The 108,494-nt window shown below is 48.9% G+C and overlaps 10 protein-coding genes, 2 long non-coding RNA genes and 1 other non-coding gene across 35 annotated transcripts; 5 read left to right on the top strand and 8 right to left on the bottom strand.

Moving 5' to 3' along the window:
• Positions 1–1,180: 1,180 nt before the first annotated feature.
• SPN (sialophorin) lies at positions 1,181–4,812 on the bottom strand. 3 transcript variants are annotated; one of them, XR_014072291.1, is made up of 3 exons: positions 4,751–4,812; positions 2,256–4,370; positions 1,181–1,742 (listed from the first exon to the last, which is right to left on the bottom strand). XR_014072291.1 is itself a non-coding variant. In XM_081553078.1 (2 exons), the coding sequence occupies exon 2, from the start codon at positions 4,352–4,354 to the stop codon at positions 2,963–2,965; it is 1,392 nt and encodes a 463-aa protein (XP_081409204.1). In that variant the 5' UTR covers positions 4,355–4,370; positions 4,743–4,812; the 3' UTR covers positions 1,181–2,962. The 3 variants fall into 3 exon arrangements, 2 of the variants coding, with proteins under 2 accessions (XP_081409204.1, XP_081409205.1); XM_081553078.1 differs by having other exon boundaries at positions 1,181–4,370; positions 4,743–4,812; XM_081553079.1 differs by having other exon boundaries at positions 1,181–4,370.
• Positions 4,813–30,947: 26,135 nt separating this feature from the next.
• CD2BP2 (CD2 cytoplasmic tail binding protein 2) lies at positions 30,948–34,583 on the bottom strand. Of its 8 annotated transcripts, none has more exons than XM_081553066.1 (7): positions 34,455–34,583; positions 32,643–32,743; positions 32,279–32,414; positions 31,996–32,153; positions 31,476–31,911; positions 31,287–31,393; positions 30,948–31,199 (listed from the first exon to the last, which is right to left on the bottom strand). In XM_081553066.1, exons 2-7 carry the CDS (start codon positions 32,715–32,717, stop codon positions 31,089–31,091), a joined length of 1,023 nt encoding a protein of 340 aa, XP_081409192.1. In that variant the 5' UTR covers positions 32,718–32,743; positions 34,455–34,583; the 3' UTR covers positions 30,948–31,088. The 8 variants fall into 8 exon arrangements, with proteins under 8 accessions (XP_081409192.1, XP_081409195.1, XP_081409191.1 ...); XM_081553069.1 differs by having other exon boundaries at positions 31,287–31,390; XM_081553065.1 differs by lacking the exon at positions 34,455–34,583 and adding an exon at positions 33,037–33,358.
• On the top strand, positions 33,968–35,126 carry LOC145531230 (sesquipedalian-1-like). The gene is made up of 2 exons (XM_081553073.1): positions 33,968–34,052; positions 34,330–35,126. The coding sequence occupies exon 2, from the start codon at positions 34,354–34,356 to the stop codon at positions 34,966–34,968; it is 615 nt and encodes a 204-aa protein (XP_081409199.1). The 5' UTR covers positions 33,968–34,052; positions 34,330–34,353; the 3' UTR covers positions 34,969–35,126.
• Positions 35,117–46,096, bottom strand: TBC1D10B (TBC1 domain family member 10B). The gene is made up of 9 exons (XM_081553063.1): positions 44,896–46,096; positions 41,623–41,722; positions 41,249–41,356; positions 41,041–41,147; positions 37,753–37,867; positions 37,571–37,636; positions 37,175–37,364; positions 36,685–36,839; positions 35,117–36,596 (listed from the first exon to the last, which is right to left on the bottom strand). The coding sequence occupies exons 1-9, from the start codon at positions 45,825–45,827 to the stop codon at positions 35,961–35,963; spliced, it is 2,409 nt and encodes an 802-aa protein (XP_081409189.1). The 5' UTR covers positions 45,828–46,096; the 3' UTR covers positions 35,117–35,960.
• A 3,673-nt stretch (positions 46,097–49,769) lies between these two features.
• On the top strand, positions 49,770–52,259 carry MYL11 (myosin light chain 11). 3 transcript variants are annotated; one of them, XM_081553074.1, is made up of 7 exons: positions 49,770–49,829; positions 50,443–50,538; positions 50,811–50,886; positions 51,113–51,217; positions 51,332–51,410; positions 51,921–51,969; positions 52,060–52,259. In XM_081553074.1, the coding sequence occupies exons 1-7, from the start codon at positions 49,827–49,829 to the stop codon at positions 52,162–52,164; spliced, it is 513 nt and encodes a 170-aa protein (XP_081409200.1). In that variant the 5' UTR covers positions 49,770–49,826; the 3' UTR covers positions 52,165–52,259. The 3 variants fall into 3 exon arrangements, with proteins under 3 accessions (XP_081409200.1, XP_081409202.1, XP_081409201.1); XM_081553076.1 differs by having other exon boundaries at positions 50,811–50,906; positions 51,087–51,217; XM_081553075.1 differs by having other exon boundaries at positions 50,811–50,906; positions 51,075–51,217.
• A 173-nt stretch (positions 52,260–52,432) lies between these two features.
• Positions 52,433–56,265, bottom strand: SEPTIN1 (septin 1). Of its 2 annotated transcripts, none has more exons than XM_081553060.1 (11): positions 56,012–56,265; positions 55,758–55,848; positions 55,579–55,665; positions 55,201–55,324; positions 54,762–54,896; positions 54,547–54,664; positions 53,810–53,911; positions 53,587–53,686; positions 53,239–53,404; positions 52,905–52,995; positions 52,433–52,810 (listed from the first exon to the last, which is right to left on the bottom strand). In XM_081553060.1, exons 1-11 carry the CDS (start codon positions 56,195–56,197, stop codon positions 52,724–52,726), a joined length of 1,287 nt encoding a protein of 428 aa, XP_081409186.1. In that variant the 5' UTR covers positions 56,198–56,265; the 3' UTR covers positions 52,433–52,723. The 2 variants fall into 2 exon arrangements, with proteins under 2 accessions (XP_081409186.1, XP_081409187.1); XM_081553061.1 differs by having other exon boundaries at positions 55,579–55,656.
• Positions 56,266–65,291: 9,026 nt separating this feature from the next.
• ZNF48 (zinc finger protein 48) lies at positions 65,292–70,394 on the top strand. Of its 5 annotated transcripts, XM_081553048.1 has the most exons (4): positions 65,292–65,422; positions 65,753–65,834; positions 66,382–66,475; positions 67,799–70,394. In XM_081553048.1, the coding sequence occupies exons 3-4, from the start codon at positions 66,397–66,399 to the stop codon at positions 69,595–69,597; spliced, it is 1,878 nt and encodes a 625-aa protein (XP_081409174.1). In that variant the 5' UTR covers positions 65,292–65,422; positions 65,753–65,834; positions 66,382–66,396; the 3' UTR covers positions 69,598–70,394. The 5 variants fall into 5 exon arrangements, with proteins under 5 accessions (XP_081409174.1, XP_081409173.1, XP_081409170.1 ...); XM_081553047.1 differs by lacking the exons at positions 65,292–65,422; positions 65,753–65,834 and adding an exon at positions 66,004–66,213; XM_081553044.1 differs by lacking the exons at positions 65,292–65,422; positions 65,753–65,834 and adding an exon at positions 66,004–66,213 and having other exon boundaries at positions 66,382–66,508.
• A 1,325-nt stretch (positions 70,395–71,719) lies between these two features.
• On the bottom strand, positions 71,720–74,673 carry LOC145531226 (uncharacterized). Its single transcript, XR_014072290.1, has 4 exons — positions 74,171–74,673; positions 73,488–73,626; positions 73,301–73,391; positions 71,720–71,993 (listed from the first exon to the last, which is right to left on the bottom strand). It is a non-coding gene; the product is annotated as an uncharacterized LOC145531226 (long non-coding RNA).
• Positions 74,411–82,837, top strand: ZNF771 (zinc finger protein 771). 4 transcript variants are annotated; one of them, XM_081553057.1, is made up of 4 exons: positions 74,411–74,527; positions 75,161–75,310; positions 81,293–81,379; positions 81,774–82,837. In XM_081553057.1, the coding sequence occupies exons 2-4, from the start codon at positions 75,170–75,172 to the stop codon at positions 82,575–82,577; spliced, it is 1,032 nt and encodes a 343-aa protein (XP_081409183.1). In that variant the 5' UTR covers positions 74,411–74,527; positions 75,161–75,169; the 3' UTR covers positions 82,578–82,837. The 4 variants fall into 4 exon arrangements, with proteins under 4 accessions (XP_081409183.1, XP_081409184.1, XP_081409180.1 ...); XM_081553056.1 differs by lacking the exon at positions 74,411–74,527 and adding an exon at positions 74,753–74,818; XM_081553058.1 differs by lacking the exon at positions 81,293–81,379.
• On the bottom strand, positions 78,070–82,066 carry LOC145531224 (uncharacterized). The gene is made up of 5 exons (XR_014072287.1): positions 81,890–82,066; positions 81,159–81,311; positions 79,382–79,425; positions 78,729–78,859; positions 78,070–78,196 (listed from the first exon to the last, which is right to left on the bottom strand). It is a non-coding gene; the product is annotated as an uncharacterized LOC145531224 (long non-coding RNA).
• A 3,387-nt stretch (positions 82,838–86,224) lies between the features above and the next one.
• Positions 86,225–89,540, bottom strand: DCTPP1 (dCTP pyrophosphatase 1). The gene is made up of 3 exons (XM_081553059.1): positions 89,426–89,540; positions 88,631–88,741; positions 86,225–86,717 (listed from the first exon to the last, which is right to left on the bottom strand). The coding sequence occupies exons 1-3, from the start codon at positions 89,521–89,523 to the stop codon at positions 86,417–86,419; spliced, it is 510 nt and encodes a 169-aa protein (XP_081409185.1). The 5' UTR covers positions 89,524–89,540; the 3' UTR covers positions 86,225–86,416.
• Positions 89,541–101,149: 11,609 nt separating this feature from the next.
• Positions 101,150–103,371, bottom strand: SEPHS2 (selenophosphate synthetase 2). 4 transcript variants are annotated; one of them, XM_081553053.1, is made up of 2 exons: positions 102,302–103,371; positions 101,150–102,091 (listed from the first exon to the last, which is right to left on the bottom strand). In XM_081553053.1, the coding sequence occupies exons 1-2, from the start codon at positions 103,209–103,211 to the stop codon at positions 101,856–101,858; spliced, it is 1,146 nt and encodes a 381-aa protein (XP_081409179.1). In that variant the 5' UTR covers positions 103,212–103,371; the 3' UTR covers positions 101,150–101,855. The 4 variants fall into 4 exon arrangements, with proteins under 4 accessions (XP_081409179.1, XP_081409177.1, XP_081409178.1 ...); XM_081553051.1 differs by having other exon boundaries at positions 101,150–102,942; positions 103,030–103,371; XM_081553052.1 differs by having other exon boundaries at positions 101,150–102,908; positions 103,080–103,371.
• Positions 103,372–105,460: 2,089 nt separating this feature from the next.
• TRNAR-UCG (transfer RNA arginine (anticodon UCG)) lies at positions 105,461–105,533 on the top strand. Its single transcript has one exon. It is a non-coding gene; the product is annotated as a tRNA-Arg (tRNA).
• Positions 105,534–108,494: the final 2,961 nt, after the last annotated feature.

The following is a 108,494-nucleotide window of genomic DNA, read 5'->3' as shown; positions in this document are numbered from 1 at the left end:
GACCTCTTCTTTTGCCTTAGGCCAGACTCCCACCCTATCTAACTTGAACTAGGCTGATGCTCCCATCTCCATGCTCCTGGATGCCAGTTTCACTCCAAAGACCGATCTGACTCCTCCTCACAGGGGGGACGCCCCCACCTTTTCTCTCTGGGTGTGCATCTCTGCCTTGCTTCTGTGTTAACTAAACTGTTTCTCTACGTGCTCTCCCATTTGTTGTTGTGCTATGTCTCTAGTAATTAACTTTGTATCTGCAAAAAACAAAGTCAAAAGACATCTGATCTTGCCATGGCTTACGTGAAAAACATTGTTTGCTCATTCTTTCATTCATTTACTCCTCCATTAAGTAAACACATATTAGGTAAGCATGCCAGGCTCCAGAATCTGGAGTCATGTAGATGACAGGAACGGGGGACACCTTTACAGGATGACAGCCCAGTTGTTCTTACTATCACATGAGACACTGTAGGAGTGGAGGAGAAACACTCTGCTGGGCATGGAGGCAGCTAGGGTGGCTTCTCAAAGGCAGTGACGTTTGAGCAACATCTTGATGGTTAAGAGGAAGTTGGAGGGAAGTCAAGATGTGTGTGGGGTGGGCAAGATGGGGAGTGGGCGGGCTTCAGGCAGAGCACACGCAAATGCAGGAGTGAGTATGTGGCCCTCTCCATGGCTGGCAGCATTGGGGATCTGAGCTGTGGTCTGGTTAGCTGTCCTGAAGACACCCACTGGCAGCTCGCTGCTGGGGATACATAGATGATCTCCAGAATAGCCTGAGTTTTCTGATGGCTAATGGCTGGTCCCTAAACCTTCCCAGAACAGGAGCAGACTTATGGATGCAGAGGAAAATGAAGTGTAAATATCCACTTTTAGAAATGAGATATCCTTCGAACCATGCTTTGAGACTCTTTTCCTGTCTGCATAAGTGAATTACATGAGTAGATTTTTCAAGACCAAAATCCTTCTTCCACCTGGAATTTGCATTGGATGACAAAGCTGTATTTGTAACTGTGATTGTAATGTGCGCTTTTGAAAATAAAATAGGAACATGTGTTTTAAAATATAAGATGAAGAATAAGACAGCATATATGGTCGGGTGTGTGAGAGGATTCTGTTATTTAAGATACTAGAAAGTCCTGGCAATTTTGTAAAAGAGGAAAAATGTTATTTTACCATCAGGACAAAATTGGTATTTTCAATAGTTTATTTCTTATTTATTTATTTTGACAAACGGTGCGGGTTCCATACCTGGTTGGGGAACTAAGATCCCTCATGCTTGCACGGCATGGCCAAAAAAAAAAAAAAGGCACCCAGACGTGTGTGGGGAAGGCTAGATTTCCACCCCCACTTGCCCAGACGTGGGTGGCACAATTCTGGGTGGGTCTCTGGCCACTTTCCGCCACTTCTCTCCCCATCTCTCCCCCACCCTCCCACGAACTGACCAACCCAGCCCTCTCCCTGTCTCCCACATCCTCTCCGATCCAAACCACCTGGCAGTCTCACCCCCGTGGTGTCCCTTGGCCTCTCCTTTTGTAGGTCAGTACGTCTGCTCTTGGTCACTGGTCCTCTAACTCAACAACTTCCTCTTTGCAAATTTCCTCTTTGCCCTGGAGAAATACCAACGGCCTCCGGGTCCACGTGGTGCCCAGAGCACTGGCCTGGGCTGGTCTCAGAGATGGCACAGCTGAGTCTTGTCCCCTTTCCTCCATCCCAGAGCCACAGGGATGCTGCCTCTCTCACTGACCCTCCTTTGAGGAATGGAAGAGACAAACACATTAGATGGGTAACGGCATCAGCGAGCCCTGGGACTCAGCATGCCCGTTGCAGGGGTGGTGGGGGTGGTGGAGGGGATGACGGATGAAGGAGTCGGGGGGTGGGAAGTGGGGGAGGGCGTGGCTGGAGGGGTGGGAGAGGGGGACAGGGAGTAGGGGTGGGGGTTATGGGGCACTTTGAGACGGAGTTGAAGAACGACGGTCAGTCACACATGCAGTCTTTCTCTCAAGCCAGGCCACAGACAGAATTAAATCCTCCACCTCCACCCCGTCTGAGCAAAGACGAGGGCGCCTATGTTCTCAGCACCTCCTCAGGGTGGCATCTCCCCAGCCTCCACAGCCCTTCCTGCCCCTCCACACACACTGTCTGTACTACCCCCCACTGTCCTTCACAAACATCACCAAGTCCTCGCCTCCTGCACACAAACCGCACGCATGAGTGGACCCACGCAGACTTCTAAGAACTACACCTGCCCAGAAACTTCTCACCTCTGCTCTTGGGAGGAGAAACAACCGAAGCGTCTGGCCGCCTCCGTTCAGAGGTGGGGCGAGTGTGGCGGCCGGGACCATGGGCCAGTCTAGGGGCCCGGGGCCATCACAGACACACCGAAAGTGCCCCGAGGTGACACCACCCAGCCCATGCTCTGGGCTGGCCCGGCACAGACCACTGGCACCCAGAGTTACAGGCAGTTCATGGGCTTCTCTGGTACAAATGTCCTAATCCATGGGGTCAAATGTACTTTTCAGAGTAATCCTGAAGTGGGAGCTTGCTGGGTTGCCAATTCCTCCTTCCCAGACTCCGGTATCTGTGGGGAATCCACTGAGAAATCATCAATCCAGAAAGTATGGCATTTCCGGAGACTCAGTGGTTGGTTTCAAGGACCAAAATGTGGAGAAAATGTGATGGGGAGAAGTAGGGGTTGATAAGGAAGTTTCGTTCGTTCCATCCGCAAGTGTTCAGTGGGCATAGGCCCTGGTCTAGGTGCTGGGGGTGGATGCTGGGTGCGGATGCTGGCTAGAAGAGCCAGGGTTAAGAAGCTGAATGAAGATTGAGGGTGAAGATGCTGCGTCAAAATCCAAAGGGTGCTGGGTGAAAATGCTGGGTGATGGATGAAGAGGTTGGATATTGTGATGATGGGAGGGAAGGTGATGAAAGCGGGAATGGTTCTGAACTCCAGTCTTGAGATTTTCGAGCATTAAGGGGTCTTCACCTCTCTCGCTTCTGGCCCATTAGAAGTAGGGGCCTCTGCACCCTCATCCTCGTTGCTCACCAGCGGCTCCTCTTCCCCCTTTAAGCTGGAGGCTGGCCCTGCCTTTAGCTCCTCCAGCGCCACGGAGCCCTGGCGAGACTTCCGTCTACCAAAGAAAGTGGTGAGTGTGGGTCGCTGGCCAGACCCCTCCCTGTGGGGGCCATCAGGGTCATTGTTACCCCCAGACGCTCCCTCTGTTGCTGTCATGGCCTCCTCATCAGACACCTGGGCGACCCCAGCCCAGGCATCTACCACCCCGTTGCGTTTTCCACTCCTGCTTAGTGTCAGGACTCCTGTCGTCTGCCTCTGCCGCCGGAGCCACAACAGGATTAATACCACGAGGACAATGACCACCAGCAGGGTCACAAGCACAGCCACCAACAGGGTGCTTTTTGTCCCCTGAGCTGGAATTAGTTTGTCCCTCCTGCTTATGTTTGTGGGGGTATTTGGGCTGGATGTTGTTACTCCATGGCTAGTGGAGCCACTGGTCCCCATGGGAATCTTCAGAAAGACAGCTGGCTTGGTGACCAGGAGTCCACTGGTCCCCTTGGAGGTCTTAGGAGAGCTAGTTTTCATGATGACAGGGGATCCACTGGTCATACTGATGGTCTTCAGAGAGCTAGTTGCCGTGGTGACAAGGGGTTCCCTGGTCCCACTGGAGGTCTCCAGGGAGCCTGTTGCCATGGTGACAGGAGGTCTACTAGTCCCCCCAGAGATCTCCAGAGAGCTAGTTGCCATAGTTAATAGGAGTTTGCTGGTCCCACTGGAGGTCTCCAGAGGGCTAGTTGCCATGGTGATAAGGGTTCCACTGGTCCCACTGGAGGTCTCCAGAGGGCTAGTTGCCATGGTGATAAGGGTTCCACTGGTCCCACTGGAGGTCTCCAGAGGGCTAGTTGCCATGGTTTCACCAGTCATAGTGGGGAATCCTGTAGGTTTAATTACTGAGACACCAGGTATGCTGGGGGCATCAGGGATTTTCATGGGCATTGTTGACTTCTTGGTTGGATCTTCCTGGGAGCTTGTTGACTCAGATACAGGACTGCCTCTGCTGGCAGCGGGGGAAGTTTCAGGAGAGGACACCACATTGGCTATATAGGGAGTCGAGGAAGACGGGAAGGTCTGGTGCCCAGGGTTATCACTCATCATAGGGACCTCATTTGCTGTACGACTGGTTGTCATTGAGTTGAATGTTAGGGTCTTAGAGACCGAAGAAAGAGAGTATGCTGTGGTTTTTAACCTCGGCAAAGGAGGGCTAGTTGGAGACGCTTCAGTCAGGTTTGTTGGCCCCATGCTCCCAAAGAGGAGGAGAAGCAGAATCATTTCCAAAGCAATGGGCATGAGCAGCAGTTGGGACCTGAGGGTGGGGAAGTTGGAGAAGAAGAACACATAAGGATCTAGGGGCAGGGGGAGGACCGAGCCAGGCCCTCCCCTCCTGCCCACTTCCCTGCCAACTGCCGGGCCAAACTCTGCGGTTCAACGGCTTTTTCCACCCTTGCTTTCACTAGTGTCAGAAATAACAAGATGCTGGCAGCACCCCCATCAACTCCATCCCAAAGGACCCCTCGGTGCGCTCTAGCCATTGCCACACCATCCTGCCCTGCCCTGACCTCATGCAGCTCCGATGGCTCCTCGTCCTTTTTCCCCATTATCTGTCAAGGTCTTCTCAAGCCAGAGGCACATTCCCAGGTCCACTGAGGCCCCTGCCCCACCACGTCCCACCACTTACCAGCTCACCTGAAAAGGGCACAGGGCTGCGACCAGGCTGCTCCAACTCCTCCTGAAGCTGGGGCAAGACTGGCGGTCCGGGGCCCCCAAGGGGAAAGGAAGTGGCCCTGGCTCCACCCACCCCAGCATCCTGCCCCACCCGCCTCGCTCCTACATTGCCGTGTGATGAGAGAGGCATCACTCACTTTTTCAGGGTCCCAGGTGATGACAGGGGCTCTGAGGTCTCAGCTGCAGCAGGTGGGGATGGTGGGTGGGTTCTGGAAAGGGGATTCCTGGATCTTTGCTGGAAAATGGGATGGCAGGCTGGTGACTCTGGAACAGGTATAGGGGTGAGAGCAGGGGTGGTGGAGATGGGTGCTTGAAAACTGAGGGGTGTGGAGGAGGAGATGGGAGGGGAAGGCGGTTTTCTTTGCCTTTGTGGTCCCCAAGCTGTTAGACGTGTCCCCAAGGCTAGCACTTCTTCTGCCCCAGGAGCTCCCAGGAAATACCAGGGCAAGAGGAAGCCCTCGACTCTGGCTGGGGGCAGTGAGAGCCTTTGCAGGCTGCGTGAAATTCCTGGTGGGCTCTGGACTTCTCAAGAAGCTGGGGGTGGTCACCGCAACAGCCCCAGGCATGGACTGCCTGACTAAATCAAAGTGGTTATTAAGCACTGAATATGCTATGATCTTATTTTTTTTTTAATTTTTTAAAATTTGTTTTTATTTACTCACTTTTGGCTGTGCTGGGTCTTCGTTGCTGCATAGGTGAGTGGGGGCTACTCTCCAGGGGGTGGTGCTCGAGCTTCTCACTACGGTGGCTTCTCTTGTTGTGGAGCACGGGCACTAGGGCATGCGGGCTTTAGTAGCTGCTGCACGTGAGCTCAGTAGCTGCACCTCCCGGGCTCTAGAGCACAGGCTCAATAGTTGTGGTGTATGGGCTTTAGTTGTTCCACAGCATGTGAGATCTTCCCAGATCAGGGATCGAACCTGCGCCTCCTGCATTGGCAGGCTGATTCTTTACCACTGAGCCACCAGGGAAGCCGCCCTCCTTTTTTCATTTTAATTGGAGGATAATTGCTTTACAATGTCACGTTGGATTCTGCTGTACAACAACATGAATCAGCTATAAGTATACATATATCCCCTCACTCTTGAGCCCCCTCCCATTATGCTATGATCTTATTTTTGCAGAAGACTAATAAAAATGTGGGAATCTACATGGAAGACACTGAAAAGATATCTACAGAGGGATTAACAAATTTTGTTGCGTAGGAATGAGCAGAGTTCTCTATTTTCTTCCTTGGGTGGTTGCTGTTTTCTCACTTTCTTTTAATTTGTAAGCTTTGACTTTTGGTATATATAGGATTTTTTTTTTTAATCAAAACTGATATTTATGTTGTGCTCAGTCACTCAGTCATGTCCGACTCTTTATGACCACATGGACTATAGCCTGAGAGGCTCCTCTGTCCATGGGATTTCCCAGGCAAGAATACTGGAGTGGGTTACCATTTCCTCCTCCAGGGATATTTATGTTGCACAAGTAATAATACATGTACATGACATGTGACTGAAACAGGCTAATATCAGGGCCTGGGATTGTACCCAACTCACAAGCTAACAAGTTAGTCTGACAAAGACATGAGGCTCCTGAGTCAGAGACACAAAAACGCACCACTCATCACTCAGCAAACAGCAGGTACGCTGTGTCTGCTTCAGTTCCGCTTACCCCCCGATTCGCACAGGGGTGAACATGCAGAGGCCTTCCCCACAGCTGAGGAACTCTGAGCTTGGAGAATTTCCTTCTTTTTGAGTAGGTGGTAGGCAAACTTGCCCTTTGTCCTGAAGGGAGACATTACTTCATCCCTCAGCGTTACTCACTATCAACACAACCTTGAGAAACTGCCTGGATGTAGAACGGCCAGGACCATGTATTGTTGGCATATCAGCAAGAGTATGGGCTTCCCAGGTGGCTCAATGATAAAAGAATGTACCTGCCAATACAGGAGACGAGGGTTCGATCCCTGGGTCAGGAAGATCCCCTGGAGAAGGAAATGGGAACTCCCTCCAGTATTCTTGCCTGGAGAATTCCATGGACAGAAGAGCCTGGTGGGCTACAGGCCATAGGGTCACAAAGAGGTGGACACAACTTAGAGACTTAGCATGCATGGACGTATGCACGCGTAGCAAGAGTGTGCAAGGAGGCTCTGGGCTTCAGTGGATTGCCTCTTCCACCAGGCTCCTTGGAAAATGGCTGATCCCAGGGCTGGAGCCTGGAAAGTATAACATGAACCCAAAGAACTATCTTGTTCCCTGATTTCAAGCTATATCCCATGCTACAGTAATCAAAACAGTATGGCACTGGCATAAAAACAGACACATAGATCAATGAAACAGAATAGAGAGCCCAGAAACAAACTCACACTTAATTGATTAATTAATCTATCAATTAACTAATCTGTCAATTAACCTATGACAAATGAGTCAAGAATATGCTATAGGGAAAAGACAGCTTCCTCATTAAATGGTGTTGGGAAAACTATACTACTTACAAAAGAAACAAACTGGACTACTTTCTCACACCATATGCAAAAGAAAACTCAAAATAATTTAAAGACTTGAATGTAAGACTTGAAACCATAAAACTCCTAGAAGAAAATATAGATGATAATCTCCTTGACATTGGTGTTGACAATGACTTTTTAGATTTGACATTAAAAGCAAAAATAAATGGGACTACATCAAACTAGAAAGCTTCTCCACAAAGGAAACCATCAACAAAATGAAAAGACAACCTACAGAATAGGAGAAAATATTTACAAATCATGTATCTGATAAGGAGTTAATATCCAAAATACATAAGGAACTCATGCAACTCAATAACAACAACAAAAAATCTGATTTAAAAATGGGCAGAGGAAAAAGAAAAATCAAAAAGAATAGAAATGGGCAGAGGGCTCAAATAGACATTTTTTCAAAGAAGACATACAGACGGCCAACAGACACATGAAAAGATGTTCAACATCACTAATCATCAAGGAAATGCAAATCAAAACCAAAATGAGATTATCACCTCGCACCTGTCAGAATGACTACTGTCAAAAAGACAAGAGGGACCTTGGCGGTCCAGTGGTTAAGACTCCCAGCTCCCACTGCAGGGGACATGGGTTCAACTCCCAGTGAAGGAACTAAGATACCACACGGCACAGCTAAGAATTTGCACATTGTAACTAAAAAAATTCCACTTGCCACAACTAAATCCTGGTGTGGCCAAATAAATAAATATTAAAAATAATGATAATAAAGATAAAAAAGACCAATTTACAACCAACATAATAATAATGGATTCAGATAAGAATGAATGTTTAAAACCACTGGGTGAAATTGGAGCAGGGAGGTGTGGCATGCACATAGGATATTTTTATAGTGTTAAAGCTATGTATTTATAGTCCACAATCTATGTATTCATTAAGGGAAAGTAGCAACTTTACAGTGGAGAAAACTAACAGACACTATCTTCCCAGAGCGATCAAAGTTCACATCACCAGTGATGGGACAAACCCAAGAGGCTCCAGATATGATGCACTGAGAAGGATCACTTCTGTCCTAGCAAACAAATGCAAAACCTGAATCTAATCATTGAGAAATATCAGGCAGATCCAAATTGAAGGGCATTTTACAAAAGCAACTGGCCCTTACTCTTCAAAAATGTCAGTGGCAGTAAGAACAAAGAAAGCCTGAGACACTCTTTCAGAACTTAAAAGAGTAAAGAGACTTGAGGACTAAATGCAATATGAGATCGTCAACTGGGAAAAAAGATGCTGTAAAGGACACCATGGCATAACTGGCAAAATCTGATTAGACTATAGAATAGATAATAATGTTGAGTTAACATTAATTTCCTTGAATTTGATAAGTATATGATGGCTATATTCCTAGTTTGAAGGAAATAACATGTTTAAAGAATGTAGGAGTCATGGTGCATAATCCAACGAGTTCCTCTTCAGTAGTTTCACACACACAATGATAACAATAGAAAATTTAAAAATTTGGAAGATAAAAATAAAGCACATGTGGAAAAATAATATGAAGTGAGGGGGCTTTCAGGTTGATGAACATGCAGAGATGGGGAGAGATGGGGGCGGGGTTTGGAAGCTCCGCCCCCTTGCCCCCAGACCTTGCCCTTTTCCTCTCTTCCATCTTGATGTTCCTGCATTATAAACTTTTATAACAAACCGGTTTTCGAATATATCTTAATATTTTCCAGAACCACCATTTCCCTCTATATATTTAGCACCTGGCCTGATATTTGAGAAGAACTCGACTTCAAAATGAGAAAGCAGAAACGCGTATCTTGCAAATCTCTTTGCAGGTACCATAAAAGAAGAGAAAAAAAAAAGGTTTCTAGTTAGCGGTCATTAACAAAAAAGGTGAATGGCGTCATTATGTTTCCCCTAAGTCAGGAACAAAGAGGACTCAGAGCTTCTGAGTTTTTAAGATGGATCCAGATACCATACTGAAAATGTAATTCCATCATTCTTCTATTCTATTCTTCTATTCTTTGTCATTTAGTCACTGAGTTGTATCTTACTCTTTGCCACCCCATGGACTGTAGCCCACCAGGTTCCTCTGTCCATGAGATTTTGCAGGTAAGAATACTGGAGTGGGTTGTCATTTTCTTCTCCAAGATATCTTCCCGAAACAGGGATCAAACCTGCGTCTCCTGCATTGCAGGCAGATTCTTTATCTCTGAGCCACCAGCGAAGCCCATTACATGCTCAGGCATCTAATAAAGGGGCTTTTTTTTTTTTTAAGTGGTGAAGACACGTGAAAGATCTGCGGGTGTTCACTATATTATTCTCGGGACTTTTCTTACTTGAAAAATTTTGAAATAAAAGAGCATACTGGAAATTCCTTGGCAGTCCAGTGGTTAAGACTCTAGGCTTTCACTGCCAAGGATACAGATTTGATCCCTGGTCAGGGAACTAAGATCCTGCAAGCCCCGTGGCATGCCTCCCCCGACACACACACACACAAAAAGATAAAATAGAAAGACCTAGAATCTGATTACTCTTCCCCCACCTTCACTGTTGTCTCCCTGCTCTCAGCTTTGTCTTTCATCACCTCCTTTGGGCTCTTAGCCAAGGAGCAGCCAGAAGGACCCAGGTCAAACATCTGATATCACCCATCCCCCGCCCTAAACCCTGAGACGGCCACCCACAGCAAAAGTCCAAGTCCTCAAAGTGGACAACAAGGCCACAGTCAACCTGACCCTCCCTCCCTTCCTGCCCTCATTCCCTCTGCTCATGCCACCCAGGCCTCCAAGCTGTCCCTGGAGAATCTGAGCCTGGAGGCCTCTGTGCCATTTGTGAACTTGCCTAAAAGGCTCTTCACCATTATCCAAATGGATCAAGTGTCACCTTCTCAGTATGTCTTTGCCTGGCTACTGTACTGTATTGTGCAGGGGGAGGGGGCTAAAACTGTTCTCCCCTCACCCCAGCCTGCATGCCCCAAACCCTACCCCTGCTTTCTATGGCACTTTTTATTTACTTTTTTTTTTTTTCTTAGTATTTTATTTATTTAATTTTGGTTTCGCTGGGTCTTTGTTGATGCACATTGGCTTTCTTTAGTTTTGGCGAACAGGGGCTACTCTCTAGTTGCTGTGCGCAAACTTCTCATTGCGGTGGCTTCTCTTGTTGCGCAGCACAGGCTCTACGGCACGCTGGCTTTACTAACTGTGGCTTGTGGGCTCAGTAGTTGCAGCTCATGGGCTCCAGAGTGCTGGTTCATGAGTTGTGGTGCATGGGTTCAGTTGCCCACGGCCTGTGGGATCTTCCCGAACCAGGGATCAAACTGGTGTTCTTGCATTGCAAGGCGGATTCTTAAGCACTGGATCACCAGGGAAGCCCTCATTGACTTGCTTGGTTAACAGTAGGTGCTCCGTGATGTTTACTGGCTGACGAGGAGTTCTCTGGCTGAGAGAAGGAAGAAGGCATAGGGTGCCAACTGAAGCAAGGAGGCTAGAAAGGGACCAGGCGAGGGTGGAGCTGCGAGCACTGGGTGTGCCTGTAATTGTGAAGGCTGCACCCAGCCCACAGACCTCCAGGAAGTCCCGTTAGGTCATTAGAGGCCTGCAGGTGCAAGAGTGGGGCAAGTGACTCGTGTTCTCTGAAGATAGTATTTCTGCCCTCCCCAGGGTTTGGGCTTTCCACTCTGATCTCCTGCAGGTCTCTGAGGGTCTGTTTCCAGGCAGACATCCAAGCAGGCGGGAGCCTGCTCCTCCCTGCCCCTAAGCCTGAGGCCAAGGAAGCCTCAGATGAGGGATCACAGGCACCTGAACTGCGTCACTTACAGTCTGCATGGCCTGGGGTCAGTTGTGTCATCTCTCTGTCTCAGTTTCTTCATCTATAAATAGGGACAATAATACTATTTTGGGGGACTTCCCTGGCGGTCCAGTGGTTAAGACTCCGTGCTTCAGGGACTTCCCTGGTGGTCCAGCGGTTAAGAACTTGCCTTGCAATGCAAGGGACACAAGTTTGATCCCTGGTCAGGGAGCTAAGATTTCTCATGCTGTGTGGCATGGCCATAGTGTAGGGGGGCAGGGAAGTCCCTTAGTAAGAACCTAGTAAACAATAACTGATGTGTTCGAGATGAGTTGTGATGTCCCATCTAATTCTCCAAAGCCTGGGCCCTTTCCTCCCATCCACAGCCCTCTCCAGGAACAGGACTGACAAGTCAGGCAGCCCTTCCCTCCCTGCCACCTGCCACCTCCCAGGGACTTTCTATCTGGTCAGAGGGGTGTTTATGTTCTACTAATTTATCATTGAATGTAATGGTTTCTCAATTTTTATCAAAGTAACTCATATTATAAGCACAGAGTGTTTATCATGGAGGGTAGTACTCCTCCTCTTTCCCTCCCAAGTCCTGGTCCTGGAAAGGAACCATTCTTTAATTTCCTTAATTTATTCTAGTCGCAATTCTGGTGGCTCCATATTCCTCAACAACATGTTAATTCTGCTGTTTCCAGAAGTATCCTTTCTGCCTGCCATTAATCCACTGGCTTCCAGCTCCAACAGAAAAGCATTTGACTCACTGGCCCCATCCCACTTCCCAGGTCAGCACCATCCCTCTTTTTTAGGTCCTCTGTAACTGTAACTACAGTTGTTTTTGTTGCTGTAAATTTAATAGCTCATGGTCATTTTCGGCATAAGCTGTCATGTGTATTGAAATGGTGGTTGGAGAGGACTCTGAGGCCAGACTTCCTAGGGCCAGACCCCCAGGCTCAGCCACTGACAGAATGTGTGACCCTGGGTAACAAATGTCACCTTCCTGTGCCTCAGGCTACTGAGCTGTGAGAAGGGTTAGCCTCGTCCTAAGGGTTTGGTGAGCTAAGCCAGGGGTAGCTGTGCCATCAACATGTTAAAGAGTACAACTCAACTGAGGACCTAATTGGCTTTATACTAAACAACCCATGAATCCGGCAGCATCTCACCTAGCCAGGAGAAAGGCGCTCTGAGGGGCTGTACAAATGGAAGGCTTTTATAGGCCTAAGTTGGGCAGGATGAGGAGGCGATTAGCCAAAGAAAATAAAGGATTATTTTAGTCAATTATTTCCTTACAGGCAGGGGTCAGGAAAGATAGAAGTCTTATCAAGGAAATTGCCTCACTAGTGTTGATCAAGAAGTTCCAGACTGGTTAATTTAAACTTTCATGCCTGGGAACAGCTGAAACTGTAATCAGGTTAGGTATTAAGTTTTGGTTTGAGTGACTTGGCTTAACACAAGTGGACTCCATTCGAGGCCTGTTGCCTCATTTTTAATAGATCATAAGTTCCATGTAAATGTTGGCAATTATAAATCCTTTTTTAGAAAAATATTTATTTATTTATTTATTTGGTCATGCCAGGTCTTACTGCAGCATGTGGGATCTAGTTCCCTGACCAGGGATCGAATCTGGGTCCCCTGCATTGGGGGCATGGAGTATTAGCCACTGGACCACCAGGGAAGTCCGTTTTTTTTTTTTTTTTTAATTGTTTTCTTTTTTCTAATGTCAGTGGCTGGAAACTTTTATTTATTTATTTATTTTTGGCTGCACCATGCAGCATGCAGGAATCTTAGTTCCCCAACCAGGAATTGAACCCCATGCAGTAGAAGTGCAGTATCCTAACCACTGGACCACCAGGGAGTTCCCTCTTATATAGCAAATTCCTGACTGTCACTTTGTGGTTTTCCTTTCCTGATCTCTCTTCTGCCTAGTTTGTGATATGCGTACATTTAGTTTTATAATGCTTAAAGTAGTTAATACATTCTCTTCTTTGCATTGTCTAGTGCTGTACTGTCCAATACAACACCAACTAGCCAAGTGGGACTACTTTAATTTAAATTAATTAAAATTCGTTAAGATTTAAAATTCAATGGAAAGAAAGACGTGGCTTGTATATATACACACACACACAATGGACTACTACTCAGTCATAAAAAGAATGAAATAATGCATTTGCGGTAACATGGATGGACCCCTAGAGATTATTATACTAAGTGAAATAAATCAGAGAAAGACAAATATCATATGATATCACTTATATGTGGAATCTAAAAAAAATGATACAAATGAACTTATTTATAAAACTCACAGTCATAGAAAACAAACTTATGGTTATCAAAGGTGAAAGGGATGGGGGAGGGATAAATGAGGAATTTGGGATTAACAGATACACATCACTATATATACAATAGATAAATAACAAAGACCTATCTACAGCACAGGAAAACTATATTCAATATCTTATAATAAGTTATACTGGAAAAGAATCTGAAAAAGTATATATTATATAATATACATATTTTTAGTCTATATATTATATAATATACATATAGGATAAAAGAATATATATATATTATATATATATATAATAGCTTCCCAGGTGGCACTAGTGGTAAAGAACACATCTTCCGATGCAGGAGACATAAGAGATGTGGGTTCAATCCCTGGGTGGGGAAGATCCCCTGGAGGAGGGCATGGCAACCCACTCAAGTATTCTTGCCTGGAGAATCCCATGGACAGAGGAGACTGGCGGGCTATAAACCACAGGGTTGCAAAGATTCAGACATGACTGAAGCAACTTAGCATGCATGCATTGTTGTATGGCAGAAACCAACACAACATTGTAAATCAACTATACTTCAATTAAAATTTTTAGCTAATTAATTTATTTTGGCTACACTGGGTCATTGTTGCTGAGAATGGGCTTTCTCTAGTAGCGGTGTGTGGCCATCTTATTGTGGTGGCTTCTCTTGTTGCAGAGCACTGGCTCTAGGGAGCTTGGGCTTCAGTAGTTGTGGTGCACAGGCTTAGCTGCCCCGCGGCATATGGTATCCTACCAGACCAGGGATTGAACATGTGTCTCCTGCATCGGCAGGCAGATTCTTAACCACTGGACCACTGGGAAAAACCAATGTAAAAAAAAAATTGTTTTAAAGATTTAAAATTCATCTCCTCAGTTGCAACTAGCCAGCCACATTCCAAGTTCTCAAAAATGACACATGGCCAATGGCTTCACTGTACTATTTAGCACAGAAGTAGAATATTTCAATTATCTCAGAAATTCAAGATCAGCACTGTCTGATCTAGAGTCTGGATCAGCAATGTCTGGCCCAGGATTTGAGTCTAAAAATGGAACACTATTCATTTTCTTTCCTTTAAATATTATACCAATATTATTCAGTGCACAGTCTAATAATTTACTAAGATTACCCACTCTTAATTATGCATCTTTATTTTTTCCTAGAATTTCTAATTGCTTTTCCTAGTTGCTTGCTCTTAGTGGCTTACCTGTCCCCCTGCCTCTCCTCATGGCTACACAGCTTCATCCTGGGACTGGTGGTTATTTCTCTTGAAAGTGGAATCCGCTGTTACCTGAACCCTACATCCTTCTTTCATGATTTATCCCTCATTTTTGTTGGAACACATCCTCAAGTCACTTCCTAAGAAAGTGACCTTCCTAAGAAGAAGTTAAATTTTCTAAACAATCTTACACCCTAATGTGTCTTTATTTTATTCTCATACTTGCTTGATACAGAATTCTTGGCTAAAAATCATTTTCTTTAGAATCTAGAGGGTGTTGTCTGATCTTCTTCCACTATCTGAATACTTGATTTTGCTGATGAAAAGTCTGATGCTAATCCAGGAGTTTTTTCTCAAAAAAAAAAAAGGAAAAATTGAATGCTTTCAAGTTGGGAAGCACTACTCCGGTACCTAAAGCCCCAATTAGCTTTATTAGCTCACTCTAAAGTATGAATATACTTAAAATAAATACCAGTCAAAAAAAAAAGCCCTTGAAATGTGAAAAGAAAGTGCCCAGATTAACAAACCCTGTCATCCATCCTGCCTTCCTCCTTCCTAAGAGAACCCCAGTTCATTCAGATGGCCACCCTTTCTGCATATCAGGGACACTGACCCCCTCTTTCAGCTCCAGGAGAAAGTCTGATAAATCTAAAGTAACCACCACCACTTCCACCCATGATTGGATCAGAAAAGAGAATGTGACCCCATTCTAGCCACTGAGTTGCAAGCTTATAAGGTTTCAAAGTTCTTCTTTGCCTAAAACAAAAACAAAAACAAACAAAAAAACAGGAGAAATGACTTTTCTTTCCTACCATATGATTAAAACACATCCTACAACTCTGAAAAGAACCAGCCCTAGGATGCTGACAATGTTATGGGTACAGAGAATGGAGACAAACAGCATGGGATCCTGGAGGCATTATAAAAACCCAATCAATGAGTCCTGAGTCCCCTTCGGTCCCTTTCTACGGGCTTCCTATTAGTTGGTAAAATTGCAGAATACAAAATTAGTACATAAAAATCAACTGTGTTTACATACACTAATAACAGACTATCAGAAAGAGAAATTAAGAAAACAATCCCATTTATAATTACATCAAAAAGAATGAAATACCTAGGAATAGATTTAACCAAGGAGGCAAAAGAGCTATACACTGAAAACTATAAAGCACTCATGAAAGAAACTGAAAAAGAAAAATGAAAAGATATTTCATGTTCACGGATCAGAAGAATTAATATTGTTAAAATGTCCATACCACCAAAAATAATCTAGATTAAATGTTATCCACATCAAAATTCCAGTAGCATTTTTCACAGAAATAGAACAAACAATTCTAAAATTTGCAAGGTATCACAAAAGATCCCAAGAGCCAATGTGGTCTTGAGAAAGAACAAAGCTGGAGGCCTTATACCTTCTGACTTCAGCCTATATTACAAAGCTACAATAATCAAAGCAGTATGGCATTGGCATAAAAACAGACACACAAATCAATGAAACAGAATAGAGAGTGCAGAAATAAATCCACAAAATATGGTCAATTAATTTACAACAACAAACCTAAGAATATACAATGAGGAAAAGAAAGTTTCTTCAATTAATGGTGTTGGGAAAACTGGACAATCATGTGTAAAAAAATTAGCCTTTGTTGTTTAGTGACTAAGTCATGTCTGACTCTTTCATGACCCATGGACTGTAGCTCACCAGGCTCTTCTTTCCATAGGATTTTTCAGGCAAGAATACTGGTGTGGATTGCCATTTCCTTCTGCAGGGGATCTTCCCAACCCAGGGATTGAACCTGCATCTCCTGAATTGGCAGGTGGATTCTTTACCACTGAGCCACCAAGGAAGCCTTAACCTGCACCCTTATCTTACATAGTACACAAAAAATATCTCAGAGTGGATTGAAGCTTGAACTTAAGACTTGAAACCATAAAATTCCTGGAAGATAACATAGGCAATAAGCTCCTTGACGTTGGTTTTGACGACTTTTTGAACTTAATACCCAAAGCAAAAGTAAACAAGTGGGACTATATCAAACTAGAAAGTTTCTGCACAGGAAAGAAAACTACAAATAAAGTGAAAAAACAGGGACTTCCTTGGTGGTTCAGTGGTTAAGAATCCACCTTCCAATGCAGAGGACTTGGGTTTGATCCTTGGTCAGGGAACTAAGATCCCACATGCCAAGGAGCAACTGAGCCCACACACCCCAATTAAGACCCAACGCAGCCAAACAAACAAAACCCAAGGCTAAGAGAGAACAGGTAGAGAGATGAACCCTACATTTGACTCTGAGCTTCCTGGGGCCGACCTCCAAAGGGACAATTTATATGATGGGTTCTCTTATTCAAGGAGGAAGAAATGCAGTAGTTCCTCACAAGAGTCCAGTGTTTTCCTGGCACTCACTTATAAAATTATTTTTCACATAAGAATATCCTTCATGCTGGTTAATGTCAGGGATGACATCAACCAACAACATATCAGTCACGAGTAAGGGTCTAGGCCTTGAAGACAAACATTCTAGCCTGACTCCCTGACATGAACTGTGTGAAGTTGGGCACATTTCTTTTCTTTTTTCTTTTTATGGCTGTGCCACGCAGCTTGCAGGATTAGTTCCCCAACCAAAGATGGAACCCTGGCCCCCTGCAGTTAAAGCACTGAGTCCTAACCACTGGACCACCAGGGAATTCCCTTGGGCACATTTCCGAGTCTGTTTTCTAGACCTTTGAAATGAGAATAAAGAATCTACCTCACAATGTTATTTAATTTGTTCATTGATTTCATAAATATTTGTTGAAGGCTACAGTAAATTCCCCGGTGACTCAGCGACAAAGAATCCGCCTACAAAGCAGACAATGCAGGAGATGCGGGTTTGTTCCCTGGGTGGGGAAGATCCCCTGGAGGAGGGCACTCCAGTATTCTTGCCTGGAGAATCCCATGGATAGAGAAGTCTGGCGGGCTACAGTCCATGCGGTTGCAAAGAGTCGGACACAACTGAAGCCACTGAGCATGAATTTAACCATGAGTTAGGCATAGTTTATAATCATGAACCAAAGAAAGTGCCAGTCACCTGTCCTCCTGGAGGTGACCGTCTCCCAAGGGGAGACAGAGTCTAGACAAATCTACAGTGCTTGCTACTATGGAGAACAAAGTTAAATCAAAGATCCTATCAGTGGATCATGCTTGGAGTGTTCTGGGAACCCCAAGGAAGCCAGCATGTCTGAAGCAGAGCACATGCCAGGGAGAGGGTGGGAGGGGGAGGTCAGAGAGAAAATAGGGCCAGATCCTGAGGGCAGGAGTTCCTGCACTGGGTCAGGTGAGAGATGAGGGAGTCTGAACCAGGATGATGGGCAATGTGGAGGGCAGTTATCAACTGCCGCCTATCTACTGAGGTAGAACCAATGGAATTTCTTAGCCTATTAGATATGGGGGGGGAGATGTTGTGAGAGAGGGGATCTGACAACACCAAGATTTCTGTTGCAACTAACTGTAAGAACCAAATTGTGGTTTTCTGATATGGGAAGGCTGGGGATGGAGCAGGTTTGGGGGAGAAGATAAAGAATTCATCTGGGAACATGCTAAATTTGATATGCCTCTTAGACACCCAAGTGGAGGTTCCAAGTGAGCAATTCTCTAAGAGCTCCTACCAGCAAGTAAGGAGCTCCCAGAAGACACTCACACTGAAGGTGTGGATTTGGGGGTCATCAGAATATGGTTGGTATTTAAAGCCATCTGTCCGGATGAGCTCAGCTCAAGAGTGAGTGCTGATGAAGAGATGAGGACATGTGAGATGGGTGTTACTCCAGTGAAGAATGGGCCATGGTGGCTCAGAGAGGTTAAGTGACTTACCTAAGAACACACAGCTGGTATGGGATAGAATCTGCATTCACAACTAGGTCCTAGTACTGCATTCAAAACTAGGTGTTAGATCTTTAGTACTGCTTTAGAGTTGTCATTGTAGGCTTCTGTTTATCCAGTTTGACCTGGGGCTATCATTAAGAGTGTTTAAAGGGTTTGTGTGCATGCATGCTAAGTCGTTTCAGTTGTGTCTGACTCTGTGCAACCCTATGGACTGTATGTATAGTTGATTTACAATGTTATGTTAGTTTCGGGTATATAGCAAAGTGATTCAGATGTGTATATATATTTGTGCAGGCTAAGTCGCTTCAGTCGTGTCCAACTCTTTGCAACCCTATGGACTGTAGCCCACCAGGCTCCTCTATCCATGGGGATTCTCCAGGCAAGAATACTGGAGTGGGTTGCCATGCCCTCCTTCCAGGGATCTTCCCAACCCAGGGATCAAACCTGTGTATCTTACATCCACCTGCATTGGCAGGCAGGTTCTTTACCATGAGCACCACCTGGGAAACCCTTAGAGGGTTTAACTGGTGTTTAACTGGTGGGCTCTAAAGCCCCTGATGTTTCCAGCTGAGCTTTGAGAAAAGCCAGAGAATCAGGAGTCCAAGTTTGGGACTGGAGGTCTGATGGGATTCCCACACACTGAGACAGTGAAGATCTGTGTGCTTTGCAAAGCCAGAGGTGGTAGAAATTTAAATAATATATTTTGGAAGTTAGAGGACCTGGCTGACCAGGTATTGGCCATTAAGGTATGTTTTTGGATCCATTCTAGCCCCAGAATAATTAATGAAGTACTCAGTACACCCCTGCAGCTTTCCTCCAGTCTGGAAAATGTCACCAACGGGTGTCACCAACTGCTTGCCCTCATCCCAGCTCTAAATTGAAGGGAATGGTAAAATGATAAATGACAAATGGTAAGATGGTAAATGATAAAACAAAGATAATGCTTGTCTCTCCAGGAATGCTATAAGATTAAACAAGAAAATGTCAATGAAATTACCCAGCTTAAGCCAAGCCCTGGCACAGAGTTGAATTTCTTCTCCTGCCTCGGCCATTAAGAATCTCAGCAAAGATCCCTCAGAAGCCATAAAACTTCCGAGGGTCCCCTCTTGCCTCTGCCCCAGGAACTTGTTCAGTTTGACACATCCCACCTAGGAAGTAATTTTCAGAGTTCCATAGACCCTGGGGTTCAGAAGTGGTGCTTTGGGGCTCGTCACCCTAGCCTGATTTGTCATCTGCCTTCCACCCCCCAGATCCCTTCTCTGTCCTGCTCTCTACCCTGGAGGCTCCTTTGCTCTCTGGCTCCCACTTGGGTTCAGCTAAAGGTAGGACAGGCTGGAGATCAGAGGGAAAGAGAAGAGAGGACATTTCTGCCCTGCTCTGGCCACACCTCTGGCTTTCTCTCCCTGCTCATGTCTATAGCATCTGTGAGGTGACCTCCTGTGATATTGTGATTCGAAATAAGAAATATATATTTGACCTTTGTCTCATTTCTGGCACAGAACTCCCCCAAGCCACACACACACACTGGAATTGATGATCAGAATTTTATCTCCTCCTATGTGTCTCCAGCTTTCACTGGGGTTCAGCGACACTATTTCTTCCCTTAAATCCTGGAATTAGTAACATTTTCCCTTTATTGTTAGCCTCTGGGGGCTTCAACATTCTTTGTAGGTTCCTTTAATCATACCCATAACTCTACCAGAAGTCCCTATATTAAAGCCTCTGGAATTGTGACTGTCCCATACAATAATTTAATAATTAAAATTAAATACAATTTGGGACTTCCCTGGTGGTCCAGTGGTTAAGAATCTGCCTTGCAATGAAGGAACATTGGTTCTACCCCTAGTGGGGGAACTAAAATCCCACATGCCTTGGAGCAACTAAGCCTGAGAGCCACAACTAGAGAGTCCTCACTACACAACAAAAGATCCCTCATGAAGCAAGGAAGATCCTGTGTGGCAGACCTAAGACCTGATGCAGCCACAAAAAAAAAAAAGAGCCACTGGCCCAAGCAATCCCTCCATTACCCACCATGGAGTCACTCTGGCTACTCCTTCAGGAAACTCCAGAAGGCCCCACATTCCTGCTACTGGTGGGTTTACACCCAGATAGCAACTGGAGAATGGAATGGCAACCCACGCCAGTATTCTTGCCTGGAAAATTCCATGGACAGAAGAGCCTGGCGGGCTACAGTCCATAGGGTTGCAAAGAGTCAGACATGACCGAGCACACATGAGTTTAAGAGCAATTGTACACCCTGCCCTTGTGTTATCATGAGGACTAATTTATATGAAATTTAGTCTAGTGCCTAAGTGCACAGTATTAGTACTTAATAAATGTTGGCTATTATTATTATGCCCGCTTCCCAGGTGGCGGTAGTGGTAAAGAACCCAACTGCCAATGCAGGAGATATAAGAGACACAGTTTTGATCCCTGGGTCAGGAATATCCCCTGGAGGAGGGCTAGCAACCTACTCCAGCAGTCTTGCCTGGACAATCCCATGGACAGAGGAGCCTGGCGGGCTACAGTCCATAGGGTCACAAAGAGTCAGACACTACTGTAGCGACTTAGCAGCAGCAGCATTATTATCACCACCAAGGCAATTTCAAGAACAATCAGAAGACAAACCTTCAGTGGGTTTCAGGTAGGTGTTACATGTCCTGCTTCTTTGTAAATCCCAGAATAGCTGGTGGCTGTAGGGCCATGGGTAACCTGCTGTAACAGAGCACGACCCTATGGGGCCTTCCTAGGATTGCTCCCTGCCTCCTGCCTATCCTCTGCTTGCCTCTTTACTGTAGAAAAACTTTAGCCTCCGAGGTCTTCCTGGAGTTCCGAAGAATAAATTTAATCAGAGAAATGAGAAAATGCAGAAGCAAAGGAAAATAGTCAAACAAGACAAAATAATAGTACTTTAGGCATTAAACAAAGTCAAGGACCTTTAGTTCCCTCTCTTATCAAGGGCTACAGATAATACTTTGATCTATTTTTCAGATAATTCCTATTTGCAGAAATCCCCTCCAGGTGGAAGAAGTTTTCTGTATATTGCCCACAAGCACCTAGACCCCAGACAGGTTGGAACCAGAAGGTTGATGATGCTGACTTTGGTTACCTCACCACCAACCACACGCTCGTCATGGGCCCCACAACCCTATCCTCAACATGTAGCCCCTTCTTCTTTCCCTTATATAATCTCCAAGCAAAAACTTGGGGAGTGGGGAGTTGGTTCTTTGGGATATAAGTCCACCTTCTCCCTAGGATTCCTGGCTTCCTCAATAAAGCTTGTCTTTCCTTATGTAGCACTTGTCTCGTATTGGACTCTTGAGCAACGAGCAGCCAAAACTGAGTTCAATAACAAGCCCATGGCCACGACACTCAAGGACTGGCTCCTTCCACCACCCTGTTTCCCCATGCCTGTCTCTAGCCCACATGGCATGGGTGCTCATGAACATAGAGAGTGGGGGCTTTCTGCTGACCTCCGTGGAGAACTCTGGGGACATTTGTAGAAAACCAAAAGCTGCCCTCTACTGTCTCAACTGCCACTGATCTGGGGGTACAGGGGGTTCTGGGCTGGGGTGCAACATAGTGTAACCAGAGAGCCTGCCTGGGGCTCTGACCACAATGGAGTAACAGGGGCTGCATATACCTACTTTTTAAATTTTTATTTTTTAAAATATTTATTTGGCTGCATTGAGTCAAAGTGGACAAGTATGGGATCTTTTGTTGCAGCATCCTTGCTTCTCTAGCTGAGGCGCTTGGGCTCTAGCGTGTTCAGGTTCAGCAGTTGTAATGCATGGACTTGGTTGTCTCTCGGCATGTGGGATCTTAGTTCCCCAACCAGGGATTGAACCCGCATCTCCTATGCCTCCTGCATTGCAGGTGGATTCTTTATCCACTGAACCATCTGGGCAGCCTTCCAGTCCTGCCTAAGGAATTGTAAAAACAAGCCTTGAAAGCATCAAACTGTTTCCAAGGCACTATGACCCCCCCACCCCAACTCCCAAACTTCTTGATCAAGTAATAAAACTGGTTTTTAATTAATTAATTATTTTTGGTTGCACTTGGTGTTCGTTGCTGTGAGTGGGCTTTCTCAAGCTGTGGTGCAAGGGCTTAGCTGTCCCGCAGGCCTGTGGAACCTTCTCTGACCAGGAATCAAACCTGTGTCCTCTACATTGACAGGCGGATTCCCTGGACCACCAGGGAAGTCCCAACATAACTGTTTTTGAGAACAAAGTTCAAAATATTTAAAGGAGGAGGTTGCCACTTATGTTTGAGTGAGGAGGTCAGCAAATCCTCTCCCCAAAAGTAACTATAAATCTGGGCAAAATAGACAAAACAATCACTTTGGAGCTCTGTAACTGACCAAACACATGCCCCAATCTAAGAAGGAACTGACTTGAAAACTGCTCAACTTTGAGTTAGAACTGTGGGAGGCTGTTCTTTCTTGCTTGAGGCTGCTTCATCTCACCCTATCCCAGCTGCCAAGGTGAGACAGTCTCGAGGACCAGCAGATTCACTGATGAAGGGGGCTTATTGGATTTAGAGACGCAGACAGTGCCCACACCAAGCAATGTTGCTGGTAGAAGTAGCCAAATTGGGGGTGTGCAAGTGAGAAGAGCCGATGCTTTTACTAGCCTGATGCTGTGGTTGAGGTTGAGGCACGCATACTCCTAGTTGAGGCTGTGTGCATTTGCAGCAGAGGGCAGGGGGCCCACTCCACCCTTCCTCGCTTGGCTAACCCTGGGGCCACATGCACAGAGAAGCTTCAAAAGGGCTCAGTGGAAAGTAAAGCTGAGGCCAACTTGAAAACAGCTTGAACTTTGTACTCTCCTACCCACACACAGATCTGTTGGCAAGAGGACAGAATTCTCACTGATGCGAGGTAACTGAGTACAGCCTCCGTTCAATAACTGGCTGACCATTAAGTGACATTGACACAGAGGTCTTCCTGGGAACCCAAGCTTAAAAATAAAAACATGAATTGGTTAAAAAACAAAACACAAAAAACAGGGTAGAGACATGGCCACACCCCATGAAGGAGGCAGATTTCACAGATACTGCCTACCAGGCTAATTATTAAACAAACAACAACAACCATGACAACAACAACCTTTAGGGGGCATCAGTACAGCCTCAGCAGGGGAAAAAAATGTAATAGACCGAGACTTCGAAGTACCTATTATAAATATGTTCAAAAAACTAACAAAGAAAAGCAAGGCAACAAAACAAAGACTCAAAGCATGACAACAATGAATCAAAAATAGATCATCTTGAGAAGGGGGAGAAATCATGGATTTTTTTCAAAGGAAAGAAGTTCTGATACCTGATACCTACAACATGGACAAACCTTCAAAACAGTATGCTAAGTGAAATAAGTCGGAAAGGGCAAATTCAGAGAAATAGAAAAATGGAGATTAGCAGGGATTGGAGGGAGAGAGGAATGGGGAGTTTTTTGTTCAGTTAGGGTACAGAGTGTCTGTTAGGATGATGAAAATTTTCTGAAGGACTTCCCTGGCAGTTCCGTGGTTAGGAATCCGCCTGCCAACTGGGGAGACAAAGGTTTGATCCTGGTCTGAGAAGATTCCACTTGTCGTGGAGCAACGAAGCCCAGAAGCCACAACTACCAAAGCTTGAGCGCCCTAGAGTTCATGCCACCACAATGAGAAGCTTGAGCACTGCAACTAGAGAAAGCCCACACGTACAGCAACGAAGACTCAGCACAGCCTAAAATAAATAAATACATAATTTTTAAAAATTAAAAAAAAAAAAGGCCATAAATTGGGTCTGATCTCTCACCAAAAATCCTGGCTAGACTTCAGGATCACACAGGTCTGGGTTCTAATCTTCACTCTATCCTTTTCAGATTCTTCAATATGGGGCAGGTCAGTTTTCCTCACCTCTCGGAGCCTCATTTTTCTCATCAGCAAGATGGGGAAAATATGTAGCTAACTAGTAGGTTGTTGGGAAGATGAAACATAATACTCCTATTTAGATACTTAAGAAATGTCAGAAATTCCCTGGTGGTCCAGCAGTTGGGACCCTGCGCTAGCACTGCTGAGGGCCTGGGTTTGATCCCTGATCTGGGAACTAAGATTCCACAAGCTGCATGGTATGACCAAAAAGGAAAAGGAAAAGAAAAACAGAGATATCAAATGACTCCCTCTTCTCTTTCAAATAGAGATGGGTTTAGAGTAGGAAGTCTGAGTCAGATAAGAGGCCTTTAGGTAAGAAGGCAAAAGCCCACATTGCGTCCAAGTGACTGTGGAGAGCTTGAAACAGAGAAATGTGTCCAAAACAGGGAGCCACAGGGTTAGTTGAGTGGGGCAGAGACATGTAGGGTAGTGTGGGTGGAGAACAGGAAAGTGCAAACAAGGATGATAGAATCAGAACAGGAAGACCAGATGTTGCCCAAGCAAATCTTAGACAGCATCAGCATCTGCAGCTAGATTTTACACACTTGTCACATGCAGGATTTACACAGGGAAAGTGTTAGTCGCTCAGTTGTGTCCAATTCTTTGCAACCCCATGGACTGCAGCCCACCAGGCTCCTCTGCCCATGGGATTAACCTGGTAAAGATACTGGAGTGCGTTGCCATTTCCTCCTCCAGCAGATCTTCCCAACCCAGGGATGGAACCTGGGTCTCCTACACTGCAGGCGCTACATCATCTGAACCGCCAGGGCAGCTGTGGCTTACACAAAGAGGTAGGCCTTACCTACAGGGCAGGCTGGGCCAGACAAGCCTCCTGGAGAACAGGGTAGTGTCGGCCCCCAGCCAGCCAACTGGAGATGTGAGCTGGGATGTTCCCTCTGAAGGAGGTTGGTGGTGGTCTGGGAAGTGGTGAACCTACCACAGTGAAAGTGTATCACTGAACTTGGGGAATAGTCAAAAAGGACCAGGAGCAGCCCAGCCTCTGTGGGGAGTTCAGAAATGGCTACTGACTTTCTCCATTATCCACCCTGGGATCAGGTGCAAAACGTACATGCTCCAACTCCATGGACTGCAGCTCGCCAGGCTCCTCTGTCCATGGGATTTTCCAGGCAAGAATACCGGAGTGGGTTGCCATTTCCTCCCCCAGGGATCTTCCCAACCCAGGGATCAAATGTGTGTCTCTGTGTCTCCTGCATTGACAGGCAAATTCTTTACCACTGAGCCACCTGGGAAGCCCTCCATGTGTAAAACATCTGTTACTAAATCCACTCTTGAGGGAATTCCCTGGCAATTCAGGGGTTAGGACTCTGCACTTTCACTGCTGAGGACACAAGTTCAATCCTGGTCAGGGAACTAAGATTCTGAAAGCCTCTGGATATGGCCAAACACAAACCAACCCACCCTTGAGAGGAATTCTTCTTGGGTCTCAGCATCAGGGAGAGATGGGCATCTCCAGGGCTCCAGGTTGGTTCTGGCTGGGAGCAGAGTGGAAGGCAGGCTGCCAGGTTCAAGCCTCCCCACTGCTGGGAGCCCGGGGTTCAGTGACTGTGCAATGAGGCATCAAGACAGCCAGGAGGGTCTAGAATGGAGGGCACATGTGTCAAAGGTATGACTATACCAAAACTCCTCAGGCTTTGTGGATTCTGACTCTTCATTAATCTTAACCCATTTTGGGGCTCCTTCCCAGACCTCATCTCCCTCAGGACCCCACCAGAGAGAGGCCCAGGCAAAGTGATACCCTGGAGTATCCAGACTCCCCTCCCCGATCCTGCTACTCTTCCAGAAAACAGCCTGCCAAAAGCAAGAGGCTGCATTTCAGAGGGGCAGGTGTGCGATGCAGTAATGACACCTGCAACTCTGACTTTGACCTCTCCTGTAAATCCGCCCCTGGCTCAATGATACCCTCAGGAGTTAGAATGAAACTAATGACCCCTCAGCCCTGCCCCCTTGGAAGACGCTTGGTCTTCCCAGGTGGCGCAGTGGTAAAGAACCTGGCATGCTGTAGTCCATGGGGTCACTAAGAGCCAGACAGGACTGAGCAACTGAACAAAGCCCTGCTCATACTCTAATCCTGTCAGAGACCTCACCTGTGAACCATATGTTATAAATCCCATCATTAAATTCTCCTAGGTTGGGGCACATAGTTTTTAGAGTCAGAATCCCAGTGTGTCCCCCTTTGTCTGGCAAAGTAATAAAGCTCTCCTTTTCTATTCCACCCAAAACTCTTGTCTCCGAGATTTGATTTAGCACCAGTGTAGAGAGGCTGAACGTTTGGTAATGGAGCCTGGAGCCTGGAGCTGGGGGAGGCAGCGGGGAAGAGAGATGTGGACCTGGAAGGGCTGGTTCAGGCCAGGCCATAGGAAACCCATCAGCTTCAAGTTTTTGAACTTGATCTTGAGGGCAATGGGGAGCCTTGAAAAGTTTCAGTGAGGGGCTTCCCTGGTGGCTCAGTGGTAAAGAATCCACCTGCCAATGCTGGAGATGCGGGTTCAGTCCTTGAGCTGGGAAGATCCTTCATGCTGCGGAGCAACTAAGCCCGTGCACCCCAACCACTGACCTGTGCTCTCAAGCCCGTGCACCCCAACTATTGAAGCCGGACTGTCCTAGAGCCTGTGCTCCACACCAAGAGAAACCACGGCAGTGAGAAGCCTTTGCACCTCAACTAGAGTAGCCCCCTGCTCACCACAACTAGAGAAAAGCCTGCACAGCAATGAAGACCCAGCACAGCCAGAAATTAATAAAAACCAATTCCATTTATATAACATAAAAAAAGATGTAAATACTTAAAAAAGTTTCAGTGAAAGGCAAGTTTCTTCCCTTCTGTTTTCCTCTTCCAAACCCATAACCCAAATCAAATCATAGGGGATATTTCAAACAAGTCCAAATTTTAGGAATTTGACAAAAAAACCACACCAGCACTCCTCACACCGGTCAAGGTCAGTGAAAACAAGTGGGAGGAGCAGTCAGAACAGAGAAAGCTAAGGAGATGTGACAGCTAAATGTACCGCAGTGTTCCAGACAGGATTGTGAAACAGAAGAGGGATGTTACGGAAAGTTAGTAAAACATAAATAAAGTTTAATCCACCTACACAATGTAGTAATAATAGTAATCCATCCATACAATGGAATGTTACCCAGCAATAAAGGGGAATAAAGTACTACTACACGTTACATGGATGAATCTTAAAAACATGCCAAGTACAAGAAGCACACACAGAAAACACATTAGACCACATATGGGATGATCCCATTCGTGTGAAATGCCCAGAACAGGCAAATCTCCAGAGACAGGAAGTAGGTTAGAGGTTGGCAGGGGCTGGAGGGTGAGTGGGGATGGGGAGAAATGGGTGAGGAACTACTGCTGGGTGGGGTTTCTTTTAGACAAAATTCTAAAACGGTTGTAACAATGCTTTTGCAACCCTGTGAATTTACTAAAAACAACGGTACCTTAAGTGGGTGGATTCTATTGCAATGAAGCTATTTAAAAATAGTAATGTCAAAAACAAAAACAAAAAAAGGAAAAATATAAAAATAGTAACAACATTGGTTCATGGGTTGTTAACAAATGTGCCACTGAAAGATGTTAACAATAGGGGAAACTGGGTGAATGCTCTGTACTATTTTTGTAAATCTACAAAACAATTGTAAGATACAAAAAGCTGATTTATATAAAAATTATATAGTGATTTCCCTGGCCCTTCAGTGGTTAAGAATCTGTCTGCTAATGCACAGGACAATGCAGGTTTGATTCCTAGTTTGGGAAGATTCCACATGCTTCAGGGCAACTAAGCCCCTATGCCACAACTTTTGAGCCTATGCTCTGGAGCCCACAACCCCTAGTCTGAGCACCCTGGAGCCCGTGCTCTGCAACAAGAGAAGCCCATGCACCATAACAAAGAGTAGCCCCCACCCACTGAAACCAGAGAAAGCCCATATGCAACAATGAGGAGCCAGTGCAGCCAGAAATAAAAAAATAAAAATTAAAACAGGAAAAAAAAAAGACTCTGCACTTCCAATGCAGTGAACGTTGAGTTCGATCCCTGGTCAGGGAACTAAGGTGCCACATGCTGTGCAGGGTGTGGCAAAAAAATATCATATATATATACTCACATATAAAAATTATATATTTGTATATACACACACACACACATATACATATACACATATAGTTTGTTTGGTTTAAGGCAAGGGAGTTAAGTGTTGATAGAGGCTTGAAATAGGGACATGGCCAATGAAGAACTGAGTGAGGTTTAAGATGGGGAGAGGCATTTAGCTGGATGGAGTGCTAGTTTCCTATTGAGGCTGTTAACACATGACCTCAAACTTAACACAGCACAATTTTATTAGTTCCAGCAGCGGTCAAAAGTCCCAAATGGTTTCACTGGGCCAAAACCCACGGTGGAGCTGCATTTCTTTGTTCCAGCATCTACAGGTACTCGCATTCCTTGGTATCTGGCCCCATCTTCCAACTGCAAAGCCAGCAGAAGGTGTAATATCTTCACCTCCCGCTCACTTTGACCCTCCTCAGTCCCATTCACTTAATAGGACCCACATGAACATACTGGGCCCACCTCACTAATCCAGGACACATCTATCATTAACGTGATCATGTCTGCAAGCTCCCTTTTGCCAGACAGCTGTATGTTTATTTACAACTTCTCAGGCTTAGGATGTGGCCATTTTGGGGGGCCATTAATCTGCCCACACCTGTTGTCCTCAGGGATGTGAACACAGAAGGGATGTGACCTCAGCTTTCGATGGAGCCTGGGATGCCTGCAGGACATCTGGAGGAACTTCCCCTTGGCTTCCATCTATTCACCAAACACTACGCACCTCCCATGAGTCAGTCACTGGGGATGTAAACGTGAATACTGTATTTCATTGGTCCTAAGACATCTGTTTTTTCACTTTGGAACATATGTGAAATCAGGATGCAGCTCTGAATCAATGACATCTTACAACTGCAACAGGCAGGGTTTTCTAACACATGAAGACATCTTACAACTGAAGGTATCTTGAAGTCAGTGAAATCCAGGTCTGGACGGAGCACTACAGTGGGTCCGACTGCTATAGACATTAATTATTACAGAAGGTAGCTGCCTCACTACAGAATCAAGTATCCCCACCCAGCCCCTCCACCCTTTCCTGGTTCTGGGCCTGCCTCCTTCTGCCCCAGGACGCCCACTGTCCCTTGGCTCTGCTGCTCGACTCTTGGCTGACTCCACCAGAACCACGGCCACACCCACATTCAGCTCTAACACATTAACTGGTCCCTCTCCCCAGGTGTAACCTCGAGTTGGGCCCTGTGGTTTTCCATCTGGATGCACATGGGAAACACCTGGAAAACACCTGGGAGTTTTTAAAAGACCCAGGCCATCCCTAGACCAAATCATTCATAATGTCTGAGGAGTGATGTTACTGCTGCTGCTGCTAAATCGCTTCAGTCGTGTCCGACTCTGTGCGACCCCATAGACGGCAGCCCACCAGGCTCCACCGTCCCTGGGATTCTCCAGGCAAGAACACTGGAGTGGGTTGCCATTTCCTTCTCCAGTGCATGAAAGGGAAAAGTGAAAGTGAAGTCGCTCAGTCGTGTCCGACTCTTAGCGACCCCATGGACTGTAGCCTACCAGGCTCCTCCATCCATGGGATTTTCCAGGCAAGAGTACTGGAGTGGGGTGCCATTGCCTTCTCCGAGTGATGTTACAGTTCCCCACAGATTCCAACAGAGAGCCAGGTGGAGAACTAATTGGTGTGAGTGAGGAGAGGCATGAGGCAGCACCGGTGGGAGGGGGAAGGTGTTAGGTCCAGACTACACAATGACACCTATCGGTCTTCCTCCCAATCCTCCCCAGACCCACTCTGAATGGAGAGGACCAGCCTGGTTCTCGCAGTTTCCTAAAGGAACTAAACTGAGTCAGACATATCGTAGGAGCCCAGGAAATGTAAGTTACAGAGACTCCAAGGCCAGTCAGAAAAGGCCTGGTGCCAAGAAACGTCTTTGAAGGGAGTCCACTGGGTTGGGGACAGTCCTCTGACTAGCTGTGTAACCTCTAGTGAGACACTGCCCATCTCTGGGCCTGGAAAGACTGGCCCAGGTGGCCTTGAAAAGTCCTTTAGTTGCCAACACTGAGTCTAGACTTTACCTCAGAGGCTATTTCTATCTGCTTCTAAGAAGCCTGAGACAGTGGGGAATAAGCCAGTAAGCATCAGCCTTTCTGCTCACTCCCAACAGATGTCCCCGCCCATCCAAGCCTCAAGTTTCCACTTACGGGGCTCTATCCTATATTGGTTACAAGGCAAAACATCTTAGGTCCTAGAAACCAAAGACCTAAGAACAGCAAAACAGGAACCCCCAGGGGATGTGAGAATGTGAGTGGAGAGATTTTTCAGTTGAGAACAAAGTCCGAGTTGCGAGGCCACAGGACACCTGACAGGCCTGGCTCTGCCCCGAAGAATGGGAAACAAAGGTGCTGTGGTTCAAGGGACCAGAGAGAAACTCCCAAGAAGGAAATTCATGAGAGGAGACACTAAGGGCAAGAACAAGTCCAAAGGGACCTGGAAGACGTTCCCGGCTCCAGCTTCTGGCCATCAGCACAGCCAAGGCCCCTAATACACAAGGCTTTTATTGGGAAAAGGAAGTTGACTGAAAAGTGGCCCCCAACATCTTCACTGCCTGAGGCAGCCAGGGCCTCCTCCACAGAGTCCAGGAAAGAAGGGACCACCAAACTGGGCCCTCAGGAGGCTCAGGTGTAGAGATCAAAGTCAATCCGTTTGGAGTTGTAGAACTGGCCACCCGGGGGGTCCAGCTTCCGGCAATAAACGCCATCCGGGAAGTAGCCTTCGTTCACCCAGGTCTGCAGGAAGAGAGGGCAGAGCTGGGAGAGGACTGATGGGGTGGGGGGAGGGAAAGAAGAGGCACAGCAAAGTAGAGAGGAGCTTACCTGCATCTGGGTGCTGGTGAAGGGCCCGTACAGCTCAGCATCCCCTGTGTTCTCCCACTTATACTCCCACATCACGTCCGCCAGACCATCTCCGGGTGACTCTGCTTCTAAAACAATAGGCCAAGTCATTTGGGCCTCCAGTGGCCTGCCCCCTGCCCACAAGCCCCCTCCTCTGCCCGTCAATCTTACCTTCCCTCTGGGCAGGGGTTGGGGTCTCCAGCTCCCCTTCCGCCACTTCCTCAGCAAACATGTCCAGGGAGGGGGGCGGTGTGGGGTCACGGGGTCCCTGGGTCTGGCACCCCAACCCCTTCAGTCGCATGGCCAACCGTTCCCTTGTCTCCTGATACACTCCCAGGTTGCCCTGGGCCACCATCTGGTCAGCCAACCCGGAGAGCCGGTCGAGGCGCTGCGGGGAACTGGGCCGCCCGGGCCCCTTGCTGCCTTCTTTGCCTCCCCCTCGGGCTCCCAGACGCCTCAGTGCCCCAGCCACTGTCTCTCTTGGCAACATCAGTTCCAGAAGGCCCTCCAGGAGGGCTTGGGTGCTCATTGGCGTCTGGCCCAGGCTGTCCTCCTCCTCTGAGTCTGACGGCGGCCGCTGATCAGGGGGCCGCTCCCTGATCTTTACCTGCAATGGGAAAACAGGAAGGTTTTATTTCTGACAAACTGCCAGCAAGGCCCAGGCCCAGCCATGCTAGTCTCCAGGCCTCACCCAGTCAATGTTATCCAGCCAGCTGTCTCGGATTTGAGCATCCCGGTTCAGGAAATAGTTGCCGTCGGCATCAAAGTGGCCTTCCTCCATCTCTTCCTGCAAGTTGAAGGGTGTGATCCGCACACCTCCCTCACTGGGGAGCGTGGCTGCTTCCTGACCTGCACCCAGACAGACACAAGAATCCTATGCTAGGTGTGCACGAGACAGGAGCCTCCTGTCCTCCACAACCCCAGAGGTCCCTATTTGTTCCCCCAGCAAAAAGTCAATTCTTGGTACAGCTCACCTTCCACATCCTCTGAGGCCAAGATGTCATATTTGCTGGACCCTTCATCCTCCTCCTCCTCCTCATCGCTGTCCAAAGAGTGTTTGCCTTTGAAGCGGCTCCCCGGACCCCCTACCCCAGCCACAGGGTCTACCAACTGTGGGCAGGAAACAGAAGTTAAGAAAGAACAAGTTACTGGCTATGACCCCAAATACTCCAGGATCTACACTCAAACTGAAAATCTTGCAAAGTCGTATCTCAGAAATACGCGGAAAAGCTGGCTCTTTCCATTCTTTCTTTGTCCCTCTAGATCTCTCTTCTGCTTCTAACTTATTTTTTTTCTCCCCTCACTCCGCCGCAGAACAGAGGAGTCTGGCCCCCTCACCTTTTTCTTGGGGACACTGATTTCATCCTCGTCATCATCTCCCACGCCTTGAAAGGTCACTTTCCTCTTTGGCATGACTGGACAGAAGGGCTTTCCCCAAACTGAGCAGAGGAAAAGGGTGCAGATTAAGGGAACTGGGTGAGGAGGCAACTCCCCGCGAGGGGGCCCCCTGCACAACAGATCTTTCACTTGGCGGGTACTAGATTCACTTTGGGAAGGGAGGGAGTACAGAATCAGGAGCCGAAAGGGGAGCTGACAGTCCAGAAACCCCCTGGGACTTGGTTTAGCATCTAAAAGAGCTGCTGGAGCGGAGACGCGAGAGCGCACGGGCGGGGGAGCTCCTACGGGCACCCCCACTCTTGACGAGGGGAGACGGGCTCCCCCACGTGAGCACCCTCATTCCAGGCCCCAGCAGTCCTGGGCGCGATGTGCTCCGCGGGCAAACAACCGCTCCACCACCCCCAGCTTCCTCGGAGCCCGAGGGGCCTCGGCGAACCCAGGACCTAACGCCCTGGCAGCCCCGCTCCTCCCTGCGCCGAACTCCCAACTCCGCGGGGTGACTCCCAACTGTCTTGGGCTGTGTACAAATTAGAAAGGCGGCAGGGCCACGGGGACACCAGCAGTCCCGCCGGCACGCGCTCACCTAAGGATCCAGGAAAGGTGGGGGAAGAAAGGGAGAGAGGGTTTCACCAGGGTTACATCCGGGCCACCCGTCCGCCACCACCCGGAAGAGAACTGCGGAAGGCGTCGGGGAAGGCCGGAAGTGGCTTCACTCGGGTTAGAGCAACAACTGAAGGAACGGGCGGAAGTACGCGCAGCGCGGGGAGAGGCGCCCCCTCTCAGAAGTGACGCAAGCCGTGTGGGGCGACAATGGTGAGAAGAGGGGGCGTTTGAACGCCTAGACCCTGATCGGACGAGGATGGCCGGAAGTGGTCTTGGTTTCCTCCTACAACAGTAGAGGCTCTGAGGAGAAAGTGGAGCCCGCTTTATTGAAAGGGGCGCCCAGGTTCACGATGGAGGAGCAAAGTCCCAGCAGGGCTGGTGGGTTCCTGCCCTAGTTTTCCCTTTCCCGGGTTCAGTCTCCTTTTCCCCACGGCTGGCTCTGCGCCCTTCATCATCTCATTAGAAATCCTGCCTTCCTACTCTTGGCGTCCAGTTGTCCGCCCTTTGCTAGTCCGAGGTGTAGCCTTGCTCTTGTCCAAGAGGTTCTGGAGGTCGGGTCTCCTGGAGGCTCCTGGGACACTTTCCGAACCCAGCTCCTTTTAGGACCCAGGGGAAGTCTAAAATCAGCCGCCTCCTATCCCCAGGGCGGGTTCCTGGTTTCTGAGGTGGGAAGAGTCAAAAAGGAGAGGTGGCAGTGGCACCTGTTCCCAGTACCGAGGTCTGAAGTTCCTTGTGCCCTCGTCTCAGGTAGGCCTGGGAAACGGCCGTAGTGGATATCCGCGCCCCCCCCCTCCCAAACAGGACCCCACCGCTACAGTCCTGCCCAGGTTTTGTAGTTTGGCCCAAGGGGCAGCTGGGGTTGGGAGGTGGGGTGGGAGGTCCCTCTTGAGGATACTCAAGAGTTTGAATCCCTCTAGACCAAGACCAAGACTGTGCCCAGAAAGAGCCTACTGGAGCCAGAGGAGGGCAGTGCGGGGGTACCCCGGATAACCAAATGCGCCACGCCTCCTTTCTCTGCTCCTAGGGTTTCTTCCCACAGTGGGCTACCATGAAACTGCACCAAAAGTCCGTGCTCTGTTTCTTCCGTGGGTACAGAACACAGGCTCCAGACCGGGAAGGCATCCTACTAAAGAAGGGGGCCCGAAATACCAGCTATCAGCGCCGCTGGTTCATCCTGCGGGGAAATCTCCTCTTCTACCTGGAACACCAGGCTGACCACACACCCCTGGGCCTCATCCTATTAGAGAACTGCCAGGTGGAGCCACGCCTTGGAGCCACAGAACCCTATGCCTTTACCATTCGGACCCTAGGGAGAGGTGGGCGGGCCTACACGCTAGCAGCAGAAAGCCGGGAGGAGCTGAGAGCCTGGCTGTGGGCGTTGGCCGGAGCCACCTGGACGCGGCTGGCTGTGCTGCTACGCCCCCTGGAGGCCCAGTACCGGAAGCTGTGCCAGGCAGCTGGCCAAGAGCCCGGCTCACCCCCAGAGGACTGTGGCTCCCCAGCCACCCCCAGGACCCTCTTCAGCTTCCAGGAGTTGCACGAGTACTTTGGAAAGGAGATCCGGATGCTGCAGGCGGTCCATAGACAGTTCCAGGAGGCCAGTGACAACGGAAGCAGCAGATCCCCAGCAGCTGGAGGTGAAGCAGGAACTCAACTGTGTTGATGAGCGACTAATAGACGAAAGCCCCAAAGGTACCTGCCAACACCAGTCAACGCTTGGAGAGACACCCAGATCCTTGCTAACTCATCACTCCCTCCCTTCTTGTCCTTATTTTAACCCCACTCATCAAATAACAAGGCAGAAGACAGGCCCAGGTACAACAGCAGGTTCTTTTCTGGTTCCTCAAAGCGCCGCACAGGGAGGGGGCAGAGACAGAAGAACATGTAAACATTGGGTTCCACCCCCTGGAGCTCAGGGGAAGACCCCTTACCCAGGAAGGGGCTGGAGAGTTGGGACAAAGTGAAAGGCGGGGGCCCTGGTCAGACAAAGCAGGGGAGGCCTGAGAATACAGAGAAAGGTGGGCGAAGAGGAAGGAGAGCAAGGAGGGTGGTGTGGGAGGTGGGAGACATTTCCTGTTCCAGTGCGTGTCCCCTTAAATAAACTAGAGTGCAAGACCACTGGGGAGAGAGAACCAGAGAACAGATGGAGTGAACACCCCTACCCTGGGCCAACCAGGTCCTCTGTACATAATTACAACACAGAGATGTCCAGAAGGAGAGCACGAGCCTGGGCCCCCAACCAGGAACTGGGGGAGACAGGCAGGACTGAAGGGGGTAAAGGAACCCAGCTTCACTTCACGGGTAAGGGGAGTGACTGGAGTGTAAGAATCTGAAAACTGCTGACTCCCACTGCCAAAGTCACCCCTGTGGTGACCAAAGGCTAATCAGGAGGATGGCACCTGGGAAGGGACCCCAGTTGGGCCGAGCTGGAGGTGAGGTGTCCACTGCTTCCCCAAGGAAATGCAGCTGCCCTCCGTTCTCTGACCGTCCTGGCCACGTGGGGATCAGCGGCTGGCACGGAGATGGGGAATCAAGCCACTTTCCTCAGAAACAGGGACAGCCTGCCAAGGGTGGACTGGGAGCAACACCCCAGGCTAGGTCTGCTCTTGGCTGAGGGAAAAGAGGGGGCCACGCAGTCCAGCCCCAGGGCAGAAGTCAGAAGTACGCATCCTGCCGGGCCTCTGATGCTGAAGACCTGTCCCCACCGTCCTGGGGGGCGGGCGGTCCATCTGCCTTTCTACGCAGTGAGAGCTTCCTGCCCTGAGCCTTCTTCTCCTGCTTCTGCCGCTCCTTCTCCTGTTTCTGCTGCTCCTTCTCCTGCTTCTGCCGCTCTTTCTCCTGCTTCTCCCGTTCTTTTTCCTGTTTCTGCCGCTCCTTCTCGCGTTCCTTTTCCTGTTTTTGCCGCTCCTTCTCCTGCCTCCGGGCCTCCTTGCCGCTGGGGGCCAGAGGGGCGCTGTTGCCAGTAGGCGAAGGAAGGGATGGACGCAGTCCCTCGGCGGTGACCATGGGCCCTGGGACAGGCCCCGCGCTGGCCCTGCGGACAGGAGGGGGTGGGGAGGGGACCCCTCCACTTCCCCGGGAGCCCCGGCTCTTGAGGCCAGGGAGGCTGAGGAGGCTGGAGGAGGGGCCCAGGGGGGGCTGCTGCCGCCGGCGCTCCTCGTGGATGGCCCGGGAACCGTGTAGTCTCCGTGAGGGCCGATACTGCAGCTCGCCCCGGGTTTCCCGCCACTTCTTGAGCTGAGCTGCATTCTCTCGCTCAATCAGTGCTTCTGTCACTGGGAGGTTGGTCACCTAGATAGAGAAGACATGGGTACCAGGGTGAAGTGGGGGGTGGGGATCTACCAAAGCGGGTGTGAGGTACGCTAAGGCCAGGACCTACCTCGTGCACCAGGAAGTCCTCCTGCATGCACTGCTGGGGCAAGTTCCGCAGCTGCTCCATGGTCTCATACATGCCTTGGCAGGAGCGCAGCTTTTCCACCGAGCCCAGTGTGTGCCGCAGCAGCACCAGGGCCACCCGGAAGATGATCTTGACGCCTGCAGGCCCAAAGAGAAGAGGCCATGGGTGATCAGCCTGGGGGGCTCAGCCTGGCCCGTGCAGGGGGTACTCACAGCCCCCATCCCTGCATACTGCTGACCCGACAGATGAGGAAATGGGAGGCCTCAAGAAGGAGAAAATGAGCCGCCATGGGTTTTAGGTTCCTGGGAAGTAAAGCAAGCTGTGGCTGGTGGCAGAGCCAATAAGATCAAGCCTCAGTTTCTCCAGCCCCAAGATGGATCTCTGTGAAGCAGCCTTCTGTCAGCAGGCCCCACTCTGGCAGCCACCATGGAAACCTGAGTCCCCCTCCTAGCCTGTGTGGCTACAGAAGTACCTTCACAGAAGAACATATCCCAGACCCGGAGCACTGAAGCCCACGGCAGGGTGCGGGCGAAGATGCACATGAACCACTCTGTCATGTAGAGCACGGGATCGATGCGCTGCCGTCGCAGGTGCCGATGCGCCAGTGGGGAGGCCCGGCGCAACAGGGCAAAGAAGATCTCTCCGTCCAGCTGAATGGCCTCCTGGAGATGGGATGAACCATGAGAAGAGGCCCCCTGGCTGTGGGCACCCTGGGGTAGGACTGGTGCTGGTAGTCTGATCCCATCCATGAGGTGGGATCCTCCCAGAACAGACAGCCAGAAGGGCATGGGGTGGGGCACGACCCGGCCCGCCCTGCAGTCTTAGGGACAAGTCGCAGCCCCAGGCGCACCAGCCTCCAGACACTCACCAGCCCTGCGCTGTAGTAACCGGGGAGGTACTTGTCACAGATCTGCACCAGGCACCAGAAGGCTTGCTGAGAAGGACAAGAACAAGGAGAGAGGGATGGGGACAGAGGAACAGGGGGCAGGGAGCTCCCCCATCACCCCTGCAGGCCCAGCCTCTCCCCGACCAGGTCCGGTGTCTGCTGACCTCGGCAGGCATGTGCATGAGCAACACTGCGGCCACAGGGGCCTGGGCCTGGCAGTAGCCCTCGTCGGGCCGGTAGATGGTGTAGGCCTTCAGGATTCGATACAGGTCCTGCTGCCTGTGGGTATCGGGAAGGACCATGAGGGCAATCACAGGAGTTGGGAGCTCCCTGCCCCAAACAACACCCCCCACCAGCCCCACCCCAGACTCCTCCAGAGCCTGTGCAGGATCAACCCCAGAGCTTTACCACCACACACCTGATCTAGCTACCTTCCCAATCCCGCCTCCCGAGCTTAAGCCAAAGTCTCAGATCATCATGGAGGCTTTCTCCCAGGCTCCAGCCTTCCACCCTTGCTGCACACCCACGTGCTCCCTACCCATTCCCCACACAGCCTCTGCTCTCTCTCCATCTGCTACCATCCCTAAACCCTCAAGGTCACCTTCTCCAGGAAGCTCTCGACAACCGAGAAGCATCGGCCCTCCTCTGGCACTGTCTGCATGCTTTTACCTCCCGGCAGGCGCTCTCCCAGGACAGGGCCCGCCTTATCTGTCTGACTGGATTTCATGAGTTTCCCCCCAGGCCAGGGCCTTGGTTCTTGTGAAGGCCTGGGAAGCCAGCTGGGAGGAGCCAGCTCAGATTTTCCTCTTATCTCTGCATCCAGGAGAATCCACTCTCTGCCCCAGATCTGTCCCTTTTGCTTGAGGGTGCTCCATGGCTGTGTGAGCCTCCCTCAGCCCCCCTCAACCTCTCAGCCCCCCATTAGAAAGCAGAGGGCCTGCCACCCCTCCCCACGCCTGATCGTCACATCGTATCAACACTGCATTCTGAATTTCACTCCTGTCTAGGCCTTCTCTCCACCTCCAGTTACTGAGCAGCTCAGCCCTTCATCTCTTAACCAGGGAAATGTTCATAACCTCCCGATCCTCTCCCTGCCTCCAGTCACACACTCCTGACCACAGCTTACAACAGTGTTTCTCAAAATTCAGTCACTGAAGTGTGACCTTCATTTGTGCTTTATCTGCACACCACCCCACTGTTATTTTTTCTCTACTTTGTAATAACATCCATGAAATGACAGGTTTGATATACTAGTTATTTCACCTAATATGTATTAAACATGTAACTTCCACAAGCTCTCACGCTGCTTTCACCTACCTGCCTGCTTCTGTGCCTCTGCCTCCTCCCACTGCTATGAGTGAACTATTTGTCAATCTGACCAACCATAGCCTTTCCACTGGGTCCCATCCCCTCTTGCCTACACAGGCCGTCCTTCCAGCAGCCTTCCCATCACTTGGGTATCATCCATTTTCCTCTAACTACAGAGGCTGGCAGCATACCAACATGTCATTTCCTCTAGCTTAAAAAAAATAAAAAACGTCTCTCTACCCAACTTTCCCCTCTGAATATCACACCCTTTCTTTCCTGCCTGTTCAGGCAAACCCTAGAGTACAGACTTGCTATCCTCGGTTTCTTTCTTTCCATCCACACAAAACCGCTTTTATCAAGGTCACCAATGACCTCCACATTGCCAAATCCAGAGATCTGTTTATAGATTTGACTTGACTTGATCCATCAGCAGCACTTCAAAGAGCTGATCCTGAAAGTTCTCTTCACTTTCCTTCCAGGAAACACTCTCCTGGTTTTCCTTCTAGGTTTTTCCAGTCTCCTTTACAGGTCCTTTCCCATCTTCCTATTCTTGAAATGTTAGTGCTGTAGGCTCAGTCTCTGAACAGCTTCGTTTCATATCTACACTTCCTGCTTTGATGACCTCATCTAGTCCCACAGGTGAGATATGGTCCCATCTAGAGGCTGACATCTCTCAACTGCCAATTTATCTCCAGTTTAAATCTCTCCCAGACTTCTCTGGTGGTCCAGTGGTTAAGACTTCACACTCCTAGTGCAGGGGGCATAGCTTTGATCCCTGTTTGGGGAACTAAGATTCCACATGCCGAATAGCATGACCAAAAAAAAAAAACCTCTCCCTGGGTGTTGTGTATATTGTATATCCAGCTTACCTGGTGTCTCACCTGGATGTCCAGTGAGTATTTCAAACTTCACATTCACAAAATGAGTTCCTGATATACCCCTCAAGGTTACTTTCCCCCATCCACCCGTATCAGTATATTGTAACTCCATTCATTCTAGTTTCTAAGACCAAGAACCTTAAGAGTCTTCCTTATCTACTCTCTCTCACACACACACCACTCTACATCTAATCCACTGGCAAATCCTTTTGGCTCTACCTTGAAAATATATTCCGAGTTCAACCCCTCCGCCCCACAGTTCCACTGCTGCCACCCTTGTCTCTGTCTGGGATTATGGAAACAGTCAACCTGGTCTCTGTTTCTGCCCTTGTCTCCAATCGTCTATTCTCACCACAGCAGCCAGAACAATCCTAGGGGGTTTTTTTTGGCAGAGTTGCACAGTATGTGGGATCCCAGGGATCAAACCCATGCCCCCGGGAGTGGAAGCATGAAGTCTTAGCACTGGACCACCTGGGAAGTCCCAGAATGATCCTTTTAAAACACAAGTCAGATCAGGTTACTTGTAACCCCATCTCCACTCACATTCTCTATTGGCCTTTCTTGCTTTAAACTCTTCTATTTACCACCATTGTACATACAACATATCTTCATTCTTTATTGTCTATCCCTACGAAAATATAATAAGCCTGGAGAGGGCAGCAATTTTTATCTTTCATTCACTGCTATCATTTGTAACTAAAACAATACCTGAAAGATAGCAGGTGCTTGATAAGTACTTGCTGAGAGGATGAACTTACTGTTCAAGTTTATCCATGTGCTCCCACAAGGAGCTGAGAACCATCTAAAAACATCTGGCACACTACCAGGGAGTGATATATAGACTTCTTGAGGAAGTCTGGCAAACAGAACAAAAATTGAAGGGCCCTGGCACAGCATTTAAGGGCCCTTAACTGCTTTGCCAGCTTTAGCAGCTCTACCCAACGCCACTGCCCAGACAAGAGCTTACATAACCCTCCAGCTGGGAAAAACGCTGCCCCTTGCTCTGCTTCCATCTATCCTTCAAAACCTCACTCACATGCAACCTCCCCAATGAGGCTCTGATGTGTCCCACCTCCCCCTCACCAATACCCCCACGCCACTCCCTCATCACCCTAAGTCAGTGTCTCCCTCCCTGGACCCATCCTTCAGTATGTCTTGACACTCAATTCATGAAAGACCACTCCTGCAGAATTCCTGGAAGGCAAGAACTGCTTTCAGCCCAGCCCTGCATCCACCCACCATGGACTCACAGTCAGGTTGCCTTACCCGTGCCCGCCTCGAGCAGCAAACATCTCGTGGAAAGGGAACTGGCGGTGCAGGTCCTTCTCGATCACATCCAGCCACTTAGGGTCCCCAGGAGCCCGTTCCAGCTCCTGCAGTGGGACAGCTGAGATTACCTCAGACTCTGGGGGGACGGATGGTGGCCCCCACACAGACCGTGTCACGTGGCCCCACACCCTGGAGCTGTACGCACCTCAAACTTGCCAGGGTTCTGCTCCAGGAGTTCCTTGCTATTGGACAGGTACTGCCAGGCCTTGGCTCTGAGGGAGGAGGGGATCCCCTTCCGGCAGCGCAGTTTCACCTAAGGCAGGGTGGCCAGCAGGGGAACAGCTTCAGTGACTGCCTCAGCCTCCAAGCCTTCCCCTGCAGCCCTCAGGCTCCCTGGGACACCTGACCTGGCCTTCTATTAAAGTTACTCCTCCCCCAGGCCCAAGAACCACCTACCCCCAACATGGTCCAGAGAGCAGGTAAGATCAGGTTCCTGGGCTTCCCCAGAGCCCGTGGGCCCACCCTGTCCTCCCCACCCCCACCACATCCATGGCCCTGCCCACCACAGCCTTCTCAAACCTTCTGGAAACGCCGTGACAGCCACTTATCCCAGTGACTGAACATCTCCAGCCATTTGAGCTCCCGCTGCCGAGCCACATCCACAGGAATGGAGCTCTCTCTGAGGATACGGGGAGTAAGAAAGAAGTCAGTAGCAGCAGTATAAATCCTGATTGCTGGAGGAACTGAGGCAAGCCACCTCCCAATCTCCAGTGAGAGCCCAGACCACAAATGCATTCTGTGAGCTATCAACACATCAGGATGTCGGGTCACTCGGCCCTCCAAGATCCTAATTCACCACACTGAAAGGAATTCCCTTTGGACGGAATCTCCGAACAGAGATCACATTCTCATGTTGGACCTCTGTACAGAGGCTGTGTTCAACTCCCACTTCTGACACATAAAAGTTGGGGAGAGAGTACAGGATATGTATAAGGTATACTTTGCACTGGGGCTTCCCTGGTGGCTTAGATGGTAAAGAACCTGCCTGCAATGCAGGAGACACAGGTGCAATCCCTGGGTCGGGAAGATTCCCTGGAGAGGGGAATGACTACCCACTCCAGTATTCTTGTCTAGAGAATTCCAAGGACAGAGGAGCCTGGCAGGCTACAGTCCATGGGGTTGCAGAGAGACAACTTAGTTGCAGACACAACTTAGCAGCTAACACTTTCACTTTCACTTCACGTATTTTACATTAGACCTTCACCACTTACTCACTGTGTGGCCTTGGGCAAGTCACTGTCTAAGCCCCAATTTCCTCATTTGTAAGATGGAGAAAAAAAACAGTATCACCTAGCATGGACTCAGTAAGTAAACAGCAATTATTATCCACAAAATTAAATACAGAACAAATATCTCTCTCCTTAGAAGCAACCGAGTTTCCTTCTACCAGACTCTTGAGATCCCTTGAACCATCTGCAATTTCCTCTACCTCCTCCTCCTTGGAATCACCCAAGATTACCAAGCAAATGAAGCTCTCCTTGCACTGCCTGCTCACTGTTCTAGCAAAGCTTCACACTCAAGATACCGCATCAGTCTTAAAACAGTTACTTAGAGGAGCCAGCACTAGGTGAGTGGAATGGAAGAAAACGCATGTTCCCAGATAGACCTGAGCTCAAATCCCACTTGTCCCTTAGAAGTTGGGGAGTCTTAGTGAGTCAAGTCTCTTCCTTATCTGTTAAAAGGGATGTCACCGCCTACATCACCAGTTACGAGAGGACTACTGAGAAACTGTATATAAAGGACTGTTAAATGGAAGGTTTAATGTTAGTTTCTTTTGTCCCAGAAACTCCTTAAACTGAAAGGTGATTTCTCATTAATCACCATCTTAAAAGTCAATTCCAAACTCTACTAAGGCCAGGAGGAGTAAGATCCCTTTCCGGCCCTCGAAATGTCACAAGCTACCAGAGGGATGACGGCAATGTGATGAGGGAAACACAATGACAAAGATGCACAGAAGAGGCAGCTAACTGAAATAGGGGCAATAGATATCAGGGAAGGTTTCCTGGAGGAAAGGACATCTGAGGGAAGCCATGAAGGACTGAGTAAAAGATGGCAGGAAAAGACCAGGAGAAGGGCATTCCTGGCTCATGATACAGCCTGAGTATGAAGGGAGAAAGCTACAATCACTTCAACAGGACATAGCACACAGCACATGGTGAAAAGTGGTGGGAAAGAAGACCAGAGAGGCTGTCAGGGCTGATAATAAGGAACCTGCGTCCAGGCTAAAGCTTAAACTTTATCCTGTGGACAGTGGGGAGCTGCTAAAAGCTTGTAAGATAACGTGCCCCATGGTCAGCCTGACCTCAGAAGCAGATTCTGCCAGCGTGAAGATGGATTTTAGAGGGACAAAATCACAAACAGAGAGTTAGCGCCCAGCACTGTGCCTGGTACACAAGAGGGGCTCACTAAAATCCAGTTCAATCCAAGTTCCTTAGGGCAGGATAGCACTGAGGAGAGCATCATGGGTCATGCGGATCCAAATTATTTGAATGGGGCAATTCATTCGATTGCTCTAATCCTGTTTCTTCATCTGTGAATTAGGTACAACAATGCCTCCGTCATGCATGGGAAAGCACCAGCATCAAACTTCAGTTGCCTTCGCCACACAGGACCGTGAATGTTGATGCTCGAAGACTTTCTGAATTTTTGTTGTTGTTGTTGGATTATACACCCTGCTTAGAATACCCTCCTACAGAGTATTCTAAGAATATCGTCCTTCCCTCAACACCAGGCAGGTCCCCCTGACCCCAACACACACAGCCATGACTAAATCCTCCTCATTCTTCACAATTCAGATCAGTCTGGCTGAATTCCCAGACTGGGCAAAAGATCCCTTCCCTAGGTGCTCACAAAACCCTGTGATGATCTCCAGGCTAAACCTAACATATTATGTCGAAACCAACAGGCTTAAGTATTTGTCTCTCCCTCTAGATGATGAACACCTTGAAATGCCTATTTGATCCTTAGTACCCAGCAAAGGGCCTGGCACTGGGGTTCTCTGGCGATGCTGTACACTGATCAGCAGGTTAAAGGGGTACAGAACCAATGGGCAGCATCCAAAGAGAGGAAAGGAAAAAGTCAGAAGTAATTACACCCCCACCTTAGGAGTGACTCAGGCCCCTGGAGGGAACTAGGAAAGAGTAAGCCCGGCTGGGGACATGAGGAAATGGGGAAGAGGCCTCCCCCACCCCCTTTCCTTCGGTGAAAACACAAGCCTGCTTTTCTGTTTCACAGAGACGCCCTGCCTTCGGGTCTCTCCTCCATCAGACTTCCCCAACTCACCATCCCATCAGACCTAGGGCTACAGGGGAGAGGTGCTTGCATCCCTCCAGACTTTCCCCCTAAGGGACCAACGATCTCTATCAGAACCCCTGTCTGGTCAAACGTCCAAACTATCCAGCCTGTAGCTGGAGATTCCCATCAAGGAGCTGGGACAAAGAGGTATCATCTCATTCTACCTTTCACTTCACAGAGGAGGAAAGTGAGGCCCTAACTCCAATGGGGAAGGCACTCACTCAAGGGCAAACAACACACTACCAAAGGCAAGGTTTAGACTCAAACTCAAAACTCCTGACACCTGGTCTGAAACCTTAACAGGCCAGCGCCACAGAAAACCTCAGGATGCTCTAGGCAGGATAGGATCCTTAAGCATCCCACTCCCACTGGGCACTCCCTGGATCCTCAGAGGAGGATGTGCTGAGAGAGTGTAGGCAAGGTGTATCCTTTCCTCCCCATCCTGCCCCACCTCTGCTTCCCTGAAACAGGCCCACTGGGTGCCCACTGGGTACTCACAGGCTGCCTGAATACTGGCTGCCCCCAAGGAAGCCGTACTTGTCCGTCTTGCGCAGGGCCAGCCCGTTTATCTCAGAGTCTGAGCCCATGGAGCTCACATCATCCGCCAAGGACTCCAGGGTCCCAGACATGAGGCTCACGGAGTCCAAGTAGCTCAAGGTGTCTGGGGCCTGCCCTCGAGGCCCGGAGATGCCAGGTCCCAGGCTGGACGTGGAGCCTAGGTCCTGAGAGTTTTCAGCGGGCTCGGGAGCTGGGGTCACCGTCACGACAGCTACCTGGGCCTCACATGTCCCTGGAGGGCCTGTGCCAGGCCCTGAAGGGTCCTCGGGAGCCTGTCCGGCTGATGCTGATGTTGCTGCCGCAGCTCCATGTCCACCTGTCACCTGTCCTGCTGTCACAGCTGCAACCCGTGCAGTCACACCTGAGGCCACTGTGGTTCCCGGCTTGGGGGCGAGCGGGGGTTTGGCTGTCAGGGCCCCAGGAGCCGTTCTTGAAGGGGTCCTGGTGAGGGTCCCGGGTCCAGGATCGGGTGAGGTTATAGCCTCCTCTGTCTTCGGAGGGTCTGCCCCTGGGGCTTGAGCCAGGGACATCTCGGCTCCAGCCACAGCCTCGGGCACCAAGGGCTCCGGGCCAGAGACCTGCGCCCTGGGGGCATCGGGTGAGGCCTCCAGAGTCAGTCCCACCTCCATGCTGCCTGTGACCGTCGGGCCAGGGGCCGATTCTGAGGTCTGGGTCGGACCCGGTACCCATGCGGGCCGCGCCTCCCCGGGGGCCACCAGGTTGACCGGGGCCGAAGTGGCCGTGGTCACTGGCGGCCCCGGAGCCACCACCAGGACGGGCCCGGCCCGAGAGCCGCGGGGCGGCGGCGAAGGGGCCGCGGGGGCGCCATGACGGCGCGGCGGGGCCACCAGGGGCGCCGGGCCCGTCTCCATGTCCGCGGGCCGCCCCTCACATCCCCTCGCAGCGGCGGCCGCAAAAGGCGCCGCCCCTCAGGCCGCTCCGCGCCGCCCGCCGAGGAAGGGGAGAAGGCGAAGGGCGCGGCCTGGCGCGCGCCGGGGTTGAGGGCGGCGCGCGGGCGGCTGCCCAGCGCGCGGAGCCGGGGCAGGGGTCCCAGGGCGCCAGGCGCCGGGGTCTCGCTCGCGCCCTCTACCTCCCTCTCGCTCTCTCGCCGCCGCCCCCTCCCTCCCTCCCGCTTCGGGCCAGCGACCGACCTCGCGCCTGCGCACACGCCCTGGTGCCGGCCAAGCGGCCTGCGTCTCGGCGCATTACGCCTGCGCGCGGGCAGTCCCATCGCGCTCCTTTTTTCTCCCGCCTTGTCAGAGGTCTTGGACGAATAATAGGAGAGAGGGAACTGGGTTTCTGCCAATCGTTGGGAGGGTGGGTGGGGCTGGAGGTGGGAAGGGGGTGGGTAATTTGGGAAGAGGAAACAGAGAAGGCGGAGGGTTATAAAACCAATGAGAGGGCGAGTGAAACCTAGCGAAGGCGGGACGAAGAGATTAACTAATAGAAAAGCGGGAAGCCGCACCTCCCGGCCAATAAAGATGACTGAAGAGTGACAGACCGTGGAAGGAGGCGGGTGCTTTTCGAGAAGAGGCGGGCCTATCTAAAAAAGAATGGTTAAAAGAGAGCCAATGAAAAGGGAAGTGGGCGGAGGTCAGGTTGACAGACAGCGATAGCTATTTGGGCGGCTACAGACAGCATCCGCAGTCAATAGCAGCTGAGGGATTCTTTGGGTCTCCCAAGAAGGTCCGGAAGGAATGACAGCTGCGAGGGGCGGGCCAAATTTGCTATTAATTTGCCTCGTCAGCCAATGAATGCATCCTCTCACTTTAGCGATAGGGGCGGAAGAGAGACAGCTGTCTCAGCCAATTGGCAGCATCCAAAGGAAAGGGGTGCTACCAGCAGGCGGTGCCAAGCCAGGGATGTCGGTGACAACCGGAGACAAGCGCGGGAGGGGGTGACAGTTGGGGACAGCGCGGAGAGGGGCGGGGTTCAGGGGCTTTGGTGAAACCCTTAGCCAATAAGCGCCACGCTGCCCTGCCGGAGTCCTCTCTTGGGCCAGTTCTCCATTCAGCTCCCAAACCCCACCACCGGGCACTTGATTAAGGGCTCTCTGATCAAGTACTCTTGACCTTCACTCTGTCTCTAATTCTTATCCCAATCAGCAACAAACCCCAGGCGACTATAACAAGAGCCCGCAAATCCTGTAAGTGACTCATCTTTCTGGATCCACCATTTCCGGCGGGTATCCCACCCCCTAGGTCCCTGTCCTCAGATCCATCTATCTGAGCTCCTCCCAGAATCCAGGCTCCAGTTCCTCAGAACTCATCCTCCGAGTGCCCCCTCTATTCTAGTGGGGATCCCAGACCCCAAATCATGGATTCCCACTACCATGAACTCCCATATCTCTGTTCTTATTCTTTGGAGGATGCAGAACAAACCCTCTGAACTCCTCTCTCCTCTGACACACCGTTCTGTGCTCCTCCTTCTCTGCTAGGAAACCAGACCCCAATCTCATAACCCCTCTACTCCCCACCCCACCCCAGGCTATCCTAGACCACAAACACAAAGCCCAGACTTTACCAGCCCCTCCTCTCTCTGGGCTCCATCTCCCTGAGGCCCAAGATTCAGGATTCAGCCCCAGAAGGGCTCCAATTTCTGTGCAAAGTCCACCATCCTGAAATTTCAGTCAGGCCTAGCTAGCTCCCAGCTTCCCAGTTCCTTGGTCTCTGAGTTCTCTGAGGCTCCTTTTCCCAGCTCAGACTCAGATCCTGTGAACTCCAGTGTCTGAGATCTGCCGCTCTTGATCTCCTTCTCTTCAAATTCCCCACTTTCCATTAGGCCCAAGCTTCCTAAGCACTTCCTTCATTCCCCTCTATTGAATTCTCCTCCCCTCCCACAACCCAGTAAGAAGTGGGCTCCTCCCTGCGCCTGGACCCCCATGGTAACCTTATAAGGTGAGGCAGCTGTCGACTGAGGCAGGGAGGGGCCGGCACAGGAGGCCAAGGGCAGCTGCTAAGTTTAGGGTGGCTCCTTCTCCCTTCTTAGAGACAACAGGTGGCTCAACCTCAGTGCCCAGAAAAGAAACTGTCTTAGGGGCATTGGCATGAGTCTGGAGAAGGGAGCGGGGAGGAGGTAACTTCTTCAGGACATCGGGTCCTAAAGGGAGCAGGAGGAGGAGGAGACATGGGTGTTCTTGCCAACCTTGAACCTTCTGGGGCTTTCTCAGCCACCATTTCCCCAGACCTCCACTGTATGGAATGGACTGAGGCACTGAGGCCCAGAGGGTTGGGAGAGGGGACCTCAAAATCACACAGTCAACCAAGGTGGTTCTTACCCAGATTGCAGAGAGAAGCCATTGGCCATCCAGCCACCAAGGTGGAGGTGACTAATTAGCTTCTCTCTTGGTGTCTTTGACTCCCCTCCTCTTGAGTTCCACCTTTTACATCCATATCCAAAAAAGTGATTATAGACTCACACTAGACCATGTCCTTTTTCTGTTTCAAAACTTTTCAAGGCTCCCAAGGTCTCAGCTCTCAGTCTGGCATTGAAGACCCTCCAATCTCTGGTGTCCAGCCCCTTGTATCCTCTGCTCAAGCCCCATCCCAATTCTGGCAGCTGAACACTTCTGATCTTTGATTTTTCCAGGCCTTTGTCCATCATTGCCCTCCACTTAGCATGCCTGTTCCTCCACTTCCACCTGACACTTCTAGTGGCCTTCATAAGATCATTTCAGTACTCCTACAGAGGCCCGCTATGCCCTCTACTTCTATATTCCAACTGGTGTGTCATTTTCTGCATTTACCCTCTCTCCACAGCTAGACTGTAAGTTCTACCAAGGCAGGGCCTGAATATTAATCATAATGATTGTAAGAATTCCCTGGATGTCCAGTGGTTAGGACTCCAGGCTTTCACTGCCAAGAGCCCAGGTTCAATCGCTAGTCAGAGAACTAAGATCCCACAAGTTGTGTGGTGCTGCCAAAAAAAAAAAAATTATAATGATCATACATCACTAATTGTTTCCCAATAGTGTTCACATCCACAAGTTCTTTGGCCTGGGAATTACCTTCCCATTTTACAGAGGGGGAAACCAGGGCCCAGAGAGTTGGAACACAAAATCCAATGTCACAGAGCAGGCTCTCTGCTCCAGGCTGTTTAGTCTCTTCATACTTAGTGATTCCATGCCCCACATCTTCCCTCACAGACTCCCCCCTCTCCTTGAAGGGGATATAGAAGACTTCTTGATCCTTCAGCTTCCCCAGACAGCTCTCTCCCACTTTTAACCTCTGTCACTACCCCGACACAAATATACTCTTGACTGTGAACTCCACAATGGAGGGACTGTGTTTGTCCAAGTGCACCCACGTGGTGGGGGGAGGGACAGCAAGGGGTGTCTTTGGTCAGCCTTCAGCCTCCCTTCTCCAAAGCCTCCATGTTTGATCAGACCCAGATCCAGGAGTTCAAAGAGGTGAATGTGGGGAGAAGGGAGACTGAAGTATGGTCCAATGCCTGGTACACTACTGATGCTTAATAAATTTACCGGGTTTAAACCTTGCAGGGGTACAGGAGCCTGGTTCCTCTCCTAGTCCTGTGTCTCAACCTGGGCCCTCTCTGAACTCTGGCACATTCCAGCCTCCTCTGGGGAGAAAGAACATCCCTTCCTGCCCAGGTCCTAGCGAGACATGCAGCCCAAGACACCCTCCCTCCCCTCTCCCTCCCTAGGCTCCAGCTGCTGCTGGCCCTCCAAGAAAGGAGAGGCCCTGAGCTGGGCTATTTTGGTATCTGGGGTGGGCACCCACAGGGCTAAGGTTACAGTGGTATGTTAAGGGCTCCCTGGGGCAGGACTATATAACTCCAGAGGGAGTGCTCCAGACGGACTCTCTGCTCCTTTCCAGCCAGAGCCACTGCCTTGCCCCCAGGAGACCTAAGACATGGTGAGTGAGAATCCCCCAGCCCACGAACAGATCTCTCAGACCTCAGAGCAGCCTCACCCCTTGAAAGAAAGGAGCTGGTTCCAAGTCTGGCAAGAGGAAAAAAGATGAATCTTTCCTTTCTTGGTATCGTTAACGGGGAATATATAGAATGATGCCCTAAAGGACCCAACCAAGGATAATCTGCTCAGACACTCCACTAGCAGGAGCTCAGTCCCTCTCAAAGCATGCTCCTCCACTTTCCTAAATCCCCTGGAACCAGCCAGGCCAGGATTCCCACTCTCATTTTATAAATGAGAAGGTAGAGGTTCAGACAAGGTGAATAAGTGGATCAGGGACACACAGCAAGTCTAGGACTCAGAGGAGCCAGGCTCAGGGCACTGAAGAAGGCAAGAAATGTTTCACTTGTTGGGTAGGGTGGAAGGATGGGCACTTGAGGGCTTCAGATAGAAATTTGATGATCCAACTGAAACAAGTCCCCTCAGCAAAGAGTCGTAAGGAAGGGGAAGCCTAGAGCCAGAAGAGTTGCTTTAGAAGAATGAACTGAAAGAATCCATTGCCCCCAGAGGAGTAAGGATGGGTCCACGAACCCCTCTGCCCAACCCTCACCCTTCAGGCACCCAAGAAGGCCAGGAGAAGGGCAGCGGCAGAGGGCGGAAGCTCCAATGTTTTCTCCATGTTTGATCAGACCCAAATCCAGGAGTTCAAGGAGGTAAGTGTGCGGAGAAGGGAGACTGAAGGCTGACCAAAGGCACCCTTGCTTCCCCTCCCCCACCCCTCCCTGGAATGTGCACCTGTTTGGGGGAAGGAGAAGGGCTTAGATTCCTTACTCCCCTCCCTGCTTGGAGTGTAAGAGGACCTCTGGCTGGCGACCAGAATCTCAGAAACTGATCTGCCTGGAGTAAGGATGCTGAAACCTGGCCACGGGAGACCTAATCTTTCCTTAGACCTAATCTTTCCTAATCTTTCCTCTGCCCTCCACAGGCCTTCACAGTAATTGACCAGAACCGGGATGGCATTATTGACAAGGAAGACCTGCGGGACACTTTTGCAGCCATGGGTAAGCTGCCTCCTCTACCTGTAAAGATTGAAGGCTGCAGAGTCCTGGGAGTTCAGCAGCTGTGGGTCCCAGTCCTGCCAGGTCCACCTTGGGACTCAGTCTATCCAGGATTAAAAAAAATGGATGGGATAAAAAAAAATGGATGGGATGATCTGAATTTATAGGAAGCATTATTCTCTGGCCACAAGACCCCACTCCAGTCCCTGCTTCCCCAACCCTGTTCCAGGGCGTCTCAATGTGAAGAATGAGGAGCTAGATGCCATGATGAAGGAAGCCAGTGGACCCATCAACTTCACTGTCTTCCTGACCATGTTTGGGGAGAAGCTCAAAGGTAAATGAAGTATGACGTGTCCTTGGTCCAACCCCTCAGCTGCCTCTCCTCAGAACTTTCAGGGACTGACCCTTTAGCAACCCTTCAGCCACATGTGCCCTCTGACCCCCACAGGTGCCGACCCTGAGGATGTGATCACTGGAGCCTTCAAGGTCTTAGACCCTGAGGGGAAAGGCACCATCAAGAAGCAATTGTAAGTGACACGGTCCAGCTGCTCCCACACAGAAAGCCTCTTTCAATTCCCACCAAGAGTTAGGCACTGCCAGGGATAAGGGTGGCTCAGACGGTAAAGAATCTGCCTGCAATGCAGGAGACCTGGGTTTGATCCCTGGGTTGGGAAGAATCCCTGGAGGAGGGCATAGTAACCCATTCCAGTATTCTTGCCTGGAGAATCCCTTGAGAAGCTCTTGCGAGGAACCTGGCAGGCTACAGTCCATGGAGTTCTTAAAGACTCGGACACGACTAATCGACTAAGCACCGCACAGCACAGGGATAAGGGGAAAATCAGGACTGTGGAAATGGACGATGGGACACAAGAAGGGCAAAAGGGGAGGCCAGAGTGTTTGGGAGACCAATGAGGAATCCAGAGTGACCCTGGTTTTCAAGACGAGACTCAGAATGGCAAGGGGGATGAGGTGGGAGGGCGTGGAAAGGAATCACGAAGTCCAATCTCAAACCTCCCATATATATCACCTCTCACCAGCCTGGAGGAGCTGCTGACCACGCAGTGTGACCGCTTCTCCCATGAAGAGGTGAGTGGAGGAGAGGTCTGGGAGAAGCGGAGGGATGGGGGAAGGGGAACGTAAGGAACCAGTTGGCGATACCCTGCCCGTTTTCCGCAGATCAAGAACATGTGGGCTGCCTTCCCCCCCGACGTGGGCGGCAACGTAGACTACAAGAACATCTGCTACGTCATCACGCATGGCGATGCCAAGGACCAGGAGTAGAGCGGACCCTTTTTGGCGTCTGCTAATCAACGCCTTCCTGCCAGTCAGACCTCCCCACTCAGACTCCTAATAAATCGAAAGGGTCTCGTTTCTTATCCGCGGCGCCTTCAGTGCGTTTGTGCGAGTGGGGCTCAGGTGGGAGGCTGGGCAGAAACACTGGCTGGCACGAAACGAGTGAAATGAATGAATAGTGGCCCGGAGGGCTGGGTGGAGCGGTTCCACCCGATACGCCCGCCACTTATTCCCGCTGGGAAAGAGAAGACTTGCGTGGCCTCAGCGAAACTCAATTTTTATTGAAGTCACGGATTGGGAGAAGTGGGGAGGGGATGGGGGTGTTCAGGGTTGGGAGAGGAGGTCGCGCTCCCGAAGTGAGCTGGGGCGGAGCCAAAGGCGGGGCTACAAATTCCAGGATGGGGAGAACCTGAGAGCCCGCCCCTTAGAAGGGCGGGGCTTACAGGCTGGGGCTCCGAGATTAGGCGCCTGGCAGCCTGGGGCTCAGGGATTGGACAAGAGACAAACCGAAGGCGGAGGCGAGGTAAAGAAAACCTCGATGGGGGCCTTAGAGAGCGTCCGACTGCTCGCCTTGAGCCTGGCTCAGCTGCATCTGGGCCTGCATTTTCTCCAACATCTCTTGCATGCGGCGCAGCTGTGCGGGGCAAGATTGCAGGCATTGGGTCCGGGCGAGGCCAGAGAGGGACTCCGAAGAGGACTTGGGGGTCTTGGTCTGGGGGAAAGCTCACCTCTTCGTCTTTCTCGCGGATCAACTTCTCCGTGTCGGCCAGAGGCAGCATGGGCAGCGGGATCTCTGTGGCGCTCTGGCGGGAAAGCTTACTAGGGGATGGGGGAGAAGGAAAGGAATCAAAAGTGAGGGCCTTGGTTGAGTCACCGCCGCGAGACAGGATCTGGAGTTTGTTTGGAGTCTAGGAGGCGGAGCCGTATCCTTAGGTTAGGGCGGTAAGCAAAGGGGATAGGGAAAGAAAGGCTCTGGGAGAGAGGTCTAGAAGGTGAAGGTTGAGGTCGTGGAGACTGAGGGCGGGGCCTTGGAAGCACCTAACTCTCCGCACTGGCTCTCACCTACGGCTGGCTCGATCCCGCGCCCCAGGCCGGGCCAGGCTCTGTAGGCAGCGGGCCCGGTAGCCCTCGTAGAGCAGGTCGTGTGTCACCTCCTTCAGGTCCTGCAGGTGTGTCTGCACGAGCATCCGTCGCAGGTTCAGGAAATCGCAGTGATGTGGGTTCTCCACTGGGGGGCGGACCCGCGAGCGTCAGGGAACTTGGGTCGGGTCGGCTGCCCAAGGAACCCTCTTTGGGCTTCTAGGGCCCCTGGGACCAGAACTTTCCCCAACTTCACATGTGGGGTACGGTTGGCTGGGAAGCGGCCCGGGCTCCCTGCTGGCCTCAGAACGCGTGCCCGGCCTTACTCACCCTCTACAGTGCCCCAGGAGTAGTGGCGTCCCCTCACCGGTCGGGGCCCGCCGTCCCGCACTACTTCGCAGGAGCCGACAACGGCAAAAGGGATGCTTTCCTAGAGGGGAGGAGTCAGCGATCTCCATCCTCTCCCCGCCCCGTGGACAGAAACCTTTCTCAGCTCCCACCTCCACATCCGCCTCCCCTGGCTTCTCAGTCCCGTCCTGCTTTGCCTCTGTACCTTCATCTCTGCATCCTGCCTCTTGAAGTCTTCATCCTCATCAGAGTCACATTCGGGGAACTGGTAGATATTGATCTCTTCCTCTTTCAACTGTTCCCGGATCTTGGAGGAGACAGATGCAGACAGAAACACAGAGGCTGTGAGCCACAAAGACATTGACTGACCAGAGACAATGAGATCTAGATACAGACACGGGATGAAAGAGGCAGAGAGGAAGCCGTGAAAAACAAAGATGGTGAGAGATGGAGATCCAGGAAGACTAAAACAAAACCTCCGACGATGAGAGACAGAGACGTAGATGATGAAAAACTGAGACCGTTACCCTAACAGGAAAGACTGATGTTTGGGAAGTTTTGAAGATGAGCAGACACCAAAAGACCAGGAAAGAGAGACATAAGTGGAAACAGTGGGAGAGAGCTCTGCAGAAGTGGGGAGATGGGAGCGTGGTTGGCATCCTGGGGCCAGACGGATAACACGGGTCATTATGTCCACACTCCTTCCCTCAGACAGATCTTAGCCAAGCATCCAGCCCAGGGATTCTCTTCTGAGCCTCCAGAGATGTGGCTTCCTGAGGCAGCTTATGACCCACCTTTCTCAAAAACTTTCTTCCAGTCTAGCCTGACATATCATGCTCCGAAAAGGCTACCCCAAGATCAAAGAAGTCAAAGCTGAGTTCAACTTTCGTCATGACTTTTGGCTTCATGTGGAGGCCAAAGGTCAGAGGCCACCACACATACCTTCTGTTTGAGGGCCTGTGTTTCCTTCGGCATCAGGGCATCTGCTTTGCCAATGACTGGGATGATGTTGACCTTCTCGTGCACCGCCCGGAGGAAGGCCACATCTAGGGGACGGAGCCTGTACCCAGAAATTGGTCAGGGCTCAGTTTCAAGGCACAGAGACCCGCCCCCCTGTCCTCCCCAAATGTCCCGACCCCCTAGGGTGTCCCGCAGACCCCCGGCCAAAGGGTGAGATGAAGTAGAGGCAGCAGTGGACACGGGAATCCTGGATGTTCTTCCGGTTCAGGCCACTCTCATCCCGAAGATACTGCTCAAACTGCTCCTCGATGAAGCGCACCACAGGCAGCCAGCTGGGGGTGTGGGGAGAGCGCAGGTAGTCAGAGATCTGGGCCGCAGTGGAGGGAAGGGGACAAGGCTAGCCAGGACTGTGGGGATGAGAAGGGTCTTTGGCTCCAACCAAAGATGTCAGAGGAAACTGGCAGGTGAGATATTGGGAAGCACAAGGCGCTTTGGGCCCCAAGACCACCAGAAACAGCTCCCGCTGTTGCAGGGGAGTGAGTAGGGCCGGGCAGACGAGCCCTGAATCCGACCCCTTGGTCTCCACAGAGTAGCCACATTGGGAAGCTGAGCCCTGGGCTCTCCCCTATTCCTCACCAGTCTGAACAGTCCACTGAGTCCCCAAAGCCAGGTGTGTCCACCACAGTCAGCTTCACCTTAATACCCCCTTCCTCGATCTCCACGCCCCGGCGCTCGATGGTCAGCGTTTGCGTCAAGCGAGCTATGAGGGTGGGGAGAGGTCAGGGAGCTGGCGAGGGTTCTGAAGCAGGACTAATTTCCTTTCTCAGACTCACAGTTGCCCCTCACCCATTTTTCAGGGGAGGAGACTGAGTCTCGGAGAAAAGCACTGAGCTGCCTGAGTTCCCCAGAATGTCATGGGAGACCCAGAAGGAAAGGAAGGGTGTGCAGTCTGGGGACATGGGAGGAGAGGGGTCAGAGGGCCTGGACAGCGTGGTGGGGAGAGGGGCATCTTACCACTGGCTTCTGGTATTTGCCGATCCTCATAGAGGTTGGTGAGAAATAGGCTGTTGATGAGGGTAGATTTTCCCAGGCCTGACTCCCCTGTGGACAGGTCAAGCCCAGCTGGTCAGGTGAGGGGACAGCCAAGGTCTCTTGAGGACTCCCTATCAGGCCCCTCTCCAAAACCCTCAGACCTGCCACCATGAGCGTGAAGTCAAACCCCTTCTTGACAGACTTGCGGTGCAGCTGGTTGGGGAGGGCGGCAAACCCCACATACTCCTTGTCCTGTTGGAGGGGGTGGACGATATGAGGCTGCTGGGGGTGGCAGGCAGGGTCCCCCAGTATGACCTGATCTCAGAGGCTAGAAGTACTGTGGGTTGACCTGGGCCTGGCTACCCTGGGGGCTGGGGACGGAGAGATGTCTGGATTCCTAGGCGTAAGGACTCACCATGGCCCCGATAGCTGTTGCTGCACCTGATGGCTCTCCCCACTTCCTCTGGTGGGGCAGGAAGTTGAGGGTGGCAAACAAGGGGGCGGGCATTATAGGAGCTGAGATGCTCCAACTGGCCCAGAGAGGTGGGGAAAACCAAGATTGAGAACAGCTGGTTCTCAATTCCTGGATCCCTTTGCCCATCACCCCGATAGGAAGCCTCAATCCCTCTGTTCTCTGTACATGTTTATTCCAAGCCCCGCTGTGGCCCCATCACCCTGATGGAAGGTAGGGTTTAAGCAGAGAGGAAGGAAGTGGGTTGGTCTCTCTAGCAAGTGAGGTGAAGGCTTGGATAAAGATAGTTTTAAAAAGTTTCAGCCTGGTGCTCTGTGATGACCTCGAGGGGTGGGATGGGGGTGGGGTAGGGAGAAGGCTCAAAAGAGAGGGGATATATACATACTTATGACTGATTCATGGTATGGTATGGCAGAAACCAACACACCATTGTAAAACAACTATCTTCCAATTAAAAAATAATAAAATTTAAAAAAATTTCCAAGGGTCTGAGTGAACCAAAAGCAGTAAGAAGATTGAGGGTGGGAGGGACCATCAATTTTCCTCCCCAGCTCATGCCCTGGATTCCTGAAAAAGGACTTCAGGTCTTTGGACACTGCTGCCCGAGAACCTGCCTTCAGAATCCTAGCCAAGGCACTCCTCTGCTCAAAACCCTTCACGGACTTCCTAGTGATCTTAGAATCAAATCTGAGAGTCCTGGCCAAAGCCTCTGCATCTGATCTCATCACCTCCTCTTTGATTTGCCCTTGGCAAGTGCCCATATCCTTGGCTCTGTCTACAATTTTGTTTATTTTATTTTTGCCTGTGCTGGGCCTTCATTGCCGCAAGGGCTTTTCTCTAGTTTCAGTGAGCAAGGACTTCTCTCTAGTTGGAACGTACAGGCTTCTCATTGCGATGGCTCCTCTTGTTGCAAAGCACAGGCTCTAGGTGCAAGGGCTTCAGTAGTTGCAGCTCCTGGGCTCCAGAGCAGTCTCAGTAGTGGTGCACAGGCTTAGTTACTCCTTGGAATGTGGGATCTTCCCAGATCAGGGATGGAACCCATGTCTCCTGCATTGACAAGTGGATTCTTTACCACTGAGTCACCAGGGTAGCACCCTTGGCTCTGTCTATATTGGACTTTTCCTTCTTCTGCACCAGGAGAACTCTATCTTTCAAGAGTTTGATTCAAAGGGTTCTTCTTCCTCCTTTATGAAATCTTACCCACCCACAAAAGGTAGAATCATTTCTATCCTCTGGACTCCCCAGCACTTTTCATAGCCCCCTCAATCCCAACCTTTGCTTACCTGGCTGTCTCTTCTACTCCCAGCTGAGTTTTCTGAGGTCAGGCACTATGTCTTCCTAATGTTTACATCCCTGGTGTCTTGCACAGGGCCTGGCACCAAGAAGGTGCCAATAAATAATATACCAGATAAATGAATGCATGAAAGAGTGAGTGTTTGAAGTTAGTTAGGGAAAAGGCAGGGAGGCTGCAGAACGTGTAAAAGGAGCTTGTCTTTGTAGTCAGAAAGAACTTCCTAGACCTCAGTTCTACCACTTGCTGTGTGACCTTGGGCAAGTCATTTGCCCTCTCTGAACTCCATTTTTTTCATAGTAAGATGAAATGCACACACTTAGACTTTTTATCAGGACTCAGAGAAGTTTTGGATGACACAGGCTTTGGAGCTAATCATTTATGTATACAACATACCATATATACATATATATATTATATATATGTACACATGTTGTTGTTGTTTAGTCACTAAGTTGTGCCTGACTCATTTGCAACTCCATAGACTGTAGCCCGCCAGAGTTCTCCGTCCATAAAATTTGCCAGATAAGAATACTGGACTGGGTTGCCATTTCCTTCTCCAGGGGATCATCCTGACCCAGGGATCGACCTGCATCTCCTGCTTGGCGCACGCACACACACACACACATATACATCCCATCTTTAGAATTTATGACCTGAATGACCTCTCTGAACCTTAATATGACTTATAAAGCATTGTTTGGGGTGTGTGTGTGTGTGTGTGTGTGAGTGTGTGTGTGTGTGTGTGTGTGTGTGTTAGTCACTCAGTCATGTCTGACTCTTTGCAACCCCATGGGCTATAGCCCGCCAGGCTCCTCTGTCCATGGGATTTTCCTGACAAGAATACTGGAGTGGGTAGCCATTCCCTTTTCCAGGAGATCTTCCTGACCCAGGGATAGAACCCAGGTCTCCTGCATTGCAGGCAGATTCTTTACCATCTGAGCCACCAGGGAAGCCCATTGCTTGGTCTAGATCCTGCTATGGCTCCAACCCCATTTTCGTCTTTCACTCCTTGTGGTTCCATTTATCACTTCCCATTTAGCCCCTGTATGGACTGACTTGTATCCCCTCACCCACCTTCATGTGTTGGAGCCCTAACCCCCATGTGACTATATTTGGAGGTAAGACATTTAAGGAGGTACTTAAGGTTAAACAAGGTCAGGAGGGTGGGGTCCTGATTGGATAGATCTGGTGTTCTTAGAAGAAGAGACACCAGCAATCTCTGCGCATGCACAGAGAAAAGGCCATGTGAGGACATAGTGAGAAGGTGGCTGTCTGCAACCCAAGAAAAGAGGCCTCACCTGAAACTGCCTCTGCTGGCATTTTGATCTTGGACTTCCAGTCTCCAGAGTTATGAGAAAATCTAGCCAAGGCTATGGTTTTTCCAGTAGTTGTGTATGGATGTGAGAGTTGGACTGTGAAGAAAGCTGAGCGCCGCAGAATTGATGCTTTTGAACTGTGGTGTTGGAGAAGACTCTTGAGAGTCCCTTGGACTGCAAGGAGATCCAACCAGTCCATCCTAAAGGAGATCAGTCCTGAGTGTTCATTAGAAGGACTGATGTTGAAGCTGAAACTCCAATACTTTGGCCACTTCATGAGAAGAGTTGACTCATTGGAAAAGACCCTAATGCTGGGAAGGATTGAGGGCAGGAGGAGAAGGGGACGACAGAAGATGAAATGGCTGGATGGCATCACCGACCCGATGGACATGAGTCTGGGTAAACTCCGGGAGTTGGTGATGGACAGGGAGGCCTGGCATGCTGAGATTCATGGGATCGCAAAGAGTCAGACACAACTGAGCAACTGAACTGAACTGAACTGAACTGAACTGAAGTATCTGTTGTTTAAGACTCCTAGTCTGTGGTTCTCTGTTACACCAGCCTGAGTTAATACAGCCTCATAGCACCCTCCTTTCCCCTTATCCTAAGGCAACCACTCTAATGTGCACAATGTGTAATTTTTTTTTGGTTCATATATATTTGTATGCGGCACACAAATGCTTACAGAAATAGTTGTATGTGTTTACATACATGTCATATACATGTTATGTATGTAATGGGCTTCCTGGTGGCTCAGATGGTAAAGAATCTGCATGCAGTGCAGGAGACCTGGGTTCAATCCCTGGGTTGGGAAGATTCCCTGGAGAAGGGAATGGCTACCCACTCCAGTATTCTGGTCTGGAGAGTTCCATAGACAGAGGAGCCTGGCAGGCTACAGTCCATGGGGCCACAAAGAGTTGGACACGACTGAGCAACTTCCACTATGTATGTAATATATGTACATAGTACACAAATGTTTACACAAATAGTAGTGTAGTAGTGAAAGACATTCGGTTGTGTCCGACTCTTTTCGACCCTATGGACTATTCACAGTTCGTGGAATTCTCCAGACTAGAATACTGGAGTGGGTAGCCTGACCCTTCTCCAGGGGATCTTCCCAACCCAGGAATCAAGCCCAGGTCTCCCGCATTACAGGCTGATTCTTTACCAGTTGAGTCACAAATAGTTATATGTGTTAATATATGTTTCTACTTATTAATTATTCAATTAGCATTAACTTTTAAAATCCATCCATGCTGCCATCTTATCCTTGTTTCAACCTCATTTTTATTATAGATATATATATTTCAAATTATTAAATTTTGGCTGTGCTGGGTCTTAGTTGCTGCACGCAGGCTTTCTCTAGTTGCAGCGAGTGGGGCTTCTCTCTAGTTGCTGAGCACAGGCCCTAGAGTACGGGCTTCAGCAGTTGTGGTACATGAGCTCTGTAGTTGTGGCACACCAGCTTAGTTGCCCCATAGCATGTGGGATCTTCCCAGACCAAGGATCAAACACATGTCTTTGGCAGGCAGATTCAAAACCACTGGACCACCAGGGTAGTCCTTCAACCTCATTTTTAGTACTCCCTGGGAAAACCACCCCTCTGGGCCTTACTTTCCTCATCTACCATATGGTATTGCATGCTCCTGCCACACTGAATTCACAGAAGTTGTTCAAGTTTCATATGCTTATAAAGACATATAGGGATTAAGAGCTATGTGACCTTGGGCATCTTACTTTAACCTTCCTGTGACTTCGTTTCTGTATCTGTTAAATGATTCATTAATAATTTCACCTCATAGGGCCATGATGAGGATTATATATCTGATACACGTAAAACTCTTAGCAGTGCCTGACATAAAAGATGAGCTTGAATGCTAGCTCTTGCTATGACATGAGCTGAGAGGTGTGACAGTGCCAATAGCTCCAACCTAGCGACTGCTCTTCTGGATCAGTTGCTGAGAGTCCAGACGGAGTGAATCAGTCAGGGTTGCCGCCCTCTGGGGAGACGGAGACAGCCACAGTAAGTGTGACACACAGCACTGGTGCTAAAAATGTAGTGTAATAAGGAGATAAACAGAGTACTTTGAGAAGCCGAGGGACGGGATAATTACACCCTTTTCCCTGCACCACAACCTTTCCTTCTCCACGTCTCCTCAGGCTAAGCAGCCCTACCATTTTAGTTAAAACTCTGAACGCCTCCCTCCCTTGCCCTCTGCAAATATATCCAGTTGATTTTCAAGTCCTTTCTACTGATGAGAAAAAGCAGCCCTTCCTGCCTACATCCCTCACTGCCCTGGTTTCAGACTCAAATCAGGCTCTTCCCCAAATTACTCAACAACCTTTAAGAAAATAACATGGACACAACTGTCAGAATGGCTATCATCAAAAAGACCACAAATAACAAATGTTAGCAAAGATGTAGAGAAAAGAGAACCCCGTACACTGTTGGTGGGAATGTAAATTGGTGTAGGCACTGTGGAAAACAGTATGGAGGTTCAGTAAACAACTAAAAATAGAACCATCATGTGATCCAACAATACCACTCATGGGTATAGATCTGAAGAAAATAAAAGCACTAATTCAAAAAGATACATGCACCCCAATGTCCAAAATACGGAAGCGACAACAGCCAAAATGTGGGAGCAACCAGTGCCCATCAACAGAGGAATGGATAAATAAGATGTGGTGTTATATACACACACACAATGGAATACTACCTACTCAGTCATAACAAAGAATAAAATTTTGCCATTTGCAACAACATGGATGGATTTGGAGAGTATTAGACTTAGTGAAATAAGTCAGACAAAGACAAATACTATATATTATCACTTACATACGGAATCTAAAAAATAAAGCAAGCTAATGAATATTACAAAACAGAAAGAGACTCACAGATCTAGAGAGTAAACCGGTGGTTACCAGTAGGGAGTTGGGGGGGAGAAGGGCAAGATAGGGCTGAGAGATTAAGAGATACAAACTCCTACATATAAAATAAATAAACTACAAGGATATATTGTACAGCACAAGAAATAGAGCCAATATTTTATAATAACCATAATAAATGCAGTATAATCTCTTTAAAAATTGTGAATCACTATTTCGTACACCTGAAGCTTATGTAATATTGTAAATCAACTATACCTTAACAAAAAAAGAAAACAAGAGAAAAATAACATGTATATTCATTTATTTATTGTATAACCAATACATATTCTCATGGAAAAATGAGCAACTGCAAATGGTTAGAAAAACATACATCTAATATCATTACTGATATAACCTCATTTTGATTTTCATCCTTCTGGATATGCCTATGCATATGAATAAATATATATTCACAAAACTAAGATTATACTATAATTTAGAAACCTGTTTTTGTCATTTAATATGTCCTGTAAGTCTATGATCATAAACACACATCTATATTATCATTTTTTAATAATTTTATTTCATTATTATTTATATACACTTATATTTCATTTGTATCTATTTCTTTATTTGGCTGTGCCAGGTCTTAATTGCGGCATGGGGGATAGAAGCTGGGCCCTGTGCATTGGGAGTGTGGAGTCTTAGCCTACATTATCATTTTCATAGCTGCTTAGTATTTAGGTTGATGGGCTTAGTATTTAGGTGCCACTAGTAAAGAACCCGCCTGCCAATGCAGAAGACATAAGACATGCAGATTCGATCCCTGGGTCGGGAAGATACCTTGAAGGAGGAAATGGAGTGAAAGTGTTTGGGCTGTATTCTCGCCAGGAGAATCCCACTCCAGTATTCTTGCCAGGAGAATCTCATGGACAGAGAAGCCTGGCAGGCTACGGTCCATAGGGTTGCAAAGAGTAGGACATGACTAAAGCGACTTAGCACACACGCACACATTTAGGCTGATTCCCACTCTTCCCCATGATAAACAACGCCGAGCTGGGATGACTATGTGGTGCTATCATTGTGCACTTGTCCAAAACCATTTCCTTGGGCCTCATTTCTATCAGAGGAATTACTGAGTCAAAGGAAGTCACATATTTAAGGCATTTGTGCATATTAACAAATGCCCTCAAAAAAGGTTTGTGGCTTGGTTAAGTGCAGAAATGACATGAATTAGTAGTGACACAATATTCCATTTACATGTTTAATTCCAACAAATTATGCTTAGTCATTCCTGGGATAATGACTTTATAATGATAAAATTTGGGGCCTGTTTGGAGAAAGGAAGATCCCCTCTTGAGGTTCCTATGGGGCAGTGAATGGTAGACAGCAGTCTTCCCATTTCATAGTCACCTGGATTACTTCTTTTTCATCTCACCATCATATCCTCATAACCACTTATGACCCTACCAGACATCCCTGGAAGGGCTTCTGTATCTTTAGACCTGAGTTCAGATTCAGACCCAATAACTCCAGGTTGCATCTTCTCAAAGTCAGACCTTGTTCTACAAGTGACTGTGGTATGAGGGCTGACCAGCCTTTGGGGGGTTCCCTCCAAAAGGGGCTGGCTCGTTGCCCTTTTGGTACCCTCTTACCCCAGTTTCCCAGCAATGTGCCTGGTACATGTTGGACCCCCAGGAAATGTTTGTGGAACTAACCATTAACTTACCATCTTATCTGCAGCTTCCACTACTTTCCTATTATGTAAACTTATGACACATTAACCAGAGCAATTATTTATTTTCCTCTTTTGAGGACTGATTGTAATCATGGAGGATATATATATAAAAAGATAATTACAGTCTATATAGGGCTTCCCTTGTGGCTCAGACGGTAAAGTATCTGCAGAATTTGCCTGCAACGCAGGAAGCCCAGGTTTGATTCCTGGTTTGGGAAGATCCCCTGGAGAAGGGAATGACTTCCCACTTCACTATTCTTACCTGGAGAATTCCATGGACAGAGGAACCTGGCAGGCTACAGTCCATGGGATTGCAAAGAGATAGACACAACTGAGCAACTAACACTTTCACTTTTTCATATATATATGTATGTATGTATGTATTTGCCTGCTCCATGTCTTAGCTGCAGCATGCAGGATCTTCAATCTTCATCGCACATCAGGGATCTTTCAGTTACAGCATGTGGGATCTAGCTTCCCAACCAGGAATTGAATCCGTGTCCTCTGCATTGGGAGCTCGGAGTCTTAGCCACCAGATGACCAGGAAAGTCCCCTTAATCATCTTTGGATCCCCAAGCTTCTAGCACATAGTAGGTTTTCCATTAGTGTGTGAGCGACTGTGCCTGGAGTTCTTCATTCAGGGTCCCCTTCAGCCAGGCTCTGGACTTGCTGAAATCTTAGCTGATTGAAAGGATCAGCTTGAAAACACCACCTTCTTCCTTGGTTACTTCAGCCCAAAGAGTCACAATTGATATTTTTTACTGAGTACTTTACACATATTATTCTCAACCATTCAGATTAGGTAGTATCTCCATTTTACAGTTCAGGAAACAGAAGTACCTTCCCCACCCAAGGTTAAAGGGAGTAAATGACAAGATCAGAAATAAAACTCTGCATGAATGACCTTAAAGACAATGTCCGCAGCCACTAAACTCTACAGGTTTCACTTTGTACTACATTCCTATCATATCTTTGTTCATTAGGTCAGTGTAGAATCTGTCCACAACATCTGTATGTCTCCATGTTCTAGATGTATGAGAAATTGGGCCATAAAGAAGGCTGAGCACCAAAGAATTAACGCTTTCAAACTGCAGTACTGGAGAAGACTTTTGAGAGTCTCTTGGACAGCAAGGAGATCAAACCAGTCAATCCTAAAGGAAATCAACCCTGAATATTTATTGGAAGGATTGATGCTGAAGTTTAAGCTCCAATACTTTGGCCCCTGATACGAAGAGCTGACTCATGGGAAAAGACCCTGATGCTGGGAAAGATTGCGGGCAGGAGAAGTGGGCAACAGAGCATGAGATGGTTAGATGGCATCACCGACTCAGTGAACATGAATTTGAGCAAACTCCGGGAGACAGTGAAGCTTGTCATGGGGTCACAAAGAGTTGGTCATGACTTAGCAACTAAACAACAAACATTCGTGCACGTTCATTCCCACAAATAAGACCTCTTCCTGGTCTCCCATACTATAATATCTTGATTTAGTGCACATAACTCTCACGTCCTTACAGTTCTTATTTATCATGGATTGTGTGCTTGCGCCTTTAAAATGGTAGCACCCCAAAGACAACTCTTACATGTGTTTTATCTCTCTGTCAAACTGTTGGCATAGTACTGAGGCACTAATAAGTGTTGATTAATATACAAATCTTAATTAACCCTCTCCATCATTAGATGAGCTGCAGAGAGGCACCCCACCCGCTCCCTAAAGGCAAACATGCCCAGAGGAGATACTGGGGATCACACCTCTGGGACCACTGAAACAGCCCCAGCCAGGGCCGCACCAAGCTGGGAAACAAGATTTAATGTTTTAACTTCTCCCTGGGCTCCTTTTGTACCACCGTAGACCTGTCCCTAGTCTTCCCATGGCCTCTTTTCTATGAGTCTGTCTCTCTTTGTCTCTGCCAGTTTCACTCTTTGTTCCTCTGCCTCCGGGCTTGTTTCTCGCCAGGTGCCCTGCCCAGTTCCTCCGAGTCTGCTTCAACGACTTTATATCTCTCTTATCTGTTTCTACAGGTCTTTGTTTCAGGAGGCCAATCTTTTGCTCCTGTGTGTGTGGTCCGCTGCAGTCTCTCGGTCTCTCTGCCTTTGCATCCTCTCTGACTGGGGGCTTTTTGGGTTACGACTCTGTGAGTCTCCGGATCCAAGTCTAAGTCCATCGGCCTGCCTCTCCCCAGCATTTATCTGGCGTCTGCCACTAGCTCCCGATCCTGCCTCGGTCTCCCCCAGCCCAGCCCAGCCCAGCCCAGCCCCCACCCCCGGCCCTCGGCCTCGCCGACCAGCCCGGCTTTGTTTCCTGTGTCTCGGCGCCCCGCCCCCGCCCCGTCTGGGGTCTCCGCCGCCCTGTGCCGCCCTTTGTCTGCCTTGGTCTTTCCCCCACCCCTTTCCCTGGGTCTGTCTTTGGCTGTCTCTTTGTTTCTCCAGGCTGGGGTGGCTGGAGCTCTCTGCCACCTCCGCAGGTCGGCGCGGGTGGCCGGACACCGAGACAATTAGGAAGAGTCTTCGGCCCTTCGCATCCAGCTCCAGCCCAGGAAGCACACGGTTAATACCACCGAGTTTGGGCAATTGGACTCGGCTCAGAGTAGCCCTCTCCGCGGCACGCGGCCCCACCGGCCACCGAGCTCCAGAGGACACGGGCGGCCCCCACAGGCGTGCAGCTCCTCCAGGGTGCTAGAGCGTCCCGGTGCCGCCCGGCGCTTCCGCTTCCCGTCCCCGCCTCCGGCGGTCGCCCCCGGGACGCCCGGGTCCCAGCCCCCTCCCCGTTTGGCGCCGAGCCCGATCCCCGAGCCACTGGTGGCACGGGCACCGGAGCCCCGCGGAGGAGCTCCGGAGGGCCTTGGACTGGCGGAAGCGGCGGCTGAAGCGGCGGCGGTAGCGGCGGGAGGGGAAGGGGGCGGCTGCGCGCCGGAAGGAGCAGCAGGTGCAGGGGCGGCCGGCGGCGCGGGCGGGGGTCACCGGAGCCGCGCCCCGTACCTCGGACTCCTGAATGCTGTCCGGTGCCCGTGCCGGCCGGCAGAGGGCAGCGGCAGGGCGCCGCCGTCCGCACATGGCTGTGTGACCGTGAAATTGTGTCTGTCTCCTTGCTCAGGGCGGCGTGCCGGCGATGGAGCGCGCGGTGGGGCCCTGGGGTCCGGATCTCCGTGGCTCAGAGGAGAGAGAGCAGCTGAGAGGCGCCCGCACAGGTGAGGGCCGAAGCGGTGCACCTCCATGGGCAGGTAATGGCCGGATGGGTCCCCCGGTTCTGGGCTTTGCCTAGCCCAGACCCAGAAAAATAGGACGTGAACTGTGCTTCCAGGGAGGGGGAGGGAACCAGTGTTTCTGAGCACCTACTAAGCAACACGTCTTGAGGAGCATCATTTCAAGGACTCTCTCCCCGTCCCCTGCAGTCATCATCATCCTTGCTGCTTCAGTCCTACTTCAGGCCTCGTTCCATCTCATCCTGGCAAATGCAGCCGCCTCCCCTCAGCCCTTTTCTCTCCAGTGTTGCACTCACTGTGCAGCCACATTGATCTGAGTCCTGGTCTAATCCTGTCTCCCTCCACAGAAATCTTCCCTAGTTGCCTTCTGCTACTAATTAAAAGCGTTAGTCTAGCGTTCAGTTCAGATCTTCCATGCTTCATCTAGTCCCAACATCCCTTTCCAGCTTTATCAGACATTCCTTTCCATGGTTTACTTTTTTTCTCTGCTGTGAAAGCCTAGCCCTATCTCTCTAATGTCCTCTCTCTCTTGTGACAGCACAGTTCATTCTGAGACTGCAATTATAATTATTTGCGTTTTATCTTATCTCTCCTACCAACGCTAAGTATCCTGAGGGACAGCTGTGTGTCTGGCTCCTCTTAGGTACATACAAGATGACTGAAGAAATAAACTACAGATTGGGCTAATATAAAAAACATAAAATCTAATTAGTCAATACCAAGCTTTCCAAATAGAATATAAGGTAGGGCTTAATAGCAGGCTTGTTGAATCAGACCCGAGTTAGAAACCTGGCTTTGTTACTTTATAACCTTGAGCGAGTGACTTAAAATTCTCAGAGACTCCATGTCTGTAAAACGGGGACAGTTAACAGTATCACCTCATAGGATTGTTTGCAAGGATTCAGTAATGCTTACTTAAGTGATTGGCACATATGAAAGGCATGGTAAAAGGAGGTTACTGTTACTGAGAGGCACAGACAATATAAGGGCTTTGGAAATTGAGAGGAGAGAGATCTTTGCGACCACAGATTGTCAAGGATGCCTTTCTGGGGAGATTGCTATTGAAGATAGTGTGTTAATCGCTCAGTCATGTCCAACTCTGCGATCCCATGGACCCACCAGACTTCTCTGTGGAATTCTTCAGGCCAGAATACTGGAGTGGGTGGCCATTCCCTTTACCAGGGGGTCTTCCCGACCCAGGGATCGAACCTGTTTCTCCCAGATTGCAGGCTGATCTTTACCATCTGAGCCTCGGAGGGAAGGCTGAGCCAAAAGGCAGAGTCTACCGCTCCTTTTTTCTTTCCCCAGGTCTAGGGAGTGAGCATGTGGAGATTTCTCAGCCAGATGAGTTTGAACATGCCCCACAGGAGGATGACTTGGAGTTCAAGGAAGAGGAAGATTTGGCCCCAGGTCATGAAGTAGGAAATGCCTCTCTCAAACCTGAAGGCATTCAGACCTGGGATGACCTGTGGGTCCAGAGGGAGGGGCCTGGTAAACCTCAGGCTCGGGACAGAGGCCCTCGGCTCCTAGGAGAACCACGCTGGGGCCAGGCTAGTGATCGGGCTGCTGTATGTGGCGAGTGTGGCAAGAGCTTTCGGCAGATGTCAGATCTGGTGAAACACCAGCGAACCCACACTGGGGAGAAGCCCTACAAGTGCGGGGTCTGTGGCAAGGGCTTTGGGGACAGCTCTGCCCGGATCAAACACCAGCGAACTCATAGTGGCGAAAAGCCCTACAGAGCCCGGGCACCAGCCCAGGGGCCCCCAAAGATTCCTCGGTCCAGGATCCCGGCTGGCGAGCGCCCCACTATTTGTGGTGAATGTGGCAAGAGCTTCCGGCAGAGTTCGGACCTGGTGAAACACCAGCGGACACACACGGGCGAGAAGCCATACAAGTGTGGCATCTGTGGCAAGGGCTTTGGCGACAGTTCTGCCCGCATAAAGCACCAGCGGACACACCGAGGGGAGCAGCCCCCCCGGCCCGTGGTGCCCCGGCGGCAGCCATCTCGAGCCGCCACGGCAGCTGCACAGGGACCTAAGGCCCAAGACAAGCCATATATCTGCACCGATTGTGGCAAAAGATTTGTGCTCAGCTGCAGCCTCCTGAGCCACCAGCGCAGTCACCTGGGGCCCAAGCCCTTTGGCTGCGATGTGTGTGGAAAGGAGTTTGCCCGGGGCTCAGATCTGGTGAAGCACCTGCGAGTGCACACGGGAGAGAAGCCCTACCTCTGCCCCGAGTGTGGCAAGGGCTTCGCTGACAGCTCTGCGCGGGTCAAGCACCTCCGCACCCACAGTGGCGAGAGGCCTCACGCCTGTCCCGAGTGTGACCGTACCTTCAGCCTCAGCTCCACCCTCCTCCGCCACCGCCTCACTCACATGGAGCCCCAGGACTTCAGCTTCCCAGGCTACCCTCTGGCCCCCCTGATCCCCAGCCCACCCTCCAGCTCCAGCCCACCCCCACCTCCTCTAGGCACCAGCCCCCCCCTGACGCCTCGAAGCCCTTCACACTCAGGGGATGGCCCTTTTGGTCTTCCTGGCTTGGAGCCGGAGCCTGGGGGCCCACAGGCTGGAGAGCCGCCACCACCCCTGGCGGGTGACAAGCCCCACAAGTGCCCTGAGTGTGGCAAGGGCTTCCGCCGGAGCTCGGACCTGGTGAAACACCATCGTGTACACACGGGGGAAAAACCCTACCTCTGCCCTGAATGCGGCAAAGGTTTTGCCGACAGCTCAGCCCGAGTCAAGCACCTCCGTACCCATCGTGGGGAACGGGCTAGGCCACCACCATCCACTCTCCTGAGGCCACATAACCCCCCTGGCCCAGCACCCACTGCCCCTCGATCACGAGTCCGGGCTCAGGCGTCTGGATCCAGCCAGCCCCACGTGTGCGGCTTCTGCGGGAAGGAGTTTCCCCGGAGCTCAGACCTGGTCAAACACAGGCGCACACATACTGGGGAGAAGCCATACAAGTGTGCAGAGTGTGGCAAGGGCTTTGGTGACAGTTCTGCCCGTATCAAGCACCAGCGTGGGCACCTGGTCCTGAGGCCCTTTGGGACAGGAGATGGTCGGGCAAGGCCCCTCAAAGAAGAGCCATCAACGGGACTGGAATGATGGGGTCCAGGGAGGGTGGAGGCCCAAGAGACCAAAGGGAGGGTATCTGCTGCTTAAGCAGAGAAGAAAGGGCCTGGGAGGTGGTGGGAGGGAGAAGGAAGGGAAGAAACAAAAGGGGAGAAAGGAGTGAATAGATAGAAATAGAGATTTGGAGACAAACGATCTTGAAGCTCAGGAAACTGTCCTAGCTGGGCTGGGTCAGGACCTTGCCAGTGTGGTTTATACCCCCAGCTTCTAGAACACTGCCTAGAATACACTAGGCAATAAATACTTGCTGATAAACTAGCCTTAGCCTGAGGGCCCTTAAAGATAACTCTAAATTCCTACTGCCTCTTAACCTGTAAATTGATCCTTCCCAACCTTGCCTCCCCCCACCCCCACCCAGACTAGCATCCTGAACCAGGTTTGTTAGACCTAGGAGCCATGAGATTTCAGAAGTTAAGGGTGAGAGTGTGAGACAGGGCCAACTTGACCATCCTGCTGATGGGGAGAGTACTGTTGGTAGGCAGGCAGTACCCAGCCCCGGGCCACTGGACATGGTCGGAGCCAGGAAGAGGACACTTGGAGTGAGTCCAGACCCAACTGCCCTGACCACCTGGACGCAACAGAATAGGTGAGAGACAGCGGAATGAGCACTCATTTGCTCTGGATGCCAAGCCCAGGTCCTGGTGGACGGCAGCAGAGACACATTGGCTGGGAGAAGGGCAGTAGAGGAGTGAGGAAAGGCCAGGGAAGCACCAAGCCCTGACAGCCACATCTCCATATGTCTTCTCGCCAATAAACTGCTTCTTATCTGAGGCTTGGACTGGTGTGTGCGTGTGTGTGCATCGTGAGGGGTGAAAAAGGTGCTGAAGGGTCACCACAGGCAAAACCCACAAGCCATGTGTAAACTTGCCTTCCTTGAGCCAGTCAAAGAAATTGGTTCGTCAAAACTGCTTTTTAGCTCTGGCAACGGGTTAAAAAACGGCCACCAGGTCTATCAGTTGATACCCTAGACCTGAGTGCTGGCTGCCCACAGACGCCACCTACGCCACAGGATCTAGCGCGACCCTTAAAAGGAAAAACGCGGCGCCACGAGTGGGAGCGTGAGGGATTGGTGTTAGGTAAGCGCTGTTGCTATGGCGACAAGTACCCGGAGAAAAGTGGCCAGCCGGTCTGGTAGGGGCGCAGAAGACCTAGACGCTGATGCTCTGCCTTCAGGGAAACCCCGCCTCCCTACGACCCCTTTTTATTTGTCGAGAAACGGGTCATTAAGTTGCATAGCCCAAAGGCGATGTCTCTATCCCCTGGAAAAGGCAACCATATTTCCCAGGCATCCGTGCGTGGTTAGATGCTGGACTCTTAATTCCCAGCTTTTTCCAAGGAGGGCGCCAGTAGGGAGGAAGGGGGGAAAAGGAACTGCCTGATTGGCCAGGGACCAAAAAGACTAGGGCGGTTCACCCATCTACGAAACGAAGTACAAGACTGCTCTGCAACTTCGCTGGTTTGGCATTTCAGCTAATCTGCGTGCGGGAATGGTCCCTGGGTAGGAGCTCTCGCGACATCTTAACCATTGGCCGGGCTTTCCTAGAAACCAATGAAAGCTTGCTGCAGCGCGGTTCCTCTCGGCCTTCCCACTCCTACCAAGTTGTTATACAGACTCGAAATCCCAGTGATTTGACTTCAGCTCCGGGGTTCTTTGCGGCTTCTGTCTTTAGATGCACACACCCCTCAAAGACCTTAATGGAGGCCTTTGGGCCTTTGGGAAGATCGTTTCTGCTGGTTTCCGTGTCTCCGCACCTTAGCAGGTCGGCTTCCAAGCTAGTCTGCAGCGAACTTTGAAAAATCTGACCACATCACTCCCCTATTAAAAACCCTGCCGTATAGCAGCATGTCCTGGCTCTAAAACTTAACTCCTTAGCTGTCATTCAAGACCTTCCACTTGTGTGGTTTCAACTCTGTGCCTCTTAAATGTTTTGTTTTCCTAACTTGGAATGCTCCCCACCCCCAATCCAAATACCTTAAGCGTTACTTCCTCCCAGAAGCCTTCCCTAAACTTCCAGCCTGGGTTAGAAACCCCCTTCCTCTGAGCCCTTAACACATCAAGAGCTTCTTTAGGATAAAGAGACACTCAACAACAGCATTACCTACTGCGTGCTGGGTATTGGGCATAGAAAGATGAACAAGACAAAATTTCTGCCCTCAGTTTCTATGCAGAAGATAGACATTGAACAAATATTTTCAAGCGTGGTAAAGACTATGCAGGAAGCTTGAAGGCAGGAGAGAATCCTACACGATCCAATGCCTCTTCAAAGGAGTGGCAATTATGTTGAGATGTAAAGAATGATGGATGGTGGATGGTGTGTTCTCTGTACCAGGTCCTTGGGGATTCAGGAGCTCAAGTAAACTTCATGAGGCTGAAGGCAAATAGTGAAATGCAGAATAGTGAAAAGTAAGATAAAGACTTTTCCAAATTCAACTTTCTACTGTCTAGTCCTAAACGGGGCCTGGCACACAATAGCCTTCCCTCAATACTTTGGTGGATGATGTCCTTGAACATGATGTGCTCTTCACAAGAGTTCACAATCTCACAAACTGCTACCTGTTTGTCCATCTGGCAAACCCCCACTCATCTTTGAAGGTCCTTTATCTCTTCAGTGAGGCCTGCACCCAATATCCACTCCCTTCCAGGGAGTTATTCACTCACCCCACTATTCTCCTGCCAGAACACCTATTATTTCCTTTTCATATGTATATTATATATAAAATATTATCTGGGCTTCCCTGGTGGCTCAGACAGTAAAGAATCTGCCTACAATGCAGGAGACCCAGGTTCAATCCCAGGTTGGGAAGATCCCCTGGAGAATAGATTATTGGGTTTTAAAACTTTTTATTTATTTTTGGCTGTGCTGGGTCTTTGATGCTGCGCGGGCCACTCTCTAGTTGCGGTGCACAGGTTGCTCATTTCAGTGGCTTCTCTTGTTGTGGAGCACAGGCTGTAGTCGCACAGGCTCCAGTAGTTGCGGCTCCCAGGCTCTAGAGCACAGGCTCAATAGTTGTGGCACACAGGCTTAGTTGCTCAATGGCATGTGGAATCTTCTCTGATTAGGGATCGAACCTGTGTCTCCTGCAGGGGGATTCTTTACCACTTAACCCCTAGGGAAGCCCTACATGTGTATTTTAAAATCATGATCTTCTTGACTAGACTAAGAGATTCTCAGGAACAAGCTCAGATTCCAGATAGATACTTGTTCATGATCCTCTTTCTGCAAGTGTCTGTTCCCAAATCCTCCCACAGTAGGAGGACCTTCCAGTGGGGACTTTCACTGCTCCTGGCTGAGTCTCTTCACTGATTCTCCGAATCAGGGGGAAGCACGTCTGGCCTTTTGCTAGATTTCCAGCCATAATCTGGCCCCTGCTGGCCTCTTTTCCAACTCCCACATGACATTTCTCCTCACTTGGCTCCAGCCACACAAGTCTTCTCTCTTTCCCTCAGACATGCGAACTTTAATCTCACCATAAAGTTTCTGTAGTTCTATCTAGAACATTCTTCCTCTAGATTTTCAAATGATTAATCCTTTCTCATCATTCAAGTTTCATTTCATGTATTATATCCTAAGAGATGCCTTCCCTGCTCACATTAAAGAAGCCCCCAACCATAGCCACCCTCTGTTGCACCATCTGGTCCTATTTCCTTCTGATACTTATCCTTAGCTGAAATTACCTTATTTACTTGTTGACATTTTGTACACGCTGAGAAGTGCCATAGCAGTCAAGGTTTTCATCTCTTTTGTTCATGACTGCATCTCCAATATCTAAAATGGTGTCAGGCACACAGTAGGGCTCAATATTTGATGAGAGAATGAACACAAAGTGGTTTTAGGGATCCTGATTGTATCATACTCATTTACCCTCTTTTCACAGCTCTGAGGAAGAGCAAAACTTTGACCAGATGTAATCCCAACATCCAAATTATGCTTTGGGTTCTGCAGACTGGGGATCAGGCTTCACTCCTGGCTCTGCTACCAATTTCCTCATGTAACCTCAGTTCTGAGAGATAATTTGGTGCAACAGAAACAATATGAGCTTTGGAATTTGTTACTTACCAGCTATGTGACTTCGAGCAAATTACTTAACCTCTCTACACTTTTAGTTTCCTCATTTGTCAAAGGAAGATAATATTATTGATCCCCACAGGGTTGTTGTAAGGACACTAGGGATTGTAAGCACTTACTGAATGTTATTTCTCTTTTCTTTCATCATTTCTGAATCCACATTGCCCGATTCATAAAATGGGAGAATTAGGTATCTTTTTCAAGAGAAGTGGGAAAATGCAGATCTTTATATATGAACTGTCTCAATTTTTAAATGTTGGGAATTAAAATTTATAAAAGACCTCTCAGGCTTTTTTTGACGTTTACTTTTAAACTTGAGGGCCAAAACACTTCTGTGGACTGGATCTGGTCTGTGTGCTATAAATTTCCACCTAGGCTACCGGGCTGTCAGAGATGCTATGACAACACTTACTGTGGAACTTAGGTAAATCAGTTTACCTCCTTGAACTTCAGTTAGCTCATCTGTGAAATGGACCCACCTTTGTGAGGAGATCAGGGGTGTAAAAGGCTTAGCATAACGATGGCGCCCAAGAAGCGCACCGCACAATAAATGGCAGCGGTAACTTGGGTGCCTGTGGGTAAGTATGTACTAAAGGGGCAAGCTATCCCAGAGACCAGGAAACCCGAAGGCAATGCCGGGAAAGCAGAAAAGATGGAAGAAGAGGCAAAAAGAGGGAAGGAAAGAGGTAAGGAGGCAACAGGGTCCGCCCTCCAGGCGGGGCGCCAGCGAGAGGCCCAGGCAGGGGCGGGAGCGCACGTGGCCTATTTCGGGCGGAGCAGACGCGCTTGGCCGCCACGGAGACCTCCGAGCCGGCCACAGGAAACGAGCCTTGAAGGTAGGTCACAACTGGACTGTGAGGCCGAGTAGGCCGGCCTGGGGTCTTTGGGAGTTAGGGAACAGCGGAAGGCGCTGGGTGTGGGCTTGCCACCCTCCCAGGGCAGTTTGGGCCGGACTCCCTGGGTCCTCTGGCCCCTCCTCATCGGGGGAGGAGTTATGTATTCTGAACCAATGGCCGGTCGCCTATGAGGCCCCGCCTATGCCCCGCCCCCGGAGTCGCGGCGTCGCAGAGTGCCCAACCGCCCGGCGCCCTGGCCTGGGGCAGCGCGAGCGCCCGAACCTGCGGCTGGTGAGTGTGCACCCCCCAGGGTCTCCGCCCCGATCCCGCCTCCAGCCCGTGCCCTAGAGCTCCGGGCCGCTGACCCAGGCTCCTGGGAGTGACTCAGCGCAGGGAGGGTGGCGTCTCACCGGGGCTGGAGATTCGAAGTGTTCAGGGCCTTGAATGCCAGGATGAGTAGCGTGAACGAGTCTTTCGAGATGGTCCCGGGGCCTAGGGCCGGGCTGGGATACAGGGAAGAGGGTCAGACACATATATGGGCACGGGAGGAGAAGCCACGGCTGCATCGCCTTGTGTGGGCCAGAGCCATGGTCGGGGGGGCGGGTCCTGAGCTGACTCAGCTCCCTGCCCCAGGACACCAAGATGCCCGGTGAACAGCAGACGGAGGAGGAGGAGGAGGAAGAGATGCAAGAGGAGATGGTGCTGCTGGTGAAGGGTGAGGAGGAAGAGGGTGAAGAGAAGTATGAAGTGGTGAAACTCAAGATCCCTATGGACAACAAGGAGGTACGTGTCCCACACCACGGGGGTCCCATCGGCCCTAAATCTGGTGCAGGTCCAACGTCCCTCAGTCAGAAGCCAGGAATCCTGCCCCTACTTCCCCTGGACTCTCAGGCTTAGAATCTGAGTTGGCCACCCATCCTCTGTCCCATTGTCCATGCTGCCACAATACAGATGTCACGCCTACTGTGCCAGGCTCTGTGCTGGGTGCTGGAGAGTAAATGCCCTCCTCGGTTTCTTGTGGAGCTTGATGTGTAGCAGGGTTAGACTGACAAGGGTGTGTAAGGTTTAAAGAGGGGAGTTTTAAGGAGATCAAAGTATGAGTTAGATTTCCCCTTTCGGGACCCTAGCTGCCACTAGGTATATTTCTACTTCCCAGAACTCTTTACAAGACTCCCACCCCCAGCCAGAGAAGCCCTTGTGTCCATATGCAGGGTTTCTGGGCCCGGGTTCCCTGATTTCTTCCTGCACAAGGGCCAGTTCCCAGGAAAAGAAAGTTCTGCTGCCCCCTAGTGGGTGTGGTGGGCCCTAGGGGGAGGGGGCTGGCTTCTGTGGCCTCCTCTTCCAGTCAAAATAACTATTTAGGGAATTCCCTGGCGGTTCAGTGGTTAGGACTCCGCGCTTTCACTGCCTTGGCCCGTTTAGTTCTGTTTTTCTCAGGCCTCCTTGGCCCATCCTCCTAACTCAGCCTGCCTCTTCCGGCCCTGTGAATCCCCTGGTCTCCTTTGGCCTCTAAGTTAACAACTCAAGACTCCAGAGTTTAGGGTGGACTTCCGACTCCATCACTTACTTACCAGCTGTGTGACCTCTGGCAAATTTAACTTCTTTGTGCCTCAGTTTCCTCATTGGTAAAAGTGAAATCAATAGCACCTACTTCTTGGGATTGGAAGGATTAAATGAGTTAATACTTGTAAAGAGTTAGGATTGTGTCTGGCACACAATAAATACTCTGTACATATTTGTTGCTATTATTATTCATTCTTCCTCCTGAAGTTCAGGACTTTGGGCTAGGTCATCCTTCTGGAGATGTTTCAACTCATTTTTATCAAGGCCTCAATAAGGCTGGATCCTGGGGCTGGATGTGAACAGGGAACCAACATGGAGGCCTAGACAGAGGATTGAAGGCAAATAACTCAAGGCAGTAGGAAAGGTTTCAGGGAAATAACTTTGACATGGGCTTTGTAAACTTAGTGGGAATATGGCAAATAGAGGAGGAGGAAGGGCATTCCAGGATGAGGAAACAGCAAGTGCTCAGAAAAGATAAGGCCAGAGAAACAGATGGACCAGAGAGTAAAAGGTGTTTGCATATAGTCAGCCTGTAGATTTGTACCTACTGTGTTAAGTTATGCAGTGCCGTGAGAAGCTTCAAATCAGAGAAGAGGCATGATCACATTTCCTTTTTAGAAGAATCGTTGGCTGTTATGGGCAGACCAGGTCAGGTAAGGCTGATAGCCTGCTCTAAGGTAGTGGCAGCAGTGGAGGGAAGATGGAAAGAAGGAGATGTTTGGGAACAATGACTGGAGTGGCTGGAGCTAAGGATGGGAAGGGTAGGGGTAGGCATGGGTAGTCATGAAAGGGCGGTAGGGCTACACTCTGAATGGTGTCACTTAGTGGTTAAAAGCATCAGTTCAAATCCTAATGACCACATTTACCAGCTTTGCCTCAACAGTTTTCTCATCTATAAAATGAGATAACGAAAGTAAGATCCTTGAAATCCAGTCTAAATATCACGTGGGTGACTGGATTTGGAGGAGAGTAGAAATGAGTTACACACACACATCCCACAAAGATTTAGCACTGTGCCCACAAAATAGCTCATCAGCTTGCTGTGTGGTCTCCTTGAGTCTGGGTTCTTATGAAATAGTGGTCTCCAAAGCTCAGTGTCCACATTCTGAGTCTCAGCTCTCACCCAGTCCTGTGGCCAGTCATTGTCCGGGACAGGCCCTAATTATGCTGCACGCAAGGATTAGAGTAGTCTCTCACCCCCTATCAAAACCCAAACTATCTTTAATGAATAGAAAGATTTTTCCCAGAGGGCTCTATGTACATCCAGTTCTGTCTTTCCCTGCTTAAAATCAAACCTTGAGTGGGTTTGTTTCCCTAAGCTCCCACACCTGGCATTCCAAGCTCTTCATCCTTCGACCTCATGGCTTCATCTCTAGTCAGTCAGCATCCTTCCCATGCCCCAGTTTCAAGTACACCTGACCTCGAAGACTTTGCCTGTGTGGTCTTTTAGCCTGTAAAATGTTCTTTACTTTTCCCATCTGCTTTCTCTGGAGTAGTGCGCCTCTCTTCCAGATCAGCTTTCATTTTTATCATGCATACATTCCACTTGGGGATCTTGCTAAAGTGAAGATTCTGATTCAGTAGGTTTGGGGTGGGATTTGAGATTCTGCATTTCTAACAAGTTTCCAGTGATGCTGCTGGTCTATGGACCACTCTTCTTGTAGCAATGAGTGAGGGAGGTCAGGATTGTATTTTATACTCTGTACTCCAAAGAAGAGAGATTTGGACAGCTAAAAGAATCCAGAGGAGGGAGACAAGCTGTGGAGGTGACCTCAAACTTGTCAGTGAGATAGGATTGCATCATGGCTGAGAGAAAAGGAGTTTTGGACAATGACAGCTTTCCAGTGTAAACCCTGGCCCTGCTGATGGATCAGCTGTAGGGCCTTGATAGTCACTTACTTCTGAGTCTTCTATCCTTATTTTAAAATGGAGCTAATACAACCTAACCCAAAGGGTTGTGAGAATTTAAAACAAGAACATGGGTGAAAAGTATTTATTGCAGTTCCTGGCACATAGTGAGTGCTCAGTAAATGGTAGTTATTTATTAATTAGAAAAGTAATGGTTGAAGAAGAAACTGGAACGTTTGCTCTTTTTTTTCTTTAAACCTAAGCAGAAAGACAAAATCACTAACTTTAAATACTTGGATTATCATATTATTACACTACATTGTATACCACTAGTATTCTCATGTTAGAGTGCAAATACCCCTTATTCTAATTTTAAAATTTGACAGTTGTAGAACTGAAAAGACATGTAAGTCTGGTATTTGCCAAACTTAATTCGCGTGTCTGTTGCTCACCTGTTGTGCTCATTTATTTAATTGCCTTCTTCAAATAGATTCACGTTGTTTTGTTAAAATAAATTTACCTTCATCAGAACGATAATGTTGATAAAATTTTGGGTTTCATGTGATCTGTTGTTTTTCTAATAACCATGAAGATAAATACATGATAATCATACTAAGATAAAAGTAAGCCTACATAATACTTAGAAGGCTCTTGCATTCTGTGATGTGCATACTTCAAGTCGGGAAATACTTGATGTTACCTAGCCTACCTTGCCCTCCTTGGTTCAGTAAGGCAGGGGGAGGGAGAGACTTGCCTGGGGTCTTAATGAGCTAGACTCAACCCCTCTTACCAAGATTCTTCCTAGGGCACCCAAGGCCTCTCCTCCTGGAGTTGGAGATTCCAAGGGTACTTGTGTGAAGAATTTCTTTTTCCCATATTAGTGAATCCAGGGTTAAGAAAGTCCTCAAGCTGGTCAGTCACCTAAAAGAAGGGTGCCAAAGAAAAAAATGGGGGCCAGAAAAATATAGATATAATGAGAAAAATTCCTTCCATGATACAAACCCCATAGTTGTTAAAACCAGGGCAAGACTGGAAAGTGTGACCTTGAATTCAGACTGTGCCAAATCGCTGTGGGGAGTTTCTCAATTTAAAGTATCAAGTTGTATTTTAACCTTGAATCCCTCTTGGAGAGTGCCAGGCACTTGGAATCCAGCCGCTGGCACATCTTGGCACTCTGAGTGCAGGGAAGCAGTGTAGCCTACTGCTGAAGGATGAGAACTCTATAAAGTCAGTCCTGACTCCCATGGGCTACATCAATTTAATCTCTCTCAGCTCAGTTTTCTGTTACCAAAAGATAATGCCTGATCCTGGGGGTGGGGGTGGGGGAGAGGGGTGACAGGAAGATTTAATACAATAATGTAATGTACATAACAACACTGTCAAATCTTACTCTAATGTTGTTATCACTAATAGCATTATATAAACTGTTGTAGCCAGGGTTACCTTGGTTGGTGACTAATTTTTCAAACTGCTTTGTTTCCACATTTCTGAAAAAGTGAAAGTGAAAGTCACTCAGTCATGTCTGACTCTGTGCGACCCCTTGGACTATATACAGCCCATGGAATTCTCCAGGCCAGAATACTGGAGTGAGTAGCCTTTCCCTCCTCCAGGGGATCTTCCCAACCCAGGGATCGAACCCAGGTCTCCCACATGGCAGGAAGTTTCTTTACCAGCTGAGCCACAAGGGAAGACCCACATTTCTGAGATGGTTACCAAAAAGCTGGTGTCTTTTTAAAATTAATTAATTACTTATTTTGGCTGTGCCAGGTCTTAGTTGCGGGATGTAGGATCTAGTTCCCTGACTAGGGATTGAACCTGGGCCCCCTGCATTGGGAGCATGGAGGCTTAGCCACTGGACCACCAGGGGAGTCCCAAAAAGCTACTGTCTTTAACAAAGGATCTTGAAAGCCCTGAAGCTGTTCTTACAACTTCAGAAAAAGGCCTTACTACTCCCTAGTTGTCACCTCTCTTAAGCTGTTTCTTTATCTATAAAAGCATAATTACTTGGTAGAGAAGGAATATGGGGAGACAGAAGCTAACGCTGTCTTATCCTTAATACATGCCTGGTTTATCACTTGGTCATGAATTAATATTCTATTTGCTTAGTCCATGAAAGTGAAAGTGAAGTCTCTCAGTTGCATCCGACTGTTTGTGACCCCATGGACTGTAACCTACCAGGCTCCTCCGTCCATGGGATTTTCCAGGCAAGAGTACGGGAGTGGGTTGCCATTTCCTTCTCCAGGGGATCTTCCCAACTCAGGGATCGAACCCAGGTCTCCTGCATTGCAGACAGGCACTTTACCATCTGAGCCACCAGGAAAGTCCTGCTTAGTTCACAGTTAGAGATTCAACATCACTTTTGCTAGGATGAGCCTTCTCTTTTCTAAGAAGGAAGCAGTGTGTCCTCAGTACTCCTCTTTACTGTTAGTACAAACTGCTTTCTCTGCCTCTTATAAAGCATTTCTTTTTTCTGATTTTCTCTCTAGAGACCCAGACCTCGTGAAACCGATTTATTCTCAATTTTTTTTTCATTTCAGGCCTCAGAGTATTTGGGTTTCACCCTTGCTGCCTTTTGTGCAGCTTAAAAAAATGATAGGTGCTTGCACTTAAAAGTTTATTATAAAGAGCCTGAACTTGATTGTGGCCTGGCTCTAAGACACTATGCTCTCCTGGGTCTCTGACCTCACTGGCTACTCAATCTCCTTTGCTGGCTGCTTCGCATCTTGCCTCCCAGTTCTGTCTAGTCCCTGAGCGAACTCATCCAGTCTCAAGGCTTTAAAAATCCCCCGCAGGCTGATGTCTTCCCAATTTACATCTCCAGCCTGGGCCTCTCTCCTGAGTTCCAGATGTGTCCAGGACAACTGCGGATAGGATCAGAAACAGATCACAGGTACCAACTCGTTGTTCCCCCTCACCGCCCCCGCCCCCCCATTCTGTAGATGACAACTCTGCCTTTGCAGTTGCTAAGCGCAAAATCCTTGAAGTCATCTTGACACCTTTCTTTCTTTATATCTCATGTCTAATCTATCATCAGGTTGGCTGTCTCCAATTGCAGACTCTATCCAGAAGCAGACCACTTCTCACCACTTTCACTTTCCACCTCTGTCACCTGGGTCCAAGACCATTGTCTTCTCTGGCCTGCAGTACAGGGGCCTCCTCGGTGGGTTTCTGCCCCTTCCCCTCCTTCATTCTGTGGAACCTTTTAAAATATGAGTCTTACCTGTCCCTCATTGCTCAGAACCTTCCGACATCTCTACTGGTTCCTCATCAGATTCTCATTCAAGGTTCTATGCTTAGATAACGCCTTAAGGACCACTCCATGGATTACTCCTCCCCTCCTGTGTTCTGCCCTAGGCACTTTTTCTTGCCAATCCTGGAACAGAAAAAAACTCCTACCTCAGGGCCTTGCTTTCCCCTCTGGAACCTGCTCTTTCACCTCCTGTAAGTAAAGGCTCAGATGACATCAGTGAGGTTTCTTAACCCTATTTAAATTTGTACCATCCCCCTAGTACCAGCACCCCTTTTATCCATTCTTCCTGAAATTATGAACTCAAAAAAAATTTAATGCCGAACCCCCAGTTCCTAGAACAGAGTCTGGCACATTACGCGCTCAATAAATTTTGGCTGAATTAATAAAGAATAGCTGGAACGACACCAGGCATTGTGATATGTGCGTTAATCATCTCATTAGACGCGCACAACCGTCCTGAGAGGTGCACCCCTTGGCTTTAACTACTGTACAAACGGGGGACGGAGAGGCTGCAGCTGGCGGAGCCCCAAGTCTCCGGCTCCCCGGCCTCTCCGTCAGGGCTGACCTATCCCCCTCTCCCCGCAGGTCCCGAGCGAGGCGCCAGCGCCGTCGGCAGACCCGGCGCGCCCACACGCGTGCCGGGACTGTGGCCGCGCCTTTGCACGCCGCTCCACATTGGCCAAGCACGTCCGCATACATACGGGCGAGCGGCCCTTTGCGTGCACCGAGTGCGGCCGGCGCTTCTCGCAGAAGTCGGCGCTGACCAAACACAGCCGCACCCACACGGGCGAACGGCCTTACGAGTGCCCGGAGTGCGACAAGCGCTTCTCGGCCGCCTCAAACCTGCGGCAGCACCGGCGGCGCCACACGGGCGAGAAGCCGTACGCATGCGCACAATGCGGCCGCCGCTTCGCTCAGAGCTCCAACTACGCACAGCATCTGCGCGTGCACACGGGCGAGAAGCCGTACGCGTGCCCGGACTGCGGACGCGCCTTCGGCGGCAGTTCATGCCTGGCGCGCCACCGACGCACGCACACGGGCGAGCGGCCGTACGCCTGCGCCGACTGTGGTACGCGCTTCGCCCAGAGCTCGGCGCTGGCCAAGCATCGGCGCGTGCACACGGGCGAGAAGCCGCACCGCTGCCCCGTCTGCGGCCGCGGCTTCGGCCACCGCTCCAACCTGGCGGAGCATGCGCGCACGCACACGGGCGAGCGGCCCTATCCCTGCACCGAGTGCGGCCGGCGCTTCCGCCTCAGCTCGCACTTCATCCGCCACCGTCGCGCGCATATGCGGCGCCGTCTCTATATCTGCGCCGGCTGCGGCCGGGACTTCAAGCTACCCGCTGGAGCCACTGCCACCGAGCGCTGCCCAGATTGTGAGGGCAGCTGAGCCGCCGTTTTTTTCTCCGCGGGGTACGAGCCTCCAGCTGGCGAGGGGCACTCTGGGATCCCAACCTGGGGCTGCGTTAATCTGGACAACTCCCCGCTCCACCACCAGCGTCTTGAATAGGATGGGACTGGCAGGCCTGGCTGCCCTGGAACTGGGAGACAGGATTCCCCTATCGGGATCCCTGGAAACGTGCCCACTTCCCCCTCATTACGTCCCCTCGGCCCATGTTAGAGTGAATAAAGTATTATATCCTCACCCCACCCGTGCCTGTGAATGAGGTGGGCGGGGAGAGGCGGAAAGTCGGGGGTCTCCCTAGGCTTAGGTGAATTAAGTGAATCGGCATGGATTCATGGATTCAAGCCCAAAAGGGTTCCAGGAACTGGGTTTGTGGGTGTGGAGTCATTCTACACTTGCTCCTTGGTTATGTCTTCATGAACTCAGATCTAGAAGGGTTTATAAATTTGTCACATTCGTAATCAATGGGTACTGCATTTCGCAGAACTTTGGTGAGCGGGCATGAACCTCATGCAACTCAGTCTAGCAAAGAGAAGCAATAGTGGCAACTTTGTGAGCTGGTGTATGCTCAGTCATGTCTTTTTGTCAATGGTAGCCCACCAGGCCCCTCTGGCCATGTGATTTCCCAGGAAGAGTACTGGAGCAGGTTGCTATTTCCTTGGAATCTTCCCAACCCAGGAATTGAACTCCTGTCTCTTGACTTTCCTGCATTGGCAGGCGGATTCTTTACTGCTGCACCACCTGAGTTTAAAGGCTACATTGTTACTAGCTCATTTTCATCGTCAAAGCATTCCAAAGTTAGGTAACTCATTTTACCTCTATTTCTGCAGATAAGCAGATAGGTACTGACAGCCAGTCAGTAGTCCCCTGAGGGACTGACAGCAGTCCCATGTCACTGGGACAATGATGGTGGAGCTGTTGGATAGGAGAGGTCCTCAGTGCAATTTTGGAGTTTAGAGAAGCTCTTCTCAGAAGTGACTATTTTTTTAGCTCTACCCTGCAGGGATCTTAATTCCCTGACCAGGGATCGAACCTGCACCCCCCTGCATTGGAAGCGTGGAGTCTTAACCACTGGACTGCCAGGGAAGTTGCCTCAGAGGTGACATTTAAGCTGGTCTTAAGGTCAAAAGAGTTGAGGTTGGGGAAGTATGGAGAGAGCCCCTGAATCTGCATGGCAGACTTGATAGAGCTTGCAGACATCCGGGGGGTGGAATGTAGGGACAAAAAGCAAGGAGGCTGGCAGGAGACAGACCACTAAGGACATTGAAAGCCAGGTGAATGGTTCAGAGGCCACACAGAAGCCTTGAGGGAGGGAGGGATCTGACATATTATAGAACTACAATTCATAGGAGTTAAAGTGGACCTGGGACACGGGAGAGTTGGGGCTGATTTCACTTCTTAGCTTGGGGGACTGCAGGCAGTGTCACTGAGATGGGGACACAGGAGGAGGAGCAGGACGGGAGTTGAAGTGGCAGCCATTGTTGCAGCCCAGTCTGGACACACTGAGTGTGAAGTAAATGTGGAGGCGTCAAGGAGGTGATAGAAGTTAACAGCTCAGGGGTGTCAGGTCTGGAAGGTACGGCACCACATCCAGAAGAGGGTACTCGAGAACTTGAATCTGTAAAGGAACAGCCAGAGGTAGAAAGAAAACCAAAAGTGTCTGGGAAATCTAGAGGAAAGTGTTTCACAGAGGAAATTTAGCTGTCAGATGCTGCTCTGGTGACCGCTATGTGTGTGTGAATTCAGGGAAAGAGAACAGTTTCAGTTGAGGTGTGTGCCTGCTCAGTCGTGTCGAGTCTGACTCTTTATGACCCCATGTACTGTAGCCCGCCAGGCTCCTCTCTTTGTGGAATTCTCCAGGCAAGAATACTGGAGTAGATTGCCATTTCCTCCACAGGATCTTCCTGACCCAGGGATTGAACCCACGCCTCCTGTATCACAGGTGGATTCTTTACCCCTGAGCCAACAGGGAAGCCCCTTCAGGGGAGGGGTGGAGGTGAAAGCCAACCTTTAGTGGTTTAGGGCAGAAATGAGAGAATGAGGAAGCAGAGTGGATGGCTTGACTATGAAAAGCATGATGGAAGTAGCTGGAGTTTTGTTTGGTTTTGCCTTATCAATAGGGAAAAGGCTCGATCATGCTTTATGGGCTGGTGGGAAGGGCTAATGGAAAGGAAGAGACCTTGATTATATAGAGGAGAGAGGAGAAAACTGATCAAGGAGACAGGATGAAATAAGAGATCAATAGGATAAAGCTCTTGCTATCACTGATGGGAAGAGGAAAGGAAGATTTAGGAACTTAAAGCAGTTCCAATCTGATGGATTCTCTTACCAGGGAAGTAAGAGAGGTCACTGGTTAAGAGGGAGTGAGGTCATTAATAACAGTGGAAGGCTTCATTTCACTGATGTGGAAATGGTGAAGGAGGCAGGCCACAGGTATCTCTGAAAAGGAAGTGATGTGCCAGAGGTCACACAACGGGTGAATCATACGTACCCAATACTATCTTTAGGTATAGAAGTGGAACAAACAAATTGACCTTGGGAAGGAAGGCTGCGGGGGCAGAGTAGGGGGGGAGCGGAGAGATGGGGAGTGTTAGGCATTCCAAGGTCCAAAAGAAAAGAAGCCTTGTTCTGCTCCACACCAGACAGACCTGACCCTGATCTGTGCTGGGGGCCAAGGGAGGGGGGCAGAGGGCTCTCACAGGTCTGGGGTCTGATGGACAAGACTGGGGTCTGGGACTCAGCCCTAGGCCCAGGCCGGCCTTAACATGAAATTTCCTGCCCTGGGTCCCTGAGAGTTTTGAGTTGAAACAGCAAACTAAGAATGACAACTGCAAACTTAACAACTACCTACTATGCACCAGACACTGTCCTAAACACTCCACATTTTTTTTTCTTTAACCGTGTGGCATGTGGGATCTTAGTTCCGCGACCAGGGATCAAACCCAGGCCCCTTGCATTGGAAGTGTGGAGTCAACCATTGGACCACCCAGGAAGTCCAGCACTCTATTTATAATATAATAGCTTCCTTAAACCTTACAACCCTACTAAGTAGATACCATTATTTTCATTTTAGATGAGGAAATGGAGGTACAGAAAGATAAAAATATAATGAACATCATGTTGCATGCTAAGTTGCTTCAGTCGTGTCCGACTCTTTGCAACCGTATGGGCTGTAGCCCGCCAGGCTCCTCTGTCCATGGGGATTCTCCAGACAAGAATACTGGAGCGGGTTGCCATGCCCTCCTCCAGGGGATCTTCCCCACCCAGGGATCAAACCTGTGTGTCTTATGTCTCCTGCATTGGGAGGCGGGTTCTTTACCACTAACACCACCTGAGAAGCCCCATAATGAAAATCATCTAGTACCAAAGATGGCATCTGAGCCCAGATAGCCTGGCTCCAGAATCTGGGCTCCTATCCAATGCTACATAAAGCCTCTGACCTTATTTAGAGAAGGGGAAGGGACTTACATGAGATCAGACAGGGAATTTTCTAGAAATCAGATCTCTCTGCTCTGCAGGTGGGAGGTACAATAGAGAAACATGGGAGTTTGGCTCACAGGCATTCCGGGTGCCCTTCTCCAGCGTGGACTGAGACAGAGCCTCCCCAGCTGCCCCAGGAAGAGTCTAGAAGCTGGTAACCAAAAGTTTTATTGAGGGAGAAAAAAACAGAAGGCTATCTTCTAGAGGTTCTGGGGCCTTAGACCTCAAGAAGTGTAGCCCCCAGGTCCGTGATCTTTTAGGAAAGAACTAGAATGAGGTACCTTGGCCAGGCACCCTCTGCTCCTCAGAGGCCATGCTGAGCTGCAGCTTCTGTGCCCATGTTTCTAGGTTGAGGGCTGACCTGTGGACTCAGAGGCAGGGTCTGTAGGCCCCACAGCCTGGTTTTCAGAGGTGGCCCCATGGGGCAAGTCTGTATACTTGCAGGCAGAGCCACGGGATAGATGCGCTGGGTAGCGTCGCCGGTTGGTGTCCATCTTGGAGAGCACTGCTTGGGGTAGGTCTATGCGGCAGCGGGCTGCCAATGCTACCAGGTAGATGAGGACATCACTGAGCTCCTCTTGAAGGGCTGCTCGTTCCCTGGGGGACCAGGCTTGGGGCCCAGGCTCCTCATCGGGCTTCCACTGACTGGGGGACAGAACACATAAGACAGGCACACACACATAGATGCTAGCCAGGACAGTGGGTTCTACCTCTCTTAGGAGCAGCCCACACCTTGAAGCAGTGAATTCCCACTGCTAGGAAGTTTCTTCTAGGACAAGTCAACCCATATGGGCCCTGGACTCTTTATGGTGGGGAAGAGACCTCATCAGATGATTCACCCAGACCTCTGTGTCCTTACCTAAGCCAAGGAGAGGACATTTCACTTTTTGGGACCCAGTCCTACCTGCCAACCCCCAGCCACTTCTACCCCAGACTAAGCCTTAGACCTGGACCACTGCAAAAGTCTGCTAACTCATCTTCTCTTCTTACCCTACCATCTTTTAAAAGAACAAATTACATTTCATCCCTCCCCTGCTTAAAACTCCCCCAACTGGACTTCTCTGGCGGTCCAGTGGTTAAGAATCCGCCTGCCCCTGCAGGGACACGGGTTTGGTCCCTGGTCCGGGAAGATTCCACATGCCATGGGGCAGCTAAGCCCGTGTGTCACAACTACTGAGCCCATGCACTGCAACTACGGAAGCTCGAGCGCCCTAGACTCCATGCTCTGCAACAAGAGAAGCCACTACACCTAGAGAGTAGACCCTACTCACTGCAACTAGAGAAAGCTCACATGCAGCAACCAAGACCCCGCACTGCCAAAAATAAAAACGACAACTCCTCCAACTGCGCTTGGAATAAAATCCAAACTCCTACCACACCTTTCAGGTTCTGCATGAAATGACTCCTGTCTCTGCCAGTGTCATTATCCACCACGCTCCTTCTCACCCCCCACTTCAAGCCACTGATTCTGGCCTCTTCTGTTTGCAAACAGGCCAAACTGTCACAGGGCCTTTGCACTTCCTGATCCCGCAAACTTGACTGCTCTTCCAACACCCATGCTTCCCATCAGCTCTCAGCTCAAATGTTATCTCCTTAGAACAGCCTTCTCCCTCGGTTACCTTCTTTCTCCACACCTTGTGTTATTTGCCTCCTAGAAATTGTCACAATTCCATATCTTTTAAAGTTAGTTCACTTATTTATTGTCAGTCTCTTCGCACTGTGAGGGTATCCATCTTGTTCAAGGCCATATCTTGATTCTAGATGACCTAGCACCCAGACGGTGCTCATGGATCTGTAATGAATGAGTGGATTGCCCTCACACACATCTGTGCCCTCATTTCTTCATGCCCCTGAGACTACCCTGGTTTGGTCCTCACCACCTTTTGCATCATCTACACCAGTCTCCTCACTAATCTCCCCTGACACAATTCTCCTAGGGGATCAAATCCACTCGGCAGGTACAGTGTTCTTTCTACCACTCAAATCGGGTCAGGTGTTCTGTCCAGAACTCCATTACTTCCCGGCCTAATCCTACCATTCTGTGCCCCTATCCTACCCCTCTCCTCTGCAGCCACAAGAGATAGATGTATTGAGTACTTATTGTGTGTCGGGTACTTGGGACACACCAGAGAACAAGACAAATACAAAATTCTTGCCCTTCGTCAAGAAGCTTACACTAAAGGAATCCTACATTCTCACTGAATTTAACTTGCCCTTTTCCATCTCACTACCTCTGCAAATGTGGTTCCCCCTCTCTGGAATGCCTTCTATAGAAGACCAGCCTTTCTACCCCAGAGGCAGAGATAAAGGAAGGTTCCCACCACCCCTTCTCAGACCTGGATCTGCCTTGCAGTTTTTACACCTTTCTCTCACAGGAGACTGGGCGTCCGTAGGAGGCAACGGACCCATAAGTCATGTCTCTGAATGCCCAGCAACCAGGTACAGAAGAGCTTGGTAGTGAGGAGCGGAAATTGGATCCATGGATATTTGATGGTCAAATGAATCCTCCCCTTCCCTCCTCAACACAGACTCTTCCAGAAAGCCTGTTGTCTACTCACAAGAGCTCTGCCAGCTCCCCCACTTCCCCCACCAAGGCCAGGAGGAGGTTCCGAGGCTGATGGAACTGCTCCCAGTCTCGTTCAGCAGCGAACTCAGCATGGAGGCGGCGGCTGGAATAGGAGAAAGGGGTGGAAGTCCAGGTCCCAAGGTTAGGGGATGGGGGAGGAGATGCAGGGCCCTGGTACTCAGTGAGATGCAATGGGGGCATGCGAGTCGGAGGGGATTCTGCAACTAATTCTTTGGATGGCCTAAACAAGTCATCTCTTTTTTACAGGATTTGGTTTTCTCATCTGTAAAATGGGCGCATCCTTACCCAGAGCCTAAACTATCGAAATCTAATAATACCCTCATTTTCATTATTCCACTTCCTGTTGCTGCTGCTGCAGTTTTCCTCCACCTGGAATAAGCCTATCTCTGCATATCTAAATCCTATTGATTTTACAGAATGCAGCCCCAGGATACTTCCCCCAAACAGCCCTCCTGGATTTCCTCCAGAAAGAAATGTCTTCGACGTCTCAACACTATATTTGCCCCCATCCTACCTCCCGTTCCTGGAGGACAGAGGCAGGGCAGAAGCATCACCGTACTCCGGTATGTCTCCTGCCTCAGATGTGTATAGTTAAGCCCACTTTGCAGAGGAGAAGGTTAGAAGTTTCGCCTGGGGTCAGCCCCCAGAACTAGAACCTGAGCACAGCTACTAGCCTTTTTTTCCGAACACGTGGAGGGACCGACCCTCCCCGAAAGGAGGGAGTAGGGGCGATCTCCCCAGCTCAGGCTGGGCAAGGACGGCTTACATGTCCTCGAGCGTTGGTTCCGAGCTGAAGCTGAAGGGGCCGGTGGCAGTAGTGCTCTCTCCTCTGCCACCTCCAGGCGTCTCTTCATTCACCGACATGCCGCCCACCGAGCTGCAGCCGGGACCGCCCGGGAGAACCAGGAGCCAAGCTCGGAGCCCCCGCCTCCAGAGCCCCTGACCAATCTACAGGCGTTTGTGATTGCCTCACAGGGGCGGAGCCAAAGGAAAGACCAATTACTTATGTAGAGTTCGCTAAATCCCGCCCCTTACCCGGACTGGACCAACCTGAGAGGACTTCAAGCGGGCGTTCCTTCGCTCCCGCCCCTGAATTCTTGAGTCTTGACCGAGAATCTTAAAGATATAGGTACCAAATTCGACCGGAGATGAGACAAAGGGCAGAGGGTGGAGAGCGCAGGCGCGTCACTTCCCTTTGGGGCGCCAGATGGCGCCAAAGCGAAATGACAGAGCGGGGAGCCTCGTGGCGAACCACAGATGAATGGTTTAAAGCAGAGGGGAGTTTATTAAAACGATACAGAAATGTCTCCAGGATAAAACTGAGCCTGAGGAATGAACTAGAACTAGGGTTGTTGTTCAGTCGCTCAGTCGTGTCCGACTCTTTGCGACCCCATAGACTGCAGCATGCCAGGCTTCCCTGTCCATCTCTTGAGGTTTGCTCAAACTCGTGTCCATTGAGGAGTTCTCTGTAAACTAAACAGTAAACAATCTGCCTGCAATGCCAGAGACGAGGGTTCGATCCTTGGGTCGGGAAGATCCTCTGGAGAAGGGAATGGCAATCTATTCCAGTATTCTTGCCTGGAGAATCCCATGGACAGAGAAGCCTGGTGGCCTGCAGTCTGTGGGGTCGCAAAGAGTCGGACACGGCTGAGCCACGAAAACACACACATGTCCACTGAGTCTATGATGCCATGCAACCATCTCATCCTCTAGGGGAGCTAGGGAAACTGTTTCAATTTTACATATTTAAATCCTCACTATTCATTCAGTCCTCAAATCAGCCCTTTGAGGTAGTTAATATTATAATCATCATCTCCATTTTACAGACACAGAAACTGAGGGATTGAGTAATTTAACTCTACAGCTAGTAAAGTGGTAGCCAGGTTACAAATTTAGGCAGTTTGGCTTCAGAATCTGGGTTAACTCCTACACTATATTGTCTCAAATGGTGATAAGTACTATGGTAGATAGCAAGATAGAAAGGACCTGGATTCTTGATAACACTGCTGAGCTACTTATTTTAAAACAGGTTACAGAGATGCTCTGATTTAGGACTCTGGTTATATAAATTAATAAATCCCTTTATTGGTCAAACCACTTTTAGGGTTTTGTTTTTGTTACTTGTCTTGGAGAAATTGACATTTAACCTGAGTAATTATTAATAAATCAAGGGGGATAGGGGACTTCCCTGGTGGTCCAGTGGCTAAGACTCTGCACACTCAATGCAGGGGACCCAGGTCGATCCCTGGTCAGGGAACTAGATCCCACATGCTGCAATTAAATATCCCAAATGCTGCAATGACAATCAAAGATCCTGCATGTTGCAACTAAGATCTGGAGCAGCCAAATAAATATTTTTAAAAAAACATTAAAGAAAAATCAAGGGGAATAGAGTACTAGGTAGAGAGAACACCAGGGCTTAAAGCAGGGAAGGCTTGGCATGTTCTAAATGCAAAAAGAGTTCCAGTGTGGCAGGAATGCAGTGAACAAACAAGGGGGAGAATGGTGGGATGTGGTGTTGGAGAAGTAAAAAGAGATGAGATTAGATCAATCAACCATCTATTTTATTTCATGTTTATTTTATTTTGGATTTTAAATATGTGGGAACCTTTTGAAGGATTTTAGGCAGGGGAGCCATATGATCATATTTTGTACTTCTGAATCCTGTTACTGCTGTGTTAAGAATGAACTGGAGGAGGGACTTGCCTGGTGGCGCTGTGGATAAAAAGATAAGGTGGCAAAAAAAAAAAAAAAAAAGATAAGGTGGCGTCCATCTGCCAATGCAGGAGACACGAGGTCTATCCCTGATCCAGGAAGATTCCACATGTCGGGTAACAACTAAGCCAGTGCACCATGACTACTGAGCCTGTGCTGCAACTGTTGAAGCCCACATGCCCTAGAGCCCATGCCCCACAACAGGAGAAGCCACTGCAGTGAGAAGCTCTCATACAACAACTAGGGAGCAGCCCCCACTAGCCACAACTAGCGAAAGCCCTCACAAAGCCACGAAGATTCAGTGCAGCCAAAAATAAATAAACAGCTACTTTTTAAAATAATGAACCAGAGGAGGGCAAGAATAAGAAGCAGGAGATGAATTACTGCAGTTTTCCAGCAAGAGATGTTGGTGAGTTGGCCTGGGCTGATGGTGGGTGAGGATGAAAAGAAGTAGATGCATATCTTAGAGTTAGACCTATAGGTTTTGTTGGTTTTGAACTAGTGAGATGGGAGAAAGGGTAGAATTAAGCATGGTTTGCAGGTTTTGAGTGTTGAGCAGCTTGGTGGATGGATGGTGACTAATACTGGGATGAGGAAGATGAGATGCAGCATTGAACATAAGAGGCATCAGAAGTGTGGTTTAGGACAAAGCAAGGTGAAGACCCATATCAAGTTGGCAGGTGGATTTATGAGCCTAAGGGTTAGAGGCAAGATCAGGGCTGGAGATTCAGATTTGGTAGTCTCTGTCATTTAAACACTACTTAAAGTTAGAGAATTTGACAAGAATAACTAGTACAAGAATCTAGGTAGGCAAGACTAAGATTTGGGGTACTCCGACATTTAGCAGTTGAGCAGAAGAAAAGAAAAGGGCTTCCCTGGTGGCTCATTGGTAAAGAATCTGCTTGCCAATGCGGGAGATGAAGGGTGGATCCCTGGGTCAGGAAGATCTCCTGGAAGAGGAAATGGCAACCCACTCCAGTATTCTTACCTGGGAAATCCCATGGACAGAGGAGCCTGGCAGGCTACAGTCCATGGGGTTGCAGAGTCAGACTTGACTGAGCGACTCAGCAACAAGAGAAGAGAAGGTGAGGTAGGAGGAAAATTGACAGTGTGAAGTTATGGACACTAAGATAGGAAAGTGTTCCAGAGTGAGTGGACATCTGATGCGGCTGAGCAGCTGGGTAAAATGAGAGCACAGAATTTGCTACTGGATTAGGCAACATGGAATTTAGATATGGGAGGTGGGAGATATGAGGGCGTCCTGGGTAACTCCTAGGTTTCTGGCTTGAGTAAATAGATGAATAGTTTTTTCATTTGCTGAAATGAGGACGTAGAAGACCTAGAAGTTGTGGTAGGAGGGAAGATACTGAATTCAGTTTGGGACAGACTGAGTCTGAGATCTAGGAAAAATATGCAGGCAATGTCCAGCAGGTAGGTGGATATATAGGTCTGAAGTTTGGAGCATTGAACTGCCTTATGGATCTGGGTACTGAAAGTTTCAGGAGCCAAGTACCACCCCTAGCACCTTCCTTGGTGTTTACTAAGCTTCTCCAGTTGTATGTATGCTCAGTCATGTCTGACTTTGCTGCCCCATGGACTGTAGCCCGCCAGGCTCCTCTGCCCATGGAATTTTCCAGGCAAGAATACTGGAGTGGACTGCAATTTCCTACACCAGGGGATCCTCCCTGACCCAAAGGTTGAACCCTCATCCCTTGTGTCTCCTCCACTAGCAGGCGGATTCTTTACCACTAGTGCCGCCTGGGAAGCCCAGCTTCTCTAGACCAGAAGACAAACTCTTACTGGCATATAAAACACCACTTGGAGAGCAACTTTCTTGGGAGTCCTCTGCATCGCAGATTTTTTAAGAGTCAGGTTTTCAGAACTTCTAGAGTTCACAGGTCAAATGGTCCTTGGAGACTGATCTGAAGGAGGAGGCACTCTCCGTGAGACTGCCTCTGCCCATCCCCCACCCCCCTCCCAGGGAGGTTCCCTGGCAGAGCTGTAAAGCTCTTCCAAAGCATCCTGCAGGGACATCCGAGTTCTTTGCTCCCACGACATCATCCTCTAAAGACCAACCGGGACTTCTCTAGCAGTCCAGCGATTAAGACTCTGTGCTTCCACTGCAGGGGGCCTGGTTCACCGCTGGTCAAGGAATTAAGATACTGTGTGCTGGGCGGTACAGCAAAAACAAACAAACAAAGGTGTTTCTCCAGTGCAGGCTAATAAATGTTTAATGACAGAGTGGATGGAACTTTGTTTTTGCTGGAACAGGCAAAAGGCAAACATACACCCTTGTACCACTCAGAGTTTGGCCACCTTCCCCACTAGAGCCAAACAGGTCCAACTGGTCTCAGTAAGGCTCTTTGGGAAAACTTGGAGTGGAAGTGGCCGCAGCAGCTGGAGAACAAAGCATCAAAGGCTTGTAAACTGAGAAGGTGGAGAAGGCAATGGCACCCCACTCCAGTACTCTTGCCTGGAAAATCCCGTGGACAGAGGGGCCTGGTAGGCTGCAGTCCATGGGGTCGCAAAGAGTCGGACACGACTGAGCGACTTAACTTTCACTTTTCACTTTCATGCATTGGAGAAGGCAATGGCAACCCACTCCAGTGTTCTTGCCTGGAGAATCCCAGGGACAGGGGAGCCTGGTGGGCTGCCGTCTATGGGGTCGCACAGAGTCGGACACGACTGAAGTGACTTAGCAGCAGCAGTGTCAGGGTAGGGGAACCTGAGTCAGTCAGAGGTCCCAGAGACAACAGAGAGCGATGGGAAACTAGGGCTCAGGTGGTTGGGAACCTACCTGCCAATGCCCTTGGGAACACTGTTTCTCTTCTCTGAGCCTTGATTTCCCTATCTATATAATGGGGATCTGGCCTAGGTGGCCTCCAAGGACACTTCATATGTGCTAGGAGGACCGGGACAATACGTATTTTGTCCATGGTGGGTCCCAATAATCTACTTCAGTTCTGTTTTCTTTTCTTTTTTTTGCCTTGCTAAGCAGTTTGTGGTATCTTAGTTCCCTGACCAGAGTTCGAACCTGGGCCTTTGGCAATGAAAACTCGGAGTCCTAACCACTGGATTGCCAGGGAATTCCCAGTGCCGTTCTTATTGGAGGTAGATCCATAGGCCTTATTGGTTTTGAACTTGGGAATGGGAGAAAGGGTGCTGCTATAATTAAAATGGGCTTCCCAGTTGGTGCAGTGGTAAAGAATCTTCCTGCCAATGCAAGAGACATGGTTCGATCCCTGGGTCAAGAAGATCCTCTGAAGGAGGAAATGACAACCTGCTCTAGTATTCTTGCCTGGAGAATCTCATGGGCAGAGGATTCTGGTGGGCTATAGTCCATGGGGTCTCAAAGAGTCAGACACAACTGAGTGACCGAGCATGCACACATATAAATTTTTCAGGGGCAGTCATAACAGAGCCTTTTTCAGAAACTCTAGCCTAGCCCCGTCAGGCCAGAGAGTCCCCAACACCCTTGGAAGTCCTTCGCCAACCTATTTATCTGGCCACATCCCCCTACACACAGGCTGAAATCCACTCTCCCTGCCTTTGCTCACCCACTCCCCACCTTCTGGAATGCCCATCCCCATTCTCTGCATATCCAAATCCAAATTCCACCCACCCTGTAGAGTCCTGCTTCAAAGTCACCTCCTCTAGGAAGCCTTCTGAAACTTCCTCCAAAAGGACAGAATTTGGTTTTATATAGTACTTCCCTCACTCTTATTGCCATGGCACTTACCACTTCTTACTTTAATTTGGGGGAGATTGGTGACCCTGTTCTAGATCCACCCTCAGTCCTGGTCTCCTGGAGAACAAAAGCAGTGTCAGGCTTTCGTTTCCCAGGACCTGGTACCTGAGTTGATCTATACATACTAATTTAGAGGAGTGTATCTCATGGGATCCTCTCCATGACTTGCCTGCCATAGGCGGGTATGGCTGTGTCTATTTTACAAATGAGGAAACTGAGACCCAGGGAGGTCTGGAGACTCATCTGAGATCCAGGAGGGTGAAGGCTGAAGCTCCCCAGAGTTCCCCAGAGCTCTTCAGCAAAAAGTAAAGGAGGCAGCTCACATGTGCCTGAGTATCTGCTGAGGTCACCTGGCACTGCCTTTCCTTCTGTCCTTCTTTCTGTCCCTCCCATCTTCCTCTCTCTCTCTACTTTCAATTTCCTCTCCTTTTTCTTTTCTTTCTTTGGCTCCCTTTTTCTTCCTCTTTCTTTCTCTCCATCACCCTTTAAGAAAAACTTTTTTGGTTTTTCTTTATTATTATTTATTTTTGGCTGTGCTGGATCTTCATTGCTACCCTCAGGTCTCTTCCAGTTGCAGTGATCAGGGGCTACGCTCCAGTTGCAGCGTGCGGGCTTCTCATTGCTGTGGTTTCTCTAGTTGTGGAGCAACTAGAGTATGCTCTAGGGTATGCATGCTCAGTAGTTGTGTCCCATGGGTTTAGTTGCCCTGTGGCATGTGAAATCTTCCCAGACCAGGGATTGAACCCGTGTCCCGTGCATTGGCAGGAGGATTGTTAACCACTGGACCACCAGGGACGTCCTCCTTCACCTTTGTTACACCTCTGTTTATACCTGTGATTCTGTTCTGATTTCTACCCCAGGCCTGTCACCTCCCATTACCTGCTACTTCCACTTTGCTGCCCAGGCCCTCTTCAAGGAATAGTTGTATGCCTACCTCGCTTCCAACCCCCTAACCCTTCCTAGGTTGTTGGGAGCCGTTTTGGAACCATTGCCGGATGACAAAGTCACGGCACCACTCAAGAAGAAACTGCACAGTGGTTTCTCTCCAGGATCGGAACCTTCACTCCTTTCTGTTCCTATGCTTTTGCTGTGGCTAGCTGTGTTTCTTTCTTTGTTGGTAGGATTTGAAGGGGCTTCTGTAATGAGTTCACGAGAGTCCAGGGAAAAGAAAAATGATACTCTGCCCCAAAGAAATATTCCCCAAATGATTAAACCTACTGAGGCCCCTGGCTGATGGGTCCTTAACACTCAGCCAGGGAATAAGGCCATGTTCATTTAGAAAACAAGCCCTAAGCCTATTGTGACCTGGCCTCATGAGGAGATTATTATTGATGACTGGAAAACTTGGGTCATGTATCAAGGAAAATTACAGAAACTAAATCAATTGTCTTTTCTTAAAAGATTGGGACGCTAGAGATATTGGTGCCCCCCAGAACTGGAGCGCAGACAAAAAGGAATATGTGAGTCACATTGTAGGTGGTTTTAGGGTAGACTGTAAAGACTTGTTCCTGCCAGAAATAGTCTTGTGGTATGTGGGTATATGGTAAACAGACCACCACTGACAATGGCTGTAGTATGAGAAATTTTTGACCTTAGATACCACTATAGTGCTTATTCGCTGAAGCAAGATGCTGTATTCGCAGACTGTATGGAATAAGTAAATGGAACAATATGATTTATGACATCATAGATCATGTTTTAGTAGCATAAGAATAGGTTTCTGGGTAAAAATGTAACCAAAGTATGACAAAGGACCAGGAAAAAACCTTTAGTACATCTTAGAATTAGGGGATATTCATCTGAACAGGAAAATATAGCAAGAGTCATTACGAAGGTTATTGACCCAAAACATGTGCTATATAAGTAGAAGCTTAAAGCAATAAAAAAAAAAAAAAAAGAATTATCTTTGAAACTTCGAGAGACTCCGTGTGTGATTCTTTCCTCTCGCCGACGCCATTCATCCCTTGGGTACTCCTGGACCCGCTGGAGCAGGACTCCAGCACTAGGTTAACTAAGAGGACCCAGGCTAGGGAAGCATCCAATCGTTCTCCTGCCCTTTTCTACTGCCCAGCCCAAGCAAGAAAATAAACCAGTTAGAGAGTTGTGTTCATTGATAAGCAGAACCAAGGCCCAAATTTCTTATCCAAAGCCTTGAGAGATTGGTGGTACCAACTTCCACCACTAGGAGACACTAAGAGCAAGGAAAGTGTGAAAACAGAGGGTGCTGGAGTCCCTAGTGTGTCTTACTCACTCACTCATTGATTCAGTATATCCTGAGCATTAACTGTGGGCCAGACACTGTTACAGGTGCTGGGGATATAGAACGTCCTCTGCCATCTTGGAGCTTACACACTTGCAGAAAGGGACAATTAAAAAGTAAACTAAAAGGAACTTTCCTGATAATCCAGTGGATGAGACTCTGAACTCCAAATGCAGGGGCCCTGAGTTTGATCCCTGGTTGCGTAACTAGATCCCACATACCTCAAACTAAGACCTGGCATGGCTAAATAAAAAAACAAAATATCTAAGAAGCCAAGAAAGGGCTTCCCTGGTGACTCAGCAGTAAAGAATCCGCCTGCAATGCAGAAGACACGGTTTTGATCCCTTGGTCAGGAAGATCCCCTGAAAGAAGGTATGGCAACCCACTCCAGTATTCTTCCTGGGAGAACCCCATGGACTGAGGAGTCTGGTGGGCTACAGTCCATTGGGTCGCAAAGAGTTGGACATGACTGAAGCAACTGAGCACGCAGACACTCGAAAGCTAATAAATAGGATGATGAGTTGGAAAATTGCCGGGTTTTGGCTGCGGTCAGAGAGGGCTGTTATGAAGAGGTTTTATTCTAGCTGAGCTAGGACTGAGAGTTAGCCAGTTGGATAGAGAGATGGAGCACAAAGGATCTCGATTTGTTTGAAGCACCATAGAAAGGCTAATGGGCTAGAGTTCAGTGAGAAAGGCAGTGAGTGTGCCGTGAGATGAAGTGCCTTGAGATGAAGCAGGGGTTTTGTGGAAAGTAATTTGAGAGCTGTGAGCTCTGAGAAAAGCTGATTGAATTTATCTATTTATTGTTGTTAGATTACATTTTGTTCATTTTTGGCTAGAGTTGATAACTGCCTCATTTTTTTTTTTAATTTGCTGATATTCTATGTTGTTGTTGCTGTTGTTTAGTTGCTCAGTTGAGCCTGATTCTTTTGCGACCCCATGGACTGCAGCCTGACTGGCGCCTCTGTCCATGGGACTCTCCAGGCAACAGTACTGGAGTGAGTTGCCATATCCTTCTCCAGGCGATCTTCCCAAGCCAGGGATTGAACCTGCGTTGCCTGCATTGCAGATGGATTCTTTACTGCTGAGCCACTGGAGAAGCCCCAATTTCCTATGTAATTGTCACTAATTCTTTTTACATCTTCCGATTACCTTCCAATACAATTTTTCACACAATTAAATATATCAATACTCTATCAATTCCATTTTCTTTTTCCTAGAAACCTTCCAAGCTTCTGCTCCAGCTGGTTCTTCTCTGTGCCTGGTGGACAGCTCTTACCTTGAGAGCTCCCTTCACTTTTCTCCTGTGCTGGGTTGCATTTCCCGGACCCCGTGTTTTTCCTCTTTCTCCGTTTGCTCCCTTGTTTTGCTGGAGCACATCTTCCAGCATTTTCTTGAGAAAGAGTGAATGTGATGAAAACACTTCAATACCTTGCACATCTAAAAAATATCCTTAGGCTATTTGTTTGAAAAAAAAACAAACATGGCTATAGAATTACACAGAGAAAATCACTTACACTCAGAATTTTGGAAGCAAGCACTTTCTCATTGTCTTTTAGCTTCCAGCTGAGAAGTCTGATACCAAACCTTTGTGATCTCCTCTCCTCCCAGAAGCTTTAGGAGCTCACCATGATTGGAAGCAGGGACTTTAGAACCAGGCTGTTTTGTTAGTAGACTGCCAATGCAACCTTGACCACATTTCTTAATCTCCTTGCACCTCAGCTTCCTCATTTGCAAAATGGGGTTGTTGGAAGTGTACAGAAGTTAATACATATAAAAGCACTTAGTACAGTGCCTGGCAAAGAGTATTATATAAGCATTTGCTATTGTTTTTATTATGGTCTTTTAATCCGTGGTATTTTAACAATAGTTAACAATAAAATGAATGTAGGCCTTTTTCCACTCCCAGTGCTGGGAACTCAAAAGGCATGTTAACAGACACACCTTTTGAATTTCAGAAAACTTTTTTGTATAATTCTTTGTTTTCTTCCTTTAATATGCTTTATTACCTCTTTCTGGAACTCTTCTTATATGTTAAACCTCCTGGCCCATCTCTGATTTTCGTTTTCCCCCTTCATTGTGGATCTTTTTGTTTTGTTCTCCTTTCTGATAAATGTCAGCTTTACCTTCTAAATCTTCTACTGAGGACTTCCCAGGCTGTCCAGTGGTTAAGACTCCAAGCTTCCAATCCCTGATCGGGGAACTAAGATCCCTTATGTCTTACGGTGCACCCAAATAAATGACAATAAAAACTACTGAATTTAAAGATTTTTAGCTGTATTTTCTATATTCTAAGTGCTTTGCTCTCTTATTATCTTTCAATGGATGCTTTTTCTTTTATTCCTTTTTTTTTTTTTTTTGCTCCCTGTATAGTCTCTTTCTTAAAGTCTTTTTTTTTTTTGCTTGTTTGCTTTGACTTCTTTCCAGTTGGAACTTGCCTCAAATGTCTGGTGATCCTTTACTGCTCCTATTTGACAATGAGGTATTAAAAAGAATGTTTTTAAGTGAAGCTTTTCAACTGGGAGGCTTCCTCTTACAGGGATTTTCACTGGGGGCTCCCTAAATGTTTGTATTTATAGGTTTCTTTCCCCCTGGGCAGATTTATTTTCTCCAGAGAAGTACTTTCTACCTGTGCCAGGCAGGGGCATTATAAGCTTCCCAGTGTTTCTAGTAGCGAAGCTGAGAGAGTGGGCTGGACAATCTCATTTTTGTCTTTTATTCTTGCTTTTGTTGAGGCTCCCTGTCCTCTGCTCTGCTGATTGCCCCTGACTTTATAGTATTTTTTAAATTCACATTTTCCAGAGACCAAACTGCCCTTTACCAACAGAGGTGAGATGCAGTCATGTGGCTGTATGACATGGTGCAGGGAGAAGTTTGAGAACTGTGAAGATCTAATTACCCTATGCATAAACTTTTAACTACTATCTGTTTTTATGCCCACCCTTTGACCCCATCTTCCTTAGTGTATTTGGAGACTATCTCTTTGCTTCTTGTTAAGTGTTCCCCAACTCTGAAGGCATTTGTTTAGGGGGGGCCACACCTTGCAACTTTTGAACTGTGGTGTTGGAGAAGACTCTTGAGAGTCCCTTGGACTGCAAGATCAAACCAGTCAATTCTAAAGGAAATCAGTACTGAATATTCATTGGAAGGACTGATGCTGAAACTGAAGCTCCAATACTTTGGCCATCTGATATGAAGAACTGACTCATTGGAAAAGACCCTGATGCTGGGAAAGATTGAAGGCAGGAGAAGGGGATGACAGAGGATGAGATGGTTGGATGGCATCACCGACTCGATGGACAGGAGTTTGAGCAAGCTCTGGGAATTGGTGATGGACAGGGAAGCCTGGCATGCTGCAGTCCATGGAGTTGCAAAGAGTCAGACACGACTGAGCGATTGAACTGAACACCTCACAGCATGTGGGGTCTAAGTTCCCCAACCAGGGATGGAACCCATGTCCCCTGCAGTGGAAGTTTGGAGTCTAACCATTGGACCACCAGGAAAAGTCCCTCTGAAGGCATTTATACTTTGGCCTCCTGTGTTCTAAGTCAGTTACCCCTCTTACACCCACTGTGCATCTTCCAAGAACGGCTGACACCTTTCCTTTGCCATTTCTTCTCCCACCCTCTAGGCCTTGGGATTTATGACTGCTCATGATCCTTTGTGGTCAACACCAAATGTTATCAGTTGGTTCATTTTATAAAACTGTAAAAGATGAATAATTCCAAAGATACAAACATTCACCAGAAGAATTTTCAACAAAATTATTTCACTAGAAATTGCTTTATTGATGAAATCACCAGGAATTTTCAACACAAGATTTAACATCTTAATGTCCACCAAGGCCTGGGCTCTGGGGTTTGGTCTGCCTCTCCCAGTCCTTAAAGGGGTTTAGAGAGAGACGTCATTAACAGAGACCAAGTAAGGTGGTTGGAGGTCCTCCTTTCCCAGTCATTGGACAAGCTGCTCAATTCTTGTCCTGAATAGGAAAGAGCCAGTGTTTCAGAGTAATCTAATAAGAATTTGACATTGCATTTAAATCTCTCATAACAATTTCAATTTATCAACAGAACAGTATTGGTCCAAACTTATTTGTTTCTAAGTGTTTTTCATTTTGCATTTTTGGTGTAACTTTAATAAATCATCTCACTCCCTGTGCAGAAATCAATTAACCCCGTGCCAAGAAAAATATCTCAAACCTGAGTAATCTCCTCTTGCTCTTGGAAAGAGGAAACTGGGGGTTTTTTGCTTTTTCCACTCAAGAGATGACCCCCCGACCCCCCGGAAGTCCAAAATGTTACTTCTGGCCTTGGAATGTGCAGCTTTTGATGGGCTGATTCACCTAGGAAGAGCAGCTGGGAACCACTATGCAGGCAGCCTTCTTTGGAAATTTCTTCCTAAAATCAACTCTGGCGAATGGTCCATGCTTGTGTACAAAGGCTGTACGGTCCAAACAATTTCTGCTGTTCCATCTCACAAGCTAGGCTCAAAGGAGGCACTGGAGTTCTCAGGAGCAAGAGGAGTAGCAGTGGCCCCACGAGGTAGGACCTCAATAATGCGAGGCTTGTCAATGATCCGGGCTGTCCGGTTTCCCTTTTCCACAATACCGACGATCCAGGCTTGATGACCCTCTCCATACTTTGAAGATTTGATTTCTGAACAAAAGCGAGCTGCCTGTTCTCTTGGCAGACAAATCAGTAGCCCCCCAGAAGTTTCTGCTGAGGTTCCTTGCAGGAGACCGAAGCGCCCGCTGGCCTTGCTGATAGCAGCCATCTTGGCAATGATGGGCAGATTATGAATGACAAAGGAGACCTCATTTCTTTGTTGTTTTGCAAGGTTCTGAGAGTGACCTAGAATGCCAAAGCCGGTGATATCTGTGGCTGCGTGGGCATTAAACGTGTGCATCAGTCCGGCAGCAATTCTATTGAGGGTAGCCATGTTGAACATGGCTTCCTGATAACCCATCTCTACCTCTTCTCTGGAGACCACCATCTTTATCTTATTCCATCGTTCAGGATTATCCAGCCATTGGTGGGCATTGACGGCAACCTGGGTTCCTAAGGGTTTAGTTAACACGAGCACATCCCCAACAACGGCGCTGTCAGGCAGGATGAATTCATTTGGTTGACATACCACAGTGGCAACTCCACCGATGATAATCCAAGGATTTACCACCGTTTGCCCACCAGTCACTGCAGTCCCTCCTTCCTCGGCAGCATCCCGAAAGCCTTTGATCATGAGTGGTGTTATCTTTTCTCGCTCCTCCTCAGGCATACTCTGGCTGACGCTGAGTAGCATCAACATGTTGTCACACTCAGTAATGCCCATGGCGTAGAGGTCACTCAGCACGTTGGCGCACGCGATTCGCCCCATCATGTAGGGATCTTCCACCAGGGGGTAAAAGAAATCGGTGGTCTGCACCAGGGACAGGCCCCCGTGTCTCAGGGGTATGACGCAGGAGTCCAACCCAATGCCCAGGGTGGGGAAGGCAGGGTTGGGTTCCGCCCTCACCGGCAGACCGGCTTCCTGGGCCGTCTCTTCAAGGCCTCCGACCAGGCCCCGGCCCGGCGCGGGCAGCACCTCCGGTCGCGTCAGTCCCGCCAGGAGTTTGAGCAGCGTCTCCTGGGGGACCTTGCAGCCTCAGCCCTTCATGCCAGAGAAGCCGGTGAGCCGCCAGCTCGGGCTGAGACCCAACGCCTGGGGCTCGAAGGGCCGGTAGCTCGAGAAGCCTCGGCCTAGAGGCAAGCCCACCGGGCCCGAGGAGCCTTCCCCCGCCGCCACTGCCGCCATAGCCTCTCCGCCGGCGCCAGTCGCCGCGACTTCCGCCATTACGCCTGCCCGGCAGGGAGGAGAAAAAGAGGATGGAGGAGAAGAGGTCCCTTTTACTTTCCACTCCAGTTAGGAAGGCGTAACGACATTACCACAGAGACTCTCTCTGACACGACTCGCGCAGCCAACTGCCCCCACACCACGCGCTACAGGACGTCCTGAGGGAGTAGCCGCCGGCCTCTCCGTATTTATCTCGCTGATGATTGACAGCCGTACCAGCCAATGACGGCTTCGCCACCGAGGGGCGGGCTTCCTTTGGTCTAAAAGAAATACTACAAATCAACTACCAGCTTGCGGAATTGGTCTCGGCAAGATTACTGAGCAAATGCGTTGGTTCATTTCCCTTGATGTGATTTAAATGATCTCTTAGGAGTCGGTTGGCGGAGCTCTGATTCCCTAGAGACATTTTACCAAGTACAGCATTTTCAAAGACGAGGGCAGATCGGTCACTTGGTCCACCTCAAGCCGGTCAGATTTGTCCAAGGGTCACTTGGTAGCGCACATGATCAATCCAGGGTAGAAAAATAGCCCAGGGGAAAAATCGGAAAGAATATTGAGAAATTAGATATTAAGTTACTACCACTATGTAAGCAAACTGCAGCATCAACATAATGAAATGTTAACGAGGACTTAGTCGGACATGACTGAGCGACTAAGCACAGCGACTGAACAACAGGGACTTGAAAGTGTTTTAGGACTCTTAAATTCAGACACCTGCGAGGGTTTTGGTGCTATTTCCACCACTAAACCTGTGCCAGTCACTTCCTCTCTCTTGGCATCAGCTGACTCATCTGAACAGTGAAGTAGCTTTACCTGGGGTTCTTCTAGTTTAAATTTTTTATATCCCTTTAAGTTAATATATATGAGAGTGTGTGGTGTATTCATGAAGGAAAGCTTGTCAATATCCGTTAAAATGATAGCTGCACTAAATACTTTTGACCCAGCAGTTCCATTCTAGAACTTTATCTTTTAGATATACTCACCTGTGTGAGTGGGAAATGATAGTTATTTATTGCTGTGCTATAAACATACCTGAACAACTTAAATGTTTATCAATTATGATTAAAATAAATTGTGATACATTTATATAATGGACTATAAGACAGCCATAAAAAAGAATGAGAAAGCATTGATATGATTATGCTGACAATAGTTACAGTTCTAATAGGCAAGATTCTAAATGCTCTACATATATTAACTAATTTAATTCTCATAAAGACCTTATAAGTTAGGATTCCTTCCACATTTTACAGATAAGTAATATAAGACACAGAGAGATTAAATGACCTAATCAAAATCACCACCAGTTTAGCATGAAGCTGGATATGAATCCAGGCAATCTGCTCCAGAGACCACCAAATTATATTGCCTATAATGTTTGTTAAGAGAAACAAACAAGCTTCAGAAAAGTATGTATAAAATGCTACAAGTTGTTGTAAAAGGGGGAAATATATGCAAAAACATATTTCTGGAAGGGTGATCACCAGAAACTGGTAATTTTGATTATCTCTGTGGAGACAATAAGATGATTAGGGGACAGAGATTTTTTCATTGTATTATCTTTTTGATCTTCTTGTGTTGGAACTTAAAATTTAACATTTGAATGTAATATTTAAAACAAAAGTAAATGCCTATGGGAGTATAAATTGATGCAAACATTTTGAAAAAGGGCCTGACCTTAACTGATAAAGTCGGACATATGCAAACCCATGTGATTCCATCCAAGGACATGCCCTAGAGAAAAATTCTGCCCTTGTGCCCCAGATGATATATACAAGAATGGCTGTAAGAGGTCTGGAGAGGATTGTACAATAGGGTGAATGTACTTAACACTACTGAACTTAAAAGTACTTCAGATGAAAAAAAGTAGTTAAGATGGTAAATTTTATGTTATGTGTGTATGTGGCATTTTTGGTTTGTTTTTTGGTTTTGGCTGAGCAGAGGCATGAGAGGCATGTGGGATCTTAGTTCCCTGACCAGGGATCGAATCCATGCCCCCTACAATGGAAGCACAGTGTCCTAACCACTGGATTGCCAGGAAATCCCCTGTTATGTTTTACCACAGTCACAAATATAAAAAAATATAGTAGATACTTATAGATTTTATAGTCCACCGTTACATTTGGTTTTTATTACTGCATAGTACAGTATTAAGTCCTGGAATAAATTAGAAGGAACCAGAAAGTTAGATTTAGACTGAGCTGTCATCTTGGCTCTCTTAGCAGCCTTAGCTGAGCTTTCTACTAGGTGGCCGTGTGGCCTAATGGATAAGGCGTCTGACTTCGGATCAGAAGATTGCAGGTTCGAGTCCTGCCACGGTCGCAAGGGGATGGGTTGCTTTTTGAGGGCTTCCTGGGTGGCTCAAGCGGTAAAGAATCCACCTGCAATGCAGGAGCCGCAGGAAATGCAGGTTCGATCCCTGGGTGTCCCGCTGGAGGAGGAAATGGTAACCCACTCCAGTATTCTTGCCTGGAGAATCCCATGGACTGAGAAGCCTGGTGGGCTACAGTCCACGGAATCACAAAGAACTGGACACGAATGAAGTGACTTAGCACAGCACAAATTGTCTAACCTTCAGGAACCTCAGTTTCACTGCCTAAAAGATAATAATACATATCAAATAGGAATGTTGAGAGAATTAAATTTTTTAAATGTGTGTAAAGTTCCTGGCTGATGGTAAACTCAAAATAAATGATAGAAATTTTATCATATAGTACTGATATTGTGGTTGTAGGGACTGAAATTTAAATTCACAAATCTTTTAACATCTTCCAGAGTTTTTTATAAAAATAAATTCATTCATCCTTCAAAGGAAAAAGAAGAACTGTAACAGAAAAACACTGAAATGATCCAAGTTCTTATTAACCTAAGAGTGCCCAAATAAGCTGTGGTGTAACCACACAACGGAATCTTATCTTTAAAAATGAGGTATAGGCATCATCAATATGAATAATCTCAAAAACAAAACATTGAGAGGAAGAAGCAAGTTATAGAAGAAAACATGAACTAGGATACCATTTAAAAATAAGCAATAATATTTTATTATTAATAAATATTAATATTTTATTCATAAGCAATAATATTGTTGAGATGCATACTTGATAAAGACTCTTAAAAGGTAAAAGAATGAATGATTAACAAAGGAGTTGTTAAAAGGTTAGCATAGGAATTACTTCTGGGGAAGGATATATAAAAGAACTTTGGGGCTATGTTAAATTCTGTTCCTTGGACTGAGTAGTAGTTACATAAGTTTTCTTTAAACCATGCATATATATTTTCGCATGCTTTTTGTAAATAAACTATATATTTCAACATTTTCAAAAGAAGAAAATAGGCTATATTTCAGAATTTTAAAAAAATGAGATCCTGAAAAAGCAATAGATGTGGAAGCAAAGGACCTCTGGGTTTTATCTGATCTCTGGGCTTGCCCTCAATGAGTTGTCTGGCCTTAAGGAAGTTACATAACCTCTCTACACCTTAGTTTTAATTTCTGTTAAATGAGCATCAAGTTCTCTGGTTCAGAGCACATGGAAATCTCAACTATGAAAAGTTCTTTGCAAAATGTTCAGCGTATTGTTCATGTGAAGGATTCTCTTATCATTGAGTGAAAAACAAAAACAGTCTATGACGTCTGTAGTAACTTCATCTGGGTTAAAAAGTGACTACATTAGGTGGCCCTGGTTATATGTTCTCTTAGTTCTCTGGACTTTTCCTTCTCAGTATTTGGTGTAATTTGTACTTCTTTATTCATGTGGTTACACCTTGACTATCTGTTCCACTGATCTGTAAGCTCCATAGAGCAGGGGCTGCTCAGTTTCATCTACCTTAGCATTTATATGGCAAAAACATTCGTTGAATGAATACTTTATTTTATACAATACAGTTTGCTGAGCACACGAGTCATATGATGCATGCATGCGTGCTAAGTCGCTTCAGTCGTGTCCGATTCTTTGCGATCCCATGGACTGTAGCCCACCAGGCTCCTATGTCTATGGGATTCTCCAGGCAAGAATACTGGAGTGGGTTACTGTTTCCTCCTCCAGGGGATCTTCCTGACCCAGGGATCAAACCTGCAGCTCCTGCATTGCAGGCAGATTCTTTATTGCTTGAGTCCCCAGGGAAGTCCCCTGAGTCATATGATAGTGCTGAGCATTTTACATTTATTTTATCTCCTCATTTCATCCTCAGAGCAGCCTCAGGAAATCGGCATTCTTACCTCCATTTTACAGGTGCAGAAACTGAGGTCTCTGATAGGTTAGGAGAGTCTTGCACAGGGTCAACAGCTAGGAATCAACCTGGTGAGAATTGCAAATCCAAGTCTGTCCAGCCTGAAGGCTGGTGCCCTACCCCTCATTTTGGTGGACCCTTTGAAAATACTAGTAACCCTTACCACACCCCTCAAGAAAACAGGACTATTTCTTTTTATAGGTACATAAGGTAATTTTTTAAAATTTAGTTTTAGTTGGAGTATAATTGCTTTAGAATGTTGTGTTAGTTTCTGCTGTACAACAAGAATCGGCAATAAGTATGTATATATCTGGGCTTCCCAGGTGGCGCTAGGGGTAAAGGAACACACCTGCCAATGCAGTAGACGAAAGAGACATGAGTTCAACCCCTGGGTTGGAAAGATCCCCTGGAGGAGGGCATGGCAACCCACTTCAGTATTCTTGTCTGGAGAATCCCATGGACAGAGGAGCCTGGCGGGCTACAGTCCATAGGGTCACAAAGAGTCAGACACAACTGAAGCAACTTAGCACAGGACAGCACATACACATATCTGCTTCCTCTGGAGTCTCTCTCCCACTCCTTCCCCTATTGCCACCCTTCTAGGTCATCACAGAGCACTCAGCTGAATTCCCTGTGTTATACAGCAGCTTCCCACTAGCTATCTATTTTAAACATGATAGTGTATGTATGTCAACATTACTCTCTCAATTTGTCCCACCCTCTCCTCCCTCACCCCCAGGGACTCTTTTGGGGGAAAGTTTGTATCATATTACTTTCTGTCACTTCTACCTGGGAGCAGTGTTCACTGGGGCCAGTGCAAAGAAAGTCATGAATTTTCCTTGGCCAGTGACCAACCCCCTGTGCCAGAACAAGTTCATGTGCCTTTGTGCAGACAGTCCACTTGGATGGATCCTTGTGATTGCATCATGAGCTTTCAAAAGCATCCTTTTTATCTTTTTGTTATGTTTTCACTGAGAGATTCACTAAACTACATTTGTCATTTGGGTCCAAGACTGCAAGGTCGAAATCTGGAGGTGGAGTTGGGAAAGCAGAAAA

The sequence above is a fragment of the Giraffa tippelskirchi genome, chromosome 13 (assembly GCF_054371585.1).
Source record: "Giraffa tippelskirchi isolate mGirTip1 chromosome 13, T2T-mGirTip1v1.2.pri, whole genome shotgun sequence".
Taxonomy (NCBI): domain Eukaryota; kingdom Metazoa; phylum Chordata; class Mammalia; order Artiodactyla; family Giraffidae; genus Giraffa; species Giraffa tippelskirchi.
This window is presented reverse-complemented; position numbering and strand designations above follow the sequence as displayed.

Bases quoted from the DNA above. Each gene is read 5' to 3' on its own strand.
- SPN (XM_081553078.1), bottom strand. From the start codon at position 4,354: ATGCCCATTGCTTTGGAAATGATTCTGCTTCTCCTCCTCTTTGGGAGC.
- CD2BP2 (XM_081553066.1), bottom strand. From the start codon at position 32,717: ATGCCAAAGAGGAAAGTGACCTTTCAAGGCGTGGGAGATGATGACGAG. The intron at 32,415-32,642 runs GTGAGGGGGCCA...TCCTGCCCACAG, and splicing joins TCAGTGTCCCCAAGAAAAAG to TTGGTAGACCCTGTGGCTGG. The intron at 31,912-31,995 runs GTGAGGCCTGGA...TTCCCATTGCAG, and splicing joins GGCTGGATAACATTGACTGG to GTAAAGATCAGGGAGCGGCC.
- LOC145531230 (XM_081553073.1), top strand. From the start codon at position 34,354: ATGAAACTGCACCAAAAGTCCGTGCTCTGTTTCTTCCGTGGGTACAGA.
- TBC1D10B (XM_081553063.1), bottom strand. From the start codon at position 45,827: ATGGAGACGGGCCCGGCGCCCCTGGTGGCCCCGCCGCGCCGTCATGGC. The intron at 37,637-37,752 runs GTCAGCAGACAC...TGTCCTTCTCAG, and splicing joins TCATGCACATGCCTGCCGAG to CAAGCCTTCTGGTGCCTGGT. The intron at 37,365-37,570 runs GTGAGTGTCTGG...TCCCATCTCCAG, and splicing joins GTTACTACAGCGCAGGGCTG to GAGGCCATTCAGCTGGACGG.
- MYL11 (XM_081553074.1), top strand. The intron at 51,218-51,331 runs GTAAATGAAGTA...TGACCCCCACAG, and splicing joins GTTTGGGGAGAAGCTCAAAG to GTGCCGACCCTGAGGATGTG. The intron at 51,970-52,059 runs GTGAGTGGAGGA...CGTTTTCCGCAG, and splicing joins ACCGCTTCTCCCATGAAGAG to ATCAAGAACATGTGGGCTGC.
- SEPTIN1 (XM_081553060.1), bottom strand. From the start codon at position 56,197: ATGGGCAAAGGGATCCAGGAATTGAGAACCAGCTGTTCTCAATCTTGG. The intron at 55,849-56,011 runs GTGAGTCCTTAC...CCCCTCCAACAG, and splicing joins CAACAGCTATCGGGGCCATG to GACAAGGAGTATGTGGGGTT. The intron at 55,666-55,757 runs GTCTGAGGGTTT...ACCTGTCCACAG, and splicing joins CTTCACGCTCATGGTGGCAG to GGGAGTCAGGCCTGGGAAAA.
- ZNF48 (XM_081553044.1), top strand. From the start codon at position 66,397: ATGGAGCGCGCGGTGGGGCCCTGGGGTCCGGATCTCCGTGGCTCAGAG. The intron at 66,509-67,798 runs GTAATGGCCGGA...TTCTTTCCCCAG, and splicing joins CGGTGCACCTCCATGGGCAG to GTCTAGGGAGTGAGCATGTG.
- ZNF771 (XM_081553054.1), top strand. From the start codon at position 74,729: ATGCCCCGCCCCCGGAGTCGCGGCGTCGCAGAGTGCCCAACCGCCCGG. The intron at 74,819-75,160 runs GTGAGTGTGCAC...TCCCTGCCCCAG, and splicing joins AGCGCCCGAACCTGCGGCTG to GACACCAAGATGCCCGGTGA. The intron at 75,311-81,773 runs GTACGTGTCCCA...CTCTCCCCGCAG, and splicing joins TCCCTATGGACAACAAGGAG to GTCCCGAGCGAGGCGCCAGC.
- DCTPP1 (XM_081553059.1), bottom strand. From the start codon at position 89,523: ATGTCGGTGAATGAAGAGACGCCTGGAGGTGGCAGAGGAGAGAGCACT. The intron at 88,742-89,425 runs GTAAGCCGTCCT...CTCCTATTCCAG, and splicing joins GAACCAACGCTCGAGGACAT to CCGCCGCCTCCATGCTGAGT. The intron at 86,718-88,630 runs GTGAGTAGACAA...TCTGTCCCCCAG, and splicing joins GGGGAGCTGGCAGAGCTCTT to TCAGTGGAAGCCCGATGAGG.
- SEPHS2 (XM_081553051.1), bottom strand. From the start codon at position 103,211: ATGGCGGAAGTCGCGGCGACTGGCGCCGGCGGAGAGGCTATGGCGGCA. The intron at 102,943-103,029 runs GGGCTGAGGCTG...CGCGCCGGGCCG, and splicing joins ACCGGCTTCTCTGGCATGAA to GGGCCTGGTCGGAGGCCTTG.